This window comes from Argiope bruennichi, chromosome 3 (genome assembly GCF_947563725.1).
Source record: "Argiope bruennichi chromosome 3, qqArgBrue1.1, whole genome shotgun sequence".
In the NCBI taxonomy this organism is placed as follows: Eukaryota; Metazoa; Arthropoda; class Arachnida; order Araneae; family Araneidae; genus Argiope; species Argiope bruennichi.
Window position 1 is genome coordinate 21,863,580 of NC_079153.1, and position 114,674 is coordinate 21,978,253.

Here is a 114,674-nt window from a genome sequence, read left to right on the forward strand (position 1 = left end):
CTTTCGATAAAAGTGTTTACCTTTTTCCAATTTCATTCCCAGAAGAGGCGAGGGGGCGAAAATGTGACACACTTCTTTTGTCGGTCAGGGCTTATCGGCGGGAATGCAAATGAAGAGGTCTCAACCCCGATGACCTGCCACAGATAGCCCGAAAGGTCAGTAGAGAAAGAGAAGTTTTGTGGTTTTCGAGAGACCTTTTGCCTTTAAAAAGCACTTTTTTTCGCCCTGCATTACGATTAGAAGTGGAAAATGTTTCCATTTATTTTTAATAATCTCAAGTATGTTCTTTGGAATGAGCTTCTATACCTTTGACATTTAAGAAGTTGTTTCAGAAATATAAGAAGCACTTCCTTAGATGCTTGCCGATAAAGATATTATGTAACAGAATATATAAATGTAATAGACAATTTTTAAATTTTTTATCAATGGCTTAAATAATGTAGATCATTTCTATTTTAATCTTTTGTTTCTGTTTTTGGTTCTTAAGATATAATTCATTATTATATGCAGCACGGAATATTGAAATAATTTTTTTCTTAAATTCGCTTTCGAAATACTGAAAATATTAAAATAGTTTATTTTCATTCAGAATACATAGTGGCTAAGAATGATAAAACTAAGTACACTGAGAAATGAGCAAAATCGAGTATAAAATTCCGAATTTATAAATATGAGACAAATCAATTAAATAAAAGTGAATGAAAATTGCATGTTAAATATGATATCCCATGTCACAGATTTTGGTTCTTATATATTATAATTTTTCCCTTAATTCTTACTGTATCGACGCTTAATTGATGAACTGGATATGAAATAGAAAACTGATCATATGAATGGTTAAAGAATGCTCAATGTTGAAAATAAAATGAGCGTTTTTTAACGCCCTTTTCGTTCATATCTTTATTAATATACCGGCAATTGTTGAGGCATAAAATATTTTCATAAAAAAAATTTTAAATTTTCATTTCATTTTCAAAATATTTCAAATATTTTCATATAATGTAAAAAAATATTTTACATTAAAATATTTTTAATGTAAAATATTATAATACAAAAAATCTTTTATCGTTTGAAAATTTTTTAAATTAAAATGATGTTAATATCAACTGAATCAGGCGATTTTTAAAAACCACTAATGACTAATTTTTTCCATAATCTGTTTATATTTGTGATATAGATATTTCAAATTTTGTTCACGAATATCAAAATATAAAAAAGGTTTTAATGCACTTTATGAAATAATTAGTTAAATAGATAATATTTCATTATTAAAAAATATGAAAATAAACTAATTCAATTGTTGTTTTAATTAATCTCTTATCTTTAAACAATTCTATTCTTTCAGAGTTCTGTTAGGAATAGGTTCGGAAAATATTTCTTCACCAATAGAAAATATTCCTAAATTAATTTTGAAAAATTTATTAAAATGAGAGAAAAAAGCAATACGGAAGTCTCTATCATTGTATAGCTATTTTTTATATTCTAAATGGTATACGGTTGAAAAATCTGAAACCTTGCCCAATTTTTTATTAATTGAAATTTTGATTTACTTTGGGGTGATTTCTCTCTCTTTTTTTTCTTCCGAAACCTGTGAACTGATTTTCTATTACATCACTGCATTTGTGCATGACTCCTAACAATCAGATATAAACTTGGCACACATATTCATTGTATCGTAGAATAGGTGCGATCTCGCAACTTTAAATGAATTGGCAGAGGTACTTAATAATAATATATTTTATTAGTTTTTTTCCTCTAAATTAAAATTAAAATTAGTTGAATTTCGAAACAGTGTAGTGTGGAAAAATAAAGAAATTTTTTTGACATTTTTGCAGACAATAATGTTGGTTCACTAAAAGCCGAAAATATTATACGTATGGAATATTTTTACGAAACAACTTTATGTCTATGAAAAAACGATGATTGAGATGGGTCGTTAAAACGATGTTTTAACAATATTTGAGTCCACATCCTCAAAAAAAAAAAAAAAATATTTTCATGAAAATTTTTTGTAAAATCTACCGACAGAAATAAACTTGAAAATGATTTGCTAGAAAAAGAGACTAAACTAACGAATACGGAATAGGAACCTAATGTAACTTAAAATGAGCAACAGAGTGCACATAAAATATGCTTTTATATACTTATTATACACACACTAATTACATTGATTGACAAAGAATAATTCATAATATAAATATGCCTTTCTATTATTCTAATATAAATATGCCTTTCTATTATGTTTATTCAAATATTCAGAAGAGACGATATTGAATATTGTAGTATCACCTGGATACACTAATTCATGACAATACTTCGTTGTTATCAATTTTTTTTGATATTGATCTTTACTTTTTAATTTATACACGCCAAAGTAAAAGTTGTAAAACAAAAAAGAAATGTAAATTATTTAAAGAATTTTATAAGAGAAATTTTTTTTGTCTGTTATCAAATTTTTGGTGTTTTTAGACTATTGGTAATAAAATAGAAACATTTAAATAAAACCAACTTAAATAACAAAAAATAAAGATAGAGTAGTTCAAAGTAGCATTTTTGTTTGGCAACGGAGAATCTAAAAATCTTCTTATTTCAAAATCATCTGTATATGTATTTATTCATGATATTTTAAAACATTAACAGAAATGGATGTAAATATTGCGCGGAAATGAGAAATATCATTGAAAAGGTGAATTTTAAAAAGGTACAAAAATATTTATTGTGAAATAATTTGTTCCAAAAGTTACGAAGGGAAAATGACGAAATTCACCTTTTTATGGCACATTCTTATTGTTGAAGCTTTAATGTTTATAAACTAAAGGATACTGAACAATGGTTTTATGGAAATAATAATTTTATTCAATTCTTTTATTTGTAAAAGTAATTATTTCTGATTCGGACTTTATTAATTTATTTCAACAGCAGAACAATCAAGATTTCTACTCCACCTTCCTATTGTTTAAATTTTAACTTTCATAAATTAAAGGGAACTAAAAAACTGGAATTGAAAAAAATAATAATTTTCTTCAATTCTTGTATTTGTAAAAGCAAATATTTCTGATCCTAACTTCATTAATTTATTCCAAATTCAGAACAGAAATTTTAGAGAGTTACGAACGTCCACGTTGATATCTGCGTTTTATCGATGAAAATAAAAAGGCTCGCAATTTAGAATTCACATGGGAACAGTTCCTTTATGTAGTGAACAGTTTGTTATTCCCCGTGGACCATCAACAAACTCCAAATGATCGGGTCTACGTTTTATTACAGTTAAACTGATAGCATAAAAAGGTAATATTTTGTGTTTCAAAATATTGTAATAATTATGGTGTAATATTTCTGGAACCTACGGAATAAGATATATCAGAAGATACAGAAAATATTTTTTCTTTCGAGATGATATAATTTTACCCGGCGACTGACTGATAATTTCAATGAAAAGATTGGTTGCAAACATATACATACTTTAAAGTAAATGCTTGATTTTATCTTCAGCGCACGAGAATAGATTGCCTTCCAACAGGACTTCCACATGAAACTAACCCACATTTGTGTTTTTTTAGAAGAAAAGTAGGAAAACTCCAATCATTTTGGTACCAGTTTCCGGAAAACATTGGTTAAGAATGCATTCTGAGGACAGAACTCACTCACTCCCGAGTGATGCTTTTCAGATATGCTACATATCAACCCATTAAATCATTGGCCGATAGAAAAGCCATAAACAAGTAATATAATATTTTAAAAAATGTGATGATATTTGGAATTAATGTCATTGGTAATGAGATATAATCTAATTACCTTAAATGTCAGTTTCAGTCTATCCAAAATGTGTGTAAAGCGAATTCATAACATTTCGCCTACAATGCTGCATTCAAATATTTCATCAAAAATCTGCAAAATAATAACAAAAAAACCCCACCTCTTATATATAATATTATATCAAGCAAAGTAATTTTAATGTTTGCAATTTCGATTTTAATTCAAATGGGAATATAAATTGCAAAAAATAAAAATAAAATACTTTTAAAAATCACCTAAAGGTAATTTTTTCAATATATTATTAATATATTTTAAAGAATGCTTCAAAATTTAATTAAATATTGTAAATGATAACGCGAAGGCTAGTTAATAAAAAGATTTCAAAACTCTAAAATATTTTAATATAATAATGTTTTCAGATTAGCATATTTTTTAAACTTCATAATCAAAAATCCTGCAGGTATCAAAACCTGATAGGATCGAAGAGATTTGAATAGTCTACATTGAAGATTATTGGACATAGCTTCCATTTTCGCATTCAATTCTTTGATATTACGTGCTCATTAATAAAATGCTATCTTAATGCAGACTTTTAAATAACTGATAATAAACCAAAATGTTAACATGTTTAACACAAGTAACACAAAACTATTTTTTTCCAATTAATATGAAATTTAGCTTTTCAATGATACCAAATAAATTTTGAACATAAATTGTAATAACTCTCCTTATTACTGTAACTAGAAAATGTATCAATCTATACGAGCTGTTATCCTATTAACGCTAACTGAGATCTGATTAAATGCCATTTGGCTTTGTCTCGCTTTCCACCGTACAATTCTATCCTTGCTATTTTTTTTTTATTTCATATTACAGTTCAATTTCCCCTATTCATAATGCTTACGAAATCTAAAATCAAAACTTATCATCAAAATCGAATTGAGACAAATAATGATCATCTAACAGAAAAAGATGCTTTGCAAATTACAAAATTAAAAAAAGAAAATCAAAAGAAAATGTTAGCAATAATTTCTGACTGGCATCGAAGTGAAAATATAACGAATCAGCATAAATAAAAAGTATTAAACATTTCAGAACTCAACATTTTAGCCTTTGCTACGATTCAGCGTAAAAAATGTAAATAGAATGCTAAGTTTATGATCCCGTAACTATTTTTCTTTTCATGCTTAGCTTTATTCGCACATAAATAAATCAGTTGATTTAAGTATTAAGAAAACCCCGACTGATTATCTTCACACCAAAATACCGATAATGATACAAACCAAATGGACGGGGAATATTTTAAACTCCTCCTAGCGTTACTGTCGGAAGTGGACATGTATATATACAAATCAAATTCAAAATAATTTGATTGTTACACTAATCTTTCACTTATGTACTTTTGACAATCTTAAAGTCATTAAAAATGTTACTTTTACTTATGTTAACATAATAATGTTCTTGAAGTGTCATCATATCTGTAAATTAGTCGATATAAAATTCGCTATGACAGAATGCAACAATTGACACAATCAAGCCTGATAAAATAAAACGGAAAAAACAAGCTTATAATATTACCATGGTATTCATTTGTTTCGGACTATATATTAGAAATTTAAGGAGCGATTTAATTTACAGGAATAACTACATTAAAAATAATACAACATTTTTTGTATATCGAAACAAAGATTTTCGTAAAATAAAGAATTAGCTATTCATTAAAGTATCGCGAAATTTTCACATAGACTTCTCTATCTAGCAAATTTAAGGAAAATTTATTAGATTTCTACAGTGAACTAACTATTTAAGGATTTTATTTTTATTTACATAGATATTAAATAAAGATTATTGCAGTTCATTCTCAAAACTTGAACGTATATCCCGGATGTTTCCGAAAACATCGTATTTTTCTAATCTGATTTGCCATGATAAAAGAAGGATCTAATTTAACACGAATTGCATTTCCTTCTCCTGAGTAACAAATAAAGCTATTCGGAACAAAATTGCGATACGAAATAGAATTTTATCACGTTGTTTCAAAATTGTGAAACATTCGAATTGATAATTTTGTTTGCGGGAAAGAAAGTCTCTTATTTCTTACTTTCTCGAATACGAAGTATAGAAAAAGTATTATAATCATCAAAAAAGTCGAATTTTTAACGTATCTCCGTTTTAGACCTCCCTCGGTTAAAAAACAACAAACTATTTTTGTTCTTATGTCTGTCTGTTTGTCAGTGACAAAAATAACTAAAAAATTCTTTGAGTTGGGAGGATAAAATTTGGTATATGGTCTTTACATTAAATTTGTATGTTTCTATCAAATTTTAAGCAAACTCCATTCTGAGGAAATATGTCTTTCTAGCTGTTAGAATATAAGTTAATACAAAGTTAATAAGTTAACTACATCAAAGATAAGTTAACTACATTATAAATCAAAGAGAGACAGCTGGATGCTGGATTTAATATTATAACGTAGAAACTTATCATATTTTCAGCCAAATTCAAATTCAACAAATGTTATCATATTTATAATTTTTCAATCATATTTACATCCTTTTACATTATTTTTGAAATGTGAATATCGTTTAATCAATTAATTTAATTATCATTTAATTCGGTTCCATTCGGGTGATCTGGTAATGAATTAAAAATGAATTGATTTAGAAATTGAGAAAGATTTATTAATCTTAATATAAATAATCTATTTAAATTATTTTTGGGTTAGTTGCATGCTTTTGTAAGTAAATTGTATTCATGTTAGTTATATATTTTTTGTATATGCTTATAGTTTTAAGTACATCGTTTTTTAAGTAGTTTTTTTAAAACCTGTTTTCAACCGTTTATTTTAAACGATTTGTTTTATTTTCTCAGTGTTTGATGCATTTAAATATAAACATTGTTAATTAATAGATCTGCTCATAATGAATCTAAGAAAATTCTGTTGACCAACTCTTGAGATATTACATAAATTAAAAAAGATATTCTTTAGTGCCCATAAAGTTTAAACGCTGAGTGACTCTATTTTCAATAATCAGATTATAAAAAAAATGCTTTGTTTCAGTAAAAAATATTATTATATTAATTGAAGATTAATTCTTTCCACTTTAATTTAAAGCATAAATTCTACGGGTGCGAACAGAAAATGAGAGAGATACATATTACGTTATGACTGAAGTCCTTTATAATATTATGAATGAATTATATGATAATCAAAATTTGAAGTTTTAAAATATTTTGATGAAGAAGCTATTAAAGTAGAAATTGCATAAAATATTTAATTATTAAAATTTTAACGAACATTAAGATTGGCGAACCGGCTGGTCGCCAAAGGCGGCTAGTACTTATAATAAAGCTCAATGTGTGTGTGTGTGTGTGTTGGCGCTCTACAGGCCAGACCATTCAACCTACAGCTACCAAATTTGGCACGTGTATACCTTGGAGGCCGGGAATGTGCACCTGGGGGTTATTTTTTCGAATTTTTAATTAAAATTTTATTTATTTAAAAATTAAGCGAAATTTTGGCGTGTTTCTGCTATAACTTCCAAAAATATTACTGCACAAAAAATATTTTTACATGAAGTTAAAGATCAAAAATTTATCTTTTAAATGATACCAATGTTTTAACCTTAAAATTAAATTTCTATTTTTAATTAATTTTTAAATAAATAATTTAACTATATTTTTCAACAATTTTTTTCGTACAAAATAAAAATAAAATTTAAGCTGCACGAGCACGTTTCGCCTTCATGGGAAAAAATTAGCTTTTTTCAAAGTGTTGCCATCACATTGATTAAAGCTCCAATTAAAAATAAATTAAATCTTTTTGGAAATGAAATCTTCAAAAATATAATTTTCGGCACATGTCTGTAGGAAATGAAACAAATATGAAATATTATTTTTTCTAAAAAATAAATTCAAGAAAAATTATTTTATGATCTTTTACACTCTCTATATTATTAATCCAATAAATCAATTTTATTTTAAGGCAAGTTTTGTTTAATATGAACAGGATATCCATTCAAATCAGGGCCACACAGCTAATTTGTAAACCTTTAGTATTAGACACAGATCTTCTAAAATGGTCTAAATGGAAAATGATTATATTTTATGTAACTTGATTCAATAAATGCTCTAATAAATAACGAATTTTTGATTTTACATAAAGATTCTGCTGTAGAAATCACGAATAACAAAATGTTCTTGAAACACTAATATTTTAAATAAAAAGAGTTAATTTCCAATCAACTAAATCAATCACTTAAACTGACTGATTTATGAAAATCTGAATATCACTATTCAATAAAAAGAGATAATTATAGATTTTCCATCGATCGTTTCAAAGAAACTACGCCAATCAGCTCGCAGGTTTCTCAAGATTAATTGGCCTAAGATTATGAAAATGTTGAATTTTTCTAAATTTTTAATATTCAAAACTTCATAAATAAGTCTTAGTTGATCGTGGAAAATAGAAACATTCATTTATTTATTTAAAATTTGGTGTGTCCAGAATATTTCTCAGAATCTGATACCTTACTGCATTAAATTTAGACTTCATAATTTTTTAAATATATTTATAGGCCGGAACAAAATATTTTTATTCATTTCATTTCAATCCTTTTGAAAGCAAAACTAAAAATTGAATTTTATGCTGAATCTGAGAAATTTTTGTTGAATTATTGTTTAAGATATTACATAAATTATGAAAAAATATTTTGTAGTTCACATAAGACTTAAATACCGAGCGATTCTGTTTCCAATATTCATATTCAATAATAATAATCTATACTTATATAAAGCTCAATGTATGTGTGTGTTGGCGCTCTACAGAAAAGACCATTTGACCTAAAGTTAGCAAATTTGGTACGTGTATACCTTGTAGGTTGGGAATGTGCACCTGGGGTCCCTTTTTTTAAAATTTTAATTAGAATTTTATTTATTAATTAAAAACTAACTTTCCCGACAAAAAAAATCTTCATTTCTTTTCCCACCGCCAAATGAATAAGGCTTCAGCATTTTTTCCCCAACAGTAATGAGGCTTAGGTTTAACATTTTTCGGCCGATTATTTCAAACGATTCTGTTTATTTTCTTAATGTTTGATGCATTTAAAATTAAACGTTGTTAATTAATCGATCTTTCAGATTCATTCTGAAGTACTTTTGAATTAAAATAAAATAGAATAAAGGAAATTAAAAATTTCTAATCTGAATAACGTTGCCCCAACTGGCGTAGAAAAATTCACGCATTTGCGTTGAAAATTCAGGCATACGCATTGTGTTCTGATTGTTTACATCTATTTTCAACGGAAGCGGACCACAGAGAGGAGATCTCTTTCTCTGTGCAGCGGACTTCATTTAAATTATTTTTAGGTTAGTTGTATGCTTTTGTAATTAAATTGTATTTATGTTAGTTTTAGTTCATCGTTTTTTAAGTAATTTTTTTAACCTTTTTTCGACCGATTATTTTAAACGATTCTGTTTATTTTCTTAGTGTTTGATGCATTTAAAATGAAACATTGTTAATTAATAGACCTGCTCATGATGAATCTTAAAAAATTTTGTTGACAAATTCTTGAGATATTACATAAATTAAGAACGATATTCTTTAGTGCCCATAGGTTTAAATGCTCAGTGACTCTGTTTTCAGTAATCATATTACAAAAAAAAAAATGCTTTGTGTTAGTAAAAAATATTATTATATTAATTGCAGATTAATCCTTTCCACTTTAATTTAAAGCATAAATTCTACGGGAGCTATCAGAAAATTAGAGAGATACAGATTACGTTATGACTGAAGGCCTTTATAATATTATGAGTGAATTGAAATTTGAAGTTTTAAAATATTTTAATGAAGAAGCTATTAAAGTAGGAATTACATAAAATATTTAATTATTCAAATTTTAAGGAGCATTAAGATTGGCGAAGCGCCTGGTCGCCAAAGGCGGCTAGTAAATAATATAAATAAAAATCATTATGGATTTGTTTGTTTCGCATCTCCTTTTAGACATTCAGCCATATTCAATCAAACTTTGCACACCTTAATTGACAGTAAGAATACTGTAAACTTTTCAGTGTGAAAAAGTTTTTTCTGCAGTAACTGCGGAGCAAAATTATTCCATAAAAAATATTTTTATAATATTTTAAATTTTATAACTTTATCTTTCCAATTATACTAATTTCATTTCCTTGCAATGTTGTTTCAATTTTTATTAATTTTTCAAAATTAAATAATTGAACAGATGCAGATGATTTTGAAATAAAAGAAATTTTTAGGAACTCCATTGCTAAGCAATGGTAGGACTTTGAACCACTCGACATTTTTTTTTTGATATTTATCTATTTTTTAAAAATAATTTTAGCAATGTTTACTCATTAATTGTAAAAGAATTCTAAAGATTATTTCATTATAAAACATTGTCTTTAAATGCTTCTGTCATTTTTACCTGCGTCCACTGCGAAATAATAAATATTATTGTAATTAGCCAGACTATAGAACTAAGTAGTGATAAATTTGAATATCGATTTAATGATGCCAAAACGAAAACGTAACTCCATGGTTCAATTTCATATGAAGCCAAGGGAAGTAAAGGTTTGTGAAAAAATGTACACTTTTTATTGTTGAACAAGGAGAATTTTATCATAATACATTAAAAGAATTCTGATAGAACATAAAAATAAAAGTATATATAGAAACAACTATCTTTTTTCTTTATTTATATGTTTTTTGTTGATGAAAAACTGGTTTTCAATAATTTATATAAAACTATTCATTAAAACTTTTTTTATACTTCAGTATTTACGAGCAAAATTTGAAATATTTACATCATAAATGTTCATAGCTTATTATGGGAAAAATTATCTATGATTTCGTTTTTAAAAATCGTTTGGTTCAGTTGTCATTCTTTTTTTAATTAATAAAAAATATTACAGGCGATAAAATGATAATATTTATTTTATACAAAAATAATTTTTTACACTGAAAATAATAAGCATTTTGAAATCAACAACTGGTATATCAATAGTTATAGACTAAAAAGTATGAAATAGTAAAAATATTTATTTTAAATTATCTTTTTATTACATAATTAATATAGTGTTTTTAAAAATTATTTTATTAAATTTGGTACAAAATCAATTTTACATTACTTTTATGTGAACTCAGAAATGTTATATGTCAAGTATCGTCTCAAAAATAATTTATTTTTAGCAAGACACATGCCAGCCAGTTATCAATTACATCTCATAGAGAAAACAAGATCCGCTAGATTTTCAATAAACTGAGATGTATGTGATAAATTGCCAATTCATTTCGATAGTAATTTTCTTATCGATAAAATGCTTGTTTCGACGGAAAAATCTATCAATCATGGCGTCTGTTTCTTGGTAAATAAGCAATTCTAATTATTTTGCTCTTTAAACTTCCGGAAAACGATTGCTCTTTCAACGTATATTAAAATAAAATGTTTTCATGAATTAGTTTGTTTGAAAAAGAATGCAGAATTTTAACGCATTTTTTTTAATGTATGTGTTAATCTGAGAAGCGTACTTCCCACGCTTACACTTTTGTAGTGACGTCATCGAATCACTGAAGTAACGAACCTCACTAAACACCACAAACAGAATTCTTTGTAAATTTTGAGTGAATATTTTTGTTGCAATATGTTATTCATTTAAAAGATAATTTTATAATCAAAAACTTAAAAGTAATAGGTCCAAAGTTGGAATATATTGATATCTATTTTTTACAATTTACTCTTTCAATTAAAATCAATTTTTGAACATAGTGCTCACTCTAATCATACCCCACAAGCTAAACGTTTAGAGAATATGTATATACTTCTATTGAAGAAATGATTCAAATGTCCAATTGAATCATATTTTATGACAATAATAAATACAGATAAGTATACACATTGATATTTTTGAAAAAAAAAACATATTTTGATCCCAAAAATTTAACTGTTTTTGAATAAAATTCAAAAAAATTTTTTGGAAAAAATTTCAAATAAAATATAAACAGTTCCTTGGAAGAAAACCCAGATAGATATCTGATAAAACACTAATAAATTTATGCAAAAAAATTTTAAATTTCGAATCTCTTAATTTGAATTTATTCTAATAATTTATCTTTCTATAAATTTAAAATTAAAAATGTTACATTTGATTATCAAAATTCTTTTTAGCCAATTAATGCTCACGTGATAAACATACCGCGAACCACCCTAATTCGTATTTGAAATTCATTTTAAATTGTCCCACCTGCAATGCTTTTCACACGTTTCACTAAAAGCATTGTTTTTGCTCACTGAAATAGCTTTTTAGTTTTTGTTTTATATTCTGTTTAAATTAGTTAAATAGAATATAATATTATCTATTTAAATTAGAAAACTGGATAGATTTTGGGGGAGAGGGTGGGGAAATTTTTCTAATTTAATTAATATAATTCTTTGCATTTGTATATTTTATTTTCTTTAGCATTATTAAATTAAAATTAAAATTATACTAATTGTAATTCCAATAATAATAATTAAATTAAAATTGACTGCTTTTTGAAATTTATATTAACTTTAAATAATTTAATTTTAATTACCTACAAGACTACTTTTAAGGTACTGACTTTATTAAGTAAACTAATAAATGTCTATATTTGTGGGATGGAAAAATTTTTTATCTGAAAAGAACATAATGCACAACATGATAAAGATATTTCTTTTGAAATTTAAGAATCTATGTCTTCTAGAATTCGAAACTGTTAAGTGAAATTTAAAAATCGTTTGATAAGAGGAATAGGCTTAAAACTTAATTTTTATTTCTACTAATAATAGAGGAGAATATGTGTGTATATGCGTTTGTTTTGTTGGCCTTCTGACAGATCATTTGACCCTAGAGTTGCTAGATTTGGTACACTTTTGGAAAGAAGAAATGTGCATCTCGAAGCTATTTTTTATCAAATTTTCATTAATTCAAAATTAAACAAAATTTTATATTTTTCTAGTTACTTTCGGAAATATCATAGCATAAAAATAATTTTCACATCATTTTAAAATTTCAAAAATTATTCTATTAATAGTACTAACTTATTTGTCACGGATTCTTTTTCTAAATTTTAACATTATTAATTTTTTTGTTTGCATAATTTTCAGCAGTTCATTTCTTTATTATCTATTCAAATCATTTTCAAAGTTTTGTCGAATTTTAATTGTCAAGTTATAGAAAAAGTTATAGTTATAAAATAAAATAATTATAATATAAAAGTTATAGAAAGCATGCATTCATTTTCTCTCTTATGATGAAGGCAGAAAGGGAGATCACATGAAGGATAAAAAAGTAATGTAATACTTTTATATCTTTCTTATCCATATAAAATATATTTCCCAAATAGTTTCCCTTTCTTATCCATATAAAATATATTTCCCATATATTGACAACAGGAAACTTTTAAAGAATATTCATGCGCAGAATAAAAATGATAAAGTTTAAGCTTATTAAAATTATGTCTATCACAATTGAGGTCTATCATAATTTGTCTATATAATGACTCTAATGTCTATTTCCATTTGATACGTGAAAGTGCTTTTTTTGAAGTGACGAAAAGAAATTTTCAGGAAAAAGATGAAAGCTATGCATAAGAGATATAAATAAAATTACTAACAACCAAATTCACGCCAAACATAGTTAATATAAGTACATAAAGATATTTCTTATGAGATGAAATGCTTATTTTGACATGACAATTTAAGCACATATTATCTGAATATTTGATTTTACAAAATTAAGTTTAGTTTTGCATATATTCGGTAGTTGTCACGACTGAATCTTACCTTGCCATTAACTGTAGTCATTTCCGGATTTTTAAATCCGCTTTTGCACATGCGTCAGGAGGTGTTTATTTCGTAAAAGAAAAGAGACAAGAGGGAAGATTTCCATTTTGCAATAAGTCGAACTGACATTATTCACGAAATTAGGGGGTGAAATTACCACTCATCTTCATGCATATCACCTCTTAGTTAAAGAAATTCTTCGAAAAGAGCTAATCTTGAGATCTTGAAGCGGACAGTATCTAAACAATATACAGATTAATTTCTTATTAAAATTATTTACAAAATAGCAGATTCAAGATTGAGTTAAAATAGTATTATCCCTTTTTCCAAAAAAAATGGATTAATTCAATTGTGACTAAGATTTCGCAATTAAACAAGCAATTATTTGTTATTATTTCCTCACTCAAAATTTTTAACTAATTTTAAGAAATAGTCAGCAATTTTTCGGAACGCTTATTTATGCTTTAGTTACAGTTAGTCTTTTAAAAATTGACGATGACTAAAATATGCATTCTTCCAGATGAAAAGAATGGGCGTTCCTCTGGAAAACGACATGTTTCTAAGAAAGTGAAATTTCTTTAAGTTCTTGAAATTCGGAAAGAAGAAGAAAATTGCTTCCGCATGCATGAAAGGTCAGGTGAGTGATAGGCTCAACATTTTTACTTTCTAAAATCATTCGCAAGGAAAATAGATTTATTTCTCAAATATAGATTAAAATGGTATTGAGCATGTATATGATATATATATATATTGACTTTGTATTTTTAATTTCGTTTTATTCTCACTCGGGAGGCAGGAATGATTATTTACAAGAAGGCGCGGACAAGGCACGTCTGCCACAGCACATTGCAAAAGCAGAAGTCGGGAAGGAGGGCGAAATAAATTATCCCTCGTCTTATATAACATGAGATATGGATAGGGAAAATGTTTTTTCACAGTGCTAATATATTATTAATATTCTGATAGGGATTTCTGACTCATGTCAATCACAAGTAAGGGAAACACAGGGATTTTTTAAAAAAAATGTGCTTATTGAATATTTTTCTATCCCTTCATGCGGGGCGTGAGAATGTGTCGGTGTTTTGCCGATTCAACAATTTTATAAAGCTTCTCTGGAATTAATTAAGTAGAGAAAGTGGAATTGGATCAAGAAATAATTGAATGAACTTACTATGGGCCAAGTTAAAATAAAAAAATAATCAGAGTTTAAAATATCATTACACAGATATGTGTGTGTGTGTAATGATGTCTTAAAATCTAATTTAAATGTTAATTAGTTTCGTAATTTTTATTTTACTTTAGCCCATATGAACATTCTAAATTTTTCTCTAATTTCTTTATCCAATTCTCATTTTTTAATTAATTAATTACATATGCGCCCTAAAAGAACTGATGACTCACATTTCCCACACTCAAAGAGATAAAAACCCGTAACGTTTACAACATTCTTTTAAAGGGACCTAGGATTCCCTTGCCTAAATTGACACTGACAAAAAAATCCCTGTCCAAATCTCATAGCAAAATCACTGAAGAGACAAATTTCCCTCTCTTTTACTCTTGCCTTGCGATGTAGACTGGCGTCTCTCCTGCCACTTTTTTCAAATATATATATATATATATATATATATATATATATATATATATATATATATATATATATATATATATATATGCATACTAATGAATTACTTCGCATTTGCTTTGTCGTTCGCTGTTGCTTTTCCAATTTCAAATTTAAAACAAGATTAATTAAACTAAACAAAAATTAATGAATAATTAATTGGTTAAATTTAATTTAAATTAAACAAGATGCGATTTTGATAAATTGCATGATGTTTGCAGATGGAACGGATGTGCAAACCTGAGCATTATCAAAATTTAATTAAGTAAAGCATAGCAAAAGGAAGAAATGAGAGCTTCTGTACATACACTAGAGGCATTCACCTCGTGTTTCGAGATCATAAGGTGGACTTTGAAATCTATTCGTCTTATATCGCTGAGTAAAATCGACTGCAAATTTACAGAATTAGGTTAAAGGAAAAGGTTTGAAAACAATTTAGCACCAGGGGCTTTATGCTGCCAAAATCCATCTATGAGCATTCTCCCCTCATCTTTCACGCGTATTTCCATAACATGACTCATTTCGAGCTCTGAGAATAGTTAAGAACGGAGTGTATGCACTTTGGATATCTTCCTTTCTTCTATTTGAAAAAAAAATTGATATAGATCTGGTGTTTGTGGGATAAAGCCATGTATCAAATTTCATCTATTTTTTTTAAAAAAAGCTTTTTTTTTTTGGGTGGGGGATACCGCATTGACATACATGCTACAGTTTGGATCGATAGACAGACAACCCTTTGATGGATTTAGCTCAGAATTTGATACATAACGACATTTATAATGATAAAATTTGAAGCTTAGTTTCATCTTTTTGTCAAGTTGTTTTTAAGGGTTATCGTGTTTTACGCAGATATTCAAAAGATAAAATTCAAGTAAAAATGTTTTGTTTTAAAATTTGAGAGAAATCTGCAGTTTTGAAATTAAAAAAAAACACAGATTAAATGTCAACCGTTGTATTTTTTAGTTTGCAAATTTTAAATTTTCGCTCGTTAATATTTGTGTTCGTAGACAGATAGACATAATTCCAAAAATGTTTTTTTGAACTCGATGTAATTTGAAATGTAAAGATTCTTGAAAATCGAGAGGCAATTTTTTTGAAGATCACAATAGTACACGAGAAAGTAAAATAAATATCCTGGAAGAAATGTTAATAATGAGTGGCAAAATCTAATTTTTAGAACTATTAAAGTTTATATTGATTAAAATATGCTATTATCTTATTTATTAACAAAGTAACAATTACATTGCTTATTGTATCAAGTCTTTGAAACCATTTCAAAGAATTTTACACAAGCACAAAATAACTTTTCTAATAATTGTATGTAAAAATAATAAACAGAAGTTGCATACAGAATATTTAAATACAGACCCATTTATATACATTGAAGAATGCAGATATAAAAAGTTGTAAAAGGGTTAATATCAAGATTAGTAAATTTCTTGCAGTGAACACCATTATTTCCCTCGCTTTCTCTTTCTCTTAATTATAAAGCAGTGATAATGTGCAATAAAAAAATTAATTTTTAATATTAACACTGTGCGCTTGAATTTAATCCAATAATAAACCAATGATAAATATTATTGAACATTATTTTAAAATGTTTTAGAAGTTAGCTTCAGATTAAGGAAGAAGAATTGTACGGGAATCAAATAGGTATCTCAGAAAATACTATTTTTTTTATTTAATTGGTGTAAAAATAGACTTTGTGAAATAATATACTCGAAAGTTATTGAGGAAAAAAATTAAAAAAATTTAGAATAAGAATCTAATTAAAATTTTAAAAAAAAAATACTTTCTTATGGAGTACCTTTCCTTCAATAAATAATTCCATTTAATGCAACATAATTTGATAGCTCTAATCCAATGATCGGGCGAAATTGAAAAGCTAGTATGAAACTATAAACATCCTTATTTATCCGATTTCGAATTTTTTTTTTATTCTGCATAAAAGTCACAGTTAATAAATAGCTACCAGTATTATCAAAAAAGAATGTTGCTCATATCATTGTGGAAAGAGCATAATTTTATAAATTATTATTTAATATATTTATTTATATTTTATAAATTAATAACATCAAAGGAAAGAAATTATTCGTGCATTGATTACGGTACTTCAAAAATTTAATTTTTTTTTCTATATATTTCAATTTATACCGTAATGCAAACGATTCATTTATTCCTTTTATTCTATACATTCTAATGAAGTGATAAATGCATCATAATGAATTACGGTATTCTTCGAAAACGATTCCTGAGGATTCGAAAAATTTGATGAACTAACTAGCTGTTTTAATTCAAAATAAAAAGAAAAGAAAATCAATTCCTAATCAAGCAAATCAGCTAATATTACAGGTACTTTAGTTTATTATTAATAAATTTATTATTTTTTTACAAAAATGCATGGAGTAGTAAAGGAAGAAAAAAAGTTAAATGTATTAAAGAATTCGTTTATTTTAAAAGAATTTTTATGGATTTTTTTAAAAGATTTCAAAATGGTAATAAATTTTAAAATAAATCTCAAAATTTAAATAGTAAATTTCGTTTCCGTAAATGCAAAGCCTTTATTCAAAATAAGTCAGAGATATTTGAAAACTCGGTTTATCATTCTTTTTGTTTGTTTTCTTATCATTGTTTCTAAGGTTTAACCAGCATATAATTTTATTTAAACTGTTTTGTTCTTATTAATTACAAGAAACTGGTAACAACAATTTCACTCTATTTCATGTTTGAAAGGGAAAATTGACCTTTTTTAATATATATATATATATATAAGAAGAATTTCATGCTAAATACGTATTTATTTAAATGCGATCTAATGGTTGTGATTGTACTCGTTTGAAAATAACATAATTTATATATGTTAGAGTAAATATTATTATGATTAGTATGGACCAATGTCCAATCTAATTGTGACCATTGATAGACTTGTCTTCTAGTTGGAAAAATGTTCTATATGACATAAAGAATTACATTTAATATCAATAATAATTGAATCAATAAATAATTTTTTGTGTTGAAAAAAATGAAATTTAAATCTTTATGTAATTGTTTCTATTAGCTACATTTAATAAAACATTTTTGGCATATTAAACTCCATACTTTCATGATTAAAACTAGATGAGTTATAAAGCTTTAAATGTAACTATTTCGGATGACTTTAAACCTCAGATGACTTTAACCTAAGATGACTTTGTTGACTGCCTCAACAAAGATCATTCAATTAAGGTACTCCGTTTCTCGAGACAATAATTTCTCTAAAATAAAGAAATCCAAAGTTTCGTAACTCTGTCAGTTGGGAAGTTTGGAATATTTAGTTTATATAATGTAATATTCCAAAAATGTTTTATTAAACATGAGCAATAGCGTTGATAAATTGTAAGCAAATTCAGATTTCGTAATTTTTTAGCAGAACATGCTTTGAATGAAACTACATAAAATTTTCTCTTTATATTATTTAAAGCTCTGTTCCGATTAAAAATATATAACTGTATGTAATGATACGGATATTAGATATTAAATAGCTATTACAGGGAATTCCTTGTATAGTAGCAATAAGTGTATTTTTTAAAATTTGAATAGAAAATTAAACCTATGAAAAGAATCAAGTGTTTGACAAACATAAGATATTATTAAAATAAATAATTCTTCGTATATAAAAAAGACAATTTTTTTCTAATCATACAGAAGTAAAAATATGGAGAAATTGCTATTCTTAAATTATTGCAATACACAAGTTTAATAGATTGGTATAATAAATTTTTTTCACGACATCTTAAATCTTGCAGATGAAATTTTGTTTAAAATGGTAACTGTGCTACTTTTCAGAAGCTTAAAAGATGTCAAAATTTTCAAATGAATTGTTTTTTTTATCCATTTATGTAATTACATTTAAACAGATTGAGATTTCGCTTTGAAGATACACTAGTTGTACGTTGGGATAGATTATACCATTTTGCATCTTAAACATATGATAAGGACTTGAACGTGAGGCGATATTTCATTTTTCGAATTTTCCTATCACGAAAGGCATAAGAGTTGCATGTGTAGAAAGGATCTTCAATTAAATAGGGTTTCGAACATGCGAATTCGAATTTTTATCATTAAGTTTTGGCAATTTCTGTAACTTCTTAATGTAAAAAAATACCAAATATTTTGACAAAAGAAAGTTTTCTATCTTCATTTCCAAGAAATAGGCAGAGATAACACACAGATGAATTTTTCAGCCTGATCAAAATAAATAAAAACCAATGTATTTATATATTTTGAATTGAAAACAATTGTGAAAAAAGAAAAAATAATTAAAAATAATTCTGAAGAAATTTAATGACTTTCTTCAAAAATTTGCTTTGTTCTTATCGAAATTAGATCTTGTTATTAAAAAAAATTCAAAGTTTTTTTAAAATGTTTTTCAAAAACTACCACATTATCCGCAATGCAAAATAAAATTTAAAAAAATGATATTATTGATAAAATCTTTAGATTTCTGAATAGTTTTCGGATTTTTCGTCCCTTTTGAAATTTCAAATAATAATTATTTTTAGCTAGAATTTTATTTAATTTATATTTTTTATAAGAATTTACAAAGTTTAGTACTATAATTAGATTCATAGTTGTCATTATGATGGCAAATTATATTGAAAAAACGTTTGAAATATTATTTATTTATTTATTAGGTGTTTACTGGCCATAGAATATACAATATATCGTCATTTAAATTTAGGAAAAGAAAATGTTGAAATTCTTTTTTTAAAGAAAATCAAATTTCTAATACAAATTATTGAAATCGAATACTACTGAAAGATTAATTTATTCATATTTATTTTATTTATAAAATGTGCTTTTAATTATATAGAAGTCATACTGTGCCCACACAAAAATTGCATTCAATCCTTCACAATGCACTTCCGTATAAACAGTCATTAAAATAATAAAAAGCATGATTGTAAAATAATTTGAAAAATGAATTACATTGAGGAAAAAATTGCACTGAAATAAAACTGATATTAATTAAATCATTTTTCTTCTGGTTTTCTGTAATGGTGTAAAAAGGATTTCTTTGCAATAATATGTTCTAAAGTTATTGAAACGAAAATTTCTATTGATTCTTAATTAAAAATTCAATTAAAATTTGGAAAACCCTTTCATATTGAGCATTTAAGAAGCTACTATATGTCAAATTTCATATTTTATATATTTCGGTATGTTCTGTACGTCATTCTGGAAGATGTTTTCTGCATGCATGTTGCATGGACAATTAACAGGCAGTAAGCCAGCTTATAAACATTACAATATTAATGTTTTACAAATGTTTTCACGTTTATTTTTACTAAATAAATTTGTTTCTTTTGCATTATGACAATGAAAAGTTGAATAATCACGGATTATTAATATTATTTTTTTTTAATAAAAATACAAACTTATACCATAATGAATGATTTTCAATGATATATGCAACAATGTGCTGTATGTAATCTTTAACTGTGTATTTAATTGAAAGCATAGTCATACGATTCTCACATCACATGTATTAACTTAAATATTAAAACCATGAATTTAAAATAGTTGGACGTTTATGATTAGTTTAGTGTGAAAGATAATATATTTTTAACTTTATTATCATTGATAATAAAATGAGGTTAAACATGTTTTTATTTCCCTGAATAAGTTAAACAATGTTATCAGAGCATTCAGATTTAGAAATAAAAATTGGAAATAAAATTTAAAACTGAGAAGTACCGAATATGCCAAGTACGAACGCAACAGATAAGATACTTTGTATCTTTTTCCTCCTGGATAAGGTCTTGGAATTTTTTCCAAAATATAAAATCTCAAAGTAGGTACAAAAAGCTATAAATAAGATAAAAAAACATTCATTTTTCTTTAAAAATTTAGCAATAAAAAGAACAGATTACAAAGTAAAACTCGAAAAGAAAGGGGGAAAATCAAAATAGTATACTTAGATATTACAGCTACATTAGAAAGAGAATTTCGTGTTTCTGTAATAAATTCTATTTTACTATAACTGATTGATTAATAACTTAATTTAATCCTAACTGTGAAATTCATATAAAAAATGAATTTTCTGCTCTAGCGCAGGTGTCAATGAAAATGATCTTTCTTTGCAAATGTCATTCAATATTTTAAATGTAATTTTCACAAAACGCGCTGCTAAAATATTTTAAAGCAATGCAAAAGTACTTTATTACTAATGCTTTTAGAATGTACACACATACTCGTGAAACTATGATTACAATGCAAAAATAACTCATTCTGGATTCATTTATTCCAGTATGATCTGATCATTAAATATTCAAAAGCCGCGGTATTCTCGTTTTTCAAAAGTCGAACTTTCGATATTTGAGTCTGCATCTCAATAAATTGAGAAAAGTTCTCTCTCTCTCTCTGTTTCTATCTATCTATCTATTTCTCTCTATATATATATGTATAAATCACCATCTATGTGTATATTTGTTACGTTAGCTCTAGCATCATTTCAGAATAAACGAATTTTGATAAAGCATAGTACATGTTTCACATTGGTTGGCTGGAAATACCGCAAGGATAAATCAATCCAAATACTTTCTTCTAGAGAGAAGTGGGTGTGAATCGGATATATGTATATAATATAATATATAATAAACTCTACTGACCATCTCAAAGAAAATAAGCCAATCAGTGGCCGGAGTTTCCTTAAGGATAATTAGTAGAAGGCTGATTTCAGAATATCGTTGAAAGTAGTGATATTCAAAATTTTTTAATTTGATCACATTAGGTCGCAGAAAATAGAAACGTTTCTTTTTTATTTAGGAATTTGAATGTTAAGAATATTTTGCTGAATACGGTTCCTTAGACTCTATAAAATTTAGATTTCATACTTTTTTCAGAAATGCATTTATTAACTGAAACAAAAATATTATTATTTATGTCATTTAAATCCTTTTGAAAGTAAAACTAAAAGCTGATTTTTATGATGAGTCAGAGATTTTTTTTTATTGAATAAATCTTTGAGATATTGCATAAATTATATAAAAAATTCTATAATGCACATGAAACGCAATGCTGAATGATTATGTTTCCTGTACTCATATTTTTAAAAGCACATGTTTGATTTCAGCAAAAAAGTTTTTATATTGCTTGAAGTTCAAATTTTATGCGAGCTGACAGAAGCTAGTGAGATACGTAGCACAATGAACATAAATGTGTATAATAGTGTGCGTATCATGACTATCAAAATTTGAAGTTTTAAAATAGTTTGATAAAAATCTATTAAGTTACCGAAAATATTTAATCGAAAATTTCAGTGAACCTTAATCATGGCGAACCAGATGATCGACAAAGGCGGCAAATATTTACACAATTCCCTTCCGTAAGTCGAAAAAGCGCATTGATGGCGATATATCTGCCAAATTACCTGATCTAATAAAGCACTCCAATCTTTTTTATAAGGGTATTAAAAATAAAATCCTTAGCTCATGCGATATGTTCCTCTTCCTTAATACACTGTCTATTGAAATGAAAGAAAATTATTACATGTTTAACATTTGAACTGTTTGATTTAAAAATTTGGAGAATTCCAAAAATTTGACAATTATTATTGTCCCAAATTTCGACAATAATAATATAATATCATTAAAACTCTTTTTATTCTTATAATATTTTTCTCTTCTCTCTTTCATAAGGTTTGGTTTAAAAATCAGATAATTCTAGACACTCAACTAATATTTTTATAAAATTATTCAAAATGATTTCATGTTATTTACAAATATCACTGAGTAAATATAGAGTTATTGGATACCAATTCGACCATTCGATCGTCAAATTAAAACTACGAGATTATAACTCAAATGACAACGTACGGCTTTGGTATTTTTCATAGGCCCTCAAAACAAGGGGCATTACATCTGAAACAGTAACTAAATCACAAATAATTCATGTGAAATAAGCTCCATGAAATTACATATTTGAAATACTAGAAATTCGATGCAGAAATGAGTTTCTTTTAAGTACTCTGATCTCGTACTCTGATCTCAAACAGAGGTCCCCAAGAATCGACAACATGTAATTTTGATGGATCTTCTGATAATAATATTCAAAATTATTTAAGAATTAAAAGTAGTTGCATCAACACTTCGTTTAGAAATAATATAAGGGCTATTTTAGGACTAATCTAATTTTGAGCCGCTGTCAGATTAACCAATTTATTAAATTCCATAACACATTGAAAATAGATGGAACTTTTGAGGGATTTGAGGTCCCCACGCTTTTATCTTAAAAGAAATTGGGTCTCGAACTTGTAAACTTCAGTTCTAAAATCGAAATTTTACAATGCGGTCATTGAAGCTCGAAGACATTCAAGAAAACCATCTTCATTCAGATGACTAATTGAATAAATCGAATAATTATCATAAATTTACAGTTTTTCATTTTAACTTTCAGTTGCTTTTCATTGGTATGTTTTATTTTCTTCTTCTTTTCTCCTCACTTATTATTAGATTTTGTTTCTTGAAAGAATGCAGGAATGTGAACCAGAAGACTTTTAAATTCAAAATTGTTGCAGTAATGTTTTCCTGGATTTTGAATGTGAAAAATAAAGCTAAATTTATAAAATGATATCAGCTTTTTTTTTCTTGTTCGATAGTGAAACGAAGCCCCCGTACCAGTCTGCAATTAAGAGGCGAAAAATGCGCTTAGGCCTTTGACCAGTCACGTGGACAACGGACGTACCAGTGATCTCTTTGGAATGGAAGGAGAAAAAAACCCATCCGTGAAAACAAACAAGGTTTTCGCAGAGAAAGCGATGTTGTAACGAGAGAATGACGTAAGGACGCCGTGCATAAAAAGGTAGCGATTCGCCGGTTTCAAATCAAAATAAACCATGATGATGAAGTATCTCGGGACGGCGTGGATCGCTCTACTCCTGCTGCATGCTGTCAGCGGCAGTAAGTCACCGATTTCTATTAATTTCGCTCAATACGAGCATGAAACCATTATTTTAAATCTTTCATGCTTGGAAATTAGGGTTATTTAAATACAATAAAAATAAAAAAAATAAAATAAAGACGAGTATCGTGCAGAACCCGAAATTTGAAAGTCATTTTTAGCTACTTAGTAAGATTAAAGGAAAGGTTAAAAAGGTCTTCAATTTTTTAAAATAAACTAATGAGAAGTTACCGATTTCGGTGATTGAGAATTTATTAGAGTGAATCTTAAAATGCTTTTATTAATAAACTATTCTTCTCTTTTCTCAATCCCAAAATGCTACGTTGGTATAATTTTGTACAAATTGTATATATCTGCATATGAATATTAAAGTCCAAAACTAACAAGAAGTTTTGCCTTTCAGCTTTGCAACATACTGTTCAAAATTAATCTAATATAGTGTATATAGTATATTATAGTGTACTTTTAATGGTTAATATCATTAGCGGAAAATCTAGCCACACTCCATAAAACTTTTTCCACCGAATGCTAAAGTCTATACAGTTAAATGATGGTATATATATTTTTTTTTACTTAAAATAAACTGTTATATAATAGAATAATTGTAGTAGTAACAAGTCTATAATATCTTCCTAAAAGTCAAAGCCAAATTAACACTTTTCCTTAAAACTTTTTAAATTTTATTTTTTCAGAGTTGCTTTCAAATAAGCTATAATCTATTAGCTACGTAACACCACGTATTACCAATTTCCGGAAAAAAACACTGAATATTTTGAATATAGCGGATTTTTTTAACATCTGATGAGACTATACATGTATTATTATGGAAAGTATCCGCTATATTCATTAGTAACTGAAAAAAAATCAGTTTTTTCATCCTCTTGTAAAATTTTGAAAATTGAGATAAATTATATTGCTTTGATAATAAAGAATAAGATTTCGAATTTTTGAATGACTTTTTAAAAGTAGCTTTATTTTTGAATATACATAATTTAAAATAATGGTGATTCGAAATTGTCGATCATGTTGGTAAATCGATATAGTCTTATAGTGTACTTTTAATAAAGAGTATAATAACACTAAGAAAAGAGTAAATAAAGAAACATATACTGAAAAAAAACGATAATTTCACATACTGAACGAGTAAAATTAGAGACATTCAATCGGATTTTGCAAATACTTTTAAATCTGAGTGTCAAAATCCTCAGTATACTTGAATTTTGAATAGTGGAATAAGAATTACAAGAAAATAAAAAGATTAAAGGAGGGATGGTGTGAAGGATGTCAAAAATGATTGGAATGCACTCAACTCAACGTGAGACGTGTATGTCCAAAAAGAAAATTTTGTTTAAGGGAAGGTGAAGACAGTATCTGTTTGAATTTTTGCTGTTTTTCACTATTCATTTTATGTTGAATAGAAAATTTCAAAAATGCATTACATTGACATATTATCTTATTACTTTCCCAGAAAAGTCCTTTTTTCTTATTAAAATTCAAATTTATTTACTAGCTCAGTCGAATTGTACTTTAACATGGAAAAATTACATTGTAGCAATTTTATTGCTTTAAGTTGTTGATTACTCGAAACAGACATCTACAATTGATTCCATGTATCGGAATGAATAAGGGGGAGGTGGAGAGTTGAAACATTAGTGTTCATGTTTAAGCAAAACATTCATGTTTAAATAAAAGGAAAAATTCTTAAAGGAAAAATTTGAATTAAAAAAGCATAGGTATTAAAAAGACTAATAAAACGAATCGTCGAAAGTTAGAACAACGTAATTAGATCAGGAGAATTGTATTTTTTAAAAGGCTTAAATTCAAAAAGATGTTACTTTTGAAATTTAACCAAAATTTTTGGAATCCACTTTAATATGTATTACATAGGTGGAAATGCCTGAAAAAAATTTCAGATCCATATCTGCATCATTTTTGGAAACATTCGAATTTGTCGAAAAAACATGGTGGTACAAAAATGTCTATAAGTACTTTTCTGTCAGATAGAATTCGTGGACCGAAAAAATATCCTATTCTAAAAGTGATTTTCTATGACTTCAAATGATGTCATAATGCTTGAGTTTCAGAAAAAACTAGTGAAAATTAAATTTGAGGTTAACCGTTTTATGTCCGAATGCATTTTTTGATAACACGCGTTATGCACAATTAAGCTTGCGAATACTCTTTAATGTTTTTAGAAACCAGTCGCAAGAAGCATTATTTTTGCATAAATTTCGGACATGTAGAAAAAAATTTATGGACATTTTCCGATGACTCTCGTTTTTTTTTTCTCTCGATAAAATTGAATTTTTCAAAAAATAATGCAAATGTCGATAGATTATTATCAAGTCTTCCTTTCTGTATAACGAAACTTGCTCATTTTGCTCAAGAAAATTAAAAATATTTTTTAAATTTTGCATCTGATTTAATTAAGCTATCTTAAAGTAAAACAGCTCATTTAACAGCAAAATCTGCATTTTTAATTTAAACTTTTCCTCTAATATCAATGATCTTGTGTTTAAACATGAAAAACACAGATTTCGATTTTTCCTGTTTCCCACCCGTATCCTGTCCGTTATCCGGGAATGAACGTGAAAGGTTATTATTTCAGTTCATTCAGTAATTTAAAGCAATAAAATTGTTATTATGCATTTTTTCTACATTTTTATACTTTTTATGACAGTTCAATTAGATTACTGATAGACGCAGGAAAATTGGTAGTTCCTGTAATGATTTTAAAAATCGAGTATGGAGATGCTTGGCTGTTATCAATGAACGAATCAAAGTGGAGTAACTTCGCGTTCCTCTCATCAACTGTTATGTTTCAACATATCTTGAAATCTGTTACGGTGTTTTCTTTATAATTAAAATGTATAGCGCTTTTTTAAAATTCATTGAACTGGTATATGCTTAAATCGTTGCTCTTTGCTTTGTTAGTAAACCTCTGCTTCTCTCCTTTTAAATAGATTGAGCATAATATTTCATCAAAATAAGAAGGCATCGACATTTTGTTAAGTACAGATGCACTGCAGTTCATTAAACCCGCAGAAGAATTTAGATATTTTTCCCATTTCATCATTCTTTCTCTGAAAACTGAAATAGATCTTTCTATTTTTATGATAAACATATTTATCGAAAATATTCCAACTTGATCTAGTTAAGGAACTATAAACGGTGTGTTATTTTCGATTAAGCGAAAACAAAATTACAGTACGGTTTAAAGGAAAACAATTGTGTATTCTGATTTTCTTTTTGAACGAGAAGCAAAATACCGTTATTTAGTGATGCAGTAAGAAATTCGGAGATTTTGCTGTTATCACAAAATGGACAAAACAAATCCTTAATGATCTCGGGTGAAAGCTTCCTTCAGTTTTTTCAACATTAATTATATTAATGAGCATTTATTTTGCTTTTATTATTGTTTTTTTTTATATTAACGAATATTACAAGAACTGAAATTACCTTTTACTACTTTCAAATGTGACTATATATAACGAAATATATAATGAACTAATATAACCAAAATTATAAGCAGTGCAAAAAAAAAAAAAAAAATCGTTGACAACTGATACTTTACAAATTAGAATATTATTTGATATAGTACATTAAATCATTAATCAGTGATGCTCATGCTGGCAGTAAATAGAGATCTACAAAGGACCAACGTATTGAGAAAAAATATGCTACAGTGCCATAAAATTGAGTTTCATTAAATTATACTCAATTTACTGAAATTTAAAGCTGAATTATTCAGTTCATTTTAAATTGCATAGAATTTATTTTTGATATATCATTACATTAAGTTTTCATTAAATAAATTGTTGATAATCGATGATTGAAATTAAACTTGTGTTCTAATATGCTAATTACTTTTTAAATGCACTATGATCATACAAGGTTAATTTATTTAATTAATTTACAACTTGAAATAAATATAAAATAACTTTTGAGTTGTAGAAAAAGTACTACAAATTTGTATGCTGAAAAGAACGTTGGAAGTATTAAGTTTTCAAAATACAAAACTTCAAAGGTAACATAATAGCATCGGAATTTTTCAAATACAGTTTCAAGTATTTCTTTATATTAAAAAAAGAGTTAGTGACGAAATTTTGAAGTTTTGAATTTGAAGTTACTAAGGAATTGTTACTTCTTATTATTAACTAGTCGTCTTTGGTGACCAACTGGTTCGTCAGGAATATTGTTTATGCTTAGTTATTAATCATTTTACTTTAATTTAATATATGTAAGGATCCAATTTTGCAATCGATTTTCCATTCGCTTCCTCGCCCACTAGATTTCTGAAATTTTACACAATTAACGATTATTACGACAAAAAAAATAATTTTCGAATTTTTGATTATCAATTAACATAGCTATATAGCTAAGAAATGATTTCACAGAAATGACGCTGTGTAGAAATAAATCTGAGAAATATTAATTTTCAAATTCCATTGCGTTTGTAAAAATGAATTATGAAATACATTAAAGACTGAAAAATAAAAAATAATAAAATATAAGAAAAGTTCTAAACCTCTTTATTATTGTGACTAAATGTAAAAAAAATATCTCTACTACCGAAACTCAGCAATATTATAAAGAAATTAAAAGACAATGTAATAAAAAAAATTCATTCTTTTATTGCAAGTTAAAATATAAATACGATTGACATTCAATATTATTTAAAATATTTCTATCAGAATCTTTGCGGTTCTAAACATGTTTAATTATATTAAAATAAGTGAATAAAAATGGAAATAAGAATATAATAGAAAATTAGGATTGAAGAATTTATTACTTGAACAAGAATATTACTAATGCGAACTAAAATATTTATTATTCTTTTAGAATATTAAATATATGAATTATAAATAGAAATTAGAACAACTATTCATAGTAATCTAGAATATTAATAGAAGAAAGTTTTATTCAAGATGAAATTTTATAAGATTGTTTAGAACATGGATTCAAATTTGAGGAAATCCAGTTGATTAAGTATAGCAATTCGCATGTGTTTCAGCAGTTCTAATAAGATATTATTTAATTCCCAGATAAAATATAGATATTTTGAGCACACAAAACACAATGAATAAGTATTTTTAAAACACAATGAATAAGAAATAAAGACTCAAAACTAGATAATAATAAATTTAAAAGGTTTTTTTTAAAAAAACAAACAAACATTTTATTAGTATATTAAAAAGGAAAAATTCTCCTTTTTTTTTTATAAAAATGTATAAAGGAGTGAAAAGAAACGCGAAAGCGTTAGGCATAGAAAGCAATGGGAGAAGGCAGAAACAGCATAATGATTACCTTCAGAAACGAAAATAAAACCCCAAAGATTTATTACATAATATTTAAGATTGTTATAAATATGATTACGATTCCAAAATTTACATTTTTTTTTCACCTTTCGTTTTAAAGATTTTGTTTCACTATTTTTTTTTTTTTTTTTTTTACATAGAAAACATTTTTCCCCTTTTAAAGTTTCTTAAAAAGTATTTTTAAAAATTTCTTATATAGATAAAAAAATTTATATTTCCTTAATTAGATATTATATTCATAGTTTGTAAGACCTGGTTTCCTCAGAAAATTGTGATTAAAATTTAAATTTTGATTAAATAGTTAAGTAATCTTATTTTAGTAGCTTCAATCTCTCTTTAATAAAGATCATAGCCAGGCAAAATTATATGAAAAAAATATAATATACAAATAATTCCTTAGCTTTCCACGATAAAAGTAGGTTTCACGATTAAATATTTTTAGAAATAATTAAAGTTGTTCAATTTCATTACAGGGAAGAGTGATATTTTCGCACATATAACATAAAAATGTGTGAAAAATGATTTTGAATTTTCAAGGGGAAAATGTGTGTCAGTTAAACTGGTATCAATTAGAGCTTTTTTTAAAAAAAACATTTAGTATTAAAATTTATTTTTGGGTGATAATTATTAGAGAAGTTAAGGATTTTTCTTAATTTTAAATTAATTCAAACAAAAATGTCTTTCCGAAAAGAGCATTTTTTCCAAAGTATATCTGTGCCGAATCTGGCTGTTGTAGATCTAGTGGGTTGCTTTGTAAAACTTTAATAGATACACACACATATAGTCAGACAGATGTACGTAGAGATGCGTATTCTCTTTTATTGTTAATACAGACTCTTATATCCTGAAAATAATTTTTTACACATAGAGTTCCTTAGATCTTTATGATGTTCTAAAAATATTTTAACATTTAAAACGAAGATTAATTAAATTCTATTCAATTTTCTTTTCATTCATATGTGTGCTGATAGAATTCAAATATCTAATCAAAACACCGCACAAAATATCACTTTCAAAGAATTCAGTTAAGCAAAAGTTTTGCTATAGAAAGAAAGCTGAAGTTTACTTTACACACACACACACAAAAAAAAAAAAGCTTGGAATATACGTCTCTCTCTCTCTCTCTCTTTTTTATTTATTTATTTTTTACGAAACTTAGATCTTTAGAAACAAGTATATGAAATTAAATATTTTTTTTAAATGTACAAAGAAATTCGATTCCTGATATTTAAAAGTAGATTGCATCCAAATAAATCAATTATTTTTAAATGTAATGAGATCATATTTAAGAATATTTAACAAGGCGTAAGAATAAATCATGAAACTTCCTCAGAACTATCAATTATTACAGATTCATAAAATGTGTCTAGGAATTCATTTATTCTTTAGAAGAGATTTTCAAATTTCCTCATGTTTTCTGTTTAACAAGGCGGTTTCCATAGATGTCCCTTTGAAAATTTTAAACAAAGTGGCAACACCATTCATTGACATATCTCCAACTGTTTTCAAAATTTTAAAAAAAGCTATATATTGTGAGATGACATATTTTAATGCCACCAATCTATACCGTCATTAATCGATGATGAAAGCTGGGATCAGCATTAATATCTGATTGGATCATTTTGCCAATTTTTTTTTTATATCTCTTGACCTAAAATTTAATTAAAGAAAAACGATAAAATATTTTTGTTTTAATAATACAATGCAAAATTATTTGAATCTTCCTAAGGAGCTTCAATGCAGTAAAAATTTCAAAACTTTCTAATGAAAATAAATGATTATATTGTAAAAACTTCAAAACTTTCTAATGCAAATAAATTATTATATTGTAAAAACTTCATAAATTTCCTGGATTATTTTAAACTTCATTTATTTTGCTGGATAACTTAAGCTAACTTAACAATTCCATATATCATTCGTGTTACCATTTGCAAAAGCCAACTGATATAATAATTTTATATTTCTTTTTACTCTAGTAATGATATCAAGTGTATTCTTATAGCAAAAATAACAACTTTGTATAATAAAGAATACATAATTCTAAATTTCTTTCGTATTGCCAGATGCAAAAGATAATTTAACAATTCTAAATTTCATTAAAGTTATTTATAGCAAACGTTACAATTCTGTACAATAAATAAATCATTAACGCTGTCAAGAAAATAAAGATAAATTTTACCGTTTAAAAACAAGAAATTTGTATATGATTTTTACTTTTAAATTTTATACTCATTAAAAATGTCCCGTAACATATGTCATTTATCCATCCATCCATAACGGATTTACATCCAAAGATCTGTCGGATTTTTTTTTCTTTTTTACTTTTGATGCTATTAATAGCTTGGGATTCATCCATCACCTAAACAGAAATGAGCGTACTTTTTAGACATCTTATCGAAGCAGAAACGATTCCTTATTTTGATATAGAACTGCAATCTGATAGCCAGCCATCACTAGCATTCGATATCAAATATCCGTCAGCATTTGGCGATAAGCTATTCATTCAGAATTACAGCAGGCTCGTCTGCTTTTACACACCTATGATGTCACCTCAACAGCAGTCTTTCAAGGATGCGCCCCTTAATCACCTACTTGTGCCCTATCTCTTGCAAAAATAACTTATAATACAAACTGACCGCATTTGATATTGACTGTAGACGGACAGGAAAGTTCCAGAATATTTCAAGATAACTTTTAACTCAAACAGATGCAACGGTCATCTCGGGGTCTTTGATAAGGTGTTTGTCAAAAAACACCGTTATCTTAAGTAGGTTACTGAATTGATGCTCCCAGACCAAAATTTTTTCTCGAGTAGGTTCTTTTCGCAGTAATTAGTTGAATGAGAACTTTGTGATATAAATATGTTCAGATAATCTTTAACTAACAGAAAAGTGAAAGCGCGTGGAGTTCCAACACGTGCGTGTTCTTAAAACCGCATCGAAAAGAAGTGAAGAAACTGTTTACTAAAATTTCGTATATCTGACCTTCTGCCAATATCGAATGATTTTAGTTTCAATAAAAAACGGCAAATCATGAAATCGGCAAGGTAATGAAGTTATCCAAGAAGTGAACAGTGTCGAGTTTAGTTACTTTCACTGCAATTGCAACTCAAATGATGTAATAATTTTAGATTAGTGATTCACAATTCCTACGAAACTTTTTTAGGAATCACTAGAATACAGAATAATTTTATTGTCTGTTTTTATGAATATTCTATTTAATTATATCCTTCAGTTACAGTATAATATTGAGTATAAAGATCTGTAAATTTTCATTTCTGATTTATTTTTTTACTCATTTTGGATCTTTATTATTTTTTTTGACATTAAAATGTAGTTGGTTAGCAAAAAACATTTAAAATAAACTAAACAATTTTTAAAAATAACCTAAACAATTTTTACGAATTCAAAATCGAAGTGAAAGGGACAAAAAATATTGAATTCGTCTATACTAAAAAAAACCTGGCATTTATTTACTTTGACTCAAAAGACAAAAATTCTTGCTAGTTGGGTGATGTATCTCCTTAACTTATTCTTACATATATGTTATATATGTTATTCATGAATATATGTGTAAGAGCGTATAACATTAAAATAAAAAGAAACCATATTTTTCTAATATTAATTCTCATTCTAACATTCTTCTCATTATAAAAAGTATAATGAAATGGTCATGACATGAAGTATTAAGTATACTTTCATATATAGGTTAAGTCAGAACTCAGGATACATTTTTAAGTAGTGGTACTGAACAATAAAAAAATATTTTTATACAGAAATATATAAGCACAATTGACATATTGGGGCACAAATACAAGAAATAAATACCTCCCCTTCATCAAAAAATTGTTTCTTTATGGTCTCTTTGAACATTTTATCTTTACAAGCTATGTGTAGCAATTCAAATTCTATAAATTTGTAGTATAATATATTTGAAATTCGTCGGTGGGATATCTACCGTACAGTTCTTGGACATGAGCACCTTGTTGCTCGAATATTCTATGATTCTCTTCGTTTACGAGAATACTTGGCACCTCTGAAATCATACACTAGATTTTCCACTGAAAGTGGCGAGCCTGTATTTCTTTTGAAGAATGCAGTTTTAAATTTTTATTGTATAAAAGCTGTTGTGAAGAACTATTTATGAACGATGTAAAAGGAAACAATTTATGTCTCCTTTCGCGTCTATTTCTTAAGATTGCGTCTTGTTGTTGGCACCAATTTTTATCTTAAAAAGACTTTATTGTAGTGTATTTTACCATGAGACACTACAATAAGGTTCTGATTTACCCTCTATTAAACATTAATAAAAGTAAAATTAGTTTCTGACAATCCAGTCGTGCTCCTAATAAATAAATGAGAAGACAACGATAGCATGTTGATTGCAGTCCAATTTCTTGATCCTAAGTCATAAGATATTTTTCAAGAATTGCTTTTACCGAATAAGTGTTTGTGGGCAAAACTAGACACTTTTAATTTGGACACACAATGTTATGGCGTGTTCTTAGCTATCTTGGAACATCTGAGGGAAAAAAATCTGTTTTGAGATTCTATCCCTATCGGGCAACCTGATTTTAAAAAAATATTCGTAAAGAACACAAAAGGAAGGGGAGGAAATTGGCAGATTTCCAATTAATGCACATGAGTCATGCGACATCTGATATCACTGGTTTCTTATAACTATCACCCGTGATCAAATAACCATGGTTATGAACTACGATGACCGTGCCAAAAAACTCTCTTTTGGTTCAGAGACAGAATTTGAAAATAACATAGTATATCGATATTTCAGTAGCATCAGGAATACTAAATAAATTGATTCGACCAAACTGGCTGAAATTTTTCCTTTGAAAAATAATGGGTATTCTGGATTTTATCGTAACCTTGTTATTGGAATGAGATATTACTGGAATTTTTGATGTTATTTGTATTATATTGGCATGATATCTTGATGGTAAAACATGGAAAATAATTATCTTAATATTATTACTTTCTTTGTTTTTGTCTGTAGAATGTGACTAATATTCCTTTTAAAGGATTCCATCCTTCTTAAAAATACCAGATACCAGAATTAAAACCGAAGGGTATAAAAATAAAGAGGGTAGAACCGGTTTCCAGTGATTTCTATTAAATAAAAATGATTTTTCCCCTTAATATATCAAGTCGTATTCAGACAGAAAATCTAAATAATTAAAGGCCTACTACAGACTAATATAACAGACTAGAAAGAATTTGAAGGTCGACTTATTTATAGAGGAAGTTGAAACATTTATAATTGCAGACAAGGAAACGAACCACACAGAAAAAAAAATGCGGTTGCTAGGTTCTTTTCGAGTAAAAAAAAGTATATATATATATATTGCTTAAAAGAAGAAGGGAAAAAAAACTATTCTTTCAGCTGCAGACTTTACAAGATCTCATACGAGGCGAAATGTGATGAATATAATAATACTCTAGTTTAATATTCCAATAATATTTTTTAATAAATTTTAAAATGTTTTAAAAATACGACATTTCAAATTTTTACATTTCAGTATCATCTGATTATCTAATTAATCAAAATATCTCAATTTCTAAGAAAAGAAACTAATCATTACGATTTTTAATTTTTTTTAATGCAATAAGGTAATAATATAGATTATATGTAAACAAATTTATAAGATTTACAATCTCCAATTCATAAAGCAAAATATAATGGTTTTTAATTACACAGAATTAATTATAGATTTTAAAATATATGACAGTGTATTTTTTAAATGGTATATCTATAATTTAGATTAAATTACTACTTTTTTCATTAAAATTGCTCTGTTTTAATGTACCTAAACGTACATCATTGCATGTCGCCGTATTTTCAAAATATTGCATTTACAGATAGCAATTGAATTTTATTAAATTTTTAGTGTAAAATCTTTACCAGCTGCACAAATTGTATTCTGTGACAAGTTTGAAGAAAAATGTTTTGAAAATGCTCTACAGGGTAAAATATAATATTAAACATAGACCTACCAAATTTTTTTCAAAATTTTAAATATTTTAATTTAAAATTAATCAATTTTTTTGTGTTTTCTTCTAACAATGCAGGAGCATATTATTGCACAAAAACTAATTTCAAACCATTTTAAAATTTAGTTTGTTTTTTTTAATTTTCAGTTATTTCAATTTTAGTTCCATACAATTTTTTCCTCTAATTTTAATTAATTTTTGAAAATATATATAAATACATTATACGAATTTTTTTTTTATCTTTTTAATTACTGCATTCATATTGTTGCGATTATATTAAACATATATTTTTTGTGCGCGTGTTATCGCAGCGATTTCATTAAGAATAAATTTAAAAAAATAAAATTAATATTGACAAATGAAGTTTAAAACAGTATTAAAACAGTAAACAGTATTATTAAAACAGTATACTGTATCAGTTAACAGTATTATTAAAACAGTAGAGGTACGTTCACCTTTAAATTTTTTTATCATTCTAATTTGCAAATTTCCGACATCCCTTTCATTGTAAGACCGAAAAAGAAAACATGTTTCAGTTTAAAAAATATTTTCTAGTCATTGACAAAAATTAAACAATACATTTCGTTTTTGGTTACAAAAGTTAATATATTATTTTATTATAATGTGAAAATAGACAAGCCTCTTAAATATTTTTAGTGGAAAATAAAAGATGGCCATAAATGAAAGCATTGCGGACGTTCAAGGTCACTACTGATCGAAAAGCCCTGAACCTGGCTCTTAAACGTGGTTGTTTCTTAATTCCTCGTACAGGTGGGCGTTTACATGGAAAATCAGCTTTAAGAAAAAACGCATATTATAATTTCTCCGAAAAGATTCGTTAATTTTTATTTATTTATTTACTCCGACACGAATACCTTGACTTAAAATACAATTTCTTTCTAAATGAAATGCACGCCCTCAGTCAAAAGGATGAAGAATAGTGTTACATCATTTCAAATTAGCATTTTGTTTTGTGATTGTACTAAACAGGCAATGATTGATTTGATAATCATTGGACAGACACGTTAATTAATTTGGAAGATCCTTTTTGATTCAAGCTTTTGAATTTATTCCTCCTTATCTTTATCTCTTTTGTTTTTGAAGTATTTGATGGATTGGAATTTCATGAAAATATGGTTTATTTTAATAATTAAAATATCCATCATACTTACATTGACAGAATTATTATAAGAATTGTACTTAATAAAGGTTTATTAATTATTTTTAATGGTCGTTTATAGAATGATTAGTGGTTGTTCTTAATCAGCAATATTATTTAAATTTCACGACAAAAGAACATTTTTCATTTCTCTCACAATTGGATTTTTACTTATAGTTAACTAGCCACTGTATCCGCACTTCCATCTGCGTTTATTTGTTATGTATGTATGATAAATCAAAACATATGTATTTCTAAGTCGTACAGAAAAAGAAAATTGAATTGATGCCAATTATATTAAAATTAACACTGAAATATTGATTAAAATCAGTAAAGATAGAACGATAATGAAATTGATATCACTAAATAATTGATATCACTGAAAAAAAATTGGGCGGGGGAGGGGATTTGTTCGATAATTATAGCTTAAAATGTAAAAACTTTTAACCCGATATCACTCCCCCCCCCTTTTCAAGAGAAGTAGAAAAATTTTAATAGAATAATTAATCTTCCTAGTTGTAAGGAACATGTGCGCCAGATTTTTTTTTTGTATCCATTGAGGGATGCAGAATTGTATAAAATTAAAAAAAAAGCAAACAAACTGACAATCAATTTTATATATACTTTCAATTAAAAAAATGAGATATAAAAGAATTTACCTTGAAAGTTTGCATAAAAAGCTTTAGAATAAAAAAAATATTTCGGGCGTTTTCGTAAAAGTAGTTAATTCATTATGGGCTTTTTTGAATTTATGAATAGAATATGGGGACTAACAACAAATTTTCATAAAATCATAAGTTTCCTCGACACGATTACATTAATAAAATCTATTAGTATATAGTTTCAATAATTTCATTCATGTAATATTTCCAAAACAGTATCCAATTAATTTTAAATTGGCATGTTATTTGTGAATATATTATGTAATTGTATATTTATATATTTTTACATAAATTGTGATTAATAATTTTATAAATGCAATTACAATAATTTAACTGTGTTTTTCTCCATTTCTTTTTTTTTTCAGAATCACTGAAAGACCAGGCAGCAGAAAATTCAAAAGGTATATTAAATTATTTAAAAGTACAATTGCAAATCTTCTTAATGAAATAAAAAAAGTCAATAAATCTTTACATGTCAAACATTAAATATAATTTAGAATAATATTGCCGAATTCTTCACTATGGAAAATATCCTTATTTCTTATAGCAAACTATTAAAACAGCTAAATAATTTTTTATTTTTATACTCTTGTTTCAGACAGCTTTCGGTAAACCGGAGCTAAATCTATAAATTTACACTTATCGATTTCAATTAAAATCTGAGATTCGAAGTTTAAGGGAGTTGGTTGACTCCCAATAGGATCTTCACAGCTTTGTGAATACAAAAATATATAAGAATATGTTAATCATATGAATACTTATTAAGTATAATTTTTAAAATTTCTAAAAATTCGGAACCGATTTTAGCCTTAAGATCAAATTTTTAATTTTTGACAGGCGATTTTTTAAAAAAAACATTTTTTACGAAATTGATAGAAAGTCATATATGAATGGTGATATGGTAATGCTACTTGAATGTTGCAAATACGCATCATCTAAGTTTGGAAACACCCCAAAATTTGTATACAAAATGACTCTCATAATTGATTAAACTAATTATTTCAAGAAATCATTTACAAATATATGTAAAAATGAATACATTGTAAGATCCAGAATGTTTTTTCCTTTTTGAAAATAAATTGTAATAACGTTAGTTTCTTCGAGGTAATATACTTATTTTGATGCAAATAGCGCCATAGTATATAGGCATTATCCATATGTTCCGCGTATGGAGTCAGTTAATAGAAAGAATTGTTCTCCATTTATGAACCATCTTTTCATGAGATTTGTTTGATGACACGTGTATTGATGAGTATGAAATATTAAAACCTTTTTCTTTTGCAGGCGCCCACAAATGCGAATATCAGGGGAAGACTTATTCTGAGGGAGAGGATCTTCCAACTCGTCGACTCTGTCTCGCCTGCAAATGTTCTCCTCAATTCGAAGAGCCAAACGATCGAGTCTGCGACATCATTAACTGTCCCGTGGACAATCGCATTGAGCTCGGATGCTTTCCAGTATACAACGACACCGAATGCTGTCCAGTGTCTTACAATTGTGGTAAGCGAAATCTCTTTCGCCTGAACAAATCGTTTGGTATGAAAATTGAAATCGCTTGGTCCTTTTTGTTTGTTTGTACATGGCTCTTGCGCCAGAAAAAATCCAAACAAATAAATCCAAATCCTTTTGTTATAAATGCGCAGAGTATTTACATTACTATAGAATGTACAGGGAGGATGAAAATGTGATGTTCGTAAAGCATCATGTTTAATGCTTTATTTTAACAATCAAAATAATGAATCTTCTGCATCATATCTCGGTATAATTTTCAGTTTTCACTGAACAACCAACAGCAGTCCTATACAGAAACTCAAAAATTATGCAACTGTTTGGATTAGATAGATGCCAGAGGGACGGGTTCGAACACGCAAAGATGGTTCAATAAAGAATTACAAATGTTAATCAAAATGAGAACATTTGTAGCTTTGGTAGAAATAATTCTAAGAAATGAAAGAATAAATCTATTGCATGAATTTACTTTCCACATGTTTGTAAATCTGACTAGAGAGATAATTTTTATGATTTTCTAATAATGGATTGAATAACTATTCTGTCGGTTGAAGACAGAATAGTTAAACAAGGGCTAACTTAAGTGAATCAAGAGTTATATCTGACCATTTTTCTCATTTATTGTTATGCTAAATCATCCACTGCACATTTATAACTAAGATATATTAATATTTTGATTGGTCAGTGTTGATTTGTTGAAATGGTACCAACCAATGGAAAAGAAAGTTATTAGTTTGACTATCCATTTTTATGAAACACTATGGCGCATTTTCTTTGGCGTATGATTATTGCTCCTGTGAACTCGCTTTCAAAGCATTATTGTGGTTTAATTCAAAAATCATATTTAGATTTTCTCTAAACGTACCTGATGAAAATGCTGTTTATTGAGAATCATAACTTTTCGAGAATGTCTCTTAGGAAGGAGGAGGGACCTGAAAAGTGGGAAAGAGAAGCTGGTGGATACGTAGAAAGTTTTTCGTTTCCGTCGAGGGTGCAACAATATTGTAGTCTAGTTTTGATAGCCACATCCCGATGGCATTTATTCATCCTACCGGAAGAACTGCGGAGGTCTATTTTGAAAGTTGATGTGTTATTATTCGCTTGAAACTTTTGTTCAGATATACTGGACGACAAAATGATTTTATTTGAAAGAATTTTCGAAATCATATATCTTTTTCCCGAAACTGCGAACTACAAGATTGAATTTCATCATACGCTTTGCTGTTATTCACATTTGTTAGTTTTATATAATTTCTTAATGGACATTTATTTCTCTTAATTCTTTTTTCTTGATTTCTCATCTACAAAGCCAAGCTAAGGTAAAAAAAAAAAAAATCCATTCGACAAAAACTTATATTATTTCGTAATAGTTGTACGAATAATGCCCATATCCTTTTTATAATTAATAAGATTTTTGAAAGGGTAAAAGTCGTCTTTATTTTAAAAATCAAAATGAATTCCAGCTTTTTAGAACAATAATCTTAATATAGGTATGTAAGTCTAAGGTTATGGATTTTAATTTAAGAGATACTTTTATTTTAATTGTAGTAGGAACAATTATCTCTCTGTCAAAAATTCTATTTGGATTTTTTTTATTTGATAAATTAAAAAATATCATGCGCTCCACATTTCCTTAAAATTTATTAGTTTTTTTTTCCTTTATTCGATTTGACAAAAAAAAAAAAAAAAAAAAAAACTTTTTAAACAGAATAAAAAAAAAAGCAATGACAGAAACTTTCCGGATTCATTCATTATGAGCCGAATTGAGACTAATTATAATTATTCATACCATTGAATCCTTATAACTTGTTACTATTGAAATATGGGTCATATAGAAAGAGATTAAATAAAGTTATAAGCTCTTTCATTAACAGTGATATGAATTATGACAGATCCTAATTATTTTCCATTTCTTCTTTAGCAATCCACTTTTTTCCGGCAGGTGCCTTTTTTTGTACTGATGACGTATAAAAAGGCCTTGTGATTTTTATCTTCACAACACTTTTGATTATTATTTATCGTAATGAATTACATATATAACAAGTATAATTTAATTAAATAATATATTTTACTTTAGCAAACAGCCAGAAATTTAATGCGTTAAAAATAAGGCATGGTAAATCCCAGCTATGAAAATGAGATATGCGCAAAAGTTCTCATTTCTATTCATCAAATTTATTATATTGAACAACACTAAATGTACACACAAACATCAAATTATCTTTTTCAAATTGATTTATAATTGTCTGTTTGACAAAAATGCATCTTATTATTATTATTATTATTTACAATTTTACAAGTTTTCGAAACTTTGAGGGTATCCAAAATTTTTTAAACATATATTTTAACAGCAATAAACTATGATTTGTATTGATTAAAATCTCATTTGGTTATTTTCGTTCTATCTTTGCTATGATAAAGTTTGCAAGGCCAGGTTTATTTATATTTATTGAAAGTACATTCAGTGTTTACCATAACTTATGAGATGTAACGTAATCGAAATTTTTTTTCAATAGATTGGATCACTTAATCCTTGATTTACCGATTCATTTAACGCCGTAGTTAGTACATATCTCCTACTTGCAGAAACGTAATTCAAATAACATAAAGAACACTTGAAATATTTAACTATGTCATGCGATTTTTTAAGACTAGTTGTTACTTTAATTTAAATATAGATTAAAATAATAAATTGCATTTTAATAATTATTTAGAAATGTCTTAATATAAATTAAATTAAATATAATCTAAAGTAATTGTTAATTAATAATTGTTTAAAAATGTATTAATAAAAATTAAATTAAATATAATCTAAACTAATTGCTAATTAATAATTATTTGGAAATTTATTAATAAAAATTAAATGAATTAAAATAAGCACATATTTTGAAGTTTGGAACACTGGCCAAACGCATTATTACACACGAAAACTTTGACTGCTTTGGTTGCAGATTGTGCAATGGATTTTCAAATGGTCATATGTATGGTTTCATACAATCTTTTATATTTTTCTCATTGTTATTCATGAAACAAATTTATATAAAATTCACTCTTTATTAAAAAAAAAAGAACATTTATTGTCTCCTATGGTATTTTTCTATGAAGTGCTGGTTCGTGTGTGGAGTTTGTGAAACTGAAATATCCTCTGCTCTTTTTTTAGTGCGTAAATATAATTATTCATTAATCTAATTTCGAGCATCATTTCTAAATCTATTAATAATTTATACACTATTTCTTTGAAACTTCCTGAAAAATGTAACGAAAAAGGCATCTTTACTGGCAAAGAAAGAAAGAAATAAAAACACATTAACCCTCTGGCTGCGTAATTCTTTAAAATCATTATTTAAATGCGATGTTTGCAAATAAATTCAAATATTTTTCAATGAAAGTGAACTGATACTATATGTACCCGATAATAATATAATATAATAAAAATCGTAAAAATAAACATTCTAAATCGTAATCTGTAATCGTAAAAATAAACATTCTAGATCGTAATCTGTAATCGTAAAAATAAACACACATTCTAAACTGCGAAAAACGCGGGATGCAACAGAAAATGGATTGATTGGATCACGGGATACGCAGCTGGAGGGTTAAAAGACAGATTAAAAAATAAATAAATTTGCGAAAAATACAATTTTTGTTAATCATTACTTTAATTGATAATATTAAGAACTCGTAAAATACAACTGCTCAGGTTTTTATTTATTTCATTGCTGTCACTGGGGTATTACTGTAATTATAAACACCAAGCGTCTGTTGAAAAGAAAGTGCGCTTATATGCTGATGCTAAGAAGTCACAATGCCATAATAAATAATCACAAACTGACTATCCCGACCCGGCAGAAGGCGCACAGAAAAACTTGAATGATCGGACCAACAGCAACACTGGCGGGAACTGTGGTTGAATCCTATGGGCCATCACCGGCCACGGTACAATCCTTCCCTTAAGAAGTACGTCCTGTCGTCGATGAGAGGAGCCCACCTTTTCTTGTACCCACAAGAGTGGGGAGAATCAACCACCATCCCGGAAGCTACACATCCTCAATTACGAGGTGTCCTCCCCCATCCATGTGACTCCATAATAAATAAATCAAATCATATATGTTTCATAGTTATCAAATTGAATTGATCAATTTAATAAAAGAGGAACCTCAGTATTTAATGCAAAGACTTGCATATTTCGTAAATCGCTCATTGGCTTTTCAATAAACTTATCCTATACAGTTAACAATTTTTTTTATTGCAGAGAAGAGCGACGCTATTAAAAAATGCGACAAACGATATTTTAAACATTACGAAGTGAAGGGATGTACGCCGGTGTATGAGGAAGGGTCCGAATGTCCAAAGAAATTCAACTGCCCCAAGGAAATTACTGTGGATGATAAAGGTAAGAAATATTCTTTATATAAAAATTACATTTTAGTCATCATTTTCTTGGAAAAACTGTTTTCTTTCATCTTTAGATTTCTTTTGATTTAAGATTAAATATTATTTCCTGGACAACATTTCGGTTTCGGCGTGTGTTAGACTCATCTTAGGAAAATAAGAGCTCGCTCAATTTAGAAATTAAAATTAAGGTGAAGTTTGAATTTGAGCGATAGAAAACAATTATTTTCCCAAGATGTGTTTGAATTGAAATTGCTAGATATGCTGAAGAATGAAATAATACATTCGCTGCAACAAATGATAAAACCCTGTACTAAAATAATTATCTCCTTACTTTTCTATTTTTCTATTTAAATGGAAGCATTACAATTTAGGAATGGTTTAAATAAGGTTTAATTTGATTTTATTAAATAAATATTGTGCTACAAAATTATTTTTTCTTTCAAATATGAGTTATGTATTTCGTATATTAAAATGAATAAATAAAGCTTGCGGCTGAGAAAATGTTTTCATTTATTTAATGTTAATTAAAAAACTACAAAGAATATCTAGTGTTATTTGAATAACGATTTTCAAAAGATTCTGCAGTTTAAAAACTTTGAATATTCTTACATTTTTGTTAGTCACTGATGTTGGACAAGAAATATAATGCACTGAATTGCACTAAGAAGTGGAAACCTATGCTTTAAACAATAGAAACGAAACAAATAAACATGCTCTTTTTTGTATTACGATAAGGCATTTCTCGGTAAGAGTCGTAAAAATTATTTTTGTTTCCAAGAATTGGCTCTAGAAGATAATAGCAGTAGAAATTTTACGATACGTGGAAAGATAAATGAGGTTTTTCACAAAGAATTATCAATTTTTGCTCTAGACATTTGTTTCAGCAAAAAAATATTTAAGTTACTAAACATATAATTAATAAAGTAACAGTATGGATGTTTTTTTTCTTTTTAAGAATAAATTAAGAGGGGGAAAAGCGTTATTACAATTTTAGTGTTACGTCAGAATACTAAAAAAATAATTGTACATGTATATGAAGTACATGTACAGTCAAATCATAAACAGAAAATTTATAAATACACAAGATTAATTGAAAGAAGGGTATTATTCTCAACTGGCAGCTTTCATTTCATTCCAGAATTAACCATTCGTAGTTTTAATAAAACGCTACAAACTTGCACTTTCTGAGACAATTGAAATCAATCTGAGTGCCAGTTACAATCTCCATCAGGGAAATCATATTTTTTTATAATTAACGAAGCACAATCAAAAGACGAAAAGTAGGAAAATTAATCTTTCTCGGAGTATTTTAACTTCAACGGTGACTATATCGACACCCCTCAATATAAAATGTTTTAATAAATCATTTTTTCATGTTTCTGTGGTCACAAATACCTAACAGTACACGTGTAAAAGATATTTTTATAAAATATATTGGCATTTAAAGATTGTTCTAACATGATGCGGACAAACCGTCTAATATAATCTATATTCTAATTTGTTATTTCTTGAAACTTAACAATAATAATAAAGCCTGTACTTTAAAATTTTAAAAGATTATAATTCCAGAAAATTTCAAGAACTCCAGGCAAAAGAATATAAAGAGCAACAGCAACACTGATACTGGCAGTTTATATTTTTATTGCATCGTTAAATGATGTGTGATTGTAAAGCTAGTGAATAAATTTCCGTCGAAACGATGATGACAGGATAGCTTCCTTTCAAAAAGAAAAAGTCTGATAAAATGACATGACTACAATGAAGATATTCTTCCTCATAACTATTAAAAAACAATATCATCCTCTTTTTTTATTTATGAATGTCGTTTTCAAAACCCTTTACTTGGTGAGTGTTGCTATCGAAAAGCGGAAATGTATTTAGGATTGAAAACAATGAAAGAAAAAATGCCTTAATACTTTTCTATTTTAAATTTATTTATTTTTTAATATGTCCTTGTCGCTAATGTCTGTTTGTTTTGAAAATTTTTTACAGGAATATAAAATTTTAACAAAGTTTGGCTAAAAATGTATATCAAAATATGTTTATATGTAGCAAATAATAATAATAATAATAATTACGAAACATTTCTTAAATGAATGTGGAAATATAAATAAAATATATAATTAATTAAAACGAAAAGTTCATTAGTTGTTTAATATTTATCTATATTCTTGATCAAATTCTGCATAAAATATTTTTTTTTTAATGTATAATGATTTTATCCTTGATTTTACAATAGGCTTATCATTATTTTTCAAAAGCATTTTTGAAAGTAATTCAGAATCCTAATTATTTTACTGTTATTTAATATTTACTGAATTACTGGCAAATCAGTTTATACCAACGATTCTCAACCTGTGGAATGCTTACTTTCTCTCTATCTGTCTTAGGGAAAAGAGAAACAAATAAGAAGCCTAATGAATACAAAATTGCATATTTATTGAAACGAGGATGGAAAGTAAGGTGAGATTAATTATGTCTAAATGGGAATAAAATACAACTTTTAAAAGATAGGTAAATATAATTAAGTAATCACAAAATTTATGTTTAATTTCTTCAAATTCAAAAATAAATCGAAATGAATGTAATTGAAACTAATGTGAAAAATTAATTTATTAGGATCTAAACCTTATAAATAAACTTCTAAAAAGTGCGTAAATAGAATCTTAAAAAACACAGAGGATTTCCCTTTATAATAAATTATTTGAAGACATGTTAGATATTGAATAAAAGGCATTTTCCTGAAGTTTAAAGGACAGTTTAAACATATTAACATGAATAACGCATTATTAGATTTCGTTTTCATGGATTTTTAACCAGTGATAATGATTAATTTCTTAATTAAAATTCAAACATTTTTACAACAATTTTGGACCCTTATTACGACTAACAGCTTAAAGGAATCATTATGTAATCGGTAATCCTGCAGACCTCTTAACGGGTTAACTTTTTCGTTGCAGCCTGTCAATTCCACGGTCGTCTGTACCAAGTAGGCGAGGACATCAACACTGGTAACCCGTGCCAATTATGTTCATGCCAGCGAGGCTGGGAAGGTATAGGAATCCGATGCATCTCTGTGGAATGCCCCATGGATTTCGGACCTCCGCTCAACGACAGCTGCAGAGAGGTCTACGAGGATGGAAAGTGCTGCGCTGAACGCATTGAATGCGGTATGAGCAAATATTGTTACTCTTTCACATAATAAGTTTTGATCAATAATATATCCAAGGGAAAAGGTTGAATATTTCAAATTGAAAATCTAACCAATATTTTGAAGGGAAAAAAAAAAAACTTTACCAATGATCACATATTATTCGAGAACTAAATATTTGTCAAATTTAATAGATATAAGTTTAACGATATGAAATGTATAGTGCTTTGAACTAATTTTTTCATCATGTATATCAAAATTGACATGGTAGTAACACTAGTGCATAATCTTTATCCTGTTAAAAATCAGCTCTAAACAATCGACCATCTGGTCTTTCAGAGAGTTCCGTAATAAGACAGAAGTAGAATGAAGGCGATTCTGTAAATATTGATTAGAAATCCCACTTGTTTATCAGATCTCCCTAATCGCATTAGTAATGAATAATTCAAAAGCTAGGATTTCAAAGTTGCCATTTAGGAAAATGACGGGACTCGTAGGACTTCGCGTATCATTTTCGAAGGATTATAATAGAGTTGACTATTTCGGGAGGCCTCATGAAGAACTCTTACAGCTTTTCTTTCTCCATGAGCTTATTGTTTTTTAAGATCACTTTATATTTTTGTACAATGTACATTTTGCAATTTCTGTCAAAAACGTTTTTATCATTTTTTGCTGGATTTCTTAAAAAAACTGGTACAATAACAGTTTTGTTTGAAATTTTGCTTTTTAGGTTTCAATCGAGTTTATTTTTTAACTTTATTGCACTGAACCTTGAAAAAAAAAGTGATATATAATAGCTTTGTCTTGATTAAAAAATATCTGAGTTTAAAGTTCGAAATTTATTAGAGAGTTTGGTAAATTTTAGTTGAGAGTTATGGAAAAAAGAAATAGGTAATTTTGATCAATAGGTAGATTGCTGTTCATAAGTACCGTAAGAAATCGATTGCAAAAAGATGATAGATTATGTCTCTGTATATATTAATGCTGTCATTTTTCAATAATGCTTTTGTAAATTTATAGATATTTGAGTATGTTTGTGGATATATATTTTTTGTATGAAATTAATACATTTGTTTTTTTTTCTTTTAGACACAGAAGAAGACAAACAAAAACCAGGTAATAAAATTCTATCTTCTTACTTTTCCCTTTATTCGGCTGTTTAAGAAAACCGTAATTCCCAAACCCATATATCAAGTCTTTTTTCAAACTAATTCAAAACTTTGAAAAATTTCAAAATTAAATATCATCATTCCCCGATTTTATCCATATAAAACTGATTTTTCCATAAATGATATTTTTTTCATAAAGCATATATTATTTTATTAAATGAATTTAAGTTGTTTCATGGCTACTCGAATTGTTCAAAAAATGATGCTCCTAATCAATTTTGCGATAATAAATACACAGAACACCCTTTTAAAAAGTGTAAATTTTCGCGTTAAAAATTTTTTATCCTTAGGTAGATGAAAATAGTTCTTAGTTTTCTTTATAACATGAATTGACAGTTGAGAATTAGAAAGATAGACCAGAAAAAATTAAGAATCAATCAGATTTCACTTACAAATTATTAATGATTTGTCACCTCTGGGAACCAGCTGGTTCGCCAGGAATATTGGTTATATTTAATGTCAGATAAATTATTTAGGTATAACTTCATATCCATGATTCCGCCAAATTACCAAACATTAAAGGCGTGTTATTATAATCGCTTTACTGTTTATTGCACATATCAATTTTTTATCCGAATCATTTATCATCTAAATTTGGAAATACTCTAACTTAATTTTTTCTCTGTCTTGTAAACTGCACAAATATTAAACTGAATCCTTATCCTTTAACTTTCAACAATGAAAGGAAATTGCGTGATTAAATATTTGTTTAAACAATAAAAATGGTTTGAATTTCAGGGTAGCAGCGTTGTTGTTGGAATCGATTGCTAGAAATAAGGCAAAAATAAATAAATAAATAAATAAAAATAAAAATTGCCAAAATTTAACAAAACTCCAACAGACTATTAAATTGGTGTCATTCTAAAGACAATTTTTTATATTTTAAAACGGTGTAATATCCATTTTTGTGCAGCCATATTTTCGGTATTTATCTCGGAGAAACGCCGAAATTCAGCTTAATTTTTAATTAATTAAAAATTTTAATTAATTTTTAAAAATTATTCCAAGATGCACATTCCCACCCTCCAAAGTACATATGTTTCAAATGTGTCTAGCCTATCAATAGCCTGTGTATAGCCTCAAATAGTCTAGCCTATAAGATGCCAGCACACACACTCGCACACAGAGGAAAGACACATACACATTTATATTTATTACAAGTATTGATTAATGTGATGTCCCTCTTATACCCATTTATGTAGAATTTAGACTTTTATCTGGAGTTTAATAATTCCTTTTTGCAGACTCCCTCAAACATGTTGGAAAGACTGATAACATATAGAAATATTTATAGAGTAGAGATAAATATATAATATATGTATTAGCTTTAATCTATACTTTCAATAATGATTGTAAACTGTTTTGATTTTGAAATAATAATGTTAACATAATTTTATATGATACAGATAAACGAAGCAGAAAAATCTTGCTGGAATAATTGGAATGCATTACGGTAAAACTAACATTAAGAGCTTCTTATTCCGAATCTCTTGACTGGGTTTTAATATAGAATTATTCGTGGCGACATCTGTGAAGTCCGTTCTGCATTATAAATTTCGTACTGATTCCGAAAATATCCTAGAAACTATTGATCTGATTTTTTGAAGGCTAACTCCATTTCATCCGAGGTCTAAATATAAACATTCTATACATGAAGCACATTTCGACAAAAAAAAAAAAATAAATAAATAAATAAATAAATAAAATAAAATAATAAAATCTAAAATAATCATCTTGAATTTAAAAAAAATCATTATCATTTACCTTTAAACTATGCTCGAAATTTTCATTAAAAGATTTGCAAGATTCAAACACTTCATGCCGAAATCTTTTAAAATTACTACATTTCTTAAAACGAAAATAAGACTTTTCAAGAGCGATACAAAAATTACTTAATTCATAAATGTCTTACTTTAGTTCAAATCACCAAAGAGCTAGGATTATCTAACAAAATCTCGAATGTCTGATTGCAAGTTCATAAAATCTGTTCATTTAAGTTTGATTGACCTAATAGACCTTAGATGATATAGTACAATTTCTTTTCTTTCTTTAGTAAAGACATGCGAATATGGCGGTAAAACTTATCATCTGGGCGAGAAGATTTATCCCGACGAAGATCCTTGCCTCATCTGCAGATGCACTGAAGACTGGACTGGCATTCACGGAAACAGCTGTAAAATCCACGATTGTGCCTTGGAAAGGAAAAGGAAGAAGTTGGCCCAGGGTTGCTTGCCTATCTACCACGAAGCTACCTGTTGTCCAATCGAGTTCTTCTGTGGTAAGTAAGCCATTGCTTTAGTAAACCTTTAGACAATTTGACAAACTCGTTTATTAATTACTTTGAGGAAAGTTAGTTTAGAGTACCCCATGATGACAGGGAAAAAATCAAGGTTTTGATATGCATTTGATATTTCTGAAAACTCATTTGATATTTTGGCATTTGGATTAACTTGAACACAGTCTGCCTTCTAGGATATCCACAGATTTTTCTTGACTGCTTCTCTGGTATTGCGTATTTGCGTATATTTTATAATTGCTATGAGAATTTAATATTCTTCAGAGTTTAGGGTAATATTCTCTCTTTATCAACATAATAGAGCAAACCTAAAAGATCTTGCTCCTGGAGGACTAACGGTATAAATTTTATCAAACCACTGGAATCGAATTTGGTGCCACACGGACACACGAGGAACTCCATGTGCCTTCTAGAATACAATTGTACATATATAGGCTAATATTGTGCTTCGAAATCTTTCGAGCATTTTGAATAGTATATTTCAGAACTGCCATGGCTCATTTGAGTATGAATTTCCATTTAAAAGAAAGTACTAAACTACATTTAAAGAATTATTAAAATCCAGAGGTTTATTTTTTTTTTCAGCATAGAGAATAAAAGATTTTTCATGTATAACTCAATCATTTTATCAGCCTAATTCTCCAATGTGTTTCCATAATTTAAAAAAAAATTAATTTTATTATTTTAACCCCTTTATTTCCTGTTATTTCCAACCGAATTGCACTTTGCAATGTTTAAAATGATATTAATATCTAAATAAGTCAATGAAATAGTTTAAACAGATGATTAAAATTTAAAAAGCAATGTATTCCCAAAATTTTCATAAAATTGCTTTCTCTTAATTTCAGGACTGCCTGAAGAAGGATTGCTGAATCGCAGTGCTCCTCTGCTCAACGCTCAAGATATAGGTAAAATTACTTTGCTTCCTTTATAAATTTCTTTTATTAGTATTATATAATTTTATTATAATTGATAATGGAAAAAGCACTTATGATCAGTCTTACGTGTAACTAAATATGGATGTGCTCGTTGAAGTTAATGCACATTTCTCACTTTCTATCTCAGATGGAAAAAAGATCACTTTGATACTATATGTTTTACACTGAACCCTTTTCAATCTTAAGGTTACTGGACTTTCGTTAAAGCGAATTGTTTTGCATATTACAGTGAATTTCAAATTACGGAATTATATTATTTTACTGCAAAAGTATAATTTTATTAAAAGAGATTTAATTATTTGTTCATTAATTAGGAAAATTTTGATTTGAATCGAATTTTAAGGAATATGAGGCTTTCGTTTTTGTCACATTTTTATTTAATCATTTGTAATAAAAATAAAGGATTTTCATTTAACAGCCATACATATCACTTTAAATAGAATCATATTCCTCTGATAATTAACACTTGCTTGTTTCACTTGTAGAATCTGGCAATTTCTGTGAATTCAAAGGTAACAAATATAAGGTAGGAGATACCTTGGATTACGAGCATCCGACCAATTGCGTCACTTGCACGTGCCTCACTCCTCCAGACTTCACTTGCATTCACAGGAAGTGCCCCCGACCACCGAATGATGACTACGAGAATTGCACCCCTACCTACGTTCCAGGAGAATGTTGCCCAACTTATGACTGCGGACATAGACTGACAGGTGAGAAGAATTTGCAATGAAAAGGACATGCAAATTTGCTTAATGCCTGCAAGAATACTTGGCAATTTTAAATATATACCATTTTATTTCTTATATTTGTAATGTTTTGTAGAATTATGATTCACCGAGTGTCAGTTTCGATTCTTCGGAGAAAAATTTCTCACAAACTTTTAAATTTTTATAATGATGTAACTGGACTGAATTTCTGAATTTATATAATTCAAAAAAGTCTTAAAACAAATGTAAGAAAAAGGAAATATTCTTCTTTCAACTTTCTTGTATATGTACGAAATATGGCACGCTTTGTGTTAAACTTGGTAAATATACTGAAGAAAATTGAGTACATAATTGATTTCTTCGGTTTATTCAACTGGGTCCCAAAACTTAATACAGTAATTTTGAAATAAATAATAAACATCGAATTTCAGATATCTTTTTCGGTTTCGAATTATTGAGTTTACATGCTCACGAAAAGATAGACTGTAACCTTTTGACATAATTGATCCAAAATTTGATACTTATGTATAGTTTTGATGTTAAAGTTATGCACCAAACTTCTATATAGCTCATTAAATTTGTGAATTAACGCTCTAAAATGCATGTGACTAACTGACAGACTTTCTTTTGGCATATTTTATTCAAAATATAACAGAAATATGCATTATGGATGCAAAGGCAACATGTCTAATTCCTTATATCTAGTTCTTTGCCTTTTCGAGTTATTGTATTCAAAGATAAATAGACAGACATCTAAAATGAAAAAAATTGTCAAAATCTCAAGGTCGAATTTTTTGACAAATATAGCAATTTCTCTTTTTATATTTCCCAAACAAGAGAATAAAAATACATCTTAGGAATTAGACTTTAATGGATATAAGAGTCATACTGCCTTTATAGGCATGCTTTAAAAACTTTGTCACCTTATTTTATGCAATTATTCAGTCTTTGCAATATTATAAGATATTAAATTAATATGACCCCCTCTTTCTCCAACACTTTCTTGGCTCATCCCATGCTAGAAGATTCAACTTTTTCTATATTGCTAAGACATACACTAAGCACAATATTCTAGTAATAAATATGCATTCGTCTGAAACGTTTTAACAACACAAAACAATGTTCAACAACACAAAATAAGATTTATTGCATTTTAAGAATTAAATAACTGATTTCGAATTTCTTGCGTGTTGGGTAAGTAAAGATCGTAATGCTTGGAGTTTTCAACTTTTCGACGTAAATGCTCAGTTTGATTGATTTTGGCATTTAAAACCACATCTTTTCGAAGAATATTTAATTACATGTTGTACCACTCAAGGGTTCAAATAAAGAATTCAAAGATTAACGATAAATCATAGGAAATTATTGCGAATTTCTTTAAAATTTTATCCAAAAAATAGATTATAACAAAAGTAAAAGGATCATTTACAAACATATTTAGTTTGAATTACTCAGAACGAAAATTGTTCTAGTATCTAGAAATTAAATTCTTCATCACATCTATAAGAAAATATTTCATAAACATACTAACTAAGTATAGTAACACCCCTTTTTTAATGAGAAATATAATCAGTATTTTAAACGAAATAAGAGGAATATAATATCAAACAATTTCTCCATTGAATACATCAAGTAATAACACGTATCTATACTTTAATGTGGACAGAAATGTTTATTCGTGTATGCATTCATTTATTCTGTAGCTCGTGCTCCCGTACCTCACTGCTCACCAGTACAGTGTCCCAAAGGATGCTCTGAAGTGACAGTCCACAATTCATGTCCCTTCTGCCAATGCCAAGAAAAACTCTGTGCCCCTCCCAAGTGTGCTCCGGGATGTACTTTGGAGACCAAAGAGGGACAGTGTCCCGAATGTAAGTGTCAGGATAAACTCTGTTCTCCACCCAAATGTGCCCCAGAATGCTCTCTCGAAATCCAGGAAGGACAATGTCCTGAATGCAAGTGCCCAGGAGGTAAAAATTGATGTGTTTACATTATTTTATTCTTTTTCTGTGCAGTTTCATTGCTCCATAAATATATTAAACAGGAAAGAATGTTTTAAAAAATGCCCATTTATTGCGGTATAAAAGCTGTCTTTTAAAATGGTTAACTATGGTAATAAAAGCTTAAGAGTTCCTTTTATAGTGTTAAATATTATTATCTTAAATGTGTTTGAATTTGCATTTTAATGCCGTATTAATGCGTTACTCTTAGGTGTACTGTGGTAATATAGCAACCTAACCAAATAACTCAAATATTTACCTTTTTTTGTTTAAAAAAACTGATTTATTAAAATTGAGTAAGTATGAAATTTTATTAAAATCGATGTTATAAGAAAATATATTTAATAATTAAAAGTGAATTTTTATTTTTTATTTATGTCTTATTCGTGAAATCTGTTAGCTCAAGCATCGTTTAACCATGTCTAAATTTGTGTGCCTAAATAACTCCTATGTAACTTCAGAATGGGAAGCCAATACAAATAAAAATAAACTCTTAGGGTCTCAGGTCCTTTCTATATAGGGACACTTCAGCTGCTATTGTTTATTAATGAATCAATACTAATTAGAGGTAATTATTCAATCAATAGGCTTTCAGATCGTAACATATTTTTTTCACATAAAAAGACGCATCGTAATGTATAAAAAAAAGTCTAGAATAATTTTTCTTTTTTCTACATTCCCTTCCAGCTCAAATATCGTGTTCACCGGTTAAGTGTCCTGCCCACTGCTACGAAGTGTCGAATCCTCTCGGTTGTCCAATGTGCATGTGCGGACCTCTTTGTACTCCACCGAAATGCGAGGTCGGTTGCCGTGTACACAAGGATGTTGCAGAAGGAGAATGTCCCAGATGTGTTTGTGATTCCAACCAAAAAGAAGGAAGTGAGTATGCTTCCTATAATTTTTTTTTTTTTTTTTTGCTTCAATTTGTTTCAGTTTTTCTGCCTTTAAGTTTGAGTTCATTATTACAAATCTGACAGAAACTTAAACTCAATTTTTTCAAAAACTGACTAGCAAGTTGCTCCATAGACAGAATGAATCAAAATATAATTAAATGAATAGATTAACTATTAATTAAGATTTTAAAATATCCATATATATAAATATTTGAAAATATCCACAATGTCATCGAAAACATACGCATACAAAATTTCAAAACTAACACATATGCAAGTCATAGAAAGTCATAGAAAGTCTATTTAAAATATTCTATCTTTATAAACTTGAAACAGGTTAAGTTAAAATAAAGTATGTAAAAATGAGAGATACATGCTCGAGATATATCAAAAATTAGTTATAAATTGACACAGAGAAAATGTTAGAGTTTAAATGATATCATACAATTCTCTTGCATTGATATAAATCTTATAACTCTCCATAATGACATAATAGCAATATACTCTTCACAGTCAAATGATTGCAGAAAAGAGACTCGATTCAACCGGAAATTTGCCTTATATGTGCATTTTAATGCCTCTGAAATCCAACTTCGTGGTGAGTTAACTACGAGCTTAGAGTGTGAAACAAATTTAGTAGAAGTTTGGCTACTATTTTTGCCATCTGACTACACTTAAAAAATCTGATGTCATCCCAGTATTCTTCAGATATAGCTTTAGAATCTAATCTAAAATATTCTAAGAAAAGTAATTAAAATAAAGTAAAGTAAAGGAGGTAAAATCTGAAAACAGGAATTTAAAATTATTTCAATCCCTTATTTGTCAAACTGAAAACACCGCAAATGTAGCAAAATAATTTTTTATGAAAAATATTATGTCTTCTTAGGTACCATGCAATGTGCTCCTGTGAAGTGCCCAGCAACTTGCAGGGAAAGCCTGAGTAATTCCGGCTGTCCTTCATGCGTGTGCGATTCTCTCTGCTCACCCCCCAAATGCGAACCAGGATGCAAAGTGGATACATCTCCCCAACCATTGGGATCATGCCCTGGATGTGTGTGTGAGAACCAAGAGCGTAAGTTCTGTTTATAATAGATATTTTCAAATGTTTTCAATTAATTCATAATCTAGATCTAAAGGGCATTTTAATTTTTTTTTGCTGCAATAAACTTTCCTTCAGAAAATTTGAATGCTTTGATGAGCTGAATGAATGTTGGGCCATGAATGCTAAATGCTTAGATACAAAATATCCTTAAAACAAACAAAAAATATTTAAAACAAATTAAAAAATATCTGTAAAAGTGATTATAAATAGGATGATTATTGCTGTATTTAATAATAACATATTTCAGTTGATTATAATTTTAACGATGGATTCAAATCAGGACATACTACCATTACACATTAGAATATTTAATGAAAGGTTCGAGACAAGGACCTATTTTATTTTAGGACAGTACTCAATAGTATATAAATTGAAGAATTACATTTATAGGTTTTATAATAAATACAGGGTGTCCATAAAAGAATTCCGGGGTTTTGATGCAATTTTTTTAATTCAATCATAAAATTAGATTAATGTTATATATATGTACTTAAAGGTTAATTTATCAAGATTTTACCGTATAGTAGATTTCAATATGTGCTCCGTTTGTTGTACGGCACACATCCAAGTGGTATTCAATCACTTCCCATGCCTTGGTCAGCATGTCTGGAGTGATGTTTTCCACGCAGGAGATTATTCTTTGCCTGAGATGGTTTACATCCTGAATTTTCTCAGCGTAAACAGGATTTTTGACATATCCTTAGAGGAAAAAAATCTAATTGGGTCAGATAAAGGCTCGTTTGAAGCCAAGGAATAGACCATGCCTCTCGATTCCACTTGTTGCCGAATCGAGTATCTAATGCTTATCGTACACGCAAACTGAAGTGAGGTGGTGTTCCATCTTTCTGAAAGTAGACCTAATCCGCCTCAATATCAACCAACTGGAGGAAAACATATTCTTCTAACATTTCCCAATAACATCCCCATTTATGGAATTTTCCACAAAAATGAAGGGAACTTATAACTCGAGGCCGCACCAAACATTCAATTTCGGTGAGTCACGTTAATATTCCCCGAACTCATGAGTCAGCAATGAACCCCAAGTTCTACAACTGTGTTGATTCACAATACCGCTTACATAAAAGTGGCCAATTCAATAAAAATCACATTTTTAAAAACATCGTTATTAGTATCTATCATGTCTAGCATAGTAGCAACAAACCCTAGTCTCTTGTTTTTGTCTATTGGTTTGATTCCGTGTACAAGATATACCTTGTATGCCTTTAGACGGAACACTTTGTGAGCCACCTTAGGAACAGTTGATATGGGTATGCCCAACTAAAGACTGATTCATAAAGACAATTTTTTCGGACTTCGTTGATAGGAAATATGGATTTTATTGATAATCTCTTCAGACACTTTTGGCCTTTCAGATAACTTTCGTTTTAATATACTTCCCGTTTCTTTAAGTGCATGTAGCCATTAATGAATGGTTTTGTCCGAAGGCGCATTACCACCATACTCGCACCTAAATTTTCGTTGTACAGTGGTAACAGATCCAGTTTCTATAAATCAGATAACATATCTTGGAGGTCGCCATCGCACTGCACTATGGAATGAACCTCAGCTACGTTACTTCAAAGTTAATGACATGCGATGCTACCTAGTATTGAAAAAGCAAACTGAAACTGGTGTAAATAAAATTTAATTAGTTACTGATTCTTTTAAAATTTACTGATCTGACCAAACTCAGACCGTCAACACGATATGATTTTTTAAAATCCCGGAGTTCTTTTATGTACTCTCTGTAAGTTATATAAATTTTATGTTGCTATGCTTTAAAAAGTGTAAAATACACAAAACATCATTAATATCATATATCATTCGGAATATTCTACTAATTGGAATCTGTTCGATTTTGGGCCCCTTTCTTACCACATATAAAGAAAATTATTGCATTCTGTAGAAAAAAAGAATAAAGATTTCTAATGTTTAATGAAAATAGACTCATATATTTTTGATCACTGAAATACACACATTTAACCAGTGTGAATGATCCCGCCGACACTTTATACTCCTTAAACCCCCACTTTCTCCTTTCACAAAGAACTGTAGGTCTTGCGGAAAGCCTCGAACGTCATACATCCTCAGAATTTCATTTTTTTTTTTTTTTTTTTTAGAATTCTGCCATTAAATGTTTTATGCTTCGAAGTATAAGGAAAAAACAAGTATGCATTCTTTTGTTTGAATGAAAATTTAGCACAAAGTTAAAATCTTAATATTAAGACCACATACCAAATTTCATGTATTGAAGTCGCTATATTCTTGAGAGATAACATTAACATATATGCGAAGGTACACATAGACAAATGAGCAGTCAGTTGATACATTTAGTTTAAAATTTAATACAAATCTGAGCATTAAGAGCTAAAATACTACAAATGTTGCCTGTCTGGACTTTTAATTTTAGTGCTTGGTTTGCACTCAGACAAATAGACAAATTTCCTGTAAATGGATTTCATTCAAAATTGGAAAGAAATTTGCAAATTTAGTGTAAAGATTCCATACCAAATTTCAACCGTGAGCTAAACGCGTTTTGAATTATTCTGATTAGAGACAAAAAGATATAATCCTAAAATGTGTTCTTAGGACTTAGAGATGTCTGAAAGTGGCGATTCAGACCTCCCCTCACACGTGAAAATCTGAAAATTTATTATTTTTTTTAGCGATTACAATGGTTTCTTTTTGCATACTTCGTATACGAAAAATTAAAAAAAAAAGAATGAGAAGGTAGAATAAATTGAAAAGAAAGTTGGAAAATTATTTTCCAAACAATTGGCAACTCGTATTAAGTAGAATGTTAAATGCCTAAAAACAAGAAAAAAAGAAAAAGAATTGACTTCACTCTTCCTTATCATTTCAGTGATCTCGAATTCCCCAAAGCATATTTGTTAAAGTTTCAGATTTCCCTAAAACGCTCCTTTAGATTTCAAAAAAGTAATTTAGATAAGGGAGATAACTGCAAAAATCCTTAAAGTGAGTCTTCTGATTTACAGAATAAGAATTATTAGAAAATGTAATCGTTCATGGGTAATAATATGGTATGTAGTCGTTGATATCACAACAATGAGAGGCAATTAAATTTATAGAGAAATATCCAAGGATGCCCCTTTAGTTGGATGAATTTAAGTTACAAAGGTTGAAACTCACTTTTTCAAAGGAAGCCCCCCTCCCCTCACCTACACACTGAAATTGGATCTAGATAATTATATCTGTTATAGAAAATACGGAGCTTACAGCCCACCGATCATAATGAAAACATTAATGAGTAAGGAAAAGGCTCTTTTCTTTATCAACAAAGTTATGCGGATCAGATTGTGTTTGTAAACGCTTCTGTAGTGCCGACTGGCTTCGTATTTCTGTATTAGAATTTTATTAAAAAAAAGTAATGAGTTCTGAAGAAAATATTCAATGTCCTTTGATCTTGAAACCAATGATGAATGAAAGTCTAAGTGGGAAGAGAATTTCTCAGAAACAGAAGGTAAGTTTTCGTCATAATAATGTTTTAATCCCCATTGCTTATTATAGTTATTGGAGCACTGCAATAAATGTAGAAAGACAAACAATAACCCCACTAATTTAAGTCCAAAAGATTAGGATTTTGAATGACCATTCTTACTCTACTACATAAAGAAAAATTGAATTATAGTTTTCCACTTTCTGAGCTTAATCTAAGATCAGCAAAGATTGGTAAATGTAATTTTTAGGTAAAGATCAAGACTTTTTGTACCCACTAGAAAGATCAGTTATAGACGCGAAGAAGGACACGGTTGACCCTTTGGAGCACATTTCACCATTGAAACATGAAATTTTCCTTTCCCTTTGAATGACCGTTGAATATAAAGTGTCATTACTTGGCAATTTTATTCCGATGGAAATTCTGAACTCCGAAACCGAAGAAAACAATGAACAATTGTTTATCCAATCTTAATGTTTGATAATTCTTTTTAACAATTTCTTAAAAATAAAAATAAAAATAACTTTTTGAAGTTTTAAATTATTTTTATATATATTTTATTGTCAATACATTAATATAACTCATACACAGTGGTATAAGATATCTTCATTGGCAGTAAAACTATAACAACTGCATAAACTCATTTCAGTTCAACTTCATATATTAAATTTGAATTCAAACAACACTTCTAAATCGAATAGCATTTTTTTTTTTTATGAAATCAGTTATAATACCTTTTGCTTTAATTTCTTGGAAACAAAGAAAATGTGACTTACACTATTGTAACTTTAACCAGTCCAGTTACCTGAATAATATATGATGCGAAATACTTGCCTAGAGGCCTGTTGGTAGAATTAATTTACTCTGGAAATTAATACTAATTAAAGCAATCACGTGAACATACATCTTTACCCAGGTTTTTTTTTATTATGATACTAAATTAACCCGCTTGTTCATAAATTCGATTAAACAGTCCATTCTAATTCCATTAAACAGTCCTTTGGCCATTTGAAACTAGAATGATCATTTCAACCTTATTTTGTTTCCTATTAGCACCCAAATTGCAGTGTGCTCCTGTCAAATGTGGTCCCCTCTGTCACGTGGCGTACGAGGCAAACGGATGTCCTTCTTGCCTCTGCGACCCCCTCTGCACCCTACCCGTCTGCAAGGAGGGCTGTCGCCTAGATCATGATCCAACCCTTGGCCCATGCCCGACATGCGTGTGTAACGGAACAACCAGTAAGGCCTTTTTAATAATATGTGGTTTCTTTTTCTCAATAGATAATTGGTTCGACCTGGAGGACAGAAACACAACCAGCTAAACTCTGAACCGTCGAATGATATAATCATCTTTACAGATGGTTCCAAAATAAATGAATATGGAGGGAGAGCCTTTGGGGTTTTTAAAACATTTATATCAAGACACATTGGATGGTACACTTTAGCAACAAGAATTCTGTCTTCCAGGCCGAACGCCTTGCATTGCACCATTTAATTGAATAAGAAAGTTAGCTGACAAACCATCTGCAAGACTTCCCTATTAGTAATAGAAGCAACCAAAATTTTCTCAAAAGTATAAAAATATTTCCCTCTGATGAAAAAGTCCACATCTGTCATCAAGGAAATGAAACTGCTCTCAGCCCAGCCAAACATGCTGCCACAGAATTCAATACCCGGCTCCATGCAATTACTTTAAGAGAGAAGTAATGAGATATCAGTCAATGGGATACAGAGCAAAGGAAATGGGATACAGATGAAACAAGAAGAACAACTTCCAGAAGTCAGCCTGGAATCAACCAAAAAATAGTGTTATGAGATCATGCTCGTCATAAAGAATGGTCTTTTTCTAGCTTAGTCGGCTTACCACGAGGACAACAAACATATGCGAATATGGTTTTTTTTTTTTTTTTTTTTTTTTTTTTGTCACCAAGCAAAACTCCCTGAACCAAGTTTTCTTATTGCTTTATTTCATCTGAGAAAATCATCACTGGAAGTTAAAGTTGACTGATGGAAGGAAACATTTGCTAAAAATCTATCCGAATATCCAATTGCTCCTGTGATTACTTCTGTCAATTCACAGTGACTGCAACATCTAAGTCCAATTCATTGCAAACTTCATCAAAAGTGAATGCTGGATGATCAATTCCTTTAGTATAGACTTAGTGAGACTTCACAGGGAGTATTTTTGTGGAAAAAAACTATTTATTATTATTATTATTATTATTAGATATTTATTTAGGACATTTTTCCTTGTTCTCATGGACTTCTTAAGTTGCGCTTGTTTCAATTTTGCAAAATTGTTTCATTTAGAAAATATTTTATGCATATGATTGTTTGTTTGTTTTTTAAAATTCCTATACATTTAGTGAATTTGGTTACTGTTTCTTTCTTATTTTCTGTTTGGTACTTATTTTGCATCCGAATTCGTTTTGTAATCACAGTTTTGAGCAAGGCTCCAACGTAGTTAAGCGACGTTTTTTCTTTGAAGACTTTTCTCTAATATTTCCTAAAATGGGTAAGATTTACCTTTCCTTCTTACATTCCATTCAAATTAACTGTGAATATTCGTGATTCTAGTAGTAAGGGCATTCAGTTAAATTATATTAATATTAGACAGAAACAAATTTCATTTTATAAGTTAAAATTACTAATAAGTTCATTGTAATATAAACGAAGAAGAAATAAAAGACAAAAGTTTCAACCAATCTTTATTGCTTGCTGTTTATGCAATAGATTTGCTTTAGAAGGAGAAGAGTTGAAATATTTCGTCGTAAAACGAATGTGGGAATAAGCTCTGTCTCGAGACTGTTTGAAGAAAAGGCATATTTCAATTAATATCTTTTAATAATCACTCGCCTGAAAATGATGCAAAATAATCCATTTTTATTTTTCATAGATTCACCTTCATTTATCACGTGGAATCGCAGTGATGGGATTATATTGAGATGGTTAGAAATCTCATGTTCAAAATTTCACAATGTACATTTATTTTAGGTAAATGCCCTCGAATTCAATGTGGAGCAAACTGCCAGGAGACTACAGGTGCCGACGGATGCCCGACTTGTGCTTGTGGACCTCTTTGTTCCACACCGAAGTGTGACATAGGGTGTCATTTGGAGTATGACCGTGCTGCTGGGCCATGTCCTTCTTGTGTCTGTCTTGACCAAGTTATTGCAAGTAAAGAACAAACAAAATATTAAAATTTGCTTTTAAATATTTATTGAATTTCTTCCGAAGAATCTCAAAATTTTATGGTAAACTTACTTGAACTCACGTCAGAGCTGCTAAAAAGGTTCCAAAATCGCTTAAATTTCACCAAAGGAATCGTCGTAATCGCTTTAAAAGGTGAAATAAACGCATTGATACTTCGACTTCCCAAATACCACAAAAATTAACATTAGGAGATTAATCTTATATTCCCTCCTCATTACTAAAGTATTGTCCTTATCCATTATGTAATACTTCAAACTATAGCAGAAAAAAAAAATCTAGCACTTGCGTTTAAAACACAATATGCACATGAGTAAAATACGATAAAAAAAAACCCCATTATCTAATTTAGAAGAATTTCACATTTTACCCTTCGTTCATCTTTTTCAGAGCCAGGGCCGTTTAAATCCTCAGAAGCATCTCTAATGGCTCAGAACGATAGCGATATCATTTTAACGCAGAGCTCCATATCATTTTATATAAAAAAAATGTTATCTTAAATTAAAAACACCAATTTTATAGAAATCTATTATATTCTGGTTAGAAGGTATATTTCAATCATGATTATGCCAAGATATTCGCATATCTTTATATACTGCACAATAGTTAACAATCTCGTTTTAAGCATACATTACCTATGGTTATCAATTTTCGTTTTATTTATAAATTCTAATTTGTAATTAGTAATATTGTTAATTATTTAATACGAATATGTTCAAAGTTAGGTTTTTTTTAAAATCATTTTGTCTCTGTATCTTGCATTTATTAAAATATAGTTCATTGTATCCTGGATATATTGATAAAACTAATATTAAAGAATACTAAAAATGTGTAAGCGTACTACTACTAATAATAAAAATGTGACGTTAGAATAATTGCACTCAACAAGGTTACACGTGGAATCATTAAATATTCATCATTTACCATGAATTATTTTCTATTAACTTATTATTTTTTTCACCAGCAGATTTGTAATTTTATATTTCTTTTGCCAGAGAATTGGCAAAAGAATTCGTTCGAATTTGTCATACTTTAAAACCGTCTCAAGTAAATGACCGTAAATGCTATTTAAAATATCATTCTATTGAATATGTTGTTACCTTGGTTACGGATTTTAGCTACAGGTGGGTCGTATCCCTCCCGTTAGACGTTAAAAGGTTAAACTTTGTTTGAATTTTCGATCCTTTGATAAAATTTTATAGAATTTACTATATTACTGAAATTTTCGAAATCCGCCCAATTATATCTTGAGAAAAGTACTTATCAACTGATTTTGAAATTCAATAATTAATTCTTTTTGAAGAGCACTTTTATAATTTTTATTTTTCTTGCTGAAGCAAAGTGATTAATTTTATAATTTCATTTCAGATCCCTTTGGTATACAGTGTTCCATGCCTAAATGTGACGAGGATTGTACAATCGATTACAACGCAAAACCCTGCCCTAGTTGCACATGCGGTGGTAAATAAATTAATGGCTTATATGCTAAATTAACTTCATTCCTTTGAAAAAAAAATTTCGGCTCATTAGCAATAAATCGTTTTATCTTAGCATATTTATAACAACATAAGCAATAATATAGAATGTTCAATAATTATACACATTTTTCTGGCAACTATTCTATGAAAATTAATGCTATTTTTAACAGATAAGCGTTATAGTACAATACTTATCAAGTGTGGTAACATATAAAATTTCATTTGCAACTATGAAAAAAAAACTCAATTATAATTTACTTTTTTTGAGACTATTTAAGGTGCCAGGCGTTTGGAGAGCATTTTAACGGTTGGCAAAGGTTTCACGCGATTGTACCAGTCTTAAATCTTACCAGCGATTACGACTAACGAAGGATCAATAACATGCACCAAAATATCACAACTTAAACTAATTGCTGTACATATAGAATCTTGTCAGCTATTGAAAATAATCTCAGTGATGGTTATTGTCCAAAAGAAATGCGAATGTCCCATGTATCAGTTGGCCTTTGAGACCAGTCTGCTTTCAATATGTTGGTTATAGCTGCTACACCCAGGAAGAAGTTGTCCAGAAATGAGAGTTACGGTACATAAGGAGGGAAATTTATTACTTCCTCTTGCTCATAATCATGCTTTCATCAGAGGAATTCCATTAAAATATGCATCCAATTAATTCACATTTTAATGAATCAATATTATTTTAATCTTGATTGTAATAACTATACTTATTAATATGAATTACGGAACTTTGATGTTCTTATTCATCATTTTTGTTATAGATATTCAATATGCACATAAGTTTTTGGGACACACTACACATAAATGCGATTTAATAATTATATATGTTACAGAAAATGTGATAATACGGTGATTGTGTATAATTACTGGTGATTATTTATAATCGTCATTAAACTTACGGGTGATATGTATGATCACCTGTAATTATACACAATCACGATTTATTACACGGTCCTCAATATATACATTTAAGAAAAGAATCATCTCTCATAGAATGAATTACTTTTTTCTTGATATTTTGAGGATAAAGGCTATTAAGATTTCTTTAAAAGGAATGTTTTAGAGGTTACAACATTAAAATTACATATTTATGACAAATTTCATGCATAACTTATAGCATTACAAGTCACATGAATAAAGTAATATGTAAATCATAATATTATGCGTAATACAGCGTAACGCTTCACAGAGCGCCTAGAGAAATATTTTATCTAAATCTCTTCACCAACATTATGGATTCTAAATTATTTTGACAATGATAGTAATTTTCTAGGTGATAGTTAAAGATTTAAGTTGTTAATTTACTAGTGGTATAATTAACCCATGAAACTTAATTTAGAAACGTTGTACCTTTTTTTCAGTTTCATCAGGTATCCAGTGTTCTCCTCCAAAGTGTGATGAAGGTTGTCAAATTGATTACTCGGCGAAACCGTGCCCGGCCTGCGTCTGCACTGAAGCTAAAACTGGTAAATAGTTTGAATATCTTTCACCGATTCGTTGGAAACAATGACAATATTGTTTCTAGTTCATAGAAAATTTCAATTCTTAAACATAAACTCTAAATGCAAATGAATTATGCCATTTTGTGCTGAATAAACAAAGTTCAAATAAAGATCTTGCCGAAAGTAGGACGTGATATGATCTATTAATCAAAAACATTTTCATCCAATCCATAATTTCGGTCATTCAAAAATTTTTGTCGCAGAAGAAGGTCTTCGAGTTCTCTTCAATTACAAGGAGATTGTCCAAACCATCTGGATTATGATATATATCGCATATATGAGGATGGGAAGCTCTGGTATGTTGGTTTATTCTCGCTTCGGTGCATTAAACCTGTGCTCTCACGTTAAGTGCACTTCCATTACAGGACATATTTCCTATGGATGAGACTCCAATATGGTCGGTAATATTCATAAGGACTGAGTAGTTCATGTCTCTGTTCTGTTCCGACGGAGGTTATTCAATTGGCCCAAGTAATTAGTAGCATAGGAGGAAATCCAAAATATTTCATATATAGTCGTTAAGGTAGAATTCATTTAAATCCTTAAACGTATACATGATTTAATGAAAGACGAGAGATCAGATTGTTAAAAGGCCAAGTCATGGGTGCTTCATTATGATAATATGTCTGTCCACATATTCCTCAAAACATCACATTCCACTTATTCCCTTGGTGTCATCCTTCAGATAAAAAATTCTCTGAAAGGGTGGGTATACTGAAGTTCCGAAGAAATACAGCGACACGGACACTAAAGGATATAATAAAAGTAGTTTGCAATCGTTACTTACATCTTTGTATGAATTATGATAAAGATTAATAGATGCACAGTGTAATTGCTTTGAATGACGGGCCTACTATACTCATTCCTCCTTTATAAAATAACTTCAAAACATTTTGAATTTAGAAAAATGACAGAAGTTGATTTTTACACATCCTTGGATATTTTAGTATTATATATTTGTTGCTTATAATTTTAAATGAAATAAACTATTTGATATTATACATAGTGGAATAATTTTGGTTTTAACTCTCTTCATTGAAATAATTATTACAATTAATTATAATAACGTATTTTTGTTTAGCTTTATTTTCGAATAGCAGCCATTCATTTTCTTATTTTGAAAATGTTTGTGGCATTTTAAATAAAGGCCACACCCTTAGAAAAGATTTTTAAAAAACTTCTTTAAAAATCTGTTTAAAAGACGAAGGAAAATATAAGAAATTATATCTTACATAATTTTAACATTACTATTCATTATGTGAAACTCTAACAAAACATACTAATGCATCTCATCCTTAAGAATTTTGTAATAAGTAATTTTATTACATAAAAATGGCATAAAACTGGTATTTTCAGAGTTTTTATAAAAAAAAATTGGTATTGAATAATGCTAATAATATAAAGAAAGCAATGAATATTATATAAATATATCAAAGTAAAAATTGTTTCTAAATTACAAAAAAAAAAAAAAAAAAAAAAGACAAATGACACTAGCACAATTAAGTAATTTGGTTTCTTGAAAATATTTGAAAGGATTTAAACATAGATCTAATCTTCTTACATTCAGAAATTCATTTTATAAACCTTCAGAATTCAGAAAGTATTAAAGGTGATATGTTTTGCTCTTGAACCTTCTTTAGTTTATGATTATATCAATTGAATACAGAATTATACCAATATTTTTTTATTTTTCTAATCTATAAATTTAATGAAAAGATTGGTTTAAATATATTTCATCACTTAGACACAAATCGATATAAATAGCACTGATGATAATATATCTGTCTTCGTAGATCTCACAGCAATCCAATGTTCGATCCCAACATGTGATCCCGGATGCAGGGTCGACTATAACGCCAAGCCATGCCCTACTTGTACTTGTGTACGTCGAGCACGTAAGTGTACTCATTTTATTCACTTATTGTAACAATTTGAATTAATAGCATATCTTAGATAGCAATTATTTAAACTTATCCGTCATTAATCATAATATAAATCGCTGCTTCCAATGCGTTTTGCTCAACATTCAGATCCATCAATGTTTAAATACATTCAAATGCTTATTGCTATTGTTTTTATAATGAGTACGTGAAAATTTTCTTTCGGTTCATTACAGCTCCTCGCCGCACTCAGTGCACCCTCCCCAAATGCGAACCCGGCTGCGAAATTAATTACAGGGCCGTCCCATGTCCAGCCTGTGTCTGCAGAACACGGCCACCAACAGGTATCTTTTTCTTGTATTTAATTCAAAAATTTTATATTTCGGCTAATGAATTGCTTGCTTTTTATTATTATATCTTTTAAATAAAACGCAGCTTGCATATATCTTCTTCAACCCAACTTATAAGAGATAACTTTTGCATTAATGATTTCGATGGATTTTAAATTTCAGCTATCCAGTGCACTATCCCAAAATGTGAGCCCGGATGCGACGTTGATTACAACGCACATCCCTGTCCGGCATGCTCTTGTGCAAGTAAAGGTATTCTTATTTGCATTATATTTTGTTGATCAACATGAATGAAGTAAAAATTTCAGTGTAACCCTGTTTCAACATAATTTGACCACTGCATGCAAATATGCTTTGCTTAATGATATGTAATTTTATGTATGCCATGATATGTAATGCCATGAAACCGTTTTTTGAAAATTACAAAATTAATACTAAAATTCAAATTTAATAGGTGTTGTGATCGAGTAAAAGAAAAGGGGAAAACGAATAGATATATAGAATTCTTAAATTGAAATCTGAATAAAATGTAAATGAATAAAATGAACAGCGATACATATTAAATGATCAATTAGAATGAAAATTTAGCGTGAATATCTTGTCTTAAAATTATAAATGTAAATTGTTAAAAAATAATTCAAAACTAAGAAAAAAAATTATTTATTTTAACTTAATTTAAAATTTTTACAATGCAGTTTTAAGAAGATGGGCCAAAATAAAAGAATAAATTTCGTATTGCAAAAAACTCTTTGTATTTTCAATCCTTTTTACTTTTTTATCAAATACATTCAACAATAGCCTTTCATTTTTAAAATAAAACTGACGCAAAAAGTTTTTTAAAAAAATCTTATTCTTCTTTTAATTACTTTAGGATGAACTCAAAAATTTTCGAATTTGTAGAATTTTATTTCTTAAATGGCTTCAGATTTGTCGTTTCTTCTTAAATGTTGTAAAGTTTCGAAATTTAAAAAAAATTATTGCTCTTAGTACAAAGAACATTTTAATTTTTTCAAATACAACAAACATACAGCCATTTACAGAACAAAAATATACAGCCATTTTCATCTTACAACAAAATACAGGTAAAAAGACCAAGTAATCGTATGGATTAAAACATTCACAGATTAACAATTATTTCATCAAGCATTACATTGGCCTTAATTGGCACTTGAGTTTGAAATATGAAGAGGAACTCTGTTATTATTAAAAGCAATTTACGATATACTAAAATAATAAAGAATACAATTGATAGATTTTGAATACTAATAAGGAATGGAAAGCAAGAATTTTTTAAGATACCTGACTTGTTATTTTTACTTTTCAGACAAACTGTTTCAATTTAATTAAGAATTCATAGAATTCATTTATTTTACTTTTATTTCATAAATTAATCATTGAATTCGTAGGGACAAACTCTTCTTTCTGAATCAAAAATAAAATCTAGTGAACTGATGCAAGTTTTGACATTTTTAAATCCTTACAGTGTCATAAGATTTCGTAAATAACATATACCCTTAGCTTCGTTAATGATACTGGAAATATGATTTATTCTTTTTCGTTCATAACCAAGCAGAAAAAAATACTTTTCAAATTAATTTAACAGTTTCGTACTTCCTTTTTATTAGCAAAACGTATCTAGTGAAATACTCATTTGAGAGAGCAAATTTATTTATTCACTAAGACTTTATATCTTTCTGTGAAATTAAACAATATGACTTCTATGTTGTAGCCCTCCCTGGAACCATCTGTTCTCCCGTAAAATGTGATCCAGGTTGCCAGGTCGACCGCAGCGCCAAGCCTTGTCCCGCCTGCGTGTGCCTCGGTGCAGGACAATCAGGTAATTTAGTTTTCACTATTTTTAAATTACATTTTTGAAAACAGGGATAACATGACAAGCTGAAAGAAGCGTTTATTAGGAACTAAATGAGACTCAAGAAGTTATGAACACAATAAAATGAAACAGAATTTCGATATTCAATATTAACATTGGAAGTTGTTGGTTTTGTCAATTGCATTCATATTTCACAGTAACTTTTTTGTCAGCCTCAAAGTCATGTTCATATTTAGAATGAGGATTAGAGAGTTGAAAGAAAGCTTAAAATATTTACTCCCTTTTATTGTTCTCAGGCTTTAATCTAATCTTTGGTTCATATCTGAAATACAACAAATCATGAAGTTTTCATGTAAATATTAGAATTACCTATGATTAATGATGAGATGTTTTTCAACTTCTGAGATCTTTTTTCTTTACCAAAATTATGAATATCGCATAAAGGTATTCGTTGGTCATCAACCTATTATTCGACAAATACTACAGATGATAGTTACAAAAGACATCCCAAATTTTGACATTCTGTATTTCCACTGCTAAACAACTTAGAATGCAATTATATAAATATTTGTGACAAAAACATTCTGAAGTTTGATTTGCTGTATTCAAAGAAAAAGATAATGATTATATGAATATTGGTCCAATTATTTAAAAAAATTTTTTGACTAAGTCAAGCTTAAGCTTTCTTTTCTCTTACCCACTTTGAATGAAAAATCTTAAATGGATATACTATTGATGTGGTTTCTTCCAATGCATTCTATTTGAAGCAAGACGTAATCAAGTACTTCATAAGCGATCCTCCCTCATAAGCTCTGATGGAAGTTCCTGCGATTTTTTTTTCTATGATGATATATAAAGAATATTTATTTTTTTGCCATTTCCAGTCAATTTAATAACCAATAGTAGTAATTGTAGTCATTCAAGTCTTGGTACGGGTTAATTGGTGAAAAGATTGTAGATTCAATTAGGAAAACGAATAGAAGTCGTTTGGATTTTTCTTGGTATTTAACTTGCACATTAATAAATTTATGATATGTATGAGTACTTTATCTACTATATATTGTATCTACTATAGCGCAAATATTTTATTTTTTGCATTATATATAGATAACAACATTTATCATTATCAATCAATAACATTATTTAAGGTAATCATGCGCAAGTACAAATTTTAATGTGAAACTTGTTACAATGCAGTGAAATCCATAATTGAGTAAAGATAATGGAATGGAAATTTTGCTCTACAAATGATAATCTGGCAGCCGACATAAAAAAAAGTCTATAAAAAGTCCGAACACTTGTTTGGAACATCACGGCATGATAATGTTCGTGGTAATTTTTTAGATTCTGTTCACCTGCCTTTAATTTATTTTTAAAATTTGCTCTGAAACATATAGAGGGATAAAGTGTACTCAAAAATGTATATAATAACCTCGAAGGCATGTGAGTATAATTCCTATAACCGAAATCATGAAACGTATTGTTGTAACATATTCCTAAAATATTTTTAATTAATTAAAATTGGAAAAATATATGCTTAAAAAAAATTGTTATCACTGAAAATTGATCTTTTAAAATGGTGTAGAAATGGATCTTATACAGCAATTTGTTCCGAAGCTATTGAGGAAAAACGTTAGAATTTTGCTAATTTTTAAATGAAACGCGTTTCTTATCGCGTACATTTCTCAATCCAAAATAACCACTTACCAAATAGGGTAGTACAAGATCCAACGGTTTTTTCATAAAGAGCATTTGTATATTTTTTAATATTCATGCACAATTTACAGTTTGGATACAAGTCTAAAGCTTTAACGTATTGAAATAAACAAGATTTTTTTTTGTTTGAGAAATAAATCTGAATATAAGTGAATACAATTGGTGAAATAAGACATCTAAAAGTAACTAATTTCCTTTTTTTACATTATTTTACGCTAAATCTACTAATTCTATTGTTTCAATTCTTTTGAAATGCTATTTTTAAAATGCAAAATTGCAAAAAAATAATAATAAATAAATAAAATAAAAAATAAATAAGTGTCCACTTTTTTCTTATTAAGCACTCCAATGTTAATTTGAATATATTAAGCAAATTTAATTGATATCCATTTTTGTGCAGCTACCGACCCTCACCCCAAAATGGTAACTAACCGAGGTATGTGTCTATAACAAAAATTAAAGTGCAGTAAATAGCAATTAAATAAAATAATCAAGCAGGCATCTCAAATGTTTAATGAAAATATTTTATGAATTTTCCTTCACGTCTCCTTAGGTATTCTGTGTTCTCCACCGAAATGTAACGAAGGTTGCAGAATCGACTACAATGCAAAGCCTTGTCCCGTATGTGTTTGCGATGGAAGCACAATCGGTAAGATAATAACCTTCTGCTTCGACGAATGATCAGTATCTATATCGCTGATATTCAATTTACTCTATGCTTCTTTTTAGGAGTATCTGATATTCTTTGCTCACCCCCCAAGTGTGATCCAGGATGCAGGGTAAACTATGATTCTAGACCATGTCCCAGCTGTTCATGCGGTGGAGTTATCACAGGTAAATACATTTTTTTTTCATTTTTAGGAATTCTTTCGATAGTAAATTATTCAAAATAAAGTAATATGCTAGATTTATTATACTTTATCACCTATTCAAAGACTTATAGTAAAAGGAACTAAACGCAATCCTCTGTGTTTTACAGGTGTAGGTGTACCTACCATCTTGTGCTCTCCTCCGAGATGCTCCGAAGGTTGCCGAGTAGATTACAGCACCAAGCCCTGCCCCTCCTGTGATTGTGGAGCAACCCACAGAAGTAAGATCTCTATTAAAAACTTACTTAGTCTACTCTATATAAATAAATATTTAACAAAGGTCAGAACTTCAGATCTCATTCTCAGTTTTTATATAAACCTTCACCAAAAAATATTTTAAAAATTAATTGAACACTTGTGACGTACAGTCTATGGAAGTAATCTAAAAATGTGAGAAAAACAGAGATTCTGAAAATTATTACAAGAAATTTGGGAAATATACTGCTACTCAAATGTTAAAATAACAACGTGACATTTTGACATATTTTAACATATTCCCCAGTTTAATCAATCAAAAATATTAAATCAGATTTTAAATTGCCGTTAGAGAGATACATTTTATGTCAACTTGCTTATGTATGAATTACGATGGACTAACATTTCAATTAAGAAGTTATTTATTACTTTCTGAGGATTTATATTTGAAAAGTACCGATATAAAACGGATTGTTTGATCAAATGGAGATCACGAAAACTATGAAATTATAAACTGAGCGAATAATCCAACTATCAACGATGCTTATATACTTTATCAATTCTTTGAAATATACACTTAAATGAAATGAAAACTGTAAAGATAATATTCTAAAAATAACCCTCCACCCCTAAAAAACATGGCAAAGACTAAAATTTGTGGGAACGAAAAAATTCTCTTTAACAATAGATCATCATGATTATGGATAAAATTGGTTATGGATCAATCACTTTTTCACTAAAATCAAAGTAAAGGGCCTTATTAATTTTTCTTTTTTATCTTCAAATCCTAGAAGACAGGTGAAATTTCAGCATAAGATTTTTTTTTGCCCTTGTGGTAATTAAGAATTGTGTGATCCAAAAACACGAAAAGCACTAGTGTGATTTGTTAAGAATGTAAATCAATGGTTATTGAATCCACCAATAGCAAATACCTTGCCTTACAGGTGCTCCAACCATCCAATGCTCCCCACCGAAGTGTGATGCTGGTTGTAACATAGATTATTCCACCAAGCCTTGCCCAAGCTGCTCATGCCCAGGTGAATATGTTTCTTAAGTTCCCAAACCGTAAATGTTAGAGCATCCTATTGTTTTTGCTGTCCAATAATAGAAATCTTAAAGTATGTAACTATGGATGTAAAATTGTAATATTTTTGAATTTTTTGCTTAAAATAGTAAATAATTTTTTTTAATTGGAAAAAATGTGTGTGTTTTTTGTTAAAAAGATGTATAAAGCAAAAATCTTCTAATTTAAAGGTTTATAAGATTATTTGCTCAAAATCTTGCTGATAGCTTAACAAATGCATTTCTCATTTCCTGAATTAAAAAAGATGTTTTTCTTCAATCCAATCTTTACATATTGGGGGTCAACTGATAAATGAAGTTGAAATGACCTGTTGTTTTCGCATTTAGAAGCATTAAAACATCCATATATTACTTATAACTGAACAGCTGATTCTATACTTCAGAACTGATATTATTATACCATATTTGAATTAAAAATGTGCATTAGAGTCTAATTTGTGGCATTTTCCATAAACTAAATGCTGTCAAAATTAAGAATTTGAGAAAATCACATTTAAAGATGTAAAATAGCATTAAAACATGTATTATGCAAATATAAAAGTTGATATAACTTCCCAAAGTATAATGTTAGAAAAAAATTCAAATGTGGTTCTATTCAAATGTGTTTATTTCTGAGACTGTTCTGAAATAAAAAAATCAAATAAACAAATATTTAATATTTTTCCAAAATAAATAAATTAATTAAATAAATTTCCATCGTAGTCACCTATTTTAATTTTCGCAAATTAATACAAATCCTACAGAAATGGATGAGATATCGCTGGATAGGATGTCACTAGAATATTCAATTTTTTTAAAAAACATGCTTTTGTTATTTAAACTTACTTCCGTCAACTTAAGTGGAAGATATCGGAGACTCATTGAACAATCTGTATTGCTCAATGCTATACAGTTTTCTATACTTCCTCTGCCTACTTCAGAAATAAGCCAATTTTTATAATCATAAATATTATTCATGTTACCCTCTTTGCGTAATACCTCTAATACCGCCGAAGAAAAACACCATTTTTTTTATAGATCAAAAATTTAAATACTAAATAGGGCTTTATCAATGGGACAAAAATAGACTTCAATTACAGGTGATCAGTCAGATGGCTATGAGAAATCTGTTGTCAAACCATAAATCAACTTCATTCTAGCCAAATATTCCAAATGACCAAAAATAATTCCTACGGAAAATTGTCTTGTAATGATTATCAGACTCAGGCAAAATGCTTCATAGAGATTGATTAAGCTCTTCAAATGTTGTATTAAAACATGGGCAATTTTATGAAGCCCTACCAGGAACGAGTAAATTTAATAAAATTTGGTAATTTTGTTTTGGTTTAAAACAATTACCGAAAATGAGAAAGACAAAAATTCAAGATGATTACATTTTGACTTCAATATTGTATACTGGAAATATACTCACATTAATAAATTGTCTTTAATTTTTTATGTATACTCTTCACTGTGTATTTCACTTGAAAAACGCATCAAATAAGTTATTTTAGTTGAAAAATGATAGAGAAGTTGAGTCTATGACTGCTCTGCATGAGCTGACAACAAATTTAATACTAAAATGCTTCTACTTAAAGTGAAGTTTTAACTGAAAATTTGATGATGATAAATTGAAAACTGATATGCAATAGTTTGTAAAGCAAATGCTTATTTTTTTTAAATTAACATTTCATTTAAGATAAAACATCACTGCCATTTTTGAAGTTTAAAAATGGTATCAAATGTCATCCACTTAATCATATGACTTTATCAAAACGTTATATTAAACTACTAAAGTCATATTGACTTTAGTAGTTTCCATTCTTGTCAAGAAAATAAACTTTTTGCGGCCAAATTTGGTGCTTCGAACATAGCAAATACTTGTAATTTTGTTGTTCTTATAAACATAAAGGTGCAAATTCAAACAAATTATTAAAAATTATTATAATAGTAATAAGTTTTTTTCACAGCTTTACCATTCCAGAAGTCAGATAATAAAATTCATTCTTTCGTAAACCTTTGATTATTAGTAATAATTTCTTTCGTCTTTAGGTATTCCAACTATTCAGTGTTCTCCCCCCAAATGTGATCCTGGTTGCAATATTGACTATTCTACGAAACCCTGCCCCAGTTGCTCTTGTCAAGGTGAATATTTTCTTATCTCTCCTTTTGAGTATTTGAGATTTGTCGTGTGCCATAATAATATGAGTTAGAAAGATTGGAAAAGTGTTTTGGCAATGATTGTGACTAATTTTATTAAATTTCTAATTACTGAATCGACAGAACTTTCTTCCACTCTGTACTTAGAACTATAGTATTAAACGCTCACATAGGTAAAGAATTAAAAGAAGCCAAATTAGCAAATATACTTTAGGCATTTTAGAATTTTTGCTCTCATTTCAGGTATACGTTCGGTTATCAAATGCCCATAATTTTTATCAGATAATTTTTAACATATCAGATAGATAGGACGGATTGTCCCGGACAATTCTGATTTATCTTTCGTGTCCACACCTGTGCCCAGAACTTCAAAATATCTTGCTTTATGCCAGAGAATGGAGTCGGATAGGAATTTGATTGTTTTAAGAAAAATTTAAAATATTCGAAAAAGCCGATGTCAATTAGCTAAAGAAAGAGAATCGAATGTCTATACATTAAGTGCAACTTCGCGTCATTTTTAATGATGATTCCAATTTGGACAGCTAAAAGAGGAGAAAGTTTCCCATAAATGCTAAATTGTTATTCATAACTTTAGGTAACGGTTACGATTAGCCAGAACTAGAAGTTAAACCACTACTTAACTAAAAAGCAAATTCCGTTTCATTCTGTCCACAATTCTGTGAATCAATAAAAAAATGATAAAAAAGTTTTCTAAATAAATATATCTCATCAAAAAGGCATTTATCAAGAGAAAAAGATTATAAAGTAGATGAAACTTCTTATCCTGAAATTGAAAATCGAATCATGGTCGTTTTGATTTATTTTATTGTCATTTTCATTTAATGGTTTTTAATTTAAAAAAATGGTATCCTGTCTGCACTATGACATCTTAATGTTTTTCTCCCTTCTTAAACTATGTGCTAGTATTATGAAAGAAGTTCGTTGATAGAATGAGAATTTTTAAATATATTTTAAATCCCAAAAGCCTTACTCCTTCCCCACTCACCGTGCACAGATTTAAATATATAGTATGCTCTATACTAGCAAACTTCTCTGGCAGAATTTGAGATTTCCACTTTCTTTCACGAGGGTTAATTCTTGTCATTAGATCAATCATTCTTTAATTTACACACATATACATCGCTGTTGCCAGATGAATTTGACACATGATTTGTCCAACAATGAGGACGAGTCACTATCTCAGAATCTCATAGGTGCACCAAGAGAACAATTTTGTCGAAATAACCAAATGATAAGCTTGAGTTATTCACCTGACTTATAATCAGACAAAATGCAGATGCTAGCATTTTTTTTACATCTTAAACCACTTTTTGAAAGGCTTGAGTACACGATATGGGCATATGAAATGATTAATATAGTTTATACGGTCCGATCAAAATTATTCTCATCATCTTTGTATTAAAGATTAATTTTGAAAACTCGAGTACTAAGAATAAGTTACTTTTTCCAATATAATTCGGTAACGGTTCGCTTGTAGTTGTCTGTCATCGTGTAACAATTTCATATGAAGCAATTTTCTATGTTTCTTGATTTCTTAAATTAATGTTCCATTTCAAAATCATACCAAAACTATTCAGGAAAAACCTCATAATTTCGAATCATCGTAAGGTGACGAAGATGAGTCTGGAGTTATATTCTATATGTATTGAGTTACCAAACTGGTATAATCAGTGTTTATACAAACTAATATTAAATAAAAGGAAGAAAAATAAAATTCGATTTCTTTCAACCCCTAAAAAACACATTTTTAATGTTTACTATTACAATATTAATCTTTAATCTTTACAATATTAATCTAACATAGTAAAATTTTTTATATTTTCATGCTATCAATCGGACATGCATGATGAAAAATTCTTTCAAAAACGCTCTAAACCTCAGATCAAAGGATCTAGAACTACCAAATTTTGAAGTGCTTCCTTCAAGGTGTAGGTGTTCACCAAAAAAGAGGGTTTTTTTAAAATTTTAATGCAATTTTTAAAATTAATTTTTATATTTATTAAACTTTTAATTTGAATAGCTTTTAATTTTTAGCAGTATTTCGCATATTTACTACGAAACCCTATTAAGGGCAGAGCTGTAAAAGAATTTTTATGATTCATTAATTCATATTCATCGCTTCAAACTATAATTCAAATATTTAATATTCTACATCAAATACATCGTCTATGATACAACTTTTAAAAAGCATCATCAACTTTATCGTGTATTACGCTCACTATAATATGATTTGTAGATCCGGAAATCCATTCTGGAAATTTGTACATTTCATTTTGAATCATCGCGCAATCATTTCCTACGCATCTTATAAAAAGAATTCTCATTTTCTTTTAAGGTCCTCCCCTTGTTCAATGCTCCCCACCGAAATGCGATCCCGGCTGCATCATAAATTACGCGACGCAACCGTGTCCTAGCTGTGCTTGCCCAGGAACCGGAGGTGAGTGTTTTTTTCAAAATTTTATCTTTCAAGTACATCAAATCCAGAAAATTTTGCCCTACATGCTTTATTAAAGAATTAAAAATATAATTAAAGGATTCATCAAATGGCTTGAAATCAATATATACATATAAGCGGTCTACTACATGAATAGTAGTGAATGTAAATAAATGTTGCCTTTACAATGTCCTCAATCAACTATAATAATTATCTTAACAACCGACTTACTATCTTAACCGACACACATGTTTAACATCAGTGTCAAACACTTTAAATATTTTTTTTCTGATCATTCCAACAGCTATTCAGTGTTCCATGCCGAAATGTGACCCTGGATGTACCATCGATCAAAGTGCTCAACCTTGTCCCGTCTGCAAATGCGAAGGACGTAAGTATGCGCTCTCACTTCTGTTTATTTTTGCGTTTACTTTTAAGAATTACATGAAGTCGAGATTATTGGTTTAAATAGAATAAATAAGTAGACGCTTTTTGTTATTAACTTTTAAGGTAATTTTCTGCTTTTGTTCTTCGTACTGATAATAAATTCCATTGTTTAAATATTACCTTTCGCACACAATGGACTATTCCAATATGCACCAGTTCATTTGTTTTAATATTTATAAGACAGGAGTAAATATTATTATAAAATATCTAAACAACAACAGCTGTGTGATTTCTGCGAACAATTGGCATATCTGCTTTTGTGGTAAATAACCGATAACAAATCAGATAGCCATCTTAATTTCCTTTCTTATGAATAAAGCATAATTTGTATTTTAAATTTTTTTAATATTACAGGATGGTTATAATTAAAGTTCCACATTGAAATGGTCATAAAAAGAAAACGACTGAACCAAATGTTATTCAACTTGGTAATTGTTTAGAGGAGGTCATGGGAAATTCTTTTCCGCCAAAATAAAAAATAAATAAAATTAAAAAAAAAAACACCAGAGGAAAAATGGCATTGTATGCAATATTGTTAAGCAAAATAGGACATGGTTTAAAATGTGTTTAATCGTTTCTGAAACGTGTTACAAAGCATGTTCAATGTGGTTTCCACCATTTTCTGAAAGCATGTTAAATGGCATTACTGCATTTTCAACAGTAGGTCTTAGCATATCAGGAGGGAAGTTGCGCACATGTCGGGGTATCGCCTCTTTCGGTTCCGCCAAATTGTTTAAATTATCACCATTAACATTCCTTTTGAGATAACACACATTGAACATGCTCTGTAACACGTTTCAGAAACGATTCAACACATTTGATACCGATATCTTCATGTCCTATTTTACTTAACAACATTGCATACAACGACGTCATTTCACAACTGGTGGTGAGTTTTTGAACTTTTTATGGCAGAAATGAAATTTTAATGGCCTCTTTTAAACTATTACCAAGTTTGCTAACATTTGGTCCAGTAGTTTTCCTTTTATTCCCATTTCAAAGTGGAACTTTAATTATAACCACCCTGCATATTCTAGCGTTGCTCAATGGTATAAATAGTAATTGGTAAGGGAAAAAACAAAATTCTAAATTAAGAAAATTATTGAAAAGGTTCTGTGGTGAAAAAGTTTTCATTTTGATTTTGATTTTTTAATAACCTTTTTAAAGATTTAAACATATTTGGTTATTATATCATTTCCGTTTCTGTTGTTCAATGTAAGCTGTTTGTCTTATTGTTGTCGATTAAAAAAACGATCTTATTGTAGCTTATCTTTATATATTTACATTAGAAATTTAAAGTAATTCTATTATTTTATATTTTTCTTTAGAAATGAAGTTCAAATTTCTAAATAGATGACTTAATAATTGAATTTCGTGCAAAAGAAAGAGTGTTTGATATACTTTGCAAACTTTTTTTGCCTAATAATGTGCTTTGTGTTTCATATTAGTGAGGATGTAATGCAATCCAACATGATAATGTAATTCATTATTCTTATTTTTCCCGTAGCTTTATCACAAAAGTTGTACACATAAGATATTCAAGAAATTCATTTAAAAATAATAAACGATATGAATTTATTTATTTTCCTAAAAAGAAATAAGATTATTTTGCACTCGTTCTTGCTACACACATTAACATTGTAACCTTGTAGCGTTTTCTTGGTATCTATTGACTTTCCAAACAATAAATCGTTTTAGTATTACAATACAGATAATTGCTTAATATAACTGTCAACTAAAAATTTCGTACATTCATGAGGATATAATTAGCACTTTTACAAGAAAAAACAAAAGATACAAAAAAAAAATCAGATGCAAAACAAACAAAAGTTTTTCCCTTTACAGAAACTAATACATGTTTTAAGTTTTTATTTGTTCCTAGTTTAATTCGGTTTAACGATGAAAGTCTGATGAAAACCGCATTTCTTCGGATGAAGGGCTTAATTTTATGGCTTAACTATTTCACTTCCTTCCAGGTCCCCCTGCATTTCAGTGTGCTCCGGTTAAATGCGAAAGCCACTGTCAACAGGTATTAGGAAATGATGGCTGCCCGACTTGCCAGTGTCCCTTGTGCACGCCACCCAACTGTGGTCCAGGGTGCAGATTAGATACCAATGCAAGACCATGTCCAACCTGCATCTGTGACAGATTCCAGAGGAGATGTAAGCATACTTTTTTTGCGTGCTTCTATCGAGCATCAAATGCAATCTCTGAATCGAATTACTAATTAATTTAAATATGTTTAAAATGACAATGTATGTGAATAATTGGATGCTTTTGATTATATAAAAGCCATAGACAAATTGTAATTCATTTTAAGGATATTGTTTGACATTAGTGGCATCGCACAACATTGAAATTTTAATTGAACATTTATTCCCAAGGAAGATATCTCTTTCATTAGAATTTTTTTCCATTTCCTCCCTAAAAATGCTTGCTTTCATTATTGGTTATTGTAGTCTCTGAAAGTATCACATAAATTTCTTTAATATAAAAGAATATCATGACATTTCTTAAGCTAAACAACTTGTTTTAAAGGTTCACGTATATCCTTGCATTACGTATTTCCCATAAAATGTCAAAGAAATATCAATATTAATTTAAAGACTTGAATACAAAAAATGAATACACTGAAATGAAAAAGATTTAAATTGATTTTTTTTATTTTCAAATTTTAATATTAGTTTTAACTAAATGAAATTTTAGCTGTGTATCAGAATTTCATGTCTATTTTAACTGTTAGAATTTATGCAATTAAGTAATGCATAATTCGCATTTGCCTGGATTGTGATAAACAAATGATAAAAGGTATAAAAAGTATTAAAATATAGCAATTTTCATATAGAAATTTAATTTAGACAGATTAAATTGTAATGTTCCGTCTAGTTGCAGAATGAAAGTAATATACAGAAATTTGAATCTAAAATATTGTTTTATGTACGAAATGCTCTTATTTTTTAATACCCAATAACTTAAAAAATCTAAGAGCATTTAACATTAAATTCACAGTTTTCTCTAACATACCTTTAATTTGCTTCTAGTGATAGTTGTTTAAACAGAGTTTCAGCTGCCAAAAATATATCAATAATTTACTTAGAATAATTCTTATAATGATATTTTAAAGCCGTGAAATTAAATCAGGCTTACTTAAAAGTTATGTTTTCCTGCCCTATGAAAGGAAAAATGGCCTTCAAATTTTATTCTCTTTCACACGAAGCAAATTAATTTGTTTTTGATATTCTACAATAATTACTTTTAGTCATTTGTAATAGTTATCTGCCTGCAAAATAAGATTCATGAGCTGCAAATTTATATCATGTGTAAACTTACAAATTTCTGCGGCAGTTAACCGCATAACAGAATCATTACATTTTAATGGTTTTTTTAAGGAAGAATAAAAGCTTTTTTTTTTAAACAAGAAGCGAGTAAACTGCGATAGAAAATCTTTCATTTGGCGTCATTTAAATGCATACTCCCTTTCTCTCTCTCTCTCTTCAGATTCCATGCAACTCAATGCGTTCAGTGATCCTTTCTGCTCCCGACTTAAGTGCGGCCCCGGTTGCCAGAGAGCCCTCACCTCTGCCTCGCCCTCAGAACGTTGCCCCATGTGCATTTGCAGAGGAAGATCAGGTAAATATTCATATAATTCTCTTTTACAATTAATTTTCTCTTTTACAATTTTTCTCTTTTACAATTAATTAATCTCGCTTTACTGATCAAAATATATATTTACAAGTAATATTTAAACCAGTTCAATGTTAAGCGCCCTCTTCTGGTTGATCTTGCTATTTCAAGCACGCTCATCTTAAGCCAAGATTTAAATGTAATATTTTAGACCACCATCGATCGATGAACTGTTCTTTCGAACACCGTAAACCAACAGCGTGCTTAATGTACTAATGCACTTTCATGGAATTGCTACTCATGCAAATGAAGGCCTAACGAGTTACAGATAACAAGATAACACTCGTTTGGACCTTGAACCCGACCAAGTACGGACCTTTTCTCATCTGGTTCCAGATTCCAGATTCAAAAAATTCTCAGGCTCAAAAAAAAAAAAAAAAATGCTTACATTGGAGATATCATGCATTATGCAGCAGTCTAGATTCTTTTATTTCTCGATATTCTACAAAATTAGCAACAAATAGTAAAGGTAATTGGCTCAAGAGATTTTAATTATAATAATTCATGAATGTGGCAGCGCCATTTTATGTTCTTTGAACAGAAAACAAAAAGTGATGGAAATCAATATGGGTTTACGGACCTCAGAAGTGCAATGTTTGAGAAGAAGAAATATTTTATTATGTTTTGAAAGTTTATTCAGCGCTAGAATCTTCAACACGACAAATTTGTTATTATGTATTTATGTATTTTAGTTTCAATGGCGTTCGGCTATATTTATCATTTAGCCCTATATTTTTTGTCTTTATTATTTTTTAAGTAGATATTTTATTTTTTTCCTACTCATTTTGAATATTACTCTAAATAAACATTTGATTGCTTTGGTTTAAACTTACGAAACCAGTACCGTATATTTATATTCTAATTAACTATCATTTCGGAGGATGAAAAGAAAGGTGTGCGATGTATGATGTTATATAATCGTTATCAATATTTATTAATTCAGAAAAAAAAGACAATTCTATAAAGAAAGAATATTTTAGAAAAAGGCAGATCCTTGAAGTTTAGACATATCAATTTGAAATTATTCATTGCGAAATCAGTGAGCAGTAGTTATCGGCTTATAATTGAGAATAGAAATACCGATATTTCGTTCGTATATCCAACCAACTTAAATGATCTCTCCTAAGTTTTCTCGTTTACTCCCTATGGCAGATGTTATTCTCCCTTCTTCAGAATAAAAATTGTGCACTTTGGCCAGGCAGTTTTATTTCCAAAAGAACGTTTTGTGCTTGGTAATTTAGTGAAGAAAACCAATTATTCATTTTGGGCGCCTTCTCTTATTAGAGATTGTAACCGAAATTTCACACACAATTATAATTTTGGCTTTAAGATAACATACCAGAATTCGTTTACCTAAATGGTTGTATTCTTAAGTTATTGTCTCTTCTTGCCTGAGAATATATAGACCGATAGATGTGCAACTCATTGACATTGTTGTGTCAGAATCTGATTTGATCCACTTTAGATGCTAAAATTGTACGTTAAATTATTTATTTAGCTCCTCACGTATCGTAGGTATTGAATTCACTTGTCAGGGGGTAGATGAACAAACGTTCTGAGAAAAGATTTTGTTCAAAACTTTATAAATCAGCAAATTTGATTTAAAAACCACATCAAAGTTTGTTCTATTGTATTTTCAGACAAAGAGACAGGCATAATCCAAAAAGTGTGCCTTTCAGACTGAAACGTGGAAATTCCCCAGAATCTTGTGATAGAATTTTTTAACGTTTACGATATTTTCTCTTAATCAAAAAAAGAATTTGCGTTATTTAAAATAAATTATATATTTCCTATTAATTGCATCTTTACTCATAATAATATAATTGATAATAAACTTGAATGGAAGACTTTTTCGTTTCATGCACGAGTGTTGTACTGTATAAGTTATCTCTGACTTGTTTTTCAGGCGAGCGTCAGATGTGCATTCCTATGCAATGCGAGCTTCCCTGTCGATTCGAGAGATTCAGCGAGCATGGATGTCCATCATGCATTTGCAATCCCATTCCTTGCCCCGAAATAGACTGTCAGCCGGGGTACGCTCCACGGAAATCAGAATGGGAGAGGTGCCCGAGATGTCAACCCATTGAAGCGCAAGGTGAGATTTCGTGTTATTATTAAAAATTGCATATCTTGCATCAATTCGGTTCGGTGATCTTATATAACTCTATTATGAATGCCATGCACAAACGTGAAACTTAAAACGTACGTTTTAATTATCAGAGCATTCATAGTTCTCAATTTAGCATGGTGGTAAGAGTGTTTCTGTGTATTAATATATGGTACAGAAAAATTACTATCTGTATTACTTATTTTCTGTTTTCCGCTCTTTTACAGCACAAACAAGCATGCCTCTTTTTTAGACTAAGTAACTGAGCCACGGTTTTCATGAAGAAATAATATCATGATATCATCACTATCTGATGATATCATGAAACTTTTAAAATTCGGTACAGGAATGCATTTTTTTTTATTGCTTCAAAAAATTTGCGAAAATTTTACTTGCGTTAATATTTATAATATCCCAAAAGTAAATTCCTTTGGACATTTAAAAAATATAGAAAATACAGTTGGAAAGCTCTTCATTTTTTTACATAGATACATGCCTTATTCTACATTTAAACGTTATTACTATCTGCGTTGAGACACTTATAGCATCGCCGCACTATAATTTTGGATCTCCGTATTGCAGAAGAATGACGTCTGTAAAATAAACAGGTGGTAATAGCTTCTTTCGCAGCATGATCATTCTGGAACTTTTTGATAGAAAGGAAACCATTAAAATTATAGAACTATGCGAAAATTAGGAGGTATGAGGTCTAAGTTGTAAGGTGTATGGCGTAATATTGCCAGAGAAAATCTGTAATGTGTCATTGCATTGAAATCGTCTTGCGGAGATGATAATAAATCTTGATCTTCTTGAGCATTACATTTGAAATCTACTAAACAACATCTGCTTTTCTGTCTTTCCTAAAAATGATGTATCTATGTATGATGATTCGAGCTAATCGGTGCATACGCTCACTTTTCTGATGGCAACACGGTCGTAAATTGTTAATATAGAAGTTACTTTCTGAATAAAACATGTAAATTTAATTTCTAGAGCAAAAATTTTTAAAGAAAGGTCAACATTATCTATTTTTTAAAACTGAACTAAATGTGCGTTTTTTCATTTATAATTTTCACATCTTTCTCTAAACTTTATTATCTCTCATTCATTGATTTGAAATAATTTAGACAATTTATTCTTTATAGATCCACCCCTTATTCAATGCTCCCCACCTAAATGCGATCCAGGATGCACTCTCGACTATTCCACCAAACCTTGTCCAAGCTGTTCATGCCAAGGTAAAATTTCAAAAACTTTGAATAATATTATAAAATTAAAACACGAAAAATGTATAAATATAGCACCCTACACTCCGTGCTGAAATAAGAGCATAAAATCAAGAACCGGAAATATCACTAAAAATTGTATTAATACAAAGTATAGATAATCCTGACCTTCACTGTGCCTCATTTTTAATTCTTAAAAAGTGTCTGATATAATCAATTAATCATCAATTAGCCCATATAATTAAACAAAATTACATTACATTATAACAGTTACAAATATACATCGATATATTATTACATATCAATGCGTTGTTCAAGCGTGGTTCTTGTACTCAGTAGAAAGTTGTTTATATACTATTTATAATCCCATTTCTTGACCTGTCTGAATTTTTTTGACACAACTTTGTGATTTTTTAAGACATTTTGGGCTGGACTGGTAAAAATCGTTCTGTTTATAATGCCATTATACTTACTTTTTTTTTTTTTACTCTAATAGAATAGAATATCAAAGCTCTGAAATTTGAAATTTCATTCAAAACGAAATGAAAAATGCAATGGGAATGAAATTACAAACGTAGAATAAATTCGGTGGAGCTATTGAATTCATTCGTTTATGAAATCGTTTATGAAAATCTAAAATATTGGAGTAAATAAACGTTTGTTTATTACACGTTTATATCACCATTTCATGTTTTGTTTTTTCGTCAAAAAATTCACCTAAAATATCTACCCTCGATAATAATCTTTAATCTTTATTCAAATTCAACTTTAATCAATCCTTTAATCTTCATTCAGCTAATAACTATCTATATCGAAGCCCAACAACCTCGACACTTCTTTCTTCTCCAAAATCATACATTAATTTTTTTTCATTCTAAATTAAATTTCTTGGTTCACATCTTGCGCGATAACTTTGTTTTTCGATTGTAAATGTATCTCTGAAAAGGCATGAACTTATGAAAGCACTCAATTCCGTCAATTTAGGAAAGAGATCTGTTTATGATATCTACATCTATTATTTATAACACTAACATATAAGTATAATGGCTTGAAATCCATGAAAAAGTGAAAAATCATTATGTTTGATAAAACTATATATTAATTTACAAATTTACATCAGTTTATTAATACATCAGTTTTATCATCGTTCATTTCTTCATTGAAAATGCACTTTATTCATTACGAAATGTTATAAAATGAGACAAAAACAACAGCATCACTTCGAACCTCTTTCGTGTGCAGGAGATACGATTCTCGCATCCTGCGGCGGATGTCGTTGAAAGCGATGTGACGTCGCGTATCCGCTCATGAGTGGATCTTCCTTCATTGTTGTTTGACGTGAGGCGAAGTTCTTTTCAAGCGAAAATAAACGTCCGATAGATAAACGTTTTAATGTAGCCATTTTCTGAACGGGAACTGAATCGCACGAGAGATTTATAGAAATGTTTTTTCCCAGATTTATATTCCACCATCGCGTTGCAATCAAAACCAGAAACTATTAAACCGTGCAGAAGCTATTTAATAAGAAAAAGATGAATTCATTTCAAATACTATATTTCACATTTTACCACAGATTTATTAAGAATTTCCGCACTGAAGACAATTGCTTCTTATAGCATATTATCTACCAATTCTAATACTTTATTTTTCATCAAGTTGTCAAAGAAATGGAAAGACAATTGGTGGTTTTTTGCGCAAAATTTTTCATAACTATAGAAATATATTCATTTGTAGATAGTAGTGGAATTTAATTATTTTTCTTTTACTATTTTTTTCTCTATGGAATATATCTTAGTTTTCGGTATGGGCATACCTGCATAGCTAGGAAATAGAGGATCAAAAATAAATTTTAGATATATTTCTTTAAATATAAACAAAATAGCTCTAAAACTAATTGAATTTTACATTTCACTGAGTGATAGGAACATAAATAATAGATAACTTTCAAATATCTACTCCTGTTTTTAGTTTGTTCTACAAATAATAACTCCCATTACTGCAAACATTATAAGAAACATTTCCATCTCCATCCGCAGTATTTCAGTTCACTACTGAGTCAGTTCTTGCGTGCCCTTCATAGGGACATGCAAAGAAGAGTTAAGATACTATGCCGAAATCTATAATGTCACAAATTTCAATATTGTAGACTTCCTCTGTCTTATGCAATAATGTTCACGCAATGTGAATCATTTTATTCACGTGAGTTTTCTGTCAAATTGCAGAGTATAGAGTCATAGAAGTTGCCAAATTTACTCGAATTAAAAGGTTCCACCTCCTTATTAAAAGAGATACAACTACTTATTTTGTAAAGTTAATCATTTTTATTGTATTTAAAGATCCAATGTTTCCTGTAGCCATACATTAAAAAAAAATTCAAAATTAATACAAATAAAAATTTATATTTGTTACAAAGTAAAACTTTTGATTTATTATTTTTAAAATTAGCAGCTCGCCAATTATTAATAGAATTTCTTTCATTAATATGCGAGAGAAAAAACTAAATGACGTGAAATAAATAGATATTCATCTATTAATAATACCATATATAATCTAAAATAAATAATGACATATAAGTGTAATTTAGAATATAATAAATTCAACAGTTTCATTGATCATATTTTCATAATTACTTTCTGTTATCTTATAATTCGCTCTATTTCATTTTTAATCATTTTTTTAATTTCATATTTTGCTTCTGATGTTCAACTTTAAGAATAATGGAATAAAATAAAATGATTCTAACAATTTATAAGTAGAAAACATGAAAAATAATACGGCCTTTTTTTAGAATAAAGTTTATAAGTGCTAGTGAAGATATGATTAATTATTGAAAAAAAATTATGTAGAAAAATAAAAACATGACAATGACGTAAAACTTAAGTAGATTCTCAAAATCACTATATAAAAATATATGACTTGAAAGTCATATGGTCAAAAGAGAAATTAGTTGGAAAGTTACTTCTAGGATCAAACGAGAGACTAATTTTAGTTTGTAATTTGTTTATAAATTTTGAGGTTTTTGAACTTTACCATGGGAAAAGAAATATAAAACATTGACAGAACTCATTGCAGAACAGATAGTGCCATGCTTCTTTCATTTCCTACCATAGTTCTGAATATTCAGGAAATCCGCAGTTAAGTGGAATTCGATCATAAATTTCAGATCGAATTCCACTTAACTGCGGATTAACCGTTATTATCATGTTATCAAAATAAAGATTGAATTATATTAAATTTGTTTACTATATAATTAAAAATTTATTTTTAATTTAAATCATTTAGTACATGGAAATTTAACAATTCATTGTTATTGCAATTTTTTTGTTAGCCTTTTTCTTATAAACTTTAAATATGTCTCGAGAGATCTCTGAACTTGATTGTTTAACTTTTTTTACAATGCGTTAATTTTATTTTACTATTATATTTCTTAAATCAAGAAATGTAACAAGAAAAGAGGCCCATAGGGAATAAAGGACATTTTTACATACCCCTTGTCATATTTAGTGTAATAAAATAAAATATAATTATTCAGTGTTTGCACCACCCTCTCCTAATAGTTGCATCTTGTACACTTGTACCTTCCTCGTCCCTGCCCCAGCTTGAGACAAATATTTTATAATTTCATTAATTTCATTTTAGAAATAAAAAAATGCATGGGACTTTTATGAAAATCTCTATACTATTAAAGCGACAAAATGATTTCATGCATTCAAAATTTTAGCACTAAATTCTGGAGAGCTATAAAAATGTTTTGTAGTTGTCAGATGTGCTTCTGAATTTTTAAATATTTTTAACCAATGTTTTAAAAATATAATCTATAATTACAATTAGCAAATACAAAAGAAAGAATCTTTTCTAAAAAGTAAAGTTACAAATAAAAAAAATCATTTTGTAAACAAGTTCTAAAAAAATAGAATGAAAAAAATATTATAAAGACGAACTTATATCGAGAAAACATTAAATTCATGACAGTGAATATTATTAATCTCATTAAGTCATTAATCCATATTTAGCTCTTTTATTCTTGATATATGTTTTCTCATAATTTCTGAGATACGTTTTCATTGATATCAGAACAGCATATATGTTTAAGTGAAGACTACTATCACGTTATAGTATCAGGACGAACATATATTTTAAAAGTTTTATTTTTGGATAAGGCGGGGAATTAAGACGAAATCTGAAATAGTGTGGAAGTTAGTTGAGAAAGTTAGACAGCTTTAAAGTGTTTCTGTAAGTTTTGTTAAAATTTTTTAAAGCTTTCCATTTATTTCTTCCATACATGAATAAATTCAAAAGATAAAATAGTCTGGGTTTGAACCGATATAATGAAGTAATAAATATTTGGCCCGTGTAAGTAAGAGAAATCTTTTAAATGGCGATCGAATTAGATGTATGAAATAGTATCATTACCAAGAATGCAGCAGAAAAGTGTATTTGAACGGTTCCCTCAAATGACAGATCAACAAAAGAACTGAGAAAATGAACGCTCAGAAAACATTTCCGCTATTTTTCAACTCATCTAGTTGTAAGACAACATTATAATTTTTTCCTTAGAAATTCAGACAGCAATTTTGAAAACTGTTCAGCACTGTAATTTTAGATTTGCGGTGAGCGAAATGTGTTCTGGGCTAGTATACAATTACGCCAAGGTATTGCTAGTGGCAACTCCCTTTCAGGCAACATTTTTTTAATAAAATTTTTAAAATCGCTGACATTGATTAACCTAAAGCAAACTATTCTATATTATTTAAATAATTAAGCTTAATTACATATATTTATAATAATTTTAGATTGCTTCTCTCTATAAAAATTAAAGACTTTTGTCTTTATTCTGAAAATTGCGGGAATTCTTGAAATAATTTATTCAAATTTTACTGAAAATTTATGCATGATTCATCCATTTATTGTTATGAATCTGCACAATGTTTGAATACATTTTTTCTAAATTATATTTGACAAATACACATTTTTCCTGTCGAACTAATAGCATTTTTTTTTTTTTTTTTTTTTTTTGCTATTCACTTCTTATTTTCTATTCACTTAAGAAAAATATATCATTTATAAATAGCTTTCTAACACTATATTAGGAACGTAAAGAAATCAGCAATTAAGAAAATTGAGATTTTAAGTTGCTAACTTTTTTTGATGTTAGCAGAATGTCATATTTGTTTTAATGTTTCTGTTCTCAGTCTTTTAATTACAATAATTCTTATTAATGAATCATTTGTTTCTAAAATACTCCAGTTGAGTGCTTTAAATATTACAATTATTCTTAACTTAGCTAAGTATCTTGATACAAAATTGACTTTCACAACAGCTGTCAACTATGACTATGAGCCTCTGTCTATTAAAAAATGTGGCAATACTCTAGCAACAAAATCAGCCAACTATTTTAACTTCATACAAAATGGGAATAATGTTCCTTTCAAGCAATGTTCTCAAACACGGATGCTTAAAAAATACGTTGCCCTAGAAGCATAGACAATAAATCTATTTTTTCAGTTAGCAGTTATCAATTTAACAAAAAAAAAAGAGATTTTAATGAAATTAATACCAATTTAGATGAAAAGAATCTGAGAGCATTTATTCACTCATTACTATCTGTAATATATATTCCATCAAATGAATCGAAATCTGTTCTAAAATATTACAAAAAATGCTTGATAATGAAATATCTACTTATGATTTAATTATTTAGTGTAAAACTATATCTTTTAATTTGGATGGAAATTACAGGGTGCTGCAGAAAAACCCGGACAAACAAATTTTAATATAAATTGATTAAAAATTAATAAATTAACAAAATATAGCAAATAATAATAAGAGTAGACTTTTACTGATAAATAAATTTAATTGCTTTCAAAGTGGACGGCTTTTGCAGTGATGCAGAGGCGCAAATGCTTATTGAAATTTTCAGACACGTCTTCTTTTTTTAATCTATCCCATTCCAGCAGAAGCCACTGCTTTAGAGAGTCCAAAATTTTATGTCGTTTAGTGCAATCCCTAGACTCTAAAATGGACCACACACTTTTATCATGGGATTGAAATACGGCGAGTATTGTGCCCATTCTCCAAATGATATCACGTCCGGAAAATGTTCCTTCCACCACTGTGTTTTTAGCCTTGTGAGCTGATGCAGAATCTTGTTCTAACTCCCACTTTACATTGCCGAAGTGCGTTTTGGCCCACGGAAACACAACAGCTTCTAGAGTGCCCCAATGGTACAGTTTTTGATTTATTATAACACCCTCGTCCACAAAAACCAGATATATTTTGCCGCTTTCTCAAATTCTGCCCCAAACGGTGAACGACTTTGGATGTTGGCGATATTTAACAATTGCTGAAGTGCTTGGAGCGTCTACAGACTAGATCCTATAGTTCTAAGAATTATGAGCTTTTGGACGGTATAGAGCTTTTCTTTAGTGAAAAGGAATCTCTCTCAGCGCTGACTTGCGGCCCATTTCAAAAGTTTTCGGCGTCATTGAAGCCGCACGAGTTTGTTTTCTTCAGTGAGGAGCTGCACTTTCTGGACCTTGTAAGGCTTCAGTCCAAGCTCTGATTTTCTATTCGTTGCTCTGATCGGTCCCTTATTTCCAGTTCACGGGCGATCTTATTTATGGAAACCTTCGAATTTCATTGAACTCGCTTTTTGATAACCTACGGTTACTGAAAGTATTCACCATACGTTTTAGTTCACTTCCTGGACTTTGACCATCACTGCCAAGCTCTTTGAAACGGCAGATTGCATCAGACACTGTGTGCCGAGGCATATTAAGCAAACGAACGACTTCATACTGTTCTTTTCAAACTTTAAAATAGCATATCTTTTGCTTGGCATTATAAAAAGGCCAAAATCAGTACATAAACTAAAAGATACACTATAAAATATGTCATAATTGAAGTAGTAGACAAAAATAAATGATTAAAAGTTAACAAGAAATTAATTTACTTTTATTCTATGATGTAATAACTTTGTCCGAGTTTTTGTGCCGCACCCTGTAAGTTCTTTAACTACAAGCCTGTTTGAAAAAATATTCTTGAATTTGTTTTTTACTATAGTTTTGTTTCATTTATATGACTTTTTGTACGTAGTTTGCGATATTCCTCTCATAATTAGTAAAATATTTGTTTGAAATTGCAACATGCTTCAAAAAAAGAAAAACCTACCACGGAGGTTTGATTTATCTCATCCACATCCATTTGCCTCGTCCACAAAAAAGGATATAAAAAAAACTGCCTTGTAAAAATTTGCAATCACTCAACAAACGAATCATCATTATAATCAAAGGTCTTTTTGACTTGAAAACTATCTTAATAACCATTTTGTTTCATCTTGAGTCACGATGTTACTAGATGGTCCTTGTACCTTTTATAAATCTGGATGGAAATATTTTAAGACAGATCCACCTTGACCAATATATAAACAATAGTTTTCCTCCTCTTACAAGAAGTGCATAAAAGAAGTTTTTAATTTATTTCTAAACCATCATTTTTTTAATGCTCTGCTTTTCAATGTTTTGTTAAATAGTTCCGCATCCCTAAACGAAAAGCTGTTCTAATTGGCGCCATTATTTAATTCTTTACATATTGCAGCGAATTAATTCAATTCTTAGTACTAACTTATCGTCATCTCTCATATTATGCATCTTAGAAAATTATTGCATTTTATTTTCAACACATTTACAGACATTTTATGGGCTTTATTTAAAAATGTTTCACTATCAATAATATCTATTTTTCTCATAAATTCTGAATACTTTTATCTCAAGTTCCTCCTAATCTTCTTTAACATTTCTTAAAATGCAGTTTAATTAAACTTAAAATTTCAAAAATCGATTGTTAGCTGTTTTAAGTTTATGTCTTTATCTAACGAGAAATTTATATAAAGAAACTAAAACAAGAAGTGAATTGTAAACGGATTAAACTTTTAATCTAGTCTCAGTAGTCTAATCGTGTATTGAATTACCTTATTTTTTAACTTATTAATGCAAAAATATATGGTATTATATGGTATAAAAAGTGACTTCAAATCCATCCATAAACATGCCAAAAAAATCTACGGATTCTTGGTTAAAACAATATAACAAAATGTTCTCAAAATAGTATATGCTATCTAGTTAAAAAGGAGAAAAACCGTTAAAATAAGCATCATAAAATACTTCTTTAGAGTAGCAAAATTCCTTTGGCTAGTAGAAAAGCACTCTATACAAAATACATAAAACAAAATCGTAATACAAATTTATTTCGTCTGAATAATAATCGTATAAAAGTTTTATATAAAATTCTTATATTAAAATCCTTATTAATTGCATACTTTTTATCTTCTAGAAATTTGATTTAAACCTAACCCATTAGTCGCCACGATTCCCATTTTGGATTTGGTAATTTTACGTACACTACTCGAAGCCCAAAACATATTCGCTACACCTGATAACTAATTTCATTCTATATATACCAGTTAATACTGTGAGTGTCTGAGAGTGTGTATTCTGCACTTCGTTTCTAAACAACAAGCAAACCATTTTGAAATTCGTCTGTAAGTTGAACGGAACAGAACTGTCACATTTGAAACATTATATTTTTGATTTTGTTTTTATAGTATAATAAAATACCGTAATTAAATATGTAATTTAAAGGTTATAGTAACGATTTGTTGCTTACTCAGTCTTTTGTGAAATGATTTCATTAAACTAATATTTTTATCAAAATTGTCCATAATTTCAAAACAAATATAATTTGAAATTAATTATACTATTGCAAAACTTTTTGTCCATATATATAACTTATTCGGCTTAATATTTCAAATAATTTGGCAGTCAATGGGGTAATTAATACTTGTGGTAAATAGCATGATAAATAATAATCCTTCTCTTTGCTCTACGATGAATCCTAATCCTCTTTATTTTTTTTAGGTACGTGAAATTCAAGAAAATCTTCCGAAGAAGCCTTTTCATTCTAATTCATCCATCTGTTGCTAAAAGTGAACGATGAAATCCTTCGAATGCTCCAGGCACTCTCACCTCCTTGTTCTGGTGCAAAGAAAAAACAAAACCACGATGAACTTTCTTTCTTATAGACTCTTACATTCAACATCTATGTCTTTCGATCTTCAACCATTTCTGATGTATCACAGTCATCAACCTGAAATGTTTCTCTATGCTTTATGCAGATCTCTATTCTCCTTGAAAGAGCTTTTCAATAAATTTTATGTCTTAAGAAAATAGTCTTTATTTTATCCTTTTTCTACGCTTAAAGGAAAATATTTTTACTTCTTTCAATGAAAATTTTCAGTTTTTCCATTTCTGTTTTGTTTGAAGTTTATCTATTTATACGTTCTCTTAAATGAGACATGGTAAACAAAAGTATATTGTTAATATTGAAAATTTCGTTTTCAAAATCTTGATGAATGTATATGTTTTAAATGTCTTTAGAGTCCTCCTTTTAAATAATTCTGGAGATCTTTATCTACTTTTATTTATTTTTTCTGTTCACTTTAATTTAGCTGAATAAAAAATTTTCTCCATATGTCAGGAGATACAAGTACATTCCTAATGATTTGTATCTTAGTTTCATGAGACTTATTTCCTACATAATAGGAATTTTTTTTCAGGGAATTTCGTCTTAAAAAAGAAGATATCAATAATCACCATTACTCTTTACCATACGTTAGGAGTATTATCTTTTTTGAAAGAAAATGCAAGAAAGAATAAAGAACATTCCCAAAGTTGTACGGTTATTTTTACCAAATTTAAAGAAATACGATGTTCAAACTCAACATGAGAAGGCGAGATAACAAAACACATAAGGTTCAAAGATTGTAGATGTTTTAATGATTAATAACGTTAGAAGGGAAATTATATTTACACGTGCATACCCCCCAAAAAATAATAAATGGAAGAGAAAGTTTCAGAAAACCCATTATCAATTTTCCAATAACACATATACCCGCAGATGCTTCCATTGATGATTTTCACTGAGCTGATATAAGCGAATTAACTCGTATTCGTTTATTACCTTATTCAGATAAATTAATAACATTTTTTAAACATTTCTTCTTTATGTTGTGATAAGGAAAAGTCTTTCATATATGATGAGTTATTAAATCTCTATTTAGATGTTGTGAAGACAAAAATAATATGTGACTTCTCAAATAATATTTTATCTATTCTCGATACTTTTATGTATATTCCAATAAAATGTCTTCACTGTTTAACATTTGCTATGTAATCAACATGCATAGAGGTTATCAAATTTTAGTCTTTGATTTTGAGGAGTTTAGTTATATCAATGTCCTATTTTGAAGCAACATGCCTATTTGGGAACGGACCATGTCATTTTCATTCGCCGTCAGATAACTAGGACGACAGCTGAGCCGGCACTTCCTAAAGTCTTCTAAAAAATACATTCTGTATTCATTTAGAAATAAAAGCAATGGCTTACTAGACTTTTTTTTATTTTTCAAACAAATAGCCGTCACTAATCTAGATTTGTATTCGTATGGTAATCCAAGTTGCTTGCCATGCATAACATTTTTGTTCGCAATTTGACCCCTGGATCTATTGGGAAGGTTTTTTAAACATTTATAAAACTAGATTTTGACCATTTGACTTCCAGAAAAACTTATTTCTTACTAAACTTTTATGGAAATTGTATCTCTGATTGTACATTTAAAGTAGATGTATACACTGTTAATATTTTATGAGCAAATACGAAATAAATCTCAGAAAAAAGAAAGTCTTAATCACTAAATATTATTGAAAAACCAATGAAAATGAGTGTCGTAAAAATTAGTGTTTTAAAAACAAGTGCCTTGACTCTTCCTGCAGATTCCGCAGATTTCCTTTGTTTTTCATTACTGCTATTTTTACTTTCCCGTATACGTAGTACAGAGAAAGTATAGAGACTCGAGATTTTGATGAGTCTCTACGTTTTAGACCTCCCTGAGTTAGAAAAATACATTTTCGGAAAATGTCCGTCTGTCTGTCTCTGACAAAGAAAATTCAAAAACGCTTTGAGGTAGTCGGCTGAAATTTAGTATACAATCTTTAGACCAAATTTTCAGATATCTATGAAATTTTGATAAAATCTGCTCATAGAAAGTTCGTCTCTTCGTATATAAGTTAACACGATAACTACAAAACGAAGACACTATATAGATAATATTTGGTACACAGATTTAACTTCTATTGTATTGATACTTGTGAAATTTTGAGCCAAAACTAACAAGGGGTTGACTGTCTGTCTGTCTGTACTTTCAAAAACCTGTGAAACCTGTTTGAATTCATTAAACACAGTAATTAAAATAAACAATTACTTAAATTTTGTATAAGATTTTGTGATTGCAAATACAGTTTTGTATCAAAACTTTGTGTCAGTCGGTCGAGAAAAAAGCAAAACTAAAGCACAAATTCGATTTTCTGGTACTATTAACTGCATGCCAAGGGTTAATCGCCAAAAAAAAAAACTTGCCAAGTTTGAGACGATAGATTCAGTAAAAATGCTAAATTGATGCCAAATGTTTAATATTTCGTAACTCTTGCACGCCAATGCCATGCGAGGCAGTTTCTGGTATAATACCTTTATTAGAATGCATGCAAGAAGGTTTTGAGGAAACCGCACCCGATGATTTAATTAAAAAATGTTATTTAGAGAAATAGTTTTTAGTACAGTTTGTATGCTCTAAATACCTGATTTCAAAACTTTTAGGAATAATAGACTCAAACAAGATCAAAGGGGTGAAATCGTAATCTCGACATTTAATTTCAGACATCTTACCTTATAATATAGAGGATATTAAAATTTTCAACTTTGTATCTCAGAATTAAGAATTAAAAAAAATTATGTAGCATCATAAAGAAAATATTTGAATAAAAATCAAATGGAATGCTTATAATCAGATATTAAAACATTTTTTATATTATTATTCAATTACATTCATAAATTATACTTTTATATCACAATAAAATCTATTTTATAGTAAACAGTGTTTAATAATACTTAATAGCAATTATTAAGGATTATTATTGATGATGATTAGCATGATGAATGAGTCTATTTTCTTGCAACCAGTTTCAATGTGTCTGACTTTATCTTTTATTTCGAGAGCAAAGCAGGTTTTAGTCGCAGCCGTGCTCTATCTTAAATGGAGAGCATGCTTGAAAATCCAGTTTCGCAAACATTTGATGGCATTAAAAGTCTAATCGCTTTCTCGGAAATCTGTATACGTTCACTTCTGCCTTTGAACAAAATTTTGCGTAATAGTGCGGTCGGTAAGCTAAAAAAAAAAAAAAAAAAAAACTTTACTTCTGTCAGAAAACACGCCCGTTGAGATATCATTACTATATCATTAACTGAATGTAAAACACCCTAAACCACAAGTTTTAGTGTTCTTGTGGATTAGTAATGACGTTATTATGATTGTCAGTGAACTTTTTTTTCAGAAATTGTTCTTGTTTTACTTATTTATTTAGGATACCATTCAATTTGATATAAGAAAGCTAAATAGAGTATAGCAGAACAATTCGTGACTTATATAATATTCTTGACCAATGATGACTTTAACCACATGATGACCATGGGATAAATTATTTTCGAATTTTATGTTAATCGATCTCGGTTTGTGGCAACACGGGAGTTATTTCGGGACAGATTTCTTAAATTCGAATCACGGACCGACGACGAAGACGATATTTGAGTCCGCAAATTTCCCCGTACAGTATCAAAAAGGCTATAATTGATACTCGATGTTAGATTTAAAGTGCATTCTATTCCATGCAATTTATTTATTCTGTAGAATCCAGCTTTGAACTTGGAACATTCAAGCCGTACAGTCGAAATCTTACCATTTGAACACAACGACTCTAAATCTTATTATTATTTTTTCCCATTGAATTTCTGTTTTTCTATTAATGATGCATTTTGCATACTGATTTAAATTAACATATTACCTGAAACTAAGATTAAGTTGGGAACTTTGAATGTTCTATAGGAAAATCCTTGAGGGATTGTTTAGTAAGGCTGTCATGTATGGAAATTAATTTTTTTTTTTTTTGTCCAAAAAGAATGCTAGTCAATATAAACAATTTTGTTCCATTACAGCTTTCATATTGTCTATGTATGAAACAATTAGGTGGCAAGAACGCCCAACCTGATTGAAAGTGTATAACAATTAAAAGTCATTCCACAATACTTTCTCTTTTTAAAATGGAAATCACTTATCTAGTTGAAATTAAACTTTTGATGATTGCAACCACCTCTGCAATATGTAAGCTAAATACAGACCACACCACAACAAATAAATAAATTTATACTTGAAAGAAAAAGTTTCAATCGTTTTTCAAAATACACATGATGAAGACAAAATTTTAGTTATGATGAGATCTTTACACACTGATACTAGTTAGAAAACTATACAAAAAAAAAAAAAAGGAATAAAGATGTAAATGGAAGAGCCAGAATCATTTCTACAGTTATCCTGAATGACCAGTAACAACTCATTTACTCATTCCAAAGAAAATAAAATACTTATGAATACTGTTAGGACATCTGAAATTCACACATTCGTGACTCAATCTAGTATATGAAGATAATTTATGTGAATAATGTGGCATTGATTTGGGTGTAATCCTTTTTTCTTTAATTTCACCGATTGATCAAAACGGGAATGGAAATCTATTCTACACAAAATTCCTTTGTGACTACAATAATTTCTTGCTTTAGATGCGAAAAAAAAAGGATTTATTTCACTTTAAATTATTCACGATAGAGGAGTAATATAAAAGAAATAAAAACGTTTTCACATCTGAAGATAAAGATATTTCTAATACAGAAAACACAAGCGTATCCTGGATTTCACCTATATGGCATTAAAAAAAAAAAAGAAGACCCCAATCGTCCAATCATAAAGCATAAAGCATACTGTTCCGCATACTGATCTTGATTATATCAGTATGCGGACAATGGATTCAGATCTCATCATTTTCGCAATATCTGCTTTGTTGTTGTTGTTATTTTCGCCTAAAATACGAAATGTTAAAGAATTTTGTATTATTTCCATCAGGTTAAAGAGCAAAGAATGATTTTCGTCATGATATATTTTCATTATCATATGAAATAATTAATAATTATCAATATTTCATTCAATCATAGGATGGATATACTCATGGTATTTTGTGTTATAAGTGGAAAAAAAAAAATGAGCGCAAACAGTCCATCCAATTGACATAAACAATGCTTTTGTCAAGTTAACTACCAGAAATTCACTAGATGTTTCATTAATATTCATTTGTCCGATAAACATCATAATTATTAGCAATAATATTCGAACGTTTATTTTATTTGTCTATAAAATGGAGCAATTGAAATTTAGCCAAATGAAAGTGCAGTCATGTAATTAAATATGAAGAGCGCAGCACCACAAGCGTAAATCAGGAAACATTACCTAAAAAAACATCCTGAACTTTCATAACCGGAAATTTGGCGATGAAAAAAAAATTACTGATGACTATCTTCCACACGTGGAAAATTCCTTATGTAAAAAAAAAGTTGTGAAATATTAGTGAAATGTGGCTGCAAAATAGAGTTCAAAAGGAGAATGCATTAAAATATATTGCAATGGATCCATTTGAATCAATGTTCACAAACTAGAACTTAAGAAGGAACTTATATTTATTGCGAAGCATTTAAATGAAGAGTTACCTTTTTGAGAAGTCTATGTTTGATTTCGTGCGATTTTATCTATTGGACTAAAAATATTCTTGACCATCTATTGCTTCTAATCATTAATTATTATTTTTTATATAGAAGTATGGATTCTGAATATTTTACAGTATTTACAGAAAATATAGTTTAAATATTTCATAAGGAAAGTTACTTTCTGTAATATGGTAATATATTACTTTTAAAAATTGCCGTAATTCAGAAAAAATTAGAAAGACAACTAATACAAAAAAAAAAAAATGTAATTTTAAAATAGTGTACAAATTTTTGTGCAATAACATTTTCAGAAATTGATAAAGAAAGAAGCCAAAATTTTACTTGGTCATTAATTAATTATAATTATAATAAAACTTTTAAGAAATCGCTTCCGGGCACACATTTTTATACCTCAATCTTCCAAATTTGGTAGCTCTGGTAAATGGTCTAGCACCAACACACAACCTTTAATTATTACAAGAGATTGTTCATTTCATACTTTAATGCAAAAAAATCGACACTTGGAATTTTTATCTTTGGCACATTGTTTACCACATGTTTTCTACAGTTATTTACTAACAGCCTGTGTGATGAGTAATTTTTCAGCTCAAAACTTTCAATAATTTCTCTAACCAAGAGTAACACATGCTTTCTTGGAAGGAATGATAAATGCTTGGTGACAGACCCCTTCACCCCAAAACTCGCTGCGGTTACAATCTTGTGAGCAATAGTTGACGCCTTTCTGCCAACTATCCTTCTGAGACCAATAAGCGTGTTATTTTGTTAGTAGACCAATGGTTTCCTCAATAGTCGTCAGTGATTTGATAAATGGTATCCAGGCAATACTATTTTTTTTTCTATCACAATTTAAACAGTGACACAAGCACACTAGCGTTTTATACTTGTAACGCATTCGACAACAGAGGTTCGAGACATTTATACTCCCCATCTGCTCGGTCATTATATACTCTCTTCAAGGATGGCCGCGATGGCCTGGTGGTAAGGCCCCGGCCTGTGAGCAGAAGGGTTTCAGGTTCGAGACTCGATTCCACCGAAGAACCGTCGTGTCAGGGGGTCTGTTGCACGTTAAATTCATCATGCCAAACGTCCTCCCGCTGGTGTGGAGATGGGGGTGCCAGCTCAGGTGTCGTCCTTGTCATCTGACAGCGGTTCAAAAGTACGAGGTCCGTCCCAAAAATAGCTCTAGTGTTGCTTTACAACGGGACGTTAATATAATTTAACTTAACCCTCTTCAAGGCCCTATATATATTTTTTTTCAAATGCAAAAAAAAAAGCCCCCCCCCCCCCATTTTGAATAAGCAGAAAATTTGCAGTGGCATAATGACCGGGGACTGAATATTAGGAGGTGCTATGGAGACAAAACATTACTGAGTTAATGCCATTTTTAAAACGCAAATATGATTCAAACGCTGAAAATTTAATATGTTATTTACACACTTTATAAAACTATTGACGACAGGGGGCAAAAATATCGTATTATTTATTTCCCAGGCACTACTTATCCTTCTAAGCCAATGGAAAAATGTCTTGCTTTATTTTACAAATTGAAGTGAATATTTCTGATTTTTTACTCTGAAAGATATTGGTTTCTCTGAAGGATGATTGTTCATTGCGTAGTTCCTATCTCACTTAATAAGAAATGACTAAGTTACTCTGATAGAACCTACCTAAAACACAAAAGTATCAAATGTTAGTTTACTATTGCATAAAAAATAGATAATTATTTAGAGAATTTTTTTTTTAACGCCTAAGTTGTATCAAGATGAACTTTCAGGTTTTAAATATCTAAATCTCTTATAATTTTTAAATAAATGCTTGTTGCATTTTTAAGGATTAATGATACTCATAAAAGAGTATAATCCTCCACTTCTTTTATGATTGAGGCAATAGATGCATTGTTTATATCACAATATTTTGCATTGCATGAACTGTAATCTTTCCTTTGAGCATTATTCGGATAAATTTAAAAAAAATAGCCAGAGTTTCTCATTGCAGTAATAAGAATTGTATTACAAAAAAAAAAAAAAAAAAAAAAAAACCTTTAAACTTTAAACATTTTCCCCCTTTTTTTTATGATTTATTGTTATTATTGTTGATTTTCTATTATCATATCTCATTGCGTATAATTTATTTTTCAAAATTTTTTCATAAATATAATATTTATTTGGGGGAAAGAAAATATATCAAAATTAGCTTTAAAATGTATCATCTTGAAATGTATCATAGCCTAATTTTAGTCCTTGATGAAATTCCCAAATTAAACAAATCCCTCTGAAAGATGAATTATAATGTTTCAATATTATTTACTTGTCGTATTCTCCGCACTCAGAGTTGAAATTCGACTTTAGAATTTTTTAAAAAAATTGAATCAGAATAGGAACTAAAACAAAAGATTTTAAATATTTTGAATTATAAGAAGAAAAAGGTGACTTTCTTAAATAAATGGTTTTGAATTTCTTGTAATGTCCAACTTGATACACTTAACTATGATATTGACGCCTTGATTGCATTCTGGTGCAGAGTCCAACTGGGAGTAACAAATTAATTGGCTAAAGATTGACCCTGCTAAATAATTATTTATAATATAAACACTGGGCCGGTTTAAAACTTTTAGGGGCCCTTAGTCAATGCAAGTTTCAGGACCCGTTATCTTCTGCCCAACTTCCAAAACTAGATATTTTGGTATTGGTTTTAATTCTAATCTGTATATAAGCAGTTCGAAATGGCAAGTTTTGCCAATTTAAAATAACAAACATTTAATATCGGGTCATTTTGGATTCATTGATTCACTCGTAAAAAAATCGAATTTAAAATTTAAAGTGAATTTTTTAACAAGATAGATAAAGAACAGCAAAACTTTTAACAATATTTAAATATATTTAATTATAGAATCCTACAATTTTTAAATTATAAAATAACATATCTTGTTAGAATTACGAAACAACGCAATATAAAATTTGCAAAAGGTAGTTACAAATACTGCTAGAATGAGGTTCCAGAATTTAAACAATATTCGATTTTATTTAAACAAATTCGAGTGTATAACGAAAAAATACATTTCTCTAAAAATACTAGAATAAAAACAAATCCAGATTCCTCGAGGGTTCTCAGAACTGCCGGGCCCCTAGGCCTACTTATTAATCTGGCCCTGTATATGAATATGCTAAAATTTTATATAGCTAAATTTTATAAACTACATTATATTTAGTATATATTATAATTATTTATAATTATATTTATATTATATAATTGTACATTGATAGTTTTGAATACATAATATTAAAATCAAGCACACAGAATCAATGACTGGCAATTCTGTAGCACGACTTTTCGATGTTTAATCGCTCTCGGAATTTGATGTGTTTTTCGCAAACCGCTCTCCTCATTGGTCCTTGGGGTTCAGGGGAATGTTATTTGTTAATTTCTAACGAAAAAAACGAAAAAAAAAAACCCGAAAGATAAAAACAAAAAATGTTGTCGACTCGGGAATTTCCAAGACCAGTATCCGGGGGGTTTATATCCCCTTTTGACTCCCCCTCTGCTGCACTTCTTGTAATTTTTCTTAATATTATTGAAATCTCAGTTGAATTAATTTTAGAATATTAAACTGTTGTTGAATTTTAAAACATTCTCACTAGTTTCTTAAAAAACTCTTCGATTGAATCTTCTGTCATATTGGAATAAAAGGCAGGTTCTGTTGCCATTTGTTTTTTTCCAGTCTCAAAAAATAGACAACAGGAGGCGGTGACGTCAACAGAGGGGGTCATTTCCCCGACAGAAACTTGTCTGTCTCCGATAAAAAGGACCCCCATCTGGGCCTCAGCAGGCCCCCGGGCTACTAAAACAGGGCCCGACCAAGGTCATTCTCCGCCCGAACATTCCTCCGAGAAAAGATAAGAAGTAAATCTGCAACCTCTAAGGCCGTGAAATGTTGCTAAGCAAGAAAACAGAAACTGGAGTTCAGAGTTGATGGAGTGCCCCTCCCAAGATATTTTGAAAGAATACAGACATCTGCCATTTTGCAATGTTACTTCTTCTTCTTTTTTAAAAAAAATATGTTTATGTAACAAATATTCAGTAGACTATTTCATCATGGAACGAAATAAAATTAAGCGATTTAATATCCCTTTTCATATTTATATTTTGAAGAGGCTATTGAATAAATAATACTTTGGGTGAGTTTCAAGAATAAGAGATAGGTGGAGAGATTTTCAAGAAAGATCACAGTTTAAAAAGAAAAACAATTTATAGGATTAAAAAGTGAATATAATAGAGATACCGCTTGTGACGATTTGAAAAAGATTGTTGTTAAAAAATTGTATTAACAAGTTTGTAAATTATAAATAAATCATCTATTCCTTATGCCCTATAAGAAACATTCCAGTGTTATAATTTAGATATAAAAAAAATGAAACATAATACTTTAACTACGAAATGATCTGCCTTTATTTAAAACAAATTGTACAACTAAATAAAAGGTATTTTACTCATCTTAGCACAAAATGTATTCATTTTTAATAGCAGGATTTTAAAGGCATAATGCTTCAAGAATAATTTTGAAGAATAAAGGTAAATATGCTTAATTTAGTATTGATTAAGTAAAGGAAAAAAAAGTTTTCCATTATATAAATAGAATCGTAAAAATTACTAAACATCCTTTGCAATATACATTTTTGAAGGTCTTTTATTAACAAAAAATTTAATATAATTCATTTCGGAAAACTCAAGAAAACATGGATCAGGAATTAGATTGGTTTCGATAATCATAAATTAAAATGTTCGAAAATCAATGTTATCTTTTCTAAAGAAATTTATTCAAAGCGGTAATCCGATTTTTGATTTTCGATGAATACACATTTTTCAATTTCACATCATAATTCATGAACATATTTTCACAAAATTAAAATAACCATTGGGTTTATCGCTTAAAAAAAATATCCTCCCTTAATATGGTGAATATGCTTGAAGAATGAAATGTTGGATTACACGTTGCACTCATCAGCTAATTCAACATTAAAATTTCCGAGACCAATAACACTTGAAATAACACTCGAAACAAAATCCGATAAATTATGTACCAGTCATTCGAAAAATTTAATTTATATTCCTCGCAAAAATATTAAAGTTCTTTGATATAATTCCTGACAATATTACAATTAATATGATAAGTATCACAATAAATGCAAAAGAGTTGAATATAATGTACATGAAATTATTGTAATATGACAAGATTTTATTACTAGATTTTTATTTCTACATAATTGCTATCACTCATTTATATTAATGCGTTTAAAACAAGCGAAATCAGGATAATGATAATTTGCTAGTTCTTACACTCTTTGTCTTGTCTTTTCCCAATCAGGAAGGGACATCTCGAAAAATATGGATAGGAGGTTTCTAAGTAAGTAATCATATTCATTCTTTCTTTGTCGGAAAAACAATGTTGTGGAGTCGAGTCACCATCACTTCAATGATGGGACTCTCTTCCTTCGAGGAGACAAAGTTTTAGTAATGGGGTTTTTAATGATGGCTCTCAGGGCTCAACCTCAGTTCCCGCAGCTACTGACGAAGATTATTGTTCAACTATCCTGGATGCTTTGGAAACGCGAAGAGAACTTTGACTATGACTTCAGACTTTATATTAAAGAACGTGGATAAGATTATGATTTCAGATTTCATACTAAACTATGCCTAGAGGAACAGAGATTTATGGTACAATTAGTTTATAGAAATTTCTTCAAGAATAGTAGGTATAAAATCTGAAACTGTGTTAGGCCGTTCAGATTGATTCCATTACTAATATTTAGAATGAATATGCAATTATTTATCTTCAAGTTGTCTATATAATTTTTTGATTTTTCTTTATTAAAGCAATTCTCCAGTATGTCTTGATGAATGTAGTAATTAGTAACAATTAAATTGATTCATGCGTATTAAACTGTCCAAATTTAATACTATAATTTGATACGAATTATTATTTATTAGTTATCTTTTACGACCCGTTTGTTCTCATGAAATATGAAATGTGTGTAATTTCAATTTAATCATTTATGCATAACTTTCATTTTGATCGTGATTCTTTCAAAAAATTATTCAAGCATTAGAATGTGTCAGACATTAGAGTAATTTTACTCTAAAAGCCTCACAACCAATGGTCTTAGAAAATTTAGAAGCGTGGGGAGTAAATTTCTCAGACATCAGTCTTATGGTTTGCCATAGGTTCATTAGTGTATTTGTATCATTTTTTAAGAAATGAAATGAAGAGGTGGAAATTAATTATACTCACTGGGCAAAATCCATACTTTCTAAAACACTGATAACGACGAAGGGAGAAGAAATTATCTTATCCCTCCCCGAACTCCAAGTGGTCCCGCGACTTCGTTAATTACATTTGATTATTATAAAACAAATTAATCTTCTTAATACAGTCCAATATCACTTCAATCACTTCGTCCGTTAAATTGTGTGAGTAATCTATATTGCAATTGTACGACGTCTATCACTTTGCTACAATTGTACTTTTTTTATTCCTCACCAGCCGTCTTTGGCGACCATTGTTTGCCTGATGTTGTCGACGTAAAGTTTTTCTTAAATCTCTCATACACAGCTGTAATCACGATTTCTTCAAGAAAATATTTTTAAGCATCACATTTTTATAAGTCGTGTTATTTTAATAGCCTTACACGTTTTTTTATTTATTGTGTAAATGAACCCTCCTTAAGGGAAAAAAGAAAAACTTAATGACATCATAATGCAATTAAAAATGTGACTGTCTGGTTCATGTCTCGCCAACTTTCACTGCGCTAAAACTTCGATTTTTTTTTCATATGGATATTAACCGGTATGACTGCAGAGAGCCAGCACATATACAAACATATAGGCGAACACCCACATCCCCCCCCTTTTTATTAGTAGGGAAGCCATCCGTCGTTATTTGATGAACATAAATTTTATTTGATTTAAGAATATTTTGTGTTATGTTGAAACGTGTTCTGTTAAACGTTTTTCTATTTAAAATTATTCTTTAAATTTATTTTTAAATTCATTCTATTAAAATTCATGATTCCTAAAAACTGTTCCACATATGAAGATTTTCTGTTTATGAAAATTCAATGCATGGAACTTCGATTCGATTTCTAGATTTTTTTTAATAAAATATAAATTAATTTAAGCTTGTGAAAGAGTTATTAGAAACAGATTATAAACAAGGAAGAAACTTTAAAAATTTTATTTCAATTTTTAAAAAAATACTTGTCGAATACTAGTCACAACTTTACTGAATTTAGCAAGGATTTCAAAACTGTAGCACATCAGGAAGAAAGTAAAAAAATCGATTGCAAAATTAAGTTTTTACTTAACATGAAACAAGTCAAGCTAGATAAAAGTGTGTAGTAAGATACGAAAACAGGGTAACAGAGGAAAAAAAAAAAAAAAAAAAATGGCTAATGAGACTTTCGTTGAAATTGGGTTTTCCCTGGAATTTCAAGTTGGATATTTCATTAAAAAATATTTGTATCATTCATCTAAACCTTGAAATTAAGAAAAAATCTTTAAAACTTTTTGGAGGTTTAAGACAAAGACAAACATAAGACAAAACATCTGGGGCGGGGGAAGAGGCAAAGTGTTCTAAAAATGCCAGGAAAAAATCTTTCCAGAGTTAACTGATGATTTTAATCCCACCTTTTAAATGCTTCAAGAGCACTTAGCTTATCATAAAGAAAAGCGAAAACAGAGTTGTAACAATTTTAGAAAATTATGCTTTCATGCTGTTGCAAAACATTTTTGATTTTTACAGTCTAAACGTGAAAAGAATGTAATTAACCTTCTTTCGAATTATCTTTACTATTGCAACGTCACGACGGCGAAATGTTTGTCGTCTTCCAAAGTCTGCTTCAATGACTAAATCAAAAAATTTAAAGAGGTTCCAAGCGACGCATTTCTGTTTCAGACTTAAATCGTTTTTCTTCATATTAATTTTAAATTTTACTCTGAATTATATAAAGCAACAAGGTGTTCTCGGAAAAATAGATTACATTCCGTTACAGCTTGCATGAGTATAAAACAACCAAAATCGTTATGGTAAAATAGAATATAATTGAAAAATTTTAATCAGAGAAAACCAACGACAGTGGTTTCCCAAAAACTTTCTCTCATAATCTGTAATAAACATGTTATGTGACTTATATGGCATTGGTGAACAATAGCTACGAAAAATTAATCTTTGGAGGGATTTTAGCATTTTTGCTGAATCTATCATGTCATCCTTGACGAGTTATTTGGCGATTAATCCCTGGCATGCGATTAATAGTATCCGAAAATCAAATTTGTGTTTTAGACATGTTCCTCTCAACCGATTGAAACAAAAATTTTGAGACAGAACTATAATTGTAATCGTAGAATTCTATATCAAATTTGATATATTTAAATCACTGCATTTTTTAGCTATTGAGTTTAGATGTTTCTGAAAGTAGAGAGCGATAGATGCTTAACTCCCAGTTGGATTTGGCTCAAAATTTGTCAGGTATACATTACAGATATTAAATCTTTGTACCGAATTTTATCTGTCTAGCTCTCTTTGTTTTGAAATTACCGAGTTAACTTATTTTCAAGCCGGCGGGAAGACACAATTCCTTTGAACATTTGGTAGAAATTTGTAAATTTAGCGTAAAGATCGTGTAGCAAAATTCCATATTCTAGCTCAAAGAGTTTGTCAGTTATCTTTATCACAGACAGACAGATGGGCATTTTCCAAAAAATGTGTTTTTCGAATGCAGGGAGGTCTAAAAATTGAAGATTCGTCAAAATCTCGAGTACGAATTTTTTTTAACGATTACTATATTTTTCTCTACTACGCATATGAAAAAGTAAAAATGTACAGAAATAAAGTTAATAGTACTGAAAAGCTTTCTTTTTCAATTTTAAAATGATGCAAAAATGGACTTCATGCAATTATATGCTCTATAATATTGAGGAAAATTCTAATGTTTTAGATTGATTTCCAATTAAAAGTTTAATAAAGATTTAAAAAGCTCTTTTCTTACTAAGCACCTTCTACTTAAGCAGTAACTGCTCCCCCCCGCGGGGCACCTCGAAATGAGGATGAGATGCTTCCGGCATGGTGGTTGGATCTCGCCACCCTGTAGGGTACACTAATAAGTGGGGGATCTGACTCCTCCCATCGATGATGGGACGTACTTCCTTCGGGGAGGGTTGTACCGTGGCCGGTGACGGCCCTTAGGACTCAACCACAGTTCCCGCCAATGTTGCTGTTGCGGCGCTCCGGTCATTTAGTTTTTATGGTTTAAATCCGTGAGCCTTCGTGTCGGGTCGGAGAGTTTGATGGCTGACTTAAGCAGTAACTGCGCGACAAAAGTAATAATTAATTGCAATGATCTGTCTTTTCAACAATATTTTATCAAGCACGCCACATAATGTTGTTCATAGAAAAAAGGCAGCTTATAAATATTATCATGCTAAGCCTTTGCACTGAAATGAATCCTCTCAGACACCATTCAAGACGATGCATCATTTTGACGTTTTATTTATCTTTTTTTTTTTAAATTTTTATTGTTAAAAATACCTACAGTGTGATAAAAAGATATAGATTAATTTTTTGGGGAAATTCAATTAAAAACTATTTTGTATATTTATAATCAAGTCCTTGTATTAGGTGAATGATTATTTATATAAAAGGCGAAGGGTTCATAGTTTTACATTATCATGCTTTAGTAGATGGTTTTTAATGCCCCGCTGAAATACCACAGGAAGTACTTTCAGTCATACTATTTCACAATTACAAAGTTTCCTAAGCTTATTTTCAAAAATTTGTCTTTATATATGACACTAGATGGCTTTGGTTGGTGACAACTGATTTCTCAGGAGTATTGGTTGCATTTAATTTCAATTAAATCTTTTAAGTAAAACTTAATGTCCATTCTTCTCTCAACAAAGGAGGAGTTTATATAATGAAGTCGAGTCTCATGATATCAGAGTACCATTGAAAACTTAAGTATCTGGGAATTCAGTTTCAAATTCCTCATTGTCTTTTGCCTCATTGTCATAATGTAATTTCACTTTCTGATATCTTCTGAAAACTGTACAGATATTAAGTAGATTTTTTAAGCTTTAAACAATGGGAGAAAAACATGTGAATGGAAAAAACTGTAAACATATACACAAGCGCGCACGTGTTACAAACAAACGTTTTCTTTCATAAGTATATATTTTTATTGACAAATCTACAGAGCTCTTTAAGGTCACACTGGAATTTTTGCCGAGTTTGGTTGTTTCTGGTCTAACAATCTTCCCTACAGAATGTCAACATACACAAAGACGAGCGCACGTGTAACAAACAAACTCGTTTTTTCATAAGTATATATTGTTTATTGACAAATCTACAGAGCTCTTTAAGGTCACTCTGGAAGTTTTTGAAAAATTGAAAAAAAAAAAATTATGAAAAATAATTTTGATATGAAAAGTTATGGCAGATAAACACTTTTAGACTCTTTTCTAAAACTATAACAAATAATTTAAAAAAAAACCTCTATTGATGTTTACGTTTGGAGAGAGTCACTTCATGCTCGTATATCAAATGTGAATTGCAATTTAGAGAATCCACTGAATTTCCCATCTTTCATTGTAGGAGAGGAAAGGACGCGATGTCAGCACAATTTAAGAAAGCTGCATTGTGTTCAGAATAAGACAAGCAAAACTCCGTGCGAGAAAAACACAAAGCACATTGTTAGAAAGACTCGGGACAGTTATGCAAATGTGATTACGTTCGTTTTGATAGCACGTGGATTGATTCAACTACCGAAAACAGTGTGTTTTAACAGTTGAATTCAATTTAATATTTGACCATCCTAAGTCATCTCTCAGGGGACAACAGTGCTTTGTCGGTTATGCTATATATTAAAAACATCTGGTATCCGATTAGGATTGAAACTACTTTTATAATATTATACGATAGTATATATATATATATATATATATATATATATATATATATAAGATGAAAATTGAATGAAGAAATAGGAATACCCTGCATATAATAATAAACTTTATTGAATATAAAATAACTTTGATTGAAAGTTAGATAAAGAAATTAAAAAAATCAGGTAGCTGTATATTTTAATATTTTAACATCTATATAAAATACATTCATTTAATATACATCTATTTAAAATTAAATCAAGAAATAACAGGAGATGTTGGAGCCCTGTTAGCGTATTATGTACTGGACGAAATATGACAAAATTTGGCCACCATACACATTAAAGTATGCGGATTTATATTTTAAAGGTATAAAGTTTGCAGAAAAAAATATTTTAAAGGTATTTTTCAACAATATATTTCACACAAAATAAAAGCAAAATACGACCTGCAGAAGCTAATTTTGATTGCGTAAAAAAACTTTTTATCTATGTGATGCCATCACGCTGATAAAAGATTTTCTCTCTCATTGATTATTAAAAGCTTACAAAAGCATAATTTAGTTACTTGTCTACAAGAAATAAAACAAGTAATATAAAAAAAAAATTAAATTCAATTCCTACTTAGGTCAACAAAGAAAAAATTTATTTTAGTTACTTTTTATTAAATAATTATCAAAAAATAAGTATCAAAAAATTTCAGATTAAATTGAAGGTATTATTTAATAGAACCTATCGACTGTTTTTTTATTGTAACCATAAAATTTTTAGAACTTTAAAAAGGGCCAAAAAAAAATAAAAAATACTTTGAGAAACTTGGAATGTACTTCGAAAAGTACTTTGGGATTATTGCGTCAACCTGTCAACGTTCAGGAAAATGCGCCGATCGTTTGGCGACATCATAATGAAAAATTATTTGTGGTTATTGGTGCAAAGCTACCTTTTAGTGATAATATCAAGTTTGGCGAAAATGGTCGACGGAATTAATTAAATTTAATTAATGAATTAATATTTGAAAAAAAAAACTGTATTAACATCAAATGTCAACTACTACAAGTTTTTAAAAATGTATTTGAACTTGGGGGATGAATAAAAAGTATTTTATTAACGATTGAAAATTACAACAAGATATATATAGGGAGAGTGTGAACTAATAGAAGGAATTGAATAAACACAAAACATGATATTTTCTAGTTAAATAAATGCAAGGAAAAGGTCTCTGTGATTTTTAAAAATTCTCTAGTATTAATAATTCTCTGTTATTTAAGATAAACATTATTTAATATATATAAGATATCTAATCTAATTCGGGGCCTAACAGATGATTTCCAAACTATTAGTAAAAGGCATACACATCCAATAAGAAAAAAAATCTAACAACATTAAATAATCATATTTTATGTAGTTTGAGTCAATAATGTTCTAATGAATCACAGAATTTTAAATTTATATACTGACCCTCTGCTCTATGAGTCCTAAATTAATAAAATATTCTTGAGACACTAAAAAAAAAAGTTTCACTCTTTTAGGACAAAAGGTGATTTGAGTTATAAAAATCTAAATATCAATATTTTACAAAAATGTGCGCTTTTAGAACACTCCATTGAACGGCTCGAGAAAAATACAACTATTAGTTTCTTGAGTTTCGTCATGGCTGAATGATCAAAAATAATGAAGTCGTTGATCGTTCTAAAATAATAATATTCTAAGTTACATAACTTGATCATATTTGATCGCAGAAGTTTGAAACGTTTTTTGATTTATATGTTGGAGTGTCAAGAATATTTTATTGAATATGATCCAGAAGATCGAAAAACTGTATAAAATTTAGAGTTTATAATTTTTTTCAAAAGAAGTTGGCTGAAACAAAATAAATTATTTATGCAATTTGAATCCTTTTGAATTAAAGCCGAAAAGTGATTTTTATGATATATCAAAAAGATTTCTCAAAAAGATTATCAAAGAAATTTTTATACAATAATAATACATTGAGATATTTTATAAATAAATAAAAACATTCTGTAGTACACATAAGACTTAAATGGTGATCGATATTTTTTTCTTTACTCATACTTTTAAAAAACATGTTTAGTTTCATCACATTTTTTTTCGTATTAATTGAAGATTAATCCCTTCAGTTCAAATTTAAATTCAAATTGTAGGGGAGATGACAGAAAATTAGGCGAATATATAGTACAAGGAACAAAAAGTTGTAGGTTTTTAACAATAAGAGTTAATATATTAATAATTAATATATTTTTAATAATTTTTTCCGAGGAAACCATTAAGACCAATTTATACAGAATATGTAATTCATAATTTTCGCGACCATTAATCCCGGCTAAACGGTTGATAGCAAATTCGGCGAGTAAGAAATAAAATTCAGCGCAATTCAAGATAAAATTAATCTTTCCTTGGCACAAAAAGCAGTCTTGTTATTTTATTTTATTTAATAATAAAGACATAACTTTTGTTTATATAAATTCAATTTCTTTTTACGTATTTTGAACAAACTTTTTTTAACGGCACAATTTTTAACATTTTTTTCGATTTTTTTTAGGAGTGAATATCTTTTAAATAATTTGATCTTTTTTTTCATACTTTTCCTAAATCACATTTTCAAACTATGGAATGCCTAGATATTATATACAATGTCTAGAGAAAATATAGAATAATCCCCATATTTTATACTTTGCCTAAAAATCGGTAGGCATTCTATAAAATGCTTAGATATTCTGAAAAGCGCCATTATAAATTGCCAGTAATTATATATATATATATATATATATATATATATATATATATATATATATATAAACAAAACAAAAGTATTAGAATCAAGTTAATAGGAAAAACAAAAACCAAATAAAAATTAAACCAAAAAAATTATTAAAAAATATTAAAAAAGAATCCGGCCTGAAGACTTTTTCAAGGGTCACCCTCAGGCAGGGATTCAAATAAAGGGATTTTTTCTGTGAGGACATACAGACATTAAGTCTAATAATGATTCCTCGTGACCCGAAAATCCCCCGAAATTATGCTCAAGAGATATACCATTTTAACAGAAAGGAAATATAAAATAACAAATTAGAAAAAAACCACAAAGTAAAAATACAATAAAAACAATAACAATAAAAACAAAAACAGCATTAAAATTAAAATTAAAAACGAAAAGGCCAAGACATACCATCCAACAGTGAACGAAACTTTAAACAATCGATTGTGATTTCCTGTTTTTGAAAGTTAACGGTAAATTATGTAAACAGAGGTAGGCACCCAGCGCCATCTATTGAGTGATCCAATATGCAAGTAAATTTCTATTTTTATTTAAGCCAAAAGATTAATCCCAAACCATACCTTGTTTAATTAAAAAATTGACATTACAGTAATTTCTAGGAAAATCATTTTTAATTAAATTTTTAAGGAGGATATTTGATGCTTCAATATAAGAATTTTTATTATTGCAAACCCTTTTGATCCTGTTAACTTGTGAGAAAATAAGATTTATGAAAATTTTAGAGTTTAGATTGGAATGGTAGTTACATAGTTTTGTTATTTTAAAGTTGAAATCATCCCTTTTATCGTATATACCAACTATTGTTTTATCATTAGCAATTTCGATTTTTAAATCTAGAAAGGTAGCCTCAAGTTGATTTATATTTGTATCTTTTAGAATTAAATCTTTTGGATAGCAATTAGTAATAATATTAGTATTGTCGAAGTTAATCAAAAGTAGGTCATCAATATATCTCCACCCGTTTATTAAATTATATTTAATTATTTTTTTCTCATAGTAATGCAGGAAAATATTAGCTAAAGCACTTGAGAAAGCTGTCCCCATTGGAATGCCCTTGACTTGTTTATAAAAATTAATACCATTAAACACGTAATTTTCAGTAATATTAAAATTACATAACTCAAGCCAGTTATTTTTAGGAA

General features: G+C 28.8%; 1 protein-coding gene across 2 annotated transcripts; it reads left to right on the plus strand.

Moving 5' to 3' along the window:
* The first annotated feature begins 23,999 nt into the window (after window positions 1-23,999).
* Window positions 24,000-94,310, plus strand: LOC129962608 (kielin/chordin-like protein). Of its 2 annotated transcripts, XM_056076429.1 has the most exons (32): window positions 24,002-24,134; window positions 37,645-37,680; window positions 38,564-38,779; window positions 43,041-43,181; window positions 46,144-46,353; window positions 47,424-47,450; window positions 49,557-49,781; window positions 50,648-50,707; window positions 51,223-51,450; window positions 53,151-53,417; window positions 54,135-54,326; window positions 55,227-55,412; window positions 59,953-60,138; window positions 61,894-62,076; window positions 63,478-63,570; window positions 64,964-65,068; window positions 66,898-66,999; window positions 67,221-67,328; window positions 67,497-67,586; window positions 69,064-69,171; window positions 71,435-71,530; window positions 71,611-71,715; window positions 71,861-71,971; window positions 72,890-72,982; window positions 75,060-75,152; window positions 77,524-77,625; window positions 77,927-78,013; window positions 80,046-80,231; window positions 81,568-81,699; window positions 83,660-83,848; window positions 85,006-85,098; window positions 94,002-94,310. In XM_056076429.1, exons 1-32 carry the CDS (start codon window positions 24,071-24,073, stop codon window positions 94,007-94,009), a joined length of 4,122 nt encoding a protein of 1,373 aa, XP_055932404.1. In that variant the 5' UTR covers window positions 24,002-24,070; the 3' UTR covers window positions 94,010-94,310. The 2 variants fall into 2 exon arrangements, with proteins under 2 accessions (XP_055932405.1, XP_055932404.1); XM_056076430.1 differs by lacking the exon at window positions 59,953-60,138 and having other exon boundaries at window positions 24,000-24,134.
* Window positions 94,311-114,674: the final 20,364 nt, after the last annotated feature.

Excerpts from the sequence above, each read along its gene's own strand:
- LOC129962608 (XM_056076429.1), top strand. The coding sequence starts at position 24,071 with ATGATGATGAAGTATCTCGGGACGGCGTGGATCGCTCTACTCCTGCTG. Across the intron at positions 37,681-38,563 it reads GGCAGCAGAAAATTCAAAAG|GCGCCCACAAATGCGAATAT; the intron begins GTATATTAAATT and ends TTTCTTTTGCAG. Across the intron at positions 67,587-69,063 it reads ATGCTCTTGTGCAAGTAAAG|CCCTCCCTGGAACCATCTGT; the intron begins GTATTCTTATTT and ends TCTATGTTGTAG.